Consider the following 144,179-nt stretch of genomic DNA (forward strand, 5'->3'; position numbering starts at 1 on the left):
CAGCTGACGGTCTTAGTGCCAGCATCTGTCTGTGGTGGTAAATAAACAGCCACGAAAAGTATAGCTGAAAACTCTCTAGGCAAATAGTGTGGCATGCAATTTATCACAATATACTCTACTTCAGGTGAGGAAAATCTAGAGACTTCCTTAGATTCCGTGCACCAGCTGTTGTTTACAAATATGCACAGACCGCCCCCCTCGTCTTGGAGTGTGCTGTTCTATCTTCCCGGTGCTGCGTATATCCCGCTAGATGAATATCCATGTCGTCATTCAGCCACGATACCGTGAAACATAGGATATTACAGTTTTGATGTCCCATTGGTAGGGTATTCGTGATCGTACCTCGTCTAGTTTATTGTCCAATGGTTGCAGGTTGGCGAATAGTATTGACAGTAACAGCAGCTTACGCACTCGCCTTTTTTAGGTCCTGACCAGGCATCCGGCTCTTTGTCCTCTGTATCTGTGTCGCTTCTTCTTGAAAATAACGGGGATGTTGGCCCTGTCGGGTGTTTGATGAATGTCCTGTGAGTCTTGCTTGTTGAAGAAAAAATCTTCATCTAATCTGAGGTGAGTGATCGCTATCCTGATATCCAGCTCTTTTTTGTCTGAAGATACGGTTGCAGAAACATTATGTACAAAATAAGTTACAAATAACATGAACAAAAACACATAACAGCACAATTGGTTGGGCGCCCGTAAAACTGCTGCCATTTCTTCCGACGCCATTTTGTTAACTATTAACTTCACAGTACAGAATAAGTTTGGAAAGGAAAAATATGTTCCTACATTAGTTTTCAATACCTCCCACAATGACTCTCCTCATGTCAAGTTAATTTAACTCTTGAAAGTAAAAGTATTGCTCAAAGTCAATTTCTTGCTCAAAGCCATTAGCGGGCCTGTTATTGTACAGCCCAGTTTTGAATTTTGCACAAAAAGCCAGGGTTATAAATTTGCTTGTTCTTAAACTGACCCTGCCTCCCGCTGAGTATGACTCACTACTAGCTAGTGTAGGTGCAGGTAGAACTGCTGAACTGGCGGGATTAGCTGCTAGCTAAAGCATCGCCATCAGGAGCGGATTTCCCCTCACTCCTCTTCTCCTCCACTGGCAGTTTTCTGGGTCGTTTAGGTTTCGAATCACCATCTTTCTCTGGATTTGTGGACTTGAAAAAAAACGTAATCAAACTCAATTGCCTTCTCTCATCCATTTTTTATTTGGCTTTCCCACGTTTCAAATTCAGTAGTTCACTAGCAGACCACCACTACTAAGAGAAGACCTGTGCCAAGATCAGTTACTTTCCACACCGGCCCTCCCCATAACCTCTATGTCTACAAATAAGAGAGCAGATCTGTGATCAGTGTTGCAGGATAGGATGATTACACAGAAGGACCCCCGCGCTTTTAAGTTATGGTTTTTCTGTGGGGCGGGGGAAATAATGAGGGGGGAACTTGATTTAGCTGATTGCTTTTATTAGAATGTACAGTGCGAACAGTGAAACAATTAATGCATCTTGCCGCGAGAGGTACTGCATCCGGGCAAATAGGTGCCAGAACAAACTAAGTCAAATCTGAGAGGTGCTGGATCCTGTTCCCACAGGATCCAGCTCAAATTAAGCACTGGATATTTTCTAGGTCTAATTGTCGCTGTCATCATTCTTGCTGCTTCAAATTCAGTAGCCATACCTGCGAGATGAGGTGCGTGTTTGGTCTCAATGAAATAGAGTAGGCTATATAGCCTATGAATTGGCGGAGAAGCACAGGGCAGTTATCTTTCCAAGGAAATGTATTTCCTAAATAGAATAGCCTAGAAATAAATGTTGATCACCCATATTTCTCCATCTGAAAATCTTCCCACTCTTTCAAGGTAATGTAAACTCGTACATCGCTTTGGTCCGTACAATTGTCCTTAATGTCAATACCATTGTAAAGCACAATTTCTCCCCTTTCCACCAGAATCAATTACATGACCTAAACGCTGCCCGTTTCTGCATAACTCAAGCAGGCAATGAGCCCCGTCGGGTCTTTTTAAAAATGGCGGGTGGGGAAGCGAAACTAATGCGTGATAACATTGAAGCCTTTAACATTAGAGCCGTTTATTACTGTGTTAGTGTGAAAAGTAGGGAATTAGCTAGGGAAACTGACAGATCAATAATGTTACATGCCATATTGACTAATAAACTCACATTGCATTGAAAAACGTCAGAATATCGTCTTTCAATCATTTGGTCTATGGTTTCATCGTTTGACTCAGGTCTACTGTGATTGAAGAAAAAAAGAATAGCCAACCTTTAACCAGCTCTCTCCTTCTCCAGCTCTCTCCGCTGCACCCCCCCTTGGGTTGTGCCATGGCGGAGATCTTTGTGGGCTATACTCAGCCTTGTCTCAGGATGGTAAGTTGGTGGTTGAAGATATCCCTCTAGTGGTGTGGGGGCTGTGCTTTGGCAAAGTGGGTGGGGTTATATCCTTCCTGTTTGGCCCTGTCCGGGGGTGTCCTCGGATGGGGCCACAGTGTCTCCTGACCCCTCCTGTCTCAGCCTCCAGTATTTATGCTGCAGTAGTTTATGTGTCGGGGGGCTAGGGTCAGTTTGTTATATCTGGAGTACTTCTCCTGTCCTATTCGGTGTCCTGTGTGAATTCTCTAATTCTCTCCTTCTCTCTTTCTTTCTCTCTCTCGGAGGACCTGAGCCCTAGGACCATGCCCCAGGACTACCTGACATGATGACTCCTTGCTGTCCCCAGTCCACCTGGCCGTGCTGCTGCTCCAGTTTCAACTGTTCTGCCTTATTATTCGACCATGCTGGTCATTTATGAACATTTGAACATCTTGGCCATGTTCTGTTATAATCTCCACCCGGCACAGCCAGAAGAGGACTGGCCACCCCACATAGCCTGGTTCCTCTCTAGGTTTCTTCCTAGGTTTTGGCCTTTCTAGGGAGTTTTTCCTAGCCACCGTGCTTCTACACCTGCATTGCTTGCTGTTTGGGGTTTTAGGCTGGGTTTCTGTACAGCACTTTGAGATATCAGCTGATGTACGAAGGGCTATATAAATACATTTGATTTGATAAAACTGGCAAAAGCTAGCCAAGTTCATTTACTTCTGTTGAAACCGGACAAAAAAAGGCTACAAAACATTTCCACAAAAACAACAGCTGTCAGATAGTACAAATAGCCACCTCATAATGCAATCTGACAGATAGCTGGTTAGAGCTTACCTGTCTGCGGTAGTTACTAGCCTCGTGAGGGGATGAAACATTAGCTAACTTTACGTCAGTTACAATACTAGCTCAGCACTGGAAAAAAACAGTTTAGTTTTAAACAGTAGTTACCTTGCCAGCTACATCAGTCAACTGAAAGAGTAGCCAAGTTTCTGCTCGGCTTGCTTTTACAACTCCGTGAAAGAGGGCAACACATACACACTGAACTATGCTGGTCAAATCAATCTTTATACAGCACATTTCAGACATGGAATGCAACAATTTGCTTTACAGGAAAAAACTGAAAATAAGCTGAAATACTTACTATAAAAACAAGGGGAAAAAACAAAAGGATAACAAGTGGAACAACTAATGACAAAACGGGTCAAATCAAATCAAGCTTTATGCAACACAATTTGCTTTACAGGAAAAAACTGAAAATAAGCTGAAATACTTACTATAAAAACAAGGGAAAAAAACAAAAGGATAACAAGTGGAACAACTAATGACAAAACGGGTCAAATCAAATCAAGCTTTATGCAACACAATGTGCTTTACAGGAAAAATATGAAAATAAACAAGCATAAGATAAAAAACAAAAGGACAAACTGAACAAGAAAAAAAAAATCCAGCCTTCCAGAAACTTGGCCTCCACACAGCCTGACAGACCACTATAGTGTCCACATGGTCCAAAATCCAGCCTTCCAGAAACTTGGCCTCCACACAGCGTGACAGACCACTATAGTGTCCACATGGTCCAAAATCCAGCCTTCCAGAAACTTGGCCTCCACACAGCCTGACAGACCACTATAGTGTCCACATGGTCCAAAATCCATCCAACCGTGCTGAGGGGTCCACATGGTGCTAAAGCACACTGTTGCCACTTTGTATCACATTGCAATGACAAAACTGGGAGGGGGGCAGATGGCTATCATTTCTCTTCACGAAGATTGAATGGTAATGGGTCTGAATAAATAACTGGTATACACTACTGCCATTAAGAAAGAAATTCCATAAATATACTTTTAACAAGGCACTCCTGTTATCTGAAATGCATTCCAGGTGACTACCTCAGACAGAACGCGTCTCCTTCCTGAGCGGTATGATGGCTGCGTGGTCCCATGGTGTTTATACTTGCTTACTATTGTTTGTACAGATGTGGTACCTTCAGGCATTTGGAAATTGCTCCCAAGGATGAACCAGACTTGTGGAGGTCTACAATTTTTTTCTGAGGTCTTGGCTGATTTCTTTTGATTTTCCCATGATGTCAAGCAAAGAAGCACTGAGTTTGAAGGTAGGCCATGAAATACATCCACCGGTACACCTCCAATTGACTCCGGCTAATTGACATAATTTATCAGAAGCTTCTAAAGCCATGACATTATTTCCTGGAATTTTCCAAGCTGTTTAAAGGCAGTCAACTTTGTATGTGAACTTCTGACTCGAGGTCGACTGATTATGATTTTTCAACGCCAATACCGATTATTGGAGAATAAATAACTGGTATACACTACTGCCATTAAGAAAGAAATTCCATAAATATACTTTTAACAAGGCACTCCTGTTATCTGAAATGCATTCCAGGTGACTACCTCAGACAGAACGCGTCTCCTTCCTGAGCGGTATGATGGCTGCGTGGTCCCATGGTGTTTATACTTGCTTACTATTGTTTGTACAGATGTGGTACCTTCAGGCATTTGGAAATTGCTCCCAAGGATGAACCAGACTTGTGGAGGTCTACAATTTTTTTCTGAGGTCTTGGCTGATTTCTTTTGATTTTCCCATGATGTCAAGCAAAGAAGCACTGAGTTTGAAGGTAGGCCATGAAATACATCCACCGGTACACCTCCAATTGACTCAGGCTAATTGACATAATTTATCAGAAGCTTCTAAAGCCATGACATTATTTCCTGGAATTTTCCAAGCTGTTTAAAGGCAGTCAACTTTGTATGTGAACTTCTGACTCGAGGTCGACTGATTATGATTTTTCAACGCCAATACCGATTATTGGAGGACTAAAATAAGCAGATACCGATTAAATCGGACAATTTTTAAAATGAGTTTGTAATAATGACAATTACAACAATGCTGAATGAACACTTATTTTAACACATCAATAAAAATCCATTTAGCCTCAAATAAATAATGAAACATGTTCAATTTGGTTTAAATAATGCAAAAACAAAGTGTTGGAGAAGTAAAAATGCAATATGTGCCATGTAAAAAAGCTAACGTTTAAGCTCCTTGGTTAGGTACACGTTGGAGCAACGACAGTCCTTTTTCCACGAATGCGCACCGCATCGATTATATGCAACACAGGACACGCTAGATAAACTAGTAATATCATCAACCATGTGTAGTTAACTAGTGATTATGACTGATTGTTTTTATAAGATAAGTTTAATGCTAGCTAGCAACTTACCTTGGCTTCTTACTGCATTCGCGTAACAGGTAGGCTCCTCGTGGAGTGCAATGAGAGGCAGATGGTTAACGCGTTGGACTAGTTAACCATAAGGTTGCAAGATTGACTCACCGAGCTGACAAGGTAAAAATCTGCCGATCTGCTCCTAAACAAGGCAGTTAACCCACCGTTCCAAGGCCATCGCTGAAAATAAGAATGTGTTCTTAACTTACTTGCCTAATTAAATAAAAGGTGTAAAACTTTTGTATTTTTATTTAAAAAATAAATAAAAATTAAAATTGGGCAAATCGGTGTCCAAAAATACCAATTTCCGATTGTTATGAAAACTTGAAATCGGCCCTAATTAATCGGCCATTCCGATTAATCGGTCGACCCCTACTTCTGACCCACTGGAATTGTGAATTATAAGTTAAATAATCTGTCTGTAAAAAATTGTTGGAAAATTACTTGTCATGCACACAGTAGATGTCCTAACAGACTTGCCAAAACTATAGTTTGTTAACAAGAAATTTGTGGAGTGGTTGAAAAAATTAGTTTTAACAACTCCTACCTAAGTGTACGTAAACTTCCAACTTCAACTGTATAATTTAACAGTTCCATTTTACGTCATACTGAAATAATGTATTCTAATTTACCGGTTTCTCAGTTATTTATCCGGGGAAAAGGGAGTGGGTTTGGGCGGGAAATCTCAGTAGATCTCGGTAACCCGGTTCAGCGTGCACTGCGCCCGCCCCGCCACAGGAGTCGCTAGTGCGCGATGGGACAAGGATATCCCGGACGACGCTGGGCCAATTGTGCGCCGCCCCATGGGTCTCCTGGTCACGGCCGGCTGCGACAGAGCCTGGACTCGAACCCAGAATGGGAGTCCCCTCCCCGCTATTCAACCCTATTGTAAACCCGTAAAATCATGACGGAAGTCATGCAGATGTCAGGCTATCCCCTGTTGGACTGTCCAACCTTGGACTCTCCCATTTTGGATTCTCAGAACTGACAAACATCAATTTGGGACTCTCCGACATGAATTGGGAGTCTCGGATTTAGAACCATCCAATTTGGCTTTCTTACTGCCATCAACCATCACCTCTTGCAACCTATTCCTCCTCCATTCACAGCTCTCCTCATAGGGGCACGTCCTACACTTCCAAGCCTCTTCTATATCCTCAATATCCACTCCATGGGGCTCCCTCTCCCCCCTCCAGAAGGCCAGGTAGTCCCTGAGCTCAGCCCTTAGCTGGGTCTCCTCAAACTCTACCTCCCTGTTTCCTATGAGGACTCCGGAGCTCTGATGTCTGTATTCCAGGCATAGCTTGTCAATGGGCTGGAGGTTAGAGAAATGTAGCACAACCAACAGGTGGTCCACAAGCTCGCCGAAGGTGACTGCCAGGAGGCCCAATTTCTGGGCATACCTCTGGAGCTCTGACCCAAAGGCCTGGTGGGGCCGGAGCTTGAGGAAGTGGAGGAGCTGATCCCTCTTCATAGAACCCTGAACCATGGAGTCAAACAGCAGCTTATACACACCCACCTGACAGAGAGATCAGAGAGAGTGATCAGAGAAGAGTCAGAGACCAGAGGGACAGATAAATGATAGAGACCAGAAAGAGAGAGAAAGGTCAAAGAGAGAGCGACACCAAAGAGGTCAGTGAAACATCAGAGTGACATAGTGTGTGGTGTGGTAGTGTAGCATAGGGCCTTTTGGGGGCCCTAAGCTACACTAAAGAAAACTTGTTTCAACTCATTATGAATAAAGTCCAGGTAGCAGATAATGGTCCCTATATATATATATATATATGTAGTTGGGTTCTATACATGGGTTCTAACTTGAAAAAAGTATTTGTTAACATTTGTACAATTTATGCTCCCTGCCTATTAATACCACAAAGACTGCCAGAAAGCCCTGAATGCAAGATTGTAATTTCTAAGGCATTGAGATATACACTACCGTTCAAAAATTTGGGGTCACTTGGAAATGTCCTTGTTTTTGCTAGAAGGCCAGCATCCCGGAGTCACCTCTTCACTGTTGATGTTGAGACGGGTGTTTTGAGGGTACTGTTTAATGAAGCTTCCACTTGAAGATTTGTGAGGCGTCTGTTTCTCAAACTAGACACTTTAATGTACTTGTCCTCTTGCTCAGTTGTGCACCGGGGCCTCACACTCCGCTTTCTATTCTGATTAGAGCCAGTTTGCGCTGTTCTGTGAAGGGAGTAGTACACAGCGTTGTACGAGATCTTCAGTTTCTTGCCAATTTTTCACATGGAATAGCCTGCATTTCTCAGAACAGGAAAAGATCGACACAAGTTTCAGAAGAAAGCTCTTTGTTTCTGGTCATTTTGAGCCTGTAATCGAACCCACAAATGCTGATGCTCCAGATACTCAACTCTTCTAAAGAAGGCCAGTTTTATTGATCTTTAATTAGCACAACAGTTTTAAGCTGTGCTAACATAATTGCAAAAGGGTTTTCTAATGATCCATTAGCCTTTGAAAATGAAACTTGGATTAGCTAACACAACTTGCCATTGGAATACAAGAGTGATGGTTGCTGATAATGAGCCTCTGTACGCCTATGTAGATATTCCATAAAATATCTGCTGTTCCAGCAAAAATAGTCATTTGGAACATTAACAAAGTCTACACTGTATTTCTGATAAACGTCATGTTATTTTAAATGGACAAAAAAAATGTGCTGTTCTTTGAAAGACAAGGACATTTCTAAGTGACCCCAAACTTTTGAACGGTAGTGTAAGTGCTACACTGGTTCCAGAGCCTTTTTTTTTTTGTTTACTCAACTTTTCAGTCCTAGTGTTACCTGAACTAAAAGAAAATGTGTTGGCCCAAACTTCGCTCCAGAAGATTGGAATGCTGTGAACCAAATGTTTGTGAGTTCAAATCCCAGGTGAGGACATGTTAATTTATACAGTAATTCATATTCAACATGCAATGTAATCATGTACAATATGTAAGTTGAAAACATTGTGTGTTAAAATCACTGTGTGTGTGTGTAACATTCTTTATTTTAGGTAAGCTGCCCAAATTTCAATTTCAAACTAAATGAACACGAGACATTGAGAAAAACACATTTTAAGTTGACCAAATTTCTGCCTAAGTTCTCATGTTGGAGCTAAGTTTGGGCCAACTACAAAATGTTAAGTTCTGGTAACACTTTGATCAAAAAGTTGAGTAAACTAAAAAAAAAGGTTGTGGAACCAGTTACTTAATAATATTTAGTTGAAACAACTTGATTTTTGTTTACAGTGTAGATGGTTGGGGGCGTGTCATGCCAAATAGTGTCCCCCTGCCTCTTCTCCTCCTCCTCCTCCCCCCCCCCATTTTTACAAAATGATAGATTTGGAGTTAGATAAACTTGAATTTTTCGTCAGGGACATATGCAGGATGCTACCCTCCACAGAATGGCCTTCGCTCCAGATCAAAACCTACAATGGTACTCCTAAATCTTTTTGACTCCAAAACCCCAGAAAAGGCTACTTTTCAATGTTATCCTCACAAATAATCCTGATAGGTATCAGTCTGGTGTTTTCTGTAATGACCTTAGTGATCACTGTTTTGCAGCCTGTGTTCGTAATGGCTGCTCAGTGAAACGACCTGTCCTGATTTGCCATAAAGGCTTGCTAAAAAAACTATAATGAGCAAGCCTTCCTTCATGAACTGGCCTCTTTAAAATGGTATAAAAATCAGCTTGATACCCTCTGTCGAAGATGCTTGGACCTTCTCTTTTCTAATTTTCAGTGGTATAGTTAACAAACATGCCCCCATAAAGAAATCTAGAATTAAAAACAAGTTCAGCCCCTGGTTCGACTGTGATCTTGCAGAGTTACTCCACCTCAAGAATTGCATTTGGTGAAAGGCTCGGCACACGCATTCACAGGCTGACTGGCTCTTATTCAAGCAAATGAGAAGTAAGTGCACTCAGGCTATCCGGAGGGCCAAAGCAGTTCTCCCTCTCTGGGTCTAACCCCAAGATGTTCTGGAAAATGGTTAAAGACCTGTAGAATAAACCCTCCTCCTCACAGCTGCCCATGTCCCTTAATGTTGAGGTTGTCACTGACAAGAAGCACATGGCTGAGCTCTTTAATGACCACTTCATTAAGTCAGGATTCATATTTGATTCATATCAGGATTCATATCAGCCATGCTTCCTTGCTCGTACAACATTTCCTAATCTCCCTCTTTTCCCCCTGCCCCGCTACAAAGTTTCTCCTTACAAACAGTCACTGAGTCCGAGGAGCTAAAGGAGCTCCTTAAACTTGACCCCAAAAAAACATCTGGGTCAGATGTTTAGACCCTTCTTTAAGGTTGCTGCCCCTATCATCACCAAGCCTGTCTCACCTTTCTGGTGAGGTTCCAATTGCTTAGAAGGCAGCCAATTTGTTCTTTATTTAAAGGGTGAGATCAAGCTGGTCCGAACTGTTTACAGGCCTATTTCTATTTTGCCCTGTTTATCAAAAGTGTTGGAAAAACTTGTCAATAATCAACTGACCGGCTTTCTTGATGTCTATAGTATTCTCTCGGGTATGCAATGTGGTTTCCGCTCAGGTTATGGATGTGTCACTGCAACCTTATAGGTCCTCAATGATGTCACCATTGCCCTTGATTCTAAGCAATGTTGTACTGCTATTTTTATTGACTTGGCCAAAGCTTTTGATAGAGTAGACCATTCCATTCTTGTGGGTATTGACTAAGGAGTATTGGTGTCTGAGTGGTCTTTGGCCTGGATTGCTAACTACATCTCTCAAAGAGTGCATGAATTCAGAAAATGGGCTGTCTCAGCCACTGCCTATCACCAAGAGAAATACCCCAAGGCTCGATCCTAGGCCCCACAATCTTCTCAATTTACATCAACAACATAGCTCAGGTAGTAGGAAGCTCTCTCATCCATCTATATGCAGATGATACAGTCTTATACTCAGCTGGCCCCTCCATTGGATTGTGTGTTAAATGCTCTACAACAAACCTTTCTTAGTGTCCAACAAGCTTTCTCTACCCTTAACCTTGTGCTGAACACCTAAAAAAATGTGTGATTACTACCTCTGAGGGTTTAGAGCTTGATGTAGTCACCTCATACAAGTACTTGGGAGTATGGCTAGACGGTACACTGTCCTTCTCTCAGCAAATATCAAAGCTGCAGGCTAAAGTTAAATCTAGACTTGGTTTCCTCTATTGTAATCGCTCCCCTTTCACCCCAGCTGCCAAACTAACCCTGTTTCCGATTGTAATCTAGCATGGGATGGATGGTAGAGACTTAATTTATGGATCGGCAGGTAAGGGTGCTCTCGAGCAACTAGATGTTCTTTACCATTTGGCCATCAGATTTGCCACCAATGCTCCTTATAAGACACATCACTGCACTCTATACTACTCTGTAAATTGGTCATCTGTGTATAGTCACAATACCCACTTGTTGATACTTATTTATAAAACCCTCTTAGGCCTCACTCACCCCTATCTGAGATATCTTCAGCAGCTCTCATCCTCCACATAACACCCATTCTGCCTGTCACATTCTGTTAAAGGTCCCCAAAGCACACACATCCCTGTGTCGCTCCTCTTTTCAGTTCACTGCAGCAAGTGACTGGAACGAGCTGCAACAAACACTCAAACTGGACAGTTGTATCTCCATCTCTTCATTCAAAGACTCAAATCATGGACACTCTTACTGACAGTTGTGGCTGCTTTGCTTCTACCTTCTTGCCCTTTGTGCTGTTGTCTGTGCCCAATAATGCTTGTACCATGTTTTGTGCTACTACAATGTTGTGTTGCTACCATGCTGTGTTGTCATGTTTTTCTTGCTATGTTGTTGTCTTTGTTCTCTCTTTATGTAGTTGTGTTGTCTCTCTAGTCATGGTGTCTTTTGTCTCACACACACACACACACACACACACACACACACACATACACACACATATACATACACACATATACATATATATACACACATATACATATATACATATACACACACACTGCTCAAAAAAATAAAGGGAACACTTAAACAACAATGTAACTCCAAGTCAATCACACTTCTGTGAAATCAAACTGTCCACTTAGGAAGCAACACTGATTGACAATACATTTCACATGCTGTTGTGCAAATGGAATAGACAACAGGTGGAAATTATAGGCAATTAGTAAGACACCCCCAATAAAGGAGTGGTTCTGCAGGTGGTGACCACAGACCACTTCTCAGTTCCTATGCTTCTTGGCTGATGTTTTGGTCACTTCTGAATGCTGGCGGTGCTTTCACTCTAGTGGTAGCATGAGACGGAGTCTACAACCCACACAAGTGGCTCAGGTAGTGCAGCTCATCCAGGATGGCACATCAATGCAAGCTGTGGCAAGAAGGTTTGCTGTGTCTGTCAGCGTAGTGTCCAGAGCATGGAGGTGCTACCAGGAGACAGGCCAGTACATCAGGAGACGTGGAGGAGGCCGTAGGAGGGCAACAACCCAGTAGCAGGACCGCTATCTCCGCCTTTGTGCAAGGAGGAGCAGGAGAAGCACTGCCAGATCCCTGCAAAATGACCTCCAGCATACCACAAATGTGCATGTGTCTGCTGAAACGGTCAGAAACAGACTCCATGAGGGTGGTATGAGGGCCCGACGTCCACAGGTGGGGGTTGTGCTTACAGCCCAACACCGTGCAGGATGTTTGGCATTTGCCAGAGAACACCAAGATTGGCAAATTCGCCACTGGCGCCCTTGTGCTCTTCACAGATGAAAGCAGGTTCACACTGAGCACGTGACAGAGTCTGGAGATGCCGTGGAGAACGTTCTGCTGCCTGCAACATCCTCCAGCATGACCGGTTTGGCGGTGGGTCAGTCATGTTGTGGGGTGGCATTTCTTTGGGGGGGCCGCACAGCCCTCCATGTGCTCGCCAGAGGTAGCCTGACTGCCATTAGGTACCGAGATGAGATCCTCAGACCCCTTGTGAGACCATATGCTAGTGCAGTTGGCCCTGGGTTCCTCCTAATGCAAGACAATGCTAGACCTCATGTGGCTGGAGTGTGTCAGCAGTTCCTGCAAGAGGAAGGCATTGATGCTATGGACTGGCCCGCCCGTTCCCCAGACCTGAATCCAATTGAGCACATCTGGGACATCATGTCTCGCTCCATCCACCAACGCCACGTTGCACCACAGACCGTCCAGGAGTTGGCGGATGCTTTAGTCCAGGTCTGGGAGGAGATCCCTCAGGAGACCATCCGCCACCTCATCAGGAGCATGCCCAGGCGTTGTAGGGAGGTCATACAGGCACGTGGAGGCCACACACACACACTACTGAGCCTCATTTTGACTTGTTTTAAGGACATTACATCAAAGTTGGATCAGCCTGTAGAGCGGTTTTCCACTTTAATTTTTAGTGTGACTCCAAATCCAGACCTCCATGGGTTGATAAATTTGATTTCCATTCATAATTTGTGTGATTTTGTTGTCAGCACATTCAACTATGTAAAGAAAAAAGTATTTAATAAGAATATTTCATCAGATCTAGGATGTGTTATTTTAGTGTTCCCTTTATTTTTTTGAGCAGTATATATATATTTTTATATATAATAATTGTTTGATTTTTAATCCCAGCCCCCGTCCCTGCAGTAGGTCTTTTGGTAGGCCGTCATTGTAAATAAGAATTTGTTGTTAACTGACTTGCCTGGTTAAATAAAAAGTCAGCTAGCCAGCTACAATAGCGGGCTAGCTAACCAGTTATATTTAGCTAGCTATTATAGTACCTGTTATTGTAGCTTTCTGTCCAGTTTGAGTATGTAGCTTGCACTTCAATGGCATCCCTCAATGAGATTCTTTCATCTTTCCAACCGATCAAAGTACTATGAAGGCACCACTGATCTCGACAAGAGGCACAACATTCAGAGAAATTCTAGCCGGGTGTTTGCATAGCGATGATAAAAAGAACGTCATTTAGGCTGTGATGATCTCCAAATTTAGAATCATTAGGACATCACACCGTTGATATAGCAATGAACACTAATAGTTGATCGAATCCCATTATGACGCAGAAGGGGACACTTTTTGGCCGGGGGACATTATTTGGTATGACAGTCCCGCTAGCGGCCTCTTATGTCATTTATTGGCTGGACCGGCACTTTGTGGAGCCTACCTGTAGAGAGTGTCCCTTGGCCTGGGCAGGATGCGGCAGGGAGTTGTGACTGCGGGTCTTCAGTTCACTCAGGACCAGATCCCCAGACTTACTACAATACAGCTCATCAACCACACCCAGGAAAAACACCCCATCCAACACACCTAACACTGGAAACTCCCGTACAAGCTGGCCTGGGAAACACACACACACAAACAGATTCTGAAATGGCTATTTGCAAAAGTTTATCATCTTTTGTCATCATTACAGTATGATCATATTTAGTGTACTCTATCAAACCTGATCAGTACCACCATACCTGCCTCCAGAGCTGGGACCATCTGTATCAGGTTGATGAGTTTCAAGGCTTCCCTGTCCTCTCTGGTATAAACAACCACAGTCACAGCATCTGGGTTTGCCTCCCGTTCTAGACACATATATACAAGGACAGGAAATAGGTTATCATCACTAACTACCTCCACAGGAGGTAGTCTATGGGCCAATGACCTTCCATTCAGGATTGGCTCATGAAGTAGTTCATTATGGTTATGGAAATATATGATTACATTCTAGGGCACATGCTGCTTACCTCTAGCAAGATGAATACTGGCCCCTGTCGTCACTGCAGTCCTTCTCATCTCTCTCCTCTTCATATGAGGCTTGAGGAACCCATAGACCACTTTAATTTCACACCATGACTGCTCACACAGCTGAGTAACATTCAGGTGATGCTTACTGAACCTCTCCATTGGACTCTGGTCTGGGACTGACAGGGTAACAGTGCTCCTATTGTTGCTCAGCCTCTCGAACGGGGCCACGACCTTGTGACCCCTGATGGACGGACACATTGGTAATGGGGGAATAAAAAATAAATTGATAGTTACATATCGCAATATTATTTTGGATGATATATTGATACTTTGACTCCAAGTATCGATTTGTAAAACAAATATTTTAAGCTAGGTAGCGTTAGCTAGCGGTAGATAGCTGTACCTGTGCCAAAAAGAGGGTATTTTTCATCCTATACAGTAGCTTGTTCTCCATCTTTTTAAATAGTGAGCCAACATGTTTTCAGCACTTATTTTCATGACTGATGAAAACTAATTTTTATCATGGCTCTCTTGTCTCTCTGTAGCAGACATACTGTATAGTGAACAATACATATATCGCAATACATATAGAATTGTGAGAATTGCAATACATATCGTATCGGCACCTAAGTATCGTGATAATATCATTGTGATGTCCCTGGCCATTCCCAGCCCTAATGTACACGCACACAGACAGGCGCTGTTAATCATCCCTCTCACACACACAGAACAGAAGTTGCTGATCCCCTCTATGTTGACCCCCTCTAGGTTGCACAAAAGCATCTGTTGGATTCTAGCTTGAAATATTGTTATTCCTGTTACCATTAATATAACTTATTACATGTATAAGGAATGTATATGTGGTCAATGAAGGGTGGATAGGAATTAGGTGTATGGAGGGTGGGAGACAAGGGGAAGTTCAGAAAGTTAATATTCTGTTCCATGTTTCTAAAGAGGGAGGCAGGGTTAATAGTTATCAGAGACTAAGGCAGGCCAGCTGCAGAACTAGGGAGGAGAGAGAGAGAGGACTTCATCAATCAACATATGAAGTGAGAAGCAACCTCTGGGAGGGGGACCAGAGGGGCCCACCACAACAGTCCTATCTCACACACACATACACTTCCACGCAGGTTCAAGCATCAGGCAGAGCCATGACTTCACCAGTGAGAGGAACCAATTAAGTTCTGTATGGCACTACAGAGATGTATTGGCTGTCTAGAAGTGTAAGGAGTTGACCCCGCCTATTAGTAGGTTATAAATATATGTGCTTGTGTAATTATGCTTTGTCTTTGCAGCTGTATGACCCAGTAATTGAATAAACTTAGTTTGAGCTTTTTCTAGGTCGTCACACATCATATAAAGGGAACCAGAGTCAAATATCTCTGTATGGCACTGCAGTGTTGAAAACTGTTAAAGGTTCAACTTTGCATAATATACATGAATGGGTTTACCGTTTCTTAATTTGGCCATCAATTCTCTCCTCCTCCTTGGCAAGGGACTGGCCATCAATTCTCTCCTCCTTCTTGGCAAGGGACTGGCCATCATTGACCACACACACCCCCAGTGTCGGACTGTGTTGATCAGCACCAGCGCTCAGAGTGGTACTGGTACCAGCAGGAGTCAGACTGGTACCAGCAGGGGGAGTTAAACTAGGTTGGTCAGAAGGGGCTAGAGTAGATGAAATATAAGAAAGATACTGTAGTAAGGGAACTTCAGAGAAGTAATAGTTACTATATTTTATTAACTGTATAGATTGACCTATGGACAACTGTTTAAAATGTAGTGTATAAACTATGGCACTGTATTGCTGTAATGTACATTCAGGCATAGGATACAGAAGAGCAGAGAATACGGTTCATGAAAACAGTTCATAGTATTCAATAATCCCATTGGGCATGCATCTCGTCTAGAAATGCTGTTAGAAAACATTTCAATAAGCAGTCATACTCACCGAGACGCTCCGAAAGTATCCTGATGATTTGTGCATTGCTTATATCACACCCGTCATCTAATGGATCGTCCCTTGGAGTTGTTTTTGAATTCATTGTAAAAAGTGAAAGTACATTACGAGACTAAGACTGATTCTTTAACTCATAATTACGCGTAGTCAAATAATGTTCATTATTGGACCTGACAATAGACAATTGTATTACGCAGTTGTTTTGCCCAGACTTGTTAGTGAAGTCACACCTCTCATTGACGTCAGTATTGTTTAGATCGTGTCTCATTGGTTCGTTTCTGTGGAGGATCACATGCGAGTAACTAGTGTTGCAGCGATTGGTTATTGTAACAAAATATGGTGTCTAGTTTTATACTTTGTATAAATTGTAGTGCTATGTATGCTTCGATATAAAGCAGTTGACAAACAATGTATCAAAGGAAAGTGTACTCTTTATTTAACTATCAATAGTTTGATGACGTATCGACTTAGCCCAAGAGTCCGTAGAGAATGAAACGTTGATACCGTGGTATGGAGTCAGGAAGCGTTGACGTCTACCAACGCGAGCGATAGAATTGTTTAACCTTTATTTTTTTTAAAGGAGTCATACTGAGACCAGGGTTGTTTTTTCAAATTTACAGATGAGCCCTGAATTACAGAAAATACACACATCAATATAAATACAAAATGCAAGGAGAAAGAACATGGTCACAAAAACAAACACATTCATTTTACCTTTATTTAACCAGGTAGGCTAGTTGAGAACAAGTTCTCATTTGCAACTGCGACCTGGCCAAGATAAAGCGTAGCAATTCGACACATACAACAGAGTTACACATGGAATAAACAAAACATACAGTCAATAATACAGTAGAACAAAAGAAAACAAAAAGTCTATATACAGTGAGTGCAAATGCGGTAAGTTAAGGAAATAAATAGGCCATGGTGGTGAAGTAATTACAATAGTCATCATTTCATCAGTAACAAGGTCCTCAATCAGCCTTCTGAATTGCTCCAAAGCCACCAAAACATCACATTTAAGATTTTTCCACAAATAAAGGTGCAAGAAAACTAAAAGCTGATTTACCTAACTCAGTAGAGACCAAAGGGATTTCCAGAGTTAACTATCCCTGAGACTGTGTGGTAACTCCTGTTTAAAGTTTAGTAAAGATGTTCGGTAGTGGGACATTTTGTAAAAGGGCTTTATAAATGAAAACATGGCCATGTATCAACCTACGTAACATGAAAAAGGGCCAATATCCAGAAACCTGATTTAACACCATCAGTACACCATCAGTTACATGCATCCTGTCTAGGCCAATTGAGGAAGGCCTCTGAATTAGCAGTGAATGATCAACAGTATCGAAAGGCTGACAGGTCAATGCAGAGGGCAGCACAATATTGCCTTTTAGCCATACAGTAAGCCACATCATTTATAACTAGGAATGCAGCAGAGATATGATCTGCGATGTGTGCTATGATCTGTACATTTAAAATACATTTCAAAGTTAAGATCTTAGCTGAGAATGAATCAAGGATTTTAATATTTTAGCTAGGCAAGAAAGTTTAGAAATAGGATGATAATTTAAGATCACAAGGGTCACCACCTTTGTGAAGGGGGAGTACATGGGCCACCTTCCAAACCTTGGGGATAGTACCAGACATAATCGCCAGGTTAAAAATATGGGTTAATGATTTAGCAATCAGGGGGGCAGAGAGCTGCAGCAGAAATGGATCAAGCCTCAGTGGATGTTTTAAAAATGTATGTTTACATCAATCTTAAGCAAGCACATCACAGATAGTAAATTGTTCAAATGAAAACAAAGATTCACTAGAAGTTGACGGGTTAACCGTTGAGTCTGCCAGCCTTTAGCTGAGGGAAGAGCAGTCGACTGACTGACCAGGGTCAATTAAACCACTGTTTCTTTCAAATAAAAGGACAGCAAGAGAAAGAAGAGAAAGGACAAAACAAAATATAAAAAGAAGTGTGGATCTACGAGAAATTGTCAGAGCTCGCCTTTAAACTCTGGCGATGAACCAGGTTGGTTTGATGCTCACAAAATCTAGTTTTAAAATGCCCAGCGTAGGCCTACCTACAACTGTTTTACCATAGCATTATCATTGTAACCCCAAAACGGATCTGTTTAATGTTTGTCATATATTTGTTAAAGTTGCAATATGTAACTTTTTGGGCGATCTGACCAAATTAATATAGAAATGCAGTTATAGATCTGTCACTCATGGAAAGCAAGTCTAAGAACCTGTATATCTATCTGTTCTTTGCACGATTTCCAGTGGCATGTACATCTCAGTGGGGCAAACCCAGCAAAGCCACTAACCAACACAAAATAATACATTAATTGGACTACAACATTAACAAACGGTGTGCACAAACTGTTAGGGCCTTGCGAAAGTATTCACCCCCCTTGGCATTTTTCCTATTTTGTTGCCTTACAACCTGGAATTAAAATAGATTTTTGGGGGGTTTGTATCATTTGATTTACACAACATGCCTACCACTTTGAAGATGCAAAATATTTTTTGATTGTGAAACAAACAAGAAATAAGACACAAAAGAAACATAACTTGAGCGTGCATAACTATTCACCCCCAAAAGGCAATACTTTGTAGAGCCACCTTTTGCAGCAATTACAGCTGCAAGTCTCTTGGGGGTATGTCTCTATAAATTTGGCACAGCTAGTCACTGGGATTTTTTTAGTTTTGGTGGGCAGCCCTCTCTGAGCAGGTGTGTTGTGGTGCCATATTCTTAAAAAAAAAATGTAATAATGGATTTAATGGTGCTCTATGAGATGTTCAAAGTTTCTGATATCTTTTTATAACCCAACCCTGATCTGTACTTCTCCACAACTTTGTCCCTCACCTGTTTGGCAAGCTCATTGGTCTTCATGGTGTCGCTTGCTCTGCTCTGCTCTGCTCTGCTCTGCTCTGCTCTGCTCTGCTCTGCTCTGCTCTGCTCTGCTCTGCTCTGCTCTGCTCTGCTCTGCTCTGCTCTGCGTTGGTCGCTCGCTTGCTTGCTTGGTGGTGTTGGAGACACTGGGGCCTTTCAGAACAAGTGTATATATACTGAGATCATGTGACAGATCATGTGACACTTAGATTGCACACAGGGGGACTTTAATTCATTATGTGACTTCTGAAGGTAATTGGTTGCATCAGATCTTATTTAGGGGCTTCATTGCAAAGGGGGGGAATACATATGCATGCACCACTTTTCAGTTTTGTATTTTTTTGAACTCTTTGAAAACAAGTAATTATTATTTATTTTAATTTCACTTCCAAAATGTGGACTATTTTGTGTATGTCCATAACATGAAATACAAATACAAATCCATTTAAATTCAGTTTGTAATGCAACAAAATATGAAAAACACCAAAGGGGTGTATACTTTTGCAAGGCAATGTAAAGCTGTCTCAACAGAAGAGTCCCAACAGCAAAGTCCCAACACCTAACCACGGCTACACATGGCTGTCAGAAGAGCCTTGTCTGGCAGCAAAACAGTTAATTCAGTCTCATTTAATGCATTTTAAAAACAGATAACTGATATGTCTGACTTGCTTAAACAAATGTGGTTTCTACTGACAATTGATATGTAAACTCAGCAAAAAAAAGAAATGTCATCTTACTGTCAACTGTGTTTATTTTCAGCAAACTTAACATGTGTAAATATTTGCATGAGCATGACAAGATTCAACAACTGAGACATAAACTGAACAAGTTCCACAGACATGTGACTAACAGAAATGGAATATGTGTCCCTGAACAAAGGGGGGGTCTAAATCAAAAGTCAGTATCTGGTGTGGCCACCAGCTGTATAAAGTTCTGCAGTTCATCTCCTCATGGACTGCACCAGATTTGCCAGTTCTTGCTGTGAGATGTTACCCCACTCTTCCACCAAGGCACCTGCAAGTTCCCAGACATTTCTGGGGGGAATGGCCCTAGCCCTCACCCTCCGATCCAACAGGTCCCAGACGTGCTCAATGGGATTGAGATCCAAGCTCTTCGCTGGCCATGGCAGAACACTGACATTCCTGTCTTGCAGGAAATCCCGCACAGAACGAGCAGTATGGCTGGTGGCAGTGTCATGCTGGAGGGTCATGTCAGGATGAGCCTGCAGGAAGGGTACCACATGATGGAGGAGGATGTCGTCCCTGCAACGCACAGCGTTGAGATTGCCTGCAATGACACCAAGCTCAGTCCGATGATGCTGTGACACACCGCCCCAGACCATGACGGACCCTCCACCTCCAAATCGATCCCGCTCCAGAGTACAGGCCTCGGTGTAGCGGTCATTTCTTCGACGATAAATGCGAATCCGACCATCACCCCCGGTGAGACAAAACCATGACTTGTCAGTGAATAGCACTTTTTGCCAGTCCTGTCTGGTCCAGCGACGGTGGGTTTGTGCCCAAAGACGACGTTGTTGCCGGTGATGTCTGGTGAGGTCCTACCTTACAAAAGGCCTACAAGCCCTCAGTCCAGCCTCTCTCAGCCTATTGTGGACAGTCTGTCTGGACTGATGGAGGGATTGTGCGTTGTTGGTGTAACTCGGGAAGTTGTTGTTGCCATCATGTACCTGTCCCGCAGGTGTGATATTCGGATGTACCGATCCTGTGCAGGTGTTGTTACACGTGGTCTGCCACTGCGAGGACGATCAGCTGTCTGTCCTGTTTCCCTCTCTTAGGCGTCTCACAGTACGGATATTGCAATTTATTGACCTGGCCACATCTGGGATGAACGTAGTCAATATAACAATTTGTTCAGCACTTTTGAAATGTACAGCAATAGAATTCAGAACATGGGCCGTTCTTGCAGTATTCTCCCTGTACACAAAGTCAGAACCGTAGGATAAATAAAGGGGGCATATAAGCCCCAATGGAAGCTCTTACAATTTTTGATGGCTACAATTCTCTAAAGGGGAAAAATTATTATTATTAAAGGGAACAAATTATTAGGGTGAGGCACATGGGCTACTAACAGCTTACCACACAACATACACTTAGTATTACTTTCTTAGCTACAGTACACATACAGTTGAAGTCGGAAGTTTACATACACCTTAACCAAATACATTAAACTCAGTTTCACAATTTCTGACATTTAATCCAAGTAAAGATTCCCTGTTTTAGGTCAGTTAGGATCACCACTTTATTTTAAGAATGGGAAATGTCAGAATAATAGTAGAGAGAATCATTTATTTCAGCTTTTATTTCTTTCATCACATTCCCAGTGGGTCAGAAGTTTACATACTAATTGAGTGTATGGTAACATTGCCTTTAAATTGCTTAACTTGGGATAAACGTTTTGGGTAGCCTTCCACAAGCTTCCCACAATAAATTGGGTGAATTTTGGCCCATTCCTCCTGACAGAGCTGGTGTAACTGAGTCAGGTTTGTAGGCCTCCTTTCTCGTACACGCTTTTTCAGTTCTACCCACACATTTTCTATAGGGTTGAGGTAAGGGCTTTGTGATGGCCACTCCAGTATCTTGACTTTGTTGTCCTTAAGTTAGGGATAGGCGGGACGCAAATGTCTCAACTGGCCAATTGCCAGGGAAAATGCAGAGCACCAGATTCAAATAAAATACTATAAAATTCAAACTTTCATTAAATCACACATGTAAGATACTCAATTAAAGCTACACTTGTTGTGAATCCAGCCAACATGATCAGATTTTAAAAATGCTTTTCGGCGAAAGCATAAGAAGCTATTATCTGATAGCCTGCACCATCTGCACCAGCAGTAAACAAAGGGGTTAGCATATTTCAACCCTGCAGGCGCTACACAAAACGCTGAAATAAAATATAAAACATGCATTACCTTTGACAAGCTTCTTTTGTTGGCACTCCAATATGTCCGATAAACATCACAATTGGTCCTTTTGTTCGATTAATTCCGTCCATATATATCCAAAATGTCCATTTATAAAGCACGTTTGATCCAGAAAAAAACAGCTTACAAAAAACGGAACGCCACTACAAAATATTTCAAAAGTTGCCTATAAACTTTGCCAAAATATTTCAAACTACTTTTGTAATACATCTTTAGGTATTTTTAAACGTTAATAATCGATCAAATTGTAGACGGGGCAATCTGTGTTCAATATAGGAATGAAAACAAACCAGCGCCACTTTTCACGTCTTGCGCAACTCACAAAGGTGTACCCAGTTCCTAGTTGGCTTACTTCTTCATTAAACAAAGGAATAACCTCAACCAAATTCCAAAGACTGGTGACATCCAGTGGAAGCGGTAGGAAGTGAAAACAGGTTCCTAAGAAATATCCCTTGGCAATGACAGGTCAGGGAACAGAGAGAGGAAAATAAAAATTCTAAACAGTTAGTCCTCTGGGTTTTGCCTGCTACATAAGTTCTGTTATACTTACAGACATGATTCAGACTGTTTTAGAAACATCCGAGTGTTTTCTATCCAAATCTATGAATGATATGCATATCTTATATTCTTGGCATGAGTAGCAGGAAGTTGAAATTGGGCACACTATTTATCCAAAAGTGAAAATTCTGCCCCCTAGCCCCAAGAGGTTTTAAGCCATTTTGCCACAACTTTGGAAGTATGCTCAGGGTCATTGTCCATTTGGAAGACCCATTTGCAAACAAGCTTTAACTTCCTGACTGATGTCTTGAAATGTCGCTTCAATATATCCACATAATTTTCCACCCTCATGATGCCATCTATTTTGTGAAGTGCACCAATCCCTCCTGCAACAAATTACCTTCACAACATGTTGCTGCCACCCCCGTGCTTCACAGTTGGGATGGTGTTCTTCGGCTTGCAAGCCTCCCCCTTTTTCCTCCAAACATAACGATGGTCATTATGGCCAAACAGTTCTATTTTTTTTTCATCAGACCAGAGGACATTTCTCCAAAAAGTACGATCTTTGTCCCCATGTGCAGTTGCAAACCTTAGTCTGGCATGTTTATGGGGGTTTTGGAGCAGTGGCTTCTTCCTTGCTGAGCTCCCTTTCAGGTTCTGTCAATATAGTACTCGTTTTACTGTGGATTTAGATACTTTAGATACTTTTGTACCAGTTTCCTCCAGCATCTTCACAAGGTCCTTTGCTGTCGTTGTGGGATTGATTTGCACTTTTCTCACCAAAGCAAGTTCAGCTCTAGGAGACAGAACACCACTCCTTCCTGAGCGGTATGACGGCTGCGTTGTCCCATGGTGTTTATACTTGCTTACTATTGTTTGTACAGATGAACGTGGTACCTTTAGGCGTTTGGAAATTGTTCCCAAGGATGAACCAGACTTGTGGAGGTCTACAATTTTTTTTCTGAGGTCTGTCTGATTTCTTTAGATTTTCCCATGACGTTAAGCAGAGGCACTGAGTTTTAAGGTAGGCCTTGAAATACATCCACAGAGCTTGTTTTTTTCTGAGTTCGCAGTTGTCCTCAACTCACTGAAGTCTGAGATTTCCCAGTTCCGAGTTTGCAGTTGTTTTGAAAGCTGCAGAAATCATGCTAGATTGATGGCCAATGTTGAACGTTTATCCTTTTAGACTTGGAAAAGAGACCCTTAAAACCAGACTTGGACCACAAATCCACCCCACTGAAGATCAGGCTAGTCAAATCAAATGTTATTTGTCACGTGCCAAATACAACAGGTGAAGATCTTACAGTGAAATGCTTACTTACAAGTCCTTAACCAACAATGCAGTTAAGAAAAATAAGTTTAGTAAAAAATAGATGCAGTAAAATAACAATAGCGAGGCTATATACAGGGGGTACCGATACAGAGTCAATGTACAGGGGTACCGGTTAGTAGAGGTAAAATGTACACTACAGTTCAAAAGTTGGGTCACTTAGAAATGTCCTTGTTTTTGAAAGAAAATAAAACATTTTTTCCATTAAAATAACATAAAATTGATCAGAAATACAGTGTAGACATTGTTAATGTTGTAAATGATTATTGTAGCTGGAAACGGCAGATTTTTTATGGAATATCTACATAGGCATACAGAGGCCCTTTATCAGCAACCATCACTCCTGTGCTCCAACTAAAAGTTGTGAGCTAATCCAAGTTATCATTAAAAAAAGGCTAATTGATCATTAGAAAACCCTTTTGTAATTGTTAGCACAGCTGAAAACGGTTGTGCTGATTAAAGAAGCAATACAACTGGCCTTCTTTAGACTAGTTGAGTATCTGGAGTATTAGCATTTGTGGGTTTGATTACAGGCTCAAAATGGCCAGAAACAAAGAACTTTCTTCTGAAACTAGTTGGTCTTTTCTTGTTCTGAGAAATGAAGGCTATTCCATGAGAGAAATTGCCAAGAAACTGAAGATCTCGTACAATGCTGTGTACTTCTCCCTTCACAGAACAGCGCAAACTGGCTCTAACCAGAATAGAAGTGGAGTGGGAGGCCCCAGTACACAACAGAGCAAGAGCACAAGTACATTAAAGTGTCTAGTTTGAGAAACAGATGCCTCACAAGTGCTGAATTGGCAGCTTTATTAAACAGTACCCGCAGCCTCCCGGGTGGTGCAGTGGTCTAAGGCACTGCATCTCAGTGCTAGCTGTGCCACCAGAGACTCTGGGTTCGAGCCAAGGCTCTGTCGCAGCAAGCCGCAACATGAAGGTCCATGGGGCGACGCACAATTGGCCTAGCGTCGTCTGGGTTAGGGAGGGTTTGGCAGGTAGGGATATCCTTGTCTCATCGCGCACTAGTGACTCCTGTGGCGGGCCGGGCGCAGTGCGTGCTAACCAGGTCGCTAGGGGCACGATGTTTCCTCCAACACATTGGTGCAGCTGGCTTCTGGGTTGGATGTGCGCTGTGTTAAGAAACAGTGTGGCTTGGTTGGGTTGTGTTTCGGAGGACGCATGACTCTCGCCAGATCTCAACCCCATAGAAAATCTTTGGAGGGAGTTGAAAGTCCATGTTGCCCAGCAACAGCCCCAAAACATCACTGCTCTAGAGGAGATCTGCATGGAGGAATGGGCCAAAATACCAGCAACAGTGTGTGAAAACCTTGAAGAAAGAAGAAGTTTGACCTCTGTCATTACAAAAAAGGGTATATAACAAAGTATTGAGATAAACTTTCGTTATTGACCAAATACTTATTTTCCACCAGCATTTGCAAATAAATTCATAAAAAATCATACAATGTGATATTCCGGATTTTTTTTCCTCATTTTGTCTGTCATAGTTGAAGTGTACCTATGATGAAAATTACAGGCCTCTCTCATCTTTTTAAGTGGGAGAACTTGCACAATTGGTGGCTGACTAAATACTTTTTTGCCCCACTGTACGTGCTCGTAGTTCATCTATTTAATTATCCAATGATTGTACGTTGGCTAATAGGACCGATTGTAAAGGCAGATTACCCACTCGCCATTGGATCCTTACAAGGCATCCAGACCTACGTCCTTGGATATCTCCGTCTCTTTCTCCTGCGCATGACGGGGATGAGGGCCCTATCGGGCATCAGAAGTAACTCCTTTGTGTCCGACTCATTAAAGAAAAAAAATCTTCTTCCAGTACGGGGTGAGTAATCGCTGTTCTGATATCCAGAAGCTCTTTTTGGTCATAAGAGATGGTGGCAGAAACATCATGTACAAAATAAGTTATAAATAACGTGAAAACACATCACAATTGGTTAGGGGACTGTAAAACGGCAGACACCTCCTCCGAAGTCAGTGATTGCTTTGCAGTGCTTGCAGTTTACCCCTGAATCCTTCCAAACAACTCATTATTGAATTTGTGATTTCCAACTTGCAATGTTTATGTCCAATGGCCGATGAGCACCGATCCGTTTTATCTATAATTTCTCTTCATATGACAAGGATTTGCCAGTAGATTGTTGACTTGATTCATAATGATGACTTCTAGCTAAGATTTTGAAAGCACGATGTTGACATGATCAGTCTAATCAAAGCTACTGTAGATAATGTATTTTGACGTCATTTTATCTGTGGGCAATGACCTTGAGCCTTCTTGGATGGGCACTTCTAATGTAACTCTATGGTAGTACCCAGGGGGCTTGAATTGTTGAGCTCTCCCCGTAGATTTTACGGTGACGTTGTGTCCCCATGAGTGAGTCCCATAGGGCAGCGCACAATTGGCCCAGCATTGTCCGGGTTAGGGGAGGGGCCTTTACTTTGCTCATCGTGCTCTAGCGACTCCTTGTGGTGGGCCGGGCGCCTGCAGGTTGACTTCAGTCGTCAGTTGAATGGTGTTTCCTCTGACACATTGGTGCAGCTAGTTCCGGGTTAAGCGGGTGGGTGTTAAGGAGTGCAGTTTGGTGGGTCATGTTTCGGAGGACGCATGACTCGACCTTCGCCTCTCCCAATCCCGTTGGGGAGTTATACGATGAGACAAAAATCATAATTAAAATTGGGAGAAAAAGGAGGTAAAATTCAACAAAAAAGAACACTGAGCCAATCACAGCGCAACTGGAGAACACTGTGAACCCCTATTTTCTGCTGGCTGCCCCACTACCACAGAAAGCACTGAGCTAGGCTGAAACACCTTCCTTTTGGAGCTGCTATACTCAAGAAAGCAAAAAAGAGATCATGTTTGTATGCAGCTTTATTAACTTGATTTCTTGAAAATAAAATACATTTTTACAGTGTTTGCAAACTGATATGTGACACATATTAATTCCAAAATAACATGCAAAACAGGTAGGGTGTTCAAAACATTACGGGTCACCACTGCCTATTTCGATGTTTCCCATTAACTTTCAGGTTTTGACAGAAGCTTCAAACAGTTGAAAATACAATAATTTTGGTTATTGAAAAGATACACTACATGACCAAAAGTATGTGGACACCTGCTCGTCGAACATCTCATTACAAAATCATGTGCATTAATATAGAGTTGGTCCCCCCCTTTGCTGCTATAACAGCCTCCACTCTCCTGGGAAGGCTTTCCACTAGATGTTGGAACATTGCTGCAGGGACTTGTTTCCATTCAGCCAAAAGTGCATTAGTGAGGTTGGGCACTGATGTTGGGCGATTAGGCCTGGCTCACAGTCGGCTTTCCAATTCATCCCAAAGGTGTTCAATGGGGTTGAGGTCAGGGCTCGGTGCAGGCCAGTCAAGTTCTTCTACACCGATCTCAACAAACCATTTCTGTATGTACATCCCTTTGTGCACAGGGACATTGTCATGCTGAAACAGTAAAGGGCCTTCCCCAAACTGTTGCCACAAAGTTGGAACCACTGAATCATCTAGAATGTCATTGTATGCTGTAGCATAAGATTTCCCTTGACTGGAAATAAGAGGCCTAGCCCGAACCATGAAAAACAGCCACAGACCATTATTTTTCCTCAAACTTTAAAGTCGGCACTATACATTGGGGCAGGTAGCGCTCTCCTGGCATCCACCAAACCCTGTTGAGTCTGTCGGACTACCAGATGCTGAAGAATGATTCATCATTCCAAAGAACTCATTTCCACTGCTCTAGAGTCCAATGGCGGCTTTACACCCATAAAGCTGACGTTTGGCATTTGGAACACGGTAATGAGTGTTGCAACCGAGGACAAGCAATTTTTCTATGCTTCAGCACTCAGTGGTCCAGTTCTGTGAACATGTGGCCTACCACTTCACGGCTGAGCCATTGTTGCTCCTAGATGTTTCCACTTCACAATAACAGCACTTACAGTTTACAGGGGCAGCACTAGCAGGGCAGAAATTAAAACTGATTTGTTGGTAAGGTAGAATCCTATGACGGTGCCACATTGAAAGTCACTGAGCTCTTCAGTAAGGCCATTCTACTGCCAATGTTTGTCTATGGAGATTGCAAGGCTGTGTGTTCGATTTTATAAACCCGTCCGCAACGGGTGTGGCTGAAATAGCCGAATCCACTCATTTGAAGGGGTGTCCACATACTTTTACATATATATTGTATTTCACAGCAGTTTAGATGGTACAATGATTCTCAACACTATGCATTGTTTTGTCAAACGGAAATTAGGTTAACTTATAATTTTAGCAACCAAGACAATTGTGGAGCGACTTATGCGTATTGCACGTTTATATTTAAGTAATTTAGCAGACGCTCTTATTCAGAGCAATTAGCGTTAAGTGCTTTGCTCAAGGGCATCTGGGATGCGAACCAGCGACCTTTCAGTTACTGGTCCAACGCAGTAACCGCTAGGCTACCTGTCAACTCTTAATAAAACAATGATTAGCTTAAAGCTTCATTTTTTACCACCGATGTATTGAGTGATCGTGCTGTGAAATCAAAACAACTTAACCCAATTTGCCATCCTGAACTCACAGCAGCTTAACTCACTTAACACTGAGCAGCAACAGGCCATCAACGGCACCTCCACACAGTCCAAACCCATATCCAAGGGTTACAACGGCAAAAACCAGCCTCTGCCCCAATAAATCCCAGCGAGAGGCAATGAAATACGAGGAAACACCATTGACATGGCCAGATGCTGGTACCCACCAAGCCCAACCAGAGGAAACGCTACCTGGCCTCACAGCAAGGGGTGATGGACTGCTTGGGGCTGTTCAAGGGACACTTGGAGTAGTGGTGCCATTACACACCACCACATCTAGGTGGGGCGGTTATCAAACTAATAATTCTGGTTCTGTGCAGCACTTTCTCTATCCTGCAGATGGCATTGCTGTCTCAGAGTTGGTGTAATTGCACTAAAATTGTAGCTCTACTCATCTAGGAACATCCCTCCCTAACTGATAACCAAAACAAAATCCTGATACTGACAAGATTATATTTTAAATTGATGTATCGCATTGAGTACATAAAAAAATAATTGTAACTTCTCAAATCTACTAACAGAGCTTAAAAGCAATACCATTTGACTTCAAAAGGCACTTATCTCAAGACAGTTCAAGTTCTCTAGATGTGCATCCTTGTAAGACCTTGAGGGAAGATAGCCGTGTATTGCTATTAGGCTACCAGAAGGAGTTGATGAGCATCAAATACATACATAAAACAAAACCTATGGAAGCAACCAGAAGGTGATAGGCAAAGATAATGAACTGTTGAGGGACAGTTCACAAGATGTTAGTAAAAACAATACTTCACTATTAGGAAAATGTTAAAAATGTATAACAGAACAATAATGACACATTGGATAATCTCTTGCTACTCATTACCAACTAATATCAACTTGCAATGATCTCTGTGAAAAAAAAAAAAAAAACACTTTTACACAATTTGAAAGAAAACTTGTTCTGCTCCATGACCATACAGTAAATGTGTATGTTTAGGCAAGACTAAGATGGGGTTTGGTGTTACACTATAGGCTAGGATATTCTGCTTGTGGTAAGTAATATTGTGCAACCAATACCCCATAATACCCTGTGATTTGAAGAGACATATTAAAGCCCAGTAATAGACAGTAATTTGACAACTCCCTGTGTGTCTACAAATGTGAATATTTACAAAAGCCACATGGAAACTCCACTATTGCCTTAGAATCTTATAATGTAGGGTCATTGTTCATTGAGCCCCACTGCAATGGTTAGGCCTAAACACAATGTTTTCACAGTGATGGTCCGGACTACACTTCCCTAACAATCCTTCACTTCCAAATCTGTTTTACAAGTTCCTCCACGGTGATAGTATTCACAATCACCGGTCTCAGTCCACAGTTCAACACACTGCATTAAAATGAATCCAACTTTGACATACCAGAGAAATATATTTACTCGCTACTAATGGATAAACCCTTTGGTAGATGGCAGCCTCACACAGATGTCCCTGCTATTTGTTTGATACTCCAGATCAGATTCCTCCTCTTGAGACTGGTACACAAATGTGGGCTACAATGCTTTCCAATCTAAACTAATAGATGACTGTCTGTAACCTGGGTCCATTGTTGGTGTCAGCCTGAGGGATGATTGGCCCCCATAGGGCCCAGGGAATTTTCCCCCAGGCCGTGCTCAGTCTTCCCCTAACCTACTGGGGTAGCCTACTCCGGTCAGCAGCCTCCAGCTCCACCCGCGACATGAATCTCCTGGCAAGCCGCCGACTGTCGTAGCTCAGCTCGGTTGTGTAGATGGTGCGAGCGTGCTTGGGGTAGACGATGGTGGTGCTCTGGAAGCGCTGGGCCCGTTGGCGAGGCTGGAAGTCCAGCTGGGTCTTGTAGTGTCTCCAGGTGCTGTGAGGGACAGCCAGGACCATCTGGCTGCAGTTCTCCAGACCCAGGCCTCTGGGCTGCATGGCCATGTCATGGATAAAGTGACGCTCTGAGTCATAGTGGACAGACGACGTGTATCTAGGAATGACAACATTTGGGCAAGTGTCAATTCACTTCATGTTCAGCTAGATAGTTTTAGAAGTGGCAACGTTTGATCTGTGGTCCACCACATTTGTTTAATGGTATTTATACAAATAGTGGACAGCACACAGTGGAATGCTAAGACAATTTCAAAAATCACACTCATAGCCTACATGCAGTAACTCACAACAGCATACCGTATTTCCTTGGTCAGTAGTGGATCAAGTTCTATGCCCTCCCCGTAGGACAAGGTGTGCAGCTGAGGCACAGATCCAATCGATAAAATGGGAACCTGCAAGAATAGTCAGCACTAACATAAGGAGCAAATAATTGGTAGACGTCGTGAACATGATTGGCTTGGACTATTGACCCAATTTACTACTGACATGACCCAGATTCACTATGGGCCATGCAGGGAAACGCATTCAGAGGCTATATACTTCGGAAACTATGTTGAAACTTAGCCTTACAATTTCATAACAGGATGTTCGCAGTTAATGTAACACGTGCGACAACCTACGTACCAAGGATGACCCTCTGCTCTCGTCTTCAGACACCGGGCTTATGGCACCTTTATCCCTGCAGTCAGGTAACAGCCAGTGGCTCGGACTGGGGCTGGGGGGTAGTCCGGAGTCCGGGCTGTCAAGTCCCCGCTCGGCTTTGCAGCTCATATCCAATGGGTCGTTGTCACATACATTCAGCAAGTTTAGTCTGCCCACCATTGCTTTACAAAAAAGTCCTTAAAAACAAGATGAACGAGCCGCTCCCAAACAAGATTTTAGCCTACTGCGCGATGAGTTTTCAGAACTGTAGTTAAACTTTATTTCCAACTCATAGAGGTGTCCTTCCTTGAATGTAATCGATCCTCCACGTCGAGTAACTTCCCAATGACCAATCAACTCTGCCGACGGCAATTGGCTTGCATCAACCTCTAATTCTTGGCTACGGTTTACGACTGTCGCGCGTCTAAACAAAATATCTTACTATTTTACAGCATGCTATTTAAATCCTTCATAAGTCAACGAACATTTTTCAAATTCATTCTGTTTTGCGTCTAAACAAAATATCTTACTATTTTACAGCATGCTATTTAAATCCTTCATAAGTCAACGAACATTTCTAAAATTCATTCTGTTTTGCCCTTCGAAATAAGAGATTCAACATACATCGTTGTGGCTTTGAAGTTGACAAAATAGTGAACACAAGCTACGTGTCACAGGCACTGACGTTAAAAAAAGAACACAGGAGAAGGCACAGCGCATTGTCCTGTCTATCTGTCTTCAAATGTCTATATCGGTCTTAAAATGTCTCTCCCTTCAAAGGGTTTCATTGTTTTTGCAGTGAACTAGAGGAAAGGAAACGCCTTTTAAAACGCCCGCTCACGGCTGATTGGAGAGGAAACATGAAAGGCAACAAAACATGGGAACTCTCGTTCTAGCCTCCCCCCCTGAAAAAAAATACCCTTGTCGAAGTTTAACCTCAACTGGACCTATTCATTGGGCCGATTCTGTTGCAAGACGTTTCTTTTAACGTGATCGACATTAATTTGTCCAATAGACACTCTTGTTTTTCTTGGACAAATGATTACACCCCTGGACTAGGATAGAGATAGGCGTGTGATACATTTAAAAAAGAAAAGAAAAACATGATAGCAAACTATTTGTTTTATATATAACTAGGCAAGTGAGTTAAGAAAAAAATCGTATTTACAATGACTGCCTACACCGGCTAAACACGAACGACGCTGAGCCAATTGTGCGCCACCCCATGGGCCTCCTAATCACAGCTGGTTGTGATACAGCTTGGTTTCGAACCAGGGTGTCTGTAGTGACTCCTCTAGTACTAAGATGTAGTTTTTTTTACACCCCCTGGAGCCCTCGCATTAGTTACCATTACAGTAGCCTATTACTCTGACAACACAAAGTAACGTGTTTTTCTTCTTATGAACTGAAGGCAGGAATGTGTACATCAAAAGCATAATAGCATGAATAGATTATACATACATGTATTAATTTGTAGGACTATTGGGAGGGGATAATAAGGCTTTCCTAGGATGAAATCCAACACGAATCGTTCAAGTCCCGGGTACAATGATTTACAATAGCTACTTGACCATACACACATTATTCAAACCCCATCCTTATTCTCCTGCTACACCACCAAATTATAAATGTTCCTGTATATATGAACCGATTCAAAAGACCACTGATCCAGAGTGTTTGCTATTAAATGCAATAACTACTTTATCTGAAGCAGGTAACAGTAGAAATAATTAGATCAATGACAGTATTTAAAGGAACTGTGTTCCTTATATTATATTATAGTTCTCCACTAGCATCACTGTGCTAACTTCTGTGTAATTCCCTGTCTAACAGAGGAACTCATATGTTCACTGTTGAACACGGATATATTACACACAATTATATAGTTTTCTATTTATGATGTATTGTCTAAACCTTTTTATTTTCTGTTATTCCAGGACCCTGTGTTTGACAGGCCTAGATTACCTGTCAATCATAATTCAAATTTGCCAGAAGATACCAACCCTAACAAGAACATAGAAGGGCTTGAGGATTGTCCCACCAGCCTGTCTTCAAATTTCGCTACCTTCAAAGGGTTTCATTGTTTTGCAGTGAAATAGAGGAAAGGAAACACTCCCTCACAGCTGATTGGAGAGGAAACATGAAAGGCAACAAAACTAAACATGGGAACTCCCCTTCGCCTCCCCCTGGAAAAAAATACCCCTGTAAAAGTTTAACCTCAACTGGGCCTATTCATTAGGCTGATTCTGTTGCAAAATGTTTCTTAAACAGGAGCAAACTGAACGTAACGGGGAGGAATCTACCTGAATTCGTCCAAAATAAACTATTGTTTTTGTTTGGACTAATGAATACACCTCTGGACTAGGCTAGAGAGAGATGTGGGTTTACACTGAGCTGCACTGAGGTCGGAACACAATCATGGTTTCATTAAGACACCGTGGAGCCGGCACGAGATATGGGTCGGAAAACATACCTCAATGCAGGGATGGGATACGCCACTGTACTCCAAATTGTACCTTTAGTTGCACTGATCCATCGAAAAGATTGAAATGCAAATAGTTTTCCCAGAAAAAGTCAATTTTTGTCCTCATGCTAGATAACAGTAGCCAGTGCAGTCACTTGAACAACAAAGGAGCTAATTGGCTGGTACTGCCATTCCAAAATGTCTGAGGTGTACAGTGGCATATCCCATCCCTGCATTGAGGTACGTTTTCCAACCCATATCTTGCGCCAGCTCCACGGTGTCTTGATGTAACCATGATTGCATTCCAACCCCAGTGCAGCACAGTGTAAACAAGCGTAACGGTAGGGTCCTATCTTCTGGAAAGTTTTCCTTATGATTGACAGGCAATCTAGGACTGTCAGTGTCAAACACAGGGGCCTGGAATAACAGAAAATAAAATAAAAAATGTTTAGACAATATATCCACAACATTGAACACATGAGTTCCTTGTTATAACGTACTGACAGAGACTGTCTCCTGTCTAATTGAGGAGACATGACATCCCAAGATCCCCTCTGTCCCAGACCTGGGGCCTTAAGAACCTGGAGACAGCAATGCATGGTGAGATGCGGTCCATCCACCCAGAGACTGTTCCCGTTGTGAAGGGAAACTAGAAACATACACAAACTCCTAAATAACTGCATCCTCCACTTGAACAGGGAACTAAGAGAAACAATAAAATACAACAGACTGGAGAGGTGGAGAACAATGACATTTTGAAAACATTAGGAGAACATTCTGAAAATGTTAGCTTCAAACACATTGAAGTTCCTTGTTCTCAGTCTGGGACTGGGAGGATAGGTGCCAAAGCGGCAACAAATTGCTCCTAAAGCCATTTTTAATTAGTAGCTCTTGATTCTGTCTTAAGTGCAAACACATTTTGCTAAAATGCATAGTGTGTGTATGATATAGTCCACATTTAACAACATTTACAAAGCTTGGTTATTTAGTGTCATAAAAAGAGAAGCAGAAAAGAAATACAGAAGTAAATGAGTCATAAGTGCGAACAGCTCTGCAGCTGAGGACATGTCTTCATAATCCGACAGTTTACTTTGAAATCATGAGGTTCATATTAATGCTCCTAACAAAAATGAAACAATCATGTCTTTACTCTGCCTGCAATTCTCTGTTATGATTAAACAGAGCAGGAACAAGTATTCAAGATTAATTACTGGAATATTTTGTGTGTGGTATGGTGATGTGTGTGAGTGCAAGTGTGTGTGTCCACTCAGAGTCTCTTCTTGATGAGCTTCTCCAGTTTGCGTATGCGCGAGTTCTCCTGCTCGGGGGTGGGGGTGCTGAAGGAGAGAGAGGGGCCTCCATCGGTCCCTGAGGGTGGAGTGGGTAACCTCTGTCTGAAGAGCTCCAACATGCTGCTTTGCTCACTGCGCTTCAACCCCTACACACACACACACACACACACACACACACACACACACACACACACACACACACGAGAACATCAGTTATTGCAAGAGGAAACAAGACAACAGAGGAAGTAGGAGATAACCGTTGAAAACAGGTGACATCATTGAGACAAAACAAGTGGACCCAATCGAAGTGGCCCTTACCTTCATATCCAGAGTTTTCTGGAAGGTCTCTGGGTTCCCGTCAGCAAGGAGCTTGATATAGTTATCCACAAACACCACAGAGGGTTCATGGGGGGCCATGACCACCTGTAGAGGGGGGAGGGGTAGAGACATCAGTGTTGCTCAAACATTCACATCTCAATACTGAAGTGCAGCGTGTTTTTTGTAGATCCCCCGTTCACAAGAGCCTTGATGGGACGACCAACTCCCAGCAGACTCATAAACTGATTCATAAACTCTGTGTGTATGCATGTGCGCGATAAGTGTGTGTGTGTGGCCTGTAAGAACAAACAGGCCCCAGAGTTAGTCCACTATCAGACCAGACAGTGTGCAAGTAGTTAAAGCTTCAAACAAAGCCCCAACATTACACTCACTGCATCCAAAATTGCATTATATTCCCCACATAGTGCACTACTTTTGACAAGAGCCCTATTGGCTTAGCATTGAGACTGATTGAAGTTGCTTGCTACAGAGCGAGCAGAAAACATGGTTAATTAACTTCTTCGAGATAGGGGGCGCGCTTTTAATTTTTGGATAAAAAACATTCCCGTTTTAAACAAGATATTTTGTCACGAAAAGATGCTCGACTATGCATGTAATTTACAGCTTTGGAAAGAAAAAACTCTGACGTTTCCAAAACTGCAAAGATATTATCTGTGAGTGCCCCAGAACTAATGCTACAGGCGAAACCAAGATTAAATTTCATACAGGAAATGGTCCAGATTTTGAATGCCCTGTGCTCCAATGTCTCCTTATATGGCTGTGAATGCGCCAGGAATGAGCCTGCACTTTCTGTCTGTATTCTGTATTTGTAGGCATATCATTGGAAGATTGACCATAAGAGACTACATTTACCAGGTGTCCGCCCGGTGTCCTCCGTCGAAAATATTGCGTAATCTCCAGCTCCATGCGCGTTCCAAAAAAGTCAACTGCCACAAATGATTTATCATCGATAGATATGTGAAAAACACCTTGAGGATTGATTCTAAACAACGTTTGCCATGTTTGTCGATATTATGGAGTTAATTTGGAAAAAAGTTTGCGTTGTAATGACTTAATTTTCGTTTTTTTTCTTACCCAAACGTGATGAAGAAAACGGAGCGATTTGTCTACACAAATAAACTTTTTGGAAAAACTGAACATTTGCTATCTAACAGAGTCTCCTCATTGAAAACATCTGAAGTTCTTCAAAGGTAAATGATTTTATTTGAATGCTTTTCTTGTTTTTGTGAAAATGTTGCATGCTGAATGCCAGGCTTAATGCTATGCTAGGCTATCAATACTGTTACACAAATGCTTGTTTAGCTATGGTTCAAAAGCATATTTTGAAAATCTGAGATGACAGTGTTGTTAACAAAAGGCTAAGCTTGAGAGCTAATATATTTATTTCATTTCATTTGCGATTTTCATTAATAGTTAACGTTGCGTTATGGTAATGAGCTTGAGGCTGTATTCACAATCCCGGATCAGGGATGGCTAGAATCAAGAGGTTAACAGGTCCCACTGAATAATTCTTTAAAAAAAAAATCGTAACCCTTCAAAAGCTAATTTTCTCCACCTAAAACATTTCTCCCTCACCCACACACCAATATCCAAGCCCTCCCGCCCTCTCTCTGTGCCTAAGGGGTGTGGGCAAAAATACATAAGAGAGCGAAACCAGAGAGAGATACAGAGAGGAGCGACAGGACATGGAACGCTGTGGATTGTCTGGAATTTGAGGTTCCTTCCCCTCTGGTCAGAGTGATTTATTAAGCAACTGTCCTGGAGGGAGGCCCAGGGAAAGCCTGGAGGGACTGTGTTGTAGTTAGCTCGTAAAAACTAGAGAAAGAAATGGAGGGAGAAGGGGAGAGTGAGAGGAAAAAAAACATCCATGCTAAAAGGAGGTGGGTGGAGGGGTGTTGAAGCCTTTCCACTCCCTCCCAAGAAGAAAGCTCTGGTGGTGGGGAAGAGGGCTGGGGTGGGTGGATAGAAGGCTGGAGAGCATGGAAAAAAACACATCTCACAGGCCAACGAGGGCTAACTGAGCTAGAGACAGAAACAACCTACAGACAGACTAACCAGAACAGGTCTACACATTATACTCAAGACAGCCTAACCTACTTTACTACATAGTCATCATCACCATAACTTTTACTTTGTTCTAGGGTTGTCCCAGACAACAACAAAAAACCTTGATTGACTAAGAGTCAACTGCTCTTTGGACCGATTGGTAGACATATTAAGATGTGTATTTTTTCATATAATGACACATCCTATGTGTTTTAATCAAATCAACTATATTCACTGAGCTTGACTGATGCTTTAAGCACACTCTTTGATTAAATTAATTAAGACACACAAATGACTAGAGGGAGTCCGACCAGCAACTGATTTGACTGTGCCGGGCTGGGCTCAGACTTGCTGCGCTGTGTATTATTATTATGTTTTAAAGATAGCGAGTGACTAAAACAAGCACCCATTGTCTCACTCTCCTCTCTGCTGCAGTAACCACCACACAACATCAACAGTGTTCATCACGCTGCCCGTGTTGCTGAAGCTGCAACATAATTACAGCCATTTCTGACTGAAAAGTTATTTTACCGAAATCCTTAATTTTATTAGGAAAAACATTCCCTATTCCCTCCACCCTTGCTCTCTTTAGGTGACATCGCATACACGTGACCAAAGCCCCATTCACACTGGACTAGTATTAGTAGAGAACGTTGGTTATGTAATTATTACTCCAGAATGTCCGTTATTACAGAGAACTATTCTGACCGAATTTGTTTTTTTCCAAACTGCCCCCTGTAATTGTTTTTTTTTTTAAATTACATTTTCAGTTATGATGGAAGCCTGGAGGTTTTCATTCTAGGCATGACGATACCGTATTACAACATGTTCAGGTGATGGGCCCACAGTGATGACTCTTATTTCTTTACATTTTTATTTAATCTTTATTTAACCAGGTAGGCTAGTTGAGAACAAGTTCTCATTTACAACTGCGACCTGACCAATGAGCTGAGATAAGGAGCCAGTGGGTTTGGCAACAAATATGTAGTGAGGGCCAGCCAACGAGAGCATACAGGTTGCAGTGGTGGGTAGCATATGGGGCTTTGGTGCCAAAAGGGATGACACTGTGATGGACTATATCGAATTTTCTGAGTAGTGTTGGAGGCTATTTTGTAAATGACATCGCCGAAGTCAAGGATCGGTAGGATAGTCAGTTTTACTAGGGTATGTTTGGCAGCATGAGTGAAGGAGGCTTTGTTGCAAAATAGGAAGACAATTCTAGATTTAATTTTGGATTGGAGATGCTTAATGTGAACCTTATACCACCCACCACTGCGACCTGTGTGCTCTAGTCGGCTGGCCCTTGCCACATATTTGTCGCCAGACCCACTGGCTCCAGGTCATCTATAAGTCTATGCTAGGTAAAGCTCCGCCTTTTCTCAGTTCACTGGTCACGATAACACCCACCCGTAGCACACGTTCCAGCAGGTATATCTCACTGATCACCCCTAAAGCAAACACCTCATTTGGCCGCCTTTCCTTCCAGTTCTCTGCTGCCAGTGACTGGAACGAATTCCAAAAATCACTGAAGTTGGAGACTATTTCCCTCACCAACTTTAAATATCAACTATCTGAGCAGCTAACCGATCGCTGCAGCTGTACATAGTCCATCTGTAAATAGCCCACCCAACGACCTCATCCCCATATTGTTATTTTTTGTTGTTGTTGCACCCCAGTATCTCTACTTGCACATCATCATCTGCACATCTATCACTCCAGTGTTGATGCTAAATTGTAATTATTTTGCCTCTATGGCCTATTTATTTCCTTACCTCCCTACTCTTCTACATTTGCACACACTGTACATAGATTTTTCTATTTTTCTTTTCTATTGTGTTATTGATTGTATGTTTGTTTATGTGTAACTGTGTTGTTTTTGTCACACTGCTTTGCAATTGTAAATGAGAACTTGTTCTCAACTGGCCTCCCTGGTTAAATAAAGGTGAAATAAAAAAAAGGTTGAAGAGAACAACTCTACAAACCTTGTATGACTGTTCAAGGCCTTCCACACATTCCCCTTCGTCTGCCGCCCATTACTGTATGTAAACATATTCAAGGCATTCCTCTATGGACTAACAGCCTTGTGTGTTTCACATGTGGAATCATCCATACACATCCCGGGTGATGACACTGAGGAGAGGCCACTTACCAGTTGTGAATGTCTAAGGTTGTTGCAAAGCACTATGGGCGAGCGGGTGGACATTTTGAAGCGTTGTCTGTAACGGCTGATAGATGCAATGTGTGAAGCAAGATGTGTAATTCAGGGCAAATTATTGCTTTGTGGATTGGCATGTTTATTGTACAAGCAGAAAAGAAGGGCCACATATACTGAATATCTGGTAACTAGAAGTTGATTTGTATAAAATAATCTGATATATAATCTTGACAAGAAACACAGAAAGGGAGAAGAGGCTTTGCTTGTAACTTCAGTAGTCCTATTGGTTGTGCTCAGAATAGATTAGAATAGATTAGGCTCTGATGGCTGTGGCTGATGTAGCATGATTAGAGCAGGTCCCAGGCTGACCAATAAAACAGATCAGCCTGACCATTAGAGCAGGTCCAAGGCTGACCATTAAAACAGCCCATTAGACAGACAGAGGCTGCATTCCTTTAAGACAGGCAGTTAAGCGTGTGTGTGTGTGTGTGTGTGTGTGTGTGTGTGTGTGTGACAAGGGGCTGAGGGAATTTACTCTGGGATCGGGTCACAAGCCTTGGGGGCAGATGTAACTGGACTAGGGCAGGGTGAGGGGATAGGCTCTAGGGCAGGGTGGTGTTTGTCTGAGAAGACCGGTGTGTGCCATTGTCTTTCTGCAATCTATTGGCTAACCCTGGGGCAAGGTCAACCAATCAGAATGTATTTACTCTGTAGAAGAGACAAGCCATGGATACATGTGTCTGATGCCTGTGAGCATTTCCAAAAAGTGTGTGTGTGTGTGTGTGTGTGTGTGTTTGCTTGCGTGAGTATACGCGGATGCCTGCATTCCCTAACCATTCACACCTCTCTTGGCTTCAGCTGATCGACACGCTGTGTGTATGCGTGCACGTCCGCATATGTGTTTTAAAGCCTACCTTCCTCTCCTGTCTCTCTCATTAAAACCCAGGGGTACAGCTCAGTTCCTATTCCTCAGCTACCTAATGTGAGGTGGCCTTCTACTGGGAACTTCGGCATAAAACTCTTTCATTAGTCGGGTTAAAAAGAAAGAATTAGCCTGTAAACATGCAGTTATTCAATGAAAATAAAACTTAAATCGATAGTCTGGTCAAGTCAGACAATGTACATACTTGGCTCAGTGGTCAAACTGCACAAAACTTAGACAATAGCCTGTATTTAGTCTTATTATTTAATGCCAGAACACAGGAATGAACTGTGGCTAGTCATGTTTAACCAAGCCAGTGTATTTAAAGGGTAGAGATTAATGGTTAGGCTTAGATAGAACTGGCTGTAATGAAACGTTGTTGCGTGGTTGCACAGAAACGTTGTAGCATGGTTGAAGAGAAACATTGTTGCGTGGTAGTGTTAAGCACCTATCAGTGTCTAAAACGTGTACATATACACGCAGCAGTGTTCTAGAACATTTGACCACTGGCTTTCATACTTTTCGAATCCTCAGTGCGGCTTATGCAACTTCTCCAACGGTCAACACATTCAAATAATAGAGGAGCTGCGTTGGTTGGAAATTTTGGGGAGGTGCACCTCGCGCGGCTGGTGGTCTTAGAGACGTGAATCAGTCACAATGGGACGTCGGACTAACGTGTCTCGGCGTCTGTAGACTCTGAATTATGCTTTAGTGTCACAGGGCTCACCTTGAGGATCATCTCAGCGCGGGTCATCCCCTTCACGACTATCTTGGTGTAGCTGGCTGGGGCCTTGCGGACCACCTGAGAGCCTATAGAGGGCAGATCCAACAACACTGTCTTCAGGGAGTGGGTGTCCAGGAGGAGCTGAAGAACAAAGCAGAAGAAGAAACAATGTTACCAATAAAACTAGCTGAATTATCAGCTACAGGTAGCAAACAAACAATTGTCAAAAAGTTATTACGGAGACCATAAGCATAATTCTACTTAGGTAAAGGCTAATGACATAAAAGGGTAAGTATGTTTACCTGTTCAGCCCCCACCATGCTGATAGTCTTACACCTGAACAAGTGGTTGATGAATTTAGGAATGAAAGAGCTGAGGGGGAAAAAAAGACAAGATAGATTCTTGTCAATGGGAGTACCAAGTCTTCCTCACACTCATTGACGAACAGTGAAGAGGGAAGTAACTCACTTGGTGAACTTGATGCAGAACTGGGTGAAGTATTTTCGTGTGGAGGCCAGGTTATCTCTGATGATGGGGACGTTCTGTTTGATGTGCATGATGACTGACGTCACATAGGGACTCTGGTCACCTACATGCTCTACGCTCTGCCATGGCATCTAGAGGGAAGGAGACCAAGAGGGACAGTGAGGGAATGGTTGAAAGTGAAAATAAAATATGACAGTGTAAGGAGAGGAATGCAGTGGGTGTCCCACCTTGCTCATGGCAGTGAGAGCAGGGTCACAGGCAGCGTCCAGGTCCTGAACAAGCAACTGGATACTGTTGGAGATCACACTGATAGACACAGAAAGAGAGTTGACCGTCATGGGACTTCACATCCAATTATTCCACTTTATCTCAAACTATTGTTAATTTTGAGTTGGCAGAAATTGCTCCTAGGATTTGGTACGTACTTGCTGAAGGTGTCCATCTCTCCTGTCAGGTTGATTCTCTCCACCAGGTTCTTATCCACCTTCTCCTTCAGCTTCTCCTCCAACTGACACAGACACAGAATAGTTTAACATTAAGTCTAGGCCCGTTTGAGTGTTTGTGTGTGTGTGTTCTAACCTGCTGTGTTGTGGCCAGACAGTACTCTGCAGTACTGAGAATGCTACAGATGAGGCACAGCTCCTCTACAGTGAACTTAGCAGCCTCCGAACCCTCCTTCTCCTGCAGTAGACTCTTGATGGTCAGTCCTCCACTGTTACTGCTAGTCCTGAGAGAGACAGAGAGAGAGAGAGAGAGAGAGAGAGAGAGAGAGAGAGAGAGAGAGAGAGAGAGAGAGAGAGGAGAGAGAGTGTGTGTGAGAGAGAGATTGAGAAAAAGAGTCAATAGTTCTCTCGTGAATTAGGGACAGAAGTCTGCTCACATGAGCTCTAAAGGGAAAACTCTGGGACCTAGTGTGAACTGACAAGCAGAAACTCCTGTCTCTAGTTACAGGTTATAATTTAAAGCAAGTTTTGTATAATTGAGACAGCCAGAGACATACACACAGACAGAAGGGCATGGTTACCATGGCAACATGGCTAAACCGCCTCCCTCTCATTAATAAACGCCACAGCCGAGATTTCTGGGAAAACCAACACAGCTCCAACCCCCAAATGGCCCCCTTTAAAACTCCACAAACCAATACACACACACACACCACACAAGAGGTCTGTGTGTGTGCATGTCTATCAACCACAGTGAATAATAGGTCTTATAATGTGGCCAGCGAGCCAAAGATGTTTTCGCTCATGAAGTATTAGTCCTCACCGCGATGTAAACATCTCCAGCACCACATGACATGCAAACCCAGACGACTAAACACATGAACTATCAAACAAACCCCGGAGAATGACGGATCACTCTTCTGAATGAACAAACTTTGTCAGATTCCTTCATCAAAAGGGAATTGAAGCAAATTATAGCATATATCATCTTTCAGAATTTTAATCTTGCTTTGACAGAAGCATTTGTCCCAGTCCAGCTCCTAGCAGGCCACAGTTTATACTGGTTGTCATAGTTCAACTTGTGTTAGAATATTTTCCCTAGCGAAGCCAGAAACCATCCAAAAAATGGTTTGAATGAAAACCAGAGTACACGGTGGTCTTCCAGAACCCGTACTGGGAAGTACTGCAACCTGCCATCCTGGTTCTAGGGCCCAATACAGTATGTGAGCAGCCTGACTAAAAAGCACATAAAAAATAATTACTAGACCTACATCACACAAATAAATCTGATCATCATTAGGCTAGGCTGTAGTAAATTACTTGGGCAGGTTTCCAGACAGTATCTTCCAGGCATACTCTCTGAGGTACTTCTGGAAGATGGTGGTGAAGGCGATCATAGGTTCCCCTGTGCTGAGCTGAGAGCACTGCACCATGCACTTCTTATAGTAGACAAACAGGTCAGCACAGCTGGGCAGCACCGCTCCACCGTCCTCCGTGCCCGCCTTGGGGGGGCCCTGTGCCCGGAAGTCTGACACGAAACGGTCAATCATCTCCCCCAGGTTCCTGACAACAATAACAATAACACACAGTTCAGTGATGAGCCCCAGATACCAGCACACACACACACACGCAGGTTGACATTTATTGCCATGAATCTTGCCCTGGAGGCAGAACTGAGCGATTTACACTAGATGGGCCAGCTGAAAATTCAAAATTGGCTTCATCATAAATATTCATAAAAACTAAAATTAGCTTTTTGGTCTAAATGTAAGGTTTAGCATTAGGGTTAGCAGTGTAGTTAGGGATAGGTTTAACATGTTATGGCTTTGTGGCTGTGCCAGCAAGTGACCACTCTGCAGAGCTGCCTCCAGAGCAAGACTCATGACAAACGCCAACCTGCCACACACAGTTCAGTGATGATAAAATGGAAGAGACAGACAGACAGGGTAGGAGATTCTCCCTCTATTGCGGCTGTCTTCACTGTACTTTGATATCAATGTCTAAACGGCTGTTATGGTCTATTACTTTACCCCACTGTTACTGTAAAATGAAGCCAAGGACAAAAAACGAAATCTACTTTCTATGAACAATCAGGTCACTATTCTCTCTCCTGTTGTATTCCATTGAGACAAGCTGCTCTGGAAACGCCTAATGTAGAATCGTCTGGCCATGTCTGTTGTGAAAGGAAGCCATAACCAGATAATGTAAGTCCCAGTCAGACTGACAAACACTAAATGCTCCAGAGATCCAATACTAGGGTTTGCCACGAGATGAACAAGCCTCAGATAAGTGCCTCTTTTCTGTGGAGACCACACATCTGAGGGGGAGGGTGGAAGGAGGTGAGGGAGAGGAAAGAGAGTGAGAGAGAAATAGAGAGTGAGAAAAAAAAGGAGTAGAGAGAGGGAGGAAGAGAAGGAGAAGAACGATCTGCTGCAGCACCACTTTTCAATCCCTCTTTCTCAGCATCTGTGGTCATGCAGCTCATAGGAACCATTTCAGCCCCAGCAGAGAGAAACCGAAAGAAACAGAAACAAGAGGGAATGACAGGGCTGATGGAGAAAGGAAAAGTACTGGGCACACAAATCTGTGCCAGGTCTCTACATCACTCACACACAACTCACTTGTCCTGAGACTCGATGTAGACATAGAGGTGAGACTCGAAGCACTTGGAAATAATGCCATGGAAGGGGTTGTCAGGAGCCTTGTGCTTCTTGGGCTGGGGGAGCGGAAAATGGTCAACAATGTAGGATGTAATTACTACTCATGATTTCTCTCTTGGGGATGAGTATTTTCTTTCCAAAGTCATCCCGTAAAAGGTCCTATCAAGATCCTTCTAGAGATATTCCCATAATGAGTCACCATGACACAGGAAATAACCTCAGTAGGTCAGCCTATACCTATCAAGGTCAATGTTCAGACAGGGTCATCTCAAACATGTCTTACCCTATCCAGATCCTCCTCCATCTCTGACCCATCCTCTCCAATCTCGTCCTCCAGGAAAGGGTTGGTGGACTCCAGTGGTGTCTCCGGCTTCTTCACCTGAAAACAACACTAGTGTCAGCAATGATGGCCCGAAGATAATGATGATGATGAGTGTGTGTGTGTGTGTGTGTGTGTGTGTGTGTGTGTCTAACCCCGGGCCCGTCAGTGAGGGTGCACCCAGAGAAGCGCTTGGCGAGCAGCCCCTCAAAGTTGGTGGTCCTCTGAATGGCAAAAAGAAGCAGTTTGACCTCGATCTCTTTGGCCCGCGTCCGCATCACTTTGGCCAGCTCTGTCCTGGATGACACACAGACATATAGGGTTGTCAACACATCACATTGCAGCATGAATGATTGTGATAGCAGGTCAGTGCTCATGTAGGCTAACAAAGACTAAATCAACTGTATAGTGTTCAGATGATAGAGGAGTACAACTATTACAACAGTTGATAGAATGTGATCACGGTGAGGCTCTAGCTGTCAACAGTTTCCAGTACAGGGTGTGTGTGTACCTGGTGATGTGGCAGAACTCCACAGCGATGCGTTCAGTCATACACCACTCTTCAGGGAACATGCGTCCGTACTTCTCCTCATAGTCCACCAGCTGACGCTTAATCCAGGCGTAGCGCCGGTCAATCTTATCCAGCCAAGCTACCTGAGTCAGGTCAGTGGACAAACACACTTTCAGGTGGAGGATCCACAGACGCACTGTCACAATACTAGCATTATTTAAGATCAGTCAATGTACATCTCAATTATGATTCACATGATCTACAAAGGAAGAAATACTAGTTTGTGTTTGGACCACAAACTAAAATATATATTTTGTGTCCATTATCCCCATTTGTACCTACCGAAGATACCTCGTGTAATGGACCCAAAATGGCCGCCTTAGTTTAAAGCGTTTTAACTACTTCGCAGATGTGAAACAGACCATCATAATATCAGTAAAAATATATAAAATACCCAGTTTATGCTTCAAAACCAACTTTATAAGAAGTTTTAAAAATTGGTTATATTTTACTTTAATTCCATGACGTACATTAAGGCATTGTTGGCAGAATCAATGGATGCAGTTCAATATAATTCACCAATACATTTCTTGGTACTCCACAAAATATTGCTATCAGGTTGTAAATCACAGCTGGCCTGGTACATTGTTTGCTGCCTCCACCCATTTGGGACGTACCGTTTCAGTTTCAATAACTAAATATTTAGAACATAAACAGACGACTGAACTAAGGCTGGGAATGTTAATACAATCAAACTAGCCAGGGAAATGATCACAAGTCAGTCATAACGTGGCTAAAAGGCTAAGGCACGTGTCAAATACAAGGCCCACGGAACGAATAGGACACACAAGCGAGTATAACAGTTGAGTCATCTACTTTATGAAATTACAGCCTGATACGCTGGCATCAGTGAATTCAGCAACATTTGAGAAGTAGCCTAGGCTGGCTACCCAACTACAGTACAATACATTGTGAGTGTACCATATAGCAATGCTGCATTCAACAGCTGCGGTGATCCATGCAGTGCAAAACATTTTTAAATATTAAATACTTTTTGATTAGGGTCGCACCATATTATGCACAGCTGCAAGCACAGCAGAAAAGGCTGGACAAATATTTATATTATTGTTTGTTTTAATGTTAAAATGCTATATACAGCATCCTGTATACATAATTGGACATAAATGTCCGTATTTTTTTTTGCAAATAAAATAATTGCCTATTTGGTTTGCAGTTGCACACTTTTTGTGTGAAAACAAATAGTCTGGCACACAAATACATTGTGCTTTTTAAATATGGCTCGTGCGCTGATTGAGTTTGACACCACTGGGCTAGCATATCTATTTATGTAGCTAGCTAAAAACACAGAGGCTAACGTTAGCTAGCTGGCTGCAGGGAGGATGTCATGTCATTGGATAAGAGGGTGAGTGATTTACTTTTTCCTTCATATCGTTTTTCAGTGGCTACAGCTAAAGATACAGGTGTCATTTGGTTAGTTAGCAAGAAATGTGAATCACTTTGCTAGCTAGCTTTGCTGAACTTGAACTACTTATCCACAGTTAGCATATCTCTTAGTTGTCAATCAAATGTATTTGGCATCGATCTAATGGGCAGGCAGGCAAGTTCACATTTATTTGTCAAAACTCAGTTAGGACAAGCATGCATTGGCAGACAAGCTGCAGAACACCGAGCAGGGTACTATTCACCATCGTTTATCAGTGCAATTTTGATGGCCAACAAGCTACAATGTTTGAGAGGGTTTACCTAATGTTCCCTTGTTTAGCTCATCTCGCTCTGTCTAGCATTCGTTTTTGGGTCTTGTTGCTGTTGATGTGCATAGGCAACTGAGGTAGAGATAGCCTATCTTTTCGTGGTTGTTTGATGAATAGGACTGTGAAGTTGCCAGATGTAAGAGGACTCCCAAGTGGTAATTTACACATTCGTAGAAATCCATGTATTTAGTGGCGAAGGAGTTCTAATGATCTAAAGCCGCGCTGTTGCTACTGCCTGTAAACACACAGTCCAGTTCGATGTATATGATGGCAGGCCCGTGTGGCAAATAGCTTATTTGCATATAGGCCTACTGTAGCTCTGATTGGCTATGGCGCACCGGTCTGCATAGACTCCGGTCCTGGACAGGGGCCGATGTTTTTATTCGATTTTATTTACTGCAGTGTCTATTAATTGTCCAAACGCACAGCCGCTTTGCCACTCTATACTGATATAGAAATTTCACAAATGCCTTACTATACATAACTCCAAAACATTCTATGAATTTATGTAAACGACCATATTCAAATTCTTGCTTGTCAGAATCATATCATATTCCTGGGAGTGTATATGAACAGATTTTAATAATATTTAATTTTGCTAAAACGCTGTCAGTTCCACTTTAATGCTTAGCAGTACAATAAACTGAAACTTACATCCTGATTCTCCTGGAAGAGCACCATGTACTCAGAGAGGTGCTGTCTGATGAACTTCTTGATGATCTCCTGTTTGATGCGGGGGTCCAAGACGTTGGCCACAAGACAGGCATCCCTCAGAACATTACTGGGTCCCCCTGCTCTCTGGGGATATAGAGTACACAAAATACCTTGGGTAAACACATACATTATCTATTTAATGTATAGTCACACAGACAATTATTTAATGACGCACATATATCACACAAGGCATTCACCTTTGACCCCTGAGCGGGGAAGGCCTCTTCAAAGTCTGCCAGGATCTGAGTCCCCAGCTCGCTTTGGGCCACTTTTACCCTGTGGATGACACAAACAGTGGAGAAACATTGAGAAAACACTGCCATCATGAAAGCTGGAGCGGTGTTTAGAGCTGGTGTAGCATAACTGTAGATATTTTCATCATGAAACAGTTTCCAAAATGGTAGCTAGGTTGGGTGTGACCCACTGGTAAGTTGTGACTGACTGGTTTCAGGCTAGTGGTTTTGTTTACTCATTGGGACAGACAAATTCCAGAAGAGTTTATTGGGTTACACAGTACAGCACATAGTTCCATGGTGGGAACCAGAACATCTGGCCTAATGTGAAGAGTGAATCTGGTGGGGCATTCAGAGTCCAATCTTAGAGCAACAAGAAGAACCTTCCAGAGTAAACAAGATGGATGCCATGCCACAGGGTGGGCAGTGCCCTGCAGATGCCCCTGACAATCAGTCAGACCAATGCTCCAGCTGTCCCTCTGTCTGGTCATCCCACCAAATGTTTGTCAATTTCTTCTGAAGACTCAGTATTTTCCATTGAACCTTTTCCAGATAACAAAACAGTGGTGGTAAGAGAGTGTGTGGGTGGCTTTGATGGACACTGGACACACAACTCTGGATAAACATAAGTTTGTGGAAGAAAAAAAAAACACATACACACTTCCTTACTCTCCTAAATTCATGTTTTTATCATCCACTCCAAGGCAAACAGAGCAGATAGCATAGCTAGCTCCCCCAGCCAGAGGGACATAGGGACTAGCTGGGTTGAAGGCTGAACACAGACCTTACTCTGTAGTGATGGTATGGGGTCTGGACTAGTGCTTAACACACCCCAGAACTGTTCCTGTGGAGGGGAAAGAAGAGAGAGGACAAAGGCCTACTCTTTCAATCACACACACAAGAGCAGATACACAAAGAAACACTCTCGCTCTCTCAATCACACTTTTCCTCTCTGGCACGCACACACAAGGACACTCTCTCAAACACACCCAGCCAGTGGAAAGCACAGCTCAAGCCCTCAGTGGAAAATGTCTGCATAAAGGAGTTCCTATTCAGTGCATCTCCTTCCTGTGTATTTCAGCAGCCTGCAGCCTCCTCTCCTCAGTAAATATAAAACAGGGTCTGATTCTGATGAGCACAACAGAATTCCTCTGGGCTCAACAGGCCTGGCCTGGGTTGGCTGTCAGTTCAGAAAGGGAATGTGTTGCCCATGTGTGTGCATGTGCAGGGGTGTGTGCGTACATGCGTGTATGGTTACCTCTCTGAGAGCTGTCTGATTTGAGGGATTCCCATGTATTTGTGGAAGTGCTCCAGGACGTTGACTACACCCTGTAGCAGGTTAGCCACCTCTCCATACTGCCTCTTCCTCGTCATTGCCCTGGGACACACACAGATCACATCACTGACAGTTCTAGCTTGGAGTTCTGGCTAGTGGATACACATACGAGCAGCCACTTCAACGTGTAGTCAATGGTATATGTGCCAAACTAAGACAAGGTAAGGTGCTGGGTCTGAGGCAGTAACAGTGCACAATGGTTTCCAATGATCTTTAGTATTCCTTTTTATGTGCCAACTCCTAACTTGAGATGCACATAGAGCTACATTTTCACAAATCTTCCATTGACATCAATGCATGCATTACAAGAAAAAGTCTGAGTCGCCCACAAGTATTTAACTTAGGATTCATCCCTGTGTAACTTCTAGATCGGTGCTTTTCAAACTATGGGTCGCAGCCCACCGTTGGCACTCCCCTCCACGCCCATAGGTGGCACTGTGAGTACCCACTCTAGAGAGTCCACACCCCCGGCCAGCATGTGCAGGTGGTTGAGGGTGGTGATGGAGGTGGTCAGGTGACGCTTAGCATGGTCCAGCTGTTTGATGTCCCGCGTTATCTCCTTGACCTAAGAGATCGAGAGAGGGAAGGGTGGGTGGGGGAGAGGAGGGGAAAGCGGTAGAAGAGAGTGAGGAGCGGAGAGTGGAGGGGCGAGGAGTAGCGAGAGAGGGGATGGGGGCGAGGAGCAGCGAGAGAGAGGATGGGGGCGAGGAGCAGCGAGAGAGAGGATGGGGGCGAGGAGCAGCGAGAGAGAGGATGGGGCGAGGAGCAGCGAGAGAGGGGAGGGGGCGAGGAGCAGCGAGAGAGGGAGGGGGCGAGGAGCAGCGAGAGAGGGAGGGGGCGAGGAGCAGCGAGAGGGGATGGGGCGAGGAGCAACGAGAGAGGGGGGTCGAGGAGCGGTGAGAGAGGGGAGGGCGAGGAGGAGCGGCGAGAGAGGGGGGCGAGGAGGAGCGGCGAGAGAGGGGGCGAGGAGGAGCGGCGAGAGAGGGGGGGCGAGGAGCGGCGAGAGAGGGGGGCGAGGAGGAGCGGCGAGAGGGGGGTCAAGGAGCGGCGAGAGAGGGGGGCGAGGAGGAGCGGCGAGAGAGGGGGGCGAGGAGCGGCGAGGGGGGGGCGAGGAGGAGCGGCGAGGGGGGCGAGGAGGAGCGGCGAGAGGGGGGCGAGGAGCGGCGAGAGGGGGCGAGGAGCGGCGAGAGAGGGGGGCGAGGAGCAGCGAGAGGGGGGGGCGAGGAGCAGCGAGAGAGGGGGCGAGGAGCAGCGAGAGAGAGGGGGGCGAGGAGCAGCGAGAGAGGGGGGCGAGGAGCAGCGAGAGAGGGGGCGAGGAGCAGCGAGAGAGGGGGGCGAGGAGCAGCGAGAGAGGGGGCGAGGAGCAGCGAGAGAGGGGGAGAGGGGGCGAGGAGCAGCGGGAGAGGGGTGGCGAGGAGCAGCGAGAGAGGGGGGCGAGGAACAGCGAGAGAGGGGGCGAGAAGCAGCGAGTGGAAGGAAGAGGGGATAGAAGTAAAGGAGCAGAGAGGGGCGAGGAGTAGAGACAGAGGGAGGAAGAGGAGGGGATAGAAGTAGAGGAGCAGAGAGAGAGGGGGCGAGGAGCAGAGACATCTGTTTGAGCTGAAACATAATTGCTACAACATACCCATTGAGGGAGGGGTTCCTCTCCATTGTTCCCTCTCCATCTTTTACCCACCCAGCCCAGCAGCCTTCCTGTGACCCCCCCATACACACACACACACTTTGTTCTTCTATCCTCGTGGGGCCTAAAATTAATTTCCATTCAAAATCACATTTTCCTTAACCCAGAACCTAACCATAATTCTAACCCCAATTGTAAACCTATCCCCTATGCTTAAAATAGCCTTTGTCCTCCTGGGGATGTGTGAAATGTCCCCACGGAGTAATAATTTTCCTTGTTTTACTATCCTTGTGGGGAATTTAGGTCCCCACAAGGAGAGGAAGAACCAACCCACACACAGCAGGAGGTTTACCTCCACTACATTGTATGTCAGAGTCCCCTGGAGGCACCCTCAGTCACACACACACACACACACACACACACACACACACACACACACACACACACACACAGAAGCTTTAGACAGGGTAAACAAGATGGCTCCTGTAGGAGAGTCTGGCTGTGTTTTGTTTGTTTACTCACCATTTGCTCAGATTTCTCAGCCTTGTCCTTAATGTCTTTGATTTTACCAAAGAGCTGGCCGATGGCTACCTGAGCCTCCTCCAGTGCCTGGGAGGGAGACAAAGGAGAGAGAGACAGGGTTGAAAGAGGTCATTTAGGTACCAGGACTCTCTAAACAAGTTTACTTTCTGGCAGACATCTCTTCAGACACAGTGGGATGTAGCTGACATCTAGCAACAAAGGCAAAGAAGGATTCTTTTCAACTTCTCTATCGTCCCTTAGCCTGGTACCAGATTGGTTTGGCGTGACAATGGCCATAGGAGTTGGCAAATCAGCACAATAGACCTGGGACCAGGCTATTTAGTCTCTCCTTACAGCAGGTCAGAGGCTAGTGTTCACGTAAGAATTTGGCTCTAGGTTTCAAGATTATAGGCTAATCAACCCCATCTGTTTAGTAGGAAGAACCAGGGAAATTCTGGAGTCATGCTATTCTCCTCTCTTCCTTGTCAGGTTGTATTTATAGGCACCCCAGTAGGGGGATGGAAAACCAAGCAAAATAGCATGATGAGAAACCAGAAGGAACGGCATGGGGATGAGAAACTTCTCCCACAGTTTGCGCTCACATTCCAGTCGGTAAGAAGAGCGGTCTCCCTCTCCTGCCAGCAGCTGCACAGAGAGATATCCTACTACCCATTCCCAACCCCATATCCATGTATTTGAACCCCAAAAACCCATGTTATAGACTGACTGGCTAGACAGAAGACCTGCTCATGACATGTGTTATCACATCACTCAGAGAAGGGTGTCAAGCTAAATGTCAAATAAAGTGCAACTCTGGTCAAAAGATGTACAGTCTCTCCAATCCTCTAAAAATGTAGTCCTTGTGACTAGTGTTTGACCACAAATTCTTGGAACAACTGGGGTGGAGAACAGAGTGGGGCTTCTTTCACAGAGAAGTAAACTAATTGCTATCTAATATTTCTATTTTACGCCACGCAGCCGGGCTTTGATGGTCTGAGCTGGGCTTTGGCACTGCTATCTGATGCAAGAGTAATTGGGGGTAACTGGCCTAACACTGGCCCAATGTGGGGTGTGTGTCTGTGTGTGTGGGTGGGAGGGGCTCTCCTCTCCTTCTCACAAAGATGGAATCCTAACAGCCGGCACCAGCTGCCTAAGGAATGTACCACTTTTACAAGGCTCTTCAAAAGTGGACGGACAGGGAAAACACACACATACTCTCTCTCTTCCTCACACACAATCTGCTTGTTGACAGCAATGGATTCCTTTTTGTCTCTGCAGGAAGCAGCATCTATTCTGCTTAGAGGCTTAGCATGATGACAGGGTCACAGAGCCAGACTCAAGGTCACAGGCAGACTCTGTATGTGGACACACACACACTGGTAGACCCCTCAGTTAAACCAGCAGGCATGCAGGGCAGGCTCTGATAAATAATTACTATGTAGTCTGTTACCAGGAAAAAGCTAGGAAAGTCAGGGGCAGGAAGCTGAGAAGCTTGGTTGGTCATGACCTGTTGAGGGTTGCCACTGGCCAGGACCATCAACATACTTACAATAATACAAAATGACTCCTTTCTGCCTCACTTCCTTGAGCTTACCATTGATTGAGCTATACCCGATTGATTAAGTGAAAGCAAGGTCTCTACAGTAACTGCTTTCACCAATCCAACCCTCTCACATCTGTGATTACCTCAGAGGGAGGGAGGATGTCATTGGAGGTCGACCGATTAATCAGGGCCGATTTCAAGTTATAATCGTAATCGGCATTTTTGGACACCGATTACATTGCACTCCACGAGGAGACTGCGTGGCAGGCTGACTACCTGTTACGCGAGTGCAGCAAGGAGCCAAGGTAAGTTGCTAGCTAGCATTAAACGAATCTTATACAAAACAATCAATCTTAACATAATCACTAGTTAACTACACATGGTTGATGATATTACTAGTTTAACTAGCTTGTCCTACGTTGCAAATAATCAATGCGGTGCCTGTTAATTTATCATTGAATCACAGCCTACTTCGACAAACGGGTGATGATTTAACAAGCGCATTCGCGAAAAAAGCACTGTCGTTGCACCAATGTACCTAACCATAAACATCAATGCCTTTCTTAAAATCAATACACAAGTATACATTTTCTAAACCCGCATATTTAGTTAAAAGAAATTCATGTTAGAAGGCAATATTAACTAGGGAAATTGTGTCACTTCTCTTGCGTTCTGTGCAAGCAGAGTCAGGGTATATGCAGCAGTTTGGGTTATCTAGCTCGTTGCAAACTGCGTGAAGACCATTTCTTCCTAACGAAAATGGTAATTAATTTGCCAGAATTTTACATATGACATAACATTGAAGGTTGTGAAATTTAACAGCAATGGTTCCAAATTTCACTGAAAGAATAAAAGTTATTTTCAAAATGATAGGTCATTTATATGGTCAAATCCGGAAACTAAGGCTCATATTTCTGTGAGTTTATTAAATTAGAATTAAGTCTTTGATTTGATATTTGATAGAGCAGTCTGACAGAGGTGGAAGGCAGCAGCAGGCTCATAAGCATTCATTCAAACAGCACTTTCCTGCATTTGCCAGCAGCTCTTCACAATGCTTGAAGCACAGCGCTGTTTATGACTTCAAGCCTATCAACTCCCAGGATTAGGCTGGCAATACTATAGTGCCTATAAGAACATCCAATAGTCAAAGGTATATGAAATACAAATGGTAGAGATAAATAGTCCTATAATAACTACAACCTAAAACTTCTTAACTGGGAATATTGAAGACTCATGTTAAAAGGAACCACCAGCTTTCATATATTCTCACTCTTCTACCACTTTTACTTTCTTCTCCAACACTGTGTTTTTCCATTATTTAAACCAAATTGAACATGATTCATTATTTATTGGAGACTAAATAGATTTTTATTTATGTATTAGATTAAGTTAAAATAAGTGTTGTTGTAATTGTCATTATCACACACACAAAAATCAGCATCGGCTGTTTTTAGTCCTCCAATAATCGGTATCGGCGTTGAAAAATCATAATCTGTCGACCTCCAGATTGTTATTTTGATTCAAACAGGCCCCGAGAGACAAACTACCTTTAAACACCTTATAGAACCCACCAGAATACCAATTCCATAACAGCCTGAGGCCCAAACAACCAATACCAAAAACACACACACATAACCGACACACACGCTGAGTAGAGCCCATAGTCTGAAGAACCTGATAAAGACCCTGAGAAGCCAGCTTGCCTAGCCTCTCTCCTCCTAACATTAATTTCCTATGTTTAGCTTAATCGCCCAAGTGTCTGAGCATTGGGAAGGGTGTCGGGAGACCACAGCCCAGCACTAGTCTGCCTGGCTGAGATCGCTCTCTACTACGCCCCCATCCATCCTCTGTTCCACCCCAGTCCCAGACGGGGGAGAGGCCACATTTCAACCCTGCAGAAATAGAGCACTGTCTGCCACACATGTGGACTCTATTTGGAGATTTTTGGAGGAGGGGAAGGCAGGGGGCGGTTAGAGGGGTTGTTTCTTCACTGACAGATATGAAGAGATGTGGATGTCCCCCACAATGACAAGTCACGCATTCCTCCTATCCATAGACCCTGTAGTTTATTGGGTAGGCCTAGGTCGTGCATAGTAAATTAAGATCTTTTTCAACATTCAATAAACAGTATACAAGGCATTCTTCATATGTACCAAGCTCTTTTCATACTGAACATACACATTTGTTCATAAAGCAAACAGGCGAGGCCACAATAAGTAGCTTATTCTCTGCACAAATTACTCCATAATAACAGGGACAGAAATATGTTCTGGTATATTACAGGAGGGCAAAGGCATTGATAATCCAGTATAAAGAGCTGGATGCTTGGTCCATAGAAATAGAATGAGCATAGATTTGTATGGGCATGTCCACTCTAGTCATTCTATATCTGTGGTTGGGTGGGTCACTACTAGCGTGTCCAAAGTACATGGTAACCTTCACATTAACCCAGTGTTAAAGGATACGTTCATATTGATTTGGGGGAAAAGAAACAGCAACACATCAACAGAGACATCAGAGAATGAGAGACGGAAAGAAAGAGAGAGATGAATGACAGAGGAAGAGAGTGACAGAGTTTTCCGTACTCCATGTAATATATTGTTGATGTGTGTTGTGTTTGTGTATTTGTATGCTGAGGTCACAAAATGAAATTCCATGTAAATGGACAATAAAGTACATGATATGAAAAACAGAGACAAAGCAGATGAAAGAGCAGAGAACCCAACTTGAAGCAGTAAATATCGCTTTCAGTAAACTTCCCTTAGATGAAATATTTATGTTATGTTTGCTTCTCAAGGAGGTTCCGTCTCAGTGTTCCTAATAAGTACATCCCAGATGCCAGGAGCTACAGTAAGACATCTGCAACACACACGTAAGACATCTGCATGCACACACAATAACCATAACCCATCCACATGCCCGCCGGCCGGATCCCCATCCGCTGCCTCATTGACGACCATAAAGCCCCACAGCTGACCTGACCATGTGGGGACATCTAGCTGCACATGGGAAATGTACAGTGTATAGCTGGATAATGGTTATGGTGACTGAGCTATGCAAGCTCAACGCAGTTAACATTTTCTGGCATGATGGCTGAGCTACATGTCATTGATAACAAATGTTTGGTTTGTTAATGAGCCTCTCTCCCACTCCTATAACGCCCCACCCTCCCTCCAACACCGAGCCTCCGCCACTCACTGTTCCATACTCAATGCAGCCACAATAAGCTTGTTGAGAACAATGAATCCATTTCCTCAGGGAAGAAACAGTTTCCTTTTTTATTTTGTCTGCAAAGTTTCATAATCAGAACAATAGTATGTCTGAGAGCGACTTATTCATCACTTATAAATTGTTTACTGTGCGATTGTAAAGACTAAAAAGAATGGGGTGTAATGGAAGCAACTAGAGTTGACTTAAATGGGATTCAGGCAGTTTAAACTGCAGTGAACCAGTGAGACATGTTTGGCCTTCTGGTCCATGTTACCATGACGATGGGCTGGCCAGACCACTTGTAGCTGCTTTTGACAGCTGCTTAGTAAAAGAGCAGGCAAATGACAACAAAATAGTCCGAACTGCTTCGAGAAGACTGAATGGAATGATTTTCCAGTGTGTGTGTAATTCATTCCATCATAATCAACAACATCAAAGAGCCCCCTCCTTGTCCTAGGACTCTCATATGCAGCCACATACATACACCCAAATTCCCCCATCTGCTCCAAATATCCCTGGCATATCCCTGGCATTCTGATTTCATCTACCCCTCCCCTGGAAATCTAAATCTCCATCCGCACCCTGCTCTGATGATCACTGCCAGTCTGCCACCGCTACAGACTAAATATAAGGGGAATCTTTCCAGCCCTTCTCCACCTCCGTTCTTACATCCATCTTTTGTCAACTTTCTGTTCACTGGCTTGCCCTTTGTCATTAGGAGCGCTCAATTAAGTAGGTGGATTTGGCACCTTGGGGGACACACTGCCAAACTAGTGTGCCAGGCAAGTGTGCACCCAACCCAACAACTTTGTCATTTTCTCCTCTCCTGTTCTCGCTCTCTCCATCTCTGGCTGCAATGAACACCTCTCCATCTTTCCATCTGCAGAAAGGATCTTCCCTCAGCTCTGTGGGAGATGCGGATGGTTCAGAGGCCCTCGGCTACAAGACCACCAGACCAGAAACCCAACGGTACAGTACAGTGCCATGCTTTCGCGCTTAACAACCCCATAGGTTAGTGGATTCTGTCCAGAACATTTCCGATAATCCAGCGGTAACAGAGCAGGACCGGACCACCATCACAGAAACACGCAACACACACTGAAACAGCTCCCCCATCAGGTGTCACTTTCCCCTCAAAATCACAGTTCCCTGACAGAGCGAGGATCTGCATTACAGTACATCAATGTTTTTTCTGACGTTCTCAGATGAGAAACGGCGAGACACCAAATCACAGGTCCAAATTTAACCCCTGAATAAAGGAGGGGAATCATTCCCTGTAGGACAGCAGTAGGGAACAGGATGGTTCTGACTCATCCTGTCCTTCTCCATGGCATTAGTGAGGACAGAGAAACAGAAAGAGGAGCACCAACACATTTGTCTGGGTTAGGAGTAATAACACTGGGGAAAAGGTTGCAAAACATCTCAGTTCACCAGTCTGTTGGATGGATGAAGTGTGTGTGTGTGAGAGACACAGCAGGTGTGTACAGAGAGTGTGAGACTGAGGCAGCAGCAACATGCTACGGTCTTGTAGCCACAAAGTCAACCCTCTGTTGGGGCTCACCAGTGTAGACTGACTGGCTGTCTCTCTCTCCACCAAAAGGCCCTACTGGGTCTCACAGTAAGCTGCTACTGCTGTTCATCTATCAAAGCATGCTGTCGCTGAGCCCAGTGCTACATACCAAGCATACCAAAACACACACATATACATACATATATGTATATATACATACATATATGTATATATACATACATACATACATATAAATATATAGAGCACCCTTCCAAACATGCACACGTGCTGACACATGCACACACCGTAATCCTTAAATTAGCTCATAAATAACAACCAACAACCTAAGTATTTACACAGAGTCAGGGGTATTTTGCAGGAAAATGATCCAAGAACAACAGGTAGCCACACACTGAAGAGTAATCCCAGACGGTCCCCTCACTCACCTGTCTGCCATCCTGGCCCACATTGGTCTGGCCTCTCACCACCGTCCTGATGTTGTCATCCAGACACCTGAACACACAAAATAAATAACATTCTGTTAAACTCATGAAAAATATAATAATAATAATAATAATAATAATAATAATAATAAAGTGAGGTCACTCACCGAATCTTCAGACGGATCTTGTTGACCACATCATCTATATTAGCCAGTGACTGAGGAAACACAGGGGTATCATGATTATGTATTAACTAAAATCCATTCTTCACACAAAACCAAGTTGTATGGACTGATTTGGATGATGGATCCTTTTCTAATGTTAAAGGTACACATTCAGCACCATCTAGTGGGCATTTCATCATGACTATTACCTTCTACTAGGTCAATAAGACCTTTGTTTTGCTAGGCCATACACATTTTTTTATGTTTAAATTAATTTTTTGAATGTGAGGAGAGCAAGCAAAAAAAATAAAAAGTATACACTTAAAAATACTGAAGCATCTTTATTTCAACACCTAGCGACCTACTCAAGAGATTTTAGCATCTTCCGGAGGCTAAAAGAGACTGTTCAACCATAATTCAAGAGGAAGTTGTGTCTCGCTTTACTGGAAGCTTGAGGACATCATTTTTACTATGATCGTGCAGGTTCAGATTGTTACATTTGTATGGCCTTTTTTAGCCTGGCTGACGAGACTAACGTGGAAAACAGCGAGGGAGAGCTCTGACACTTGTCTGTTCACAGGAGTCTGTTTGTCAGTTCCATATTCACACAAAAATTGATTTGAGCTTTGATTTGTTCTCCCAAACGTTTTTTCCCCAGGGAGATTTCTCCTGGGGGGGTTGAAAACACATTTAACTGCACCTGTCCCGTGTATGTGACAATAAAAAAAAAAAGAGTTGTTTGGATTTGAAAATTCAACAGTTGTATTGGAAGGGGTCGGGTGCTCGGGGGCCATAGACCGGTTCAACAGAGGGCAGGTTAAATGAATCCCCTCAATCAGTAATTCGACGCATCATGTCTACAACATCACAGAGCTTTTCCAGACGAGATTCCCTGTAAACACGCCACTTCAATACAACTATGACCGTAAGTGACTTTTTTGTAGCAGGTTAGGATAACTTAGGCAGCAGGTTAGGATAACTTAGGCAGCAGGTTAGGATAACTTAGGCAGCAGGTTAGCAGAATGAACACAGCAGATTAGAAGAATTAGGTTCATGTTAGGAAAAAGTTTAGGGTTAGTGAAAATGCTCCCCTAACCTGCTACAAAAAGTAACTTTCGGTCGTAGCTGTGTCAGAGTCCCTTTCCAGACTGAAGTCAGGAAGAATTTGAGTTTGGTGTCAGCCAGCTGCTAGACTATAACTTTGTATCATCATGTAACAAGAACATATGTATGAAATGATATAGCTTACTGTATTAATTTATCTTGCTCCTTTGCACCCCAGGATCTCAACTTGCACATTCATCTTTTGCACATCCTACCATTCCAGGGTTTAATTGCCATATTGTAATTACTTTGCCACCATGGCGTATTTACTGCCTTACCTCTCTTATCCTACCTCATTTGCACATGCTGTATATAGATTGTTCTACTGTAGTATTGATTGTATGTTTGTTTATTCCATATGTAACTCTGTGTTGTTGTATGTGTTGAACCGCTTTGCTTTATCCTGGCCAGGTCGCAAATGAGAACTTGTTCTCAACTAGCCTACCTGGTTAAATAAAAGTGAAATAAACATTTTAAAAAATAAAAAAGTATCCAAGACTAGAGCCTTGGTGTAATATAAAGGGACTTTAGTTTCTGTGAAGGACTCCAGTCTTACCTGCTCAGTAGGAAACAATGTATTGATGTATTCCACAGCATTAAAATCTGCTCTGTCCAATGGGTCTTGACTGGGGAAAACCTAAGGCATATAAATATGGCTCATTAAATACATGTTGTTGCTTATGTTTCACTATATTGGATCACTCCACGGTGGAGGGATACATCCGAGGTGTGGATTTACAGATTAACTCACGTGTACACCTGTGTCACGGCTGGGGTCCGCCACTATATATAGACCCCACTGCCGCGACACGTTCTTTAATTTTCTCGCCGGACGTCCGTATGGTTTGAGGTACAAACTTTTTGAAATTCGCTTGGTAAATCACTGGTAAGTGTAATATATTGCGTGGAAATATACTCACTGGCAGTTTGCAGCCTGGAGCAGCTGGCCACATGGCCAGCCCATCCTCTTGAGTGCTCCACTCGCTGCACGTGGTTGATCTGCATCTTCCACCTGTGGTTTGTCCTGCTTGTGCTCCTTTAGCATTACACTACGACTCTGTGTGCATCCATTAATATATTGGTGGCTCTTGCTGCCACAAACTGTATTAACCTTACACAACTTGCAGACTGGCTTGTTTTGTGTGTGTTGTGAATTGCTTTAACATGCTGTCCGGTTCTCTGCTAATTCCCCTACAGCGTTTTCTTGTTCTTTCTCCTGCAGACTGCAAGGGTATGGTGGTGGGCTGCCACTACATTGAGACGCTTACTTTGGAGTTCCTTGGTGGAGTTACACCATCATATGGTGCTGTTTTTTGTTCACTGCTTGGATATTAAACCGGCTAGTTAATATTGCACTTGGTGTAAAACACATAAATCAAATCCATTACCTGGTTGCCTGTTTTTCCTAAAAGGGGTCTTCCCGTGTTTGCAGAGGTACCGGGTAATTTATCCCTCCCTGGGTTCCTATACCTCCATCCGGGTCACGACATATCTTTCACAGGGTGTCGGACCCCTGCTCCGTGGCCTTGTTGGCTTGGCTGAGCTTATGGCTTCCCGTTGTGACAGGTGTGATGCTGGCATCCACATACCTTGTGTATGCACTGCCTGGGTTTTAGCCATTCTAGATGCCTGTTTTGTGTGGTGTTCTTAGAACGCCTGGACCTGGCACAATTGGAGGCCATGCGCAAATGGGTCAGCCAGGCTGGGGCTCTGGCCGGAGATGAGCTCCCTCCCTCATGAGTGGTGCGGCAACGAGCTGTTAGTCCCTCTACTGGGCCCAGAGTCAGACCGCTGGGACCACCTTGAAAGGAGGGCGCATGCCCTGCGTCAGGAGGTTGATAGCTTAGATGGCAACAACAGCTGTTCCCTGTTGGCCAGTGATAGGCTGTTCCTGGGGAACGATGCTGGCACTGAGGAGCCTACTCACTCAGGTAGCCACTGCACTGGACATCAACTGGTGGAGAGTGATGACTCACCATCTGTCCCCATCTCTGCTGAGTTCTGCGAGACCTTGCAGGAGGGCTGGGCCTCTGCCAGAGCGGAACCTGCGACTGAAGGCAGGACCCCCGCAGAGTCTTTGATGCGACTTGAAAGCCACATATGGGTCCCTCTGCTCTCTTGGCCGCCTAACCAACATGGCCATGCTGCTGCAGGCCTACCTGCAGACTCTCTTTTCCTTGCTGCAAGAGGGCACATAGCAGCTCCTCCGGGAAGTGATAGATGTGTCTCGCGTGCTTTCCCTGCTCCAGAGGGATGTGGCCTGCGCCAACGGACGGGCCATGGAGCAGGTGGTTACCTCCTGGCGCAGGTGGTTACCTCCTGGCGCCATCTCTGGCTGGCCCGATCCCGTCTGCCAGCTGCTCTCCAGAGCACATTTGCCCCTCACCCCAAGGCCGACGTTGGCCCAGAGGTTGATGACATTCTAGAGCAGACCGATAAGGTTTGTGGGGACCGGGAGACCCTGAGACAGTTCATGCCACTTCCTCAGGCCCCGGGTCCAAGGCAGACGACCCGTCGCCACCCACCTGCCCCATCACCTCGTGTTAAGGGACAACAGCGGGGAGGGGCACAGCGTGAGGTGAAGCGACAGCCTGTTTTTCCCACATGGGTCTTTCCCGGTTTTTGCAGAGGTACTGGATAATTTATCCCTCACCAGGTTCCTATTCCTCCAAGCTTCCTTATTGGCTTGGCTGCGCATATGGCTTCCCTTTGTGACAGGTGTGATGGTGTCAACCGTCACCACCATAGGGACGTGCCTGGGGGACCGATGTGCTCGGGGCGCCAGAGGAGAGGTGGGCCCCGGCAGGTCCCCTGACACATCCTTCCTTGGCCGCTTCTCCCAGTCTCAAAGGGCAAAGTGGGAGGAGTGTGTGGAGTCCCCATGGGTGTTGTCTTCAATGCTCGAGGGGTACCGACTCCAATTCTGGCATCCGTCCTTCAGGGGCCTTCGTGTCATCACAGTGGCCGACCCCCTGAAGAAAACCATGCGGCTAGAGATTTCCTCACTCCTGGACAAGGGTGTCATCCGCATGATTGAGACATCAGAACAGCTAGGTGGGTTCTACTCCACTTGTTTTGTGGTCCCAAAAAGAAACGGAGGGTTTCAACAGATTCTGGACCTCCGCAACCTCAATGGGTACTTGAAAGTATTAAGGTTCCACATACTGTCCCCAGCCGCGTGTTGCAGGCCGTGTCCAGGGACCAGTGGCTTGTGAAGCTTGACCTGATGGATGCGTACGTCAATGTTCCTGTTCACCCAGTTCATTGGCAGTACCTCCAATCCACTATCGAAGGGAGGGCTTACAAATTCATGGTTCTTCCCTTCGGCCTCTCTTTGGCATCCCACACTTTCACAAAGTTCATGGACGCTGACTTGGCACTTCTCACATCCCGAAGACTGTTGATCCTCAATTACCTGGATGATTGGCTGATTTGTGCCCAGACCAGGACCCAGGTCCTGTCAAATAGAGGCATGCTCCTGACCCACATCAGTGGGCTGGGATAATTGTAAACAACAAGTAGTCATCTGACAACCACCCAGAGGATCGCCTTCATTGGCATGGAACTGGACTCAGTTCTCATGAGAGCACGCCTGCCCACCAGCAGCATTCAGGCGATCTTATCTTGCCTTGACCACTTTCGACTGGGGTGGGTGGTATCTGCCCTAACCTGCCTTGTCGATTCCCCTGGGCCTGCTCTATATCCGGCCTCTTCAACGGTGGTTGAAGTCCAACCACCTGCACCCAAAGCGCAACCATCACTTATGGGTGACGGCACAGTGCCTCAGGGCAATATAAAAAGTAAAGCGAAGGAAAAGCCTAGGAGGAGAGATGACTAGAAACGATTCGGTTGACCGTTTTGTGTTGATTAATTGGCGGAGTAGAGGACCTTGTGCATTTCAGGTAAAATAACAACTCAATGTTTATATCACAGGACAAATTAGCTAGCAACAGCAAGCTAGCTAAATAGGACAAATTAGCTAGCAAGTGCAAGCTAACTAGCTAAATTGCCATACATGTTTAATGCTTTCGACATGTCCTCAAATAAATGTAATTGGTTCAGAGTTTGTTTTGATATTTTAACCTGGGTATCGTGGCGTGGGGGGGGGACAAAATATATTTATGCACGATAGCGCACACGGTTTGGGTTCCGTGTTAGTTTCAATGACAGGTACCACCAGTAAGGCCGGGGTGGCAACCTGTCTGTTTTTTTACCAAAGGGGAGGGTGCTGTTAGACAAAGCTAGCTAGTCAGTTAACGTTACCTGGCTAGAAATACAAAACTTCAGAGACAATATGACTGTTTACATGTATTGAAAATAACTTATCTAGCTGTACGCAAAGGTCCCTAAAACAGCTAACAAGCCTAATGTAGCTAGCAGGCTAACTAGGATAACAACACAGCTAACATTAGGTAAGCTAACTAACTCATGCCTGTAAACAAATTAGTATTTTCATTGCAGATAAGAAACTATCCCACTTAGCACACGATTACCTGCTCGATGGCCAACTGCACCTCAGGAGTAAGGTGCAAAATCGCCTCCAAATCCTCCGCAAATTCCAATTCTTCCTCCTCCATCATCATGAACAACTAGCTAGCTACCGCAGAAAGCAGAGCCTTCGCCTCCTTCTGGGGATTTTAGATGGCGGTTGGCAACCAACTTTAAAGTGGATTACCGCCACCAACTGGACTGGAGTGTGAACCAGAGACAGAGAAGGCCTAAATCCTACCCAATATTTTCATCTCCTTAAGGAAACGAAATACATAATTAAATACTAAATCCCCCTGAAGATTTCCCCAGCATTGCACTTAATCTTGTCTTCAACCTCATTACTCCTCAAACCTAATAACAATCACTCCCTTTCCCTCCAATATTTCTGGCACTGAAATAGAATGTGTTCCACTGTCTTCATCTCCCCCTGACAATGATCACACCTCCCAGTTGGATGTTTCCCCACCAGTCTCAGCCTTGTGATGAAATTTTCCTCCCTTCTCTCTCGGCCTGAGGACCTCCCTTTGCTTCTAACCACTGTTTTTAGCCACCCTTTACAAAATCTCATATAATACATCCTGTCTGCTCTGAGACACAAATTAATTTAAGGTAATCCGTGCTACACCAGAGTCAGAGCAGATGACTACACTGTCTCCTCCAGCCACTCTGCAGCCAAGAGTATGGCCATCAACTCCATTGTGTAAACAGATAAATGATTTGTTGCTCTTTTGTCACTGCCAACTCAGAAACACTAAAAGCTGCACTTGTCCTCCCTGTTTTAGGGTCCTTAGATCCATCTGTGAATATATTCAAGAAGGCATAGTATTGTGTTCTTAAATGTTCACTTACAACTGGGCCTGGATTACATCTATCTTTTTAAAAGATGTCTGAGCTGCTGTTTCATATGCTGTTACACTTCCATAATCCAGTGCTTTTTCAACACCTTTCTATCTTCCCCCCACTCCATTCCTGACAGGCAACGCATCACATTCAATATTAGGGCGGGCCGGGGCTTCTGGGATACTGGAGGACCGTGATATCCTGAGGCCACTACTCTTATTTCTCACCACCTGAACCACAGCATATGGTGTATTGAGAAAAGGTGTGATAGACTACCATTATTCCAAATACTGTAACTGTAAAGACATTCAAAGGCAATGAAGACATGTCATAGAATAGTCCTTTTATTCCTAAAAAGATTTAAAACACTACAGATCACACAAAACACCCAGTAGTTTTCGATCAGCAAACATAATCCTGAGACCATTTGGCTTTTTATTAGAGAGAAGAGTAAGAAAATGTTCGTTTTTTTAATATCCATTGATTTGAGGGTTAAAGGAGGTACCGTCGGACCGGGCGTTGACCATGGAGTGTTGCAGGAAGAGGAGGTTTACATTTGCAACCAACTGAGGTCATCAGATCTACAAAAGAGACGTAAACTAAGATGATGTGGGAAATACAACATTTTGATTAACTTAACACCATTCTAAGGCATGAACACACTGCCTCTTTCTCTCATATATTTCTCTTGCTTGTGTACATATAAAATGGTGACTCACTGTGCCTGAGCCTTGGTTATGACTAATCCGTTTGACATCATCTCTGCCAGTCGAGCGACAGCAGGGTCAAACATCAGACTGGCTGCTGCCACCACCTGATCATCCCTGGTTATCACATATGTATGCTTTCAGAGTTGTGTTCAAGGAAAATTATATTTATTTAAATGGTCTTTTTCAATTTTTACCCCCCTTTTCCAATCTTGTCTCATCGCTGCAACTCCCCACCGGGCTCGGGAGATGCGAAGGTGGAGTCATGTGTCCTCCAAAACATAACCCGACTAACCGCATTCCTTAACACACGTCAGCTTAACCCGGAAGCCAGCCGCAACAATGTGTCGGAGGAAACACCTTTCAACTGGCGACCGGGGTCAGCCTGCAGGCACCCGAACCGCAACAAGGAGTCGCTAGGGCGCGATGAGCCAAGTAAAGCCCCCCGGCCAAACCCTCCCCAAACCCGGACGACGCTGGGCCAATTGTGCGCCATCCTATGGGACTCCCGGCCACGTGGCATAGCCTGGGAATGAACCAGGGTCTGTAGTAACGCCTCTTGCACTGCGAAGCAATGCCTTAGATCGCTGCGCCACTAGGAAGGCCCCCAGGAAACATATTAAAACAGAACTTGTCCTGTCCAATAAGAACGTTTATTTTAATTTCCGCTGCAAAACATTTTCCTATGTTGTGCCCAACTACACACGATGCATCTTAGGCACAGATATGACATTTACAAAACTACCAACCAAAACAGAAAGGGAAGGTAAATCAATGCATTGTCACTTACTTGATATAGAAAGCTAGGAACTTCCTCTCCTCAACTTTGCCTTTGAATATGATCTCTGTGTATCCTTCACCGTAGCCTTGGAAACAATAGGTATGAGAGACAAATAAGACAACATACAGTGCATTCGGAAAGTATTGACCTCTTGACTTCTTCCACATTTGTTAAGATACAGCCTTATTCTAAAATGTATTATATAAAAAAATCCTCATCAATCTACAAACAATACCCCATAATGACAATGTGAAAATTGTCATACATTTTTTGCAAATTTCTTAAAAATAAAAAAACAGATACCTTATTTACATAAGTATTCAGACTCTTTGCTATGAGACTCGAAATTAAGCTCAGGGTCATCCTGTTTCCATTGCTCTTCCTTTAGATGTTTCTACAACTTGATTGGAGTCCACCTGTAGTAAAATCAATTGATTGGAAATTATTTGGAAAGGCACACACTTGTCAATACAAGGTCCTACAGTTGACAGTGCATGTCAGAGCTAAAACCAAGCCATGAGGTAGAAGAAATTGTCTGTAGAGCTGCGAGACAGGATTGTGTCAAGGCACAGATCTGGGAAAGGGTACCAAAAAATGCAGTAATGAAGGTCCCAAAGAACACAGTGGCCTCCATCATTCTTAAATGGAAGAAGTTTGGGAGGTGACCAAGAGCCCAATGGTCACTCTGACAGAGATCCAGAGTTCCTCTATGGAAACGGGAGAAACTTCCAGATGTACAACCATCTCTGCAGCACTCCACCAATCAGGCCTTTATGGTAGAGTGGCCGGACAGAAGCCACTCCTCAGTAAAAGGCACATGACAGCCCAGTTGGAGTTTGCCAAAAGGCACAAGGTCTCTCAGACCATGAGAACAAGATTCTCTGGTCTAATGAAACCAAGATTGAACTTGTTGGCCTGTATAACAAGTGTCACGTCTGGAGGAAACCTGACACCATCCCTATGGTGATGCATGTTAGGAGAATTATACTGTGGGGATGTTTTTCAGCGGCAGAGATTGGGAGACATGTCAGGATCAAGGGAAAGATGAACAGAGCACAGCACAGAGAGATACTTGATGAAAACCTGTTCCAGGACCTCAGAATATGGGGCAAAGGTTCACCTTCCAACAGGACAACGACTCTAAGAACACAGCCAAAACAATACAGGAGTGGACAAGTCTCTGAATGTCCTTGAGTGGCCCAGCAAGAGCCCGGACATGAACCCGATCGACCATCTCTGGAGAGACCTGAAAATAGCCATGTAGCGACGCTCCCCATCCTACCTGACAGAGCTTGAGAGGATCTGCAGAGAAGAATGGGAGAAACTCTCCAAATACAGTTGTGCCAAGCTTGTAGCGTCATATCGAAACAGACTCTAGGCTGTAATCGCTGCCAAAGATGCTTCAACAAATTACTGAGTAAAGGGTCTGAATACTTGTGCAAATATTTTTTTTATAAATGTGCAAACATTTATAAAAACCTGTTTTGCTTCATCATTATGAGGTAGTGTGTGTAGATTGATGAGGGGAAAAATTATGTAATCCATTTTAGAATAAGGCTGTAACGTAACAAAATTTGGAAAAAGTCAAGTGGTCTGAAAACCTTCCGAATGCACTATAAGTTAATTGAACAGTGACTGTTTCTAAGATTGTAGAATGAAACAAACAGAGGTGCTATCTACAACCTGAAAGGATTCTTCGGCTGTCCCCATTGGAGAACCCTTTGAAGAACCATTTTTGGTTCCAGGTAGAATCCTTTTGGGTTCCATGTGGAACATTTTCCAGAGGGTTTTACATGGAACTCGTTTGGAACCCTTTTTCTAAGAGTTTAGAGGCATCACTATCTCATCTCGGATTATCACCTGTGTAGCGGACACTCTTCCCTAGCAGCACTGTCCAGAAGAAAGGAACAGAATCGATCTTAATCTGCTTCTGTAACATATTCAGTGCTGCAACCCTTCCTGAGGAAAAAGCAAACACGTTAAAAATGTTAATTCTATTTCTAACATCCAACCAATTGACATTCTCTCATTGCCATATCCATACTGGTTGACTTCTGTTGTTTTTGTGCTGAATCAGGTGTGTTAGTGATAGGCAGGGACAAAAGCTTCAGGATCATGAATGAAGAATACAGGTATAGCAGGCTTTTTTTCTCACCGGCTTCATAAATAAGTGCATCAATGACATTGTCCACACAGTGACCGTACGTACATATCCTAACCAGGAGCCATGGATTACAGGCAACATCCGCCCTGAGCTAAATGGCTAGAGCTGCCTCTTTCAAGGTGCCGAACATTAACCCGGATGCATATAAGAAATCCTGCTACCGAATCTTACTACACCGGCTCTGACGCTCATTGGATGTAGCAGGGCTTGTAAACTGTCATGGATTACAAAGGGAAACCCAGCCACAAGCTGCCCAGTGACACGAGCCTACCAGAAAAGATAAATGCCTTGTTTGCTCGCTTCGAGACAAGCAACACTGAATCATGCGTGAGAGCACCTTCTGTTCCGGATGACTGTGTGATCATGCTCTCCGTAGTTGATGTGAGTAAGTCCTTTAAACAGGTTAACATTCACAAGGCCACAACCTCTCCCTGACCCAGTCTGTAATACCTACATGTTTCAAGCAGACCACCATAGTTCCTGTGCCCAAGAACACGAAGGTAACCTGTCTAAATGACTATAGCCCCATAACATTCACATTTGTAGCCATGAAATGCTTTGAAAGGCTGGTCATGGCTCACATCATCACCATCATCCCAGACACCCTGGACCCACTGCAATTCGCATACCTCCCCAGATCCACAGATGACGCAATCTCTATTGCACTCCACACTTGGACAAAAAGAACACCTACATGAGAGTGCTGTTCATTGACTACAGCTCAGAGTTCAGCACCATAGTGCCCTCAAAGTTCATCACTAAGCTAAGGTCCCTGGGACTGAACTTCTCCCTTTGCAACTGGATCCTGGTGGTGAGGGTAGGCAACAACACTTCTGCCACGCTAACCCTCAATACGGGGGCCCCTCATGGGTGCGTGCTTAGTTCCCTCCTGCATGCTTAGTCCCCTCCTGTACACCATATTAAGTTTGCTGACGACACGACAGTGGTAGGCCTGATCACCGTTGACGATGAGACAACCTATAGGGAGGAGGTCAGACCTAGCAGTGTGGTGCCAGGACAACAACCTCTCCCTCAATGTCAGTAAGACAAAGGAGCTGATTATGGACTACAGGAAATGGAGGGCTGACCACGCTCCCATTCACATTGACGGGGCTGTAGTGGAGTGGGTCGAGAGCTTCAAGTTCCTCGGTGTCCACATCACTAAGGATCTATTATGGTCCCAACACATATTATATTCTTCTCCCTTTATATAGCCATGATATTTTCTACTCCCTATATATAGCCATGATACTTTCTACTCCCTATATATAGCCATATATATTTTTAACTCTGCATTGTTGGAAAAGGACCCGTAAGTAAGAATTTCACTGTTAGTCTACACCTTTTTCTACGAAACATGTGACAAATAAAATTTGATTTTACCGTGAGCTGATGCCAACTGCCAATGTCCAATGTTGACCCTCTGATCTTTCCGTATGGTGAGAGGGAAGGACGTCACGTCTCCTGCTCCAAAAACATTTGGAATGTTGGTCCTCATGAACTGTAAGGAAGCAGCAATGTGTTGGGGAGTGTAAACCATTAGTACCATAGTTATTACCTCAACATAACTATAGCTTGTTAATGATAACCATCATCATGGTTACCTTATCAATGATGACAGCCTTTCTAGAATCCACCTCCACCTGGCTTTCCTTCAGGAAGTCAGAGTTAGGGATGACACCTAAGGAGAAAACATGATGGTTACATCAATACCTCCAACATTGTGAAACCCCATCTATCAGACCTGGGTTCAAGTAGTACTTATTTTCATTAAAATATTTCAGCTCTGCTTGATTGAGCTTGCCGGACACCGAATACTATTTGAACCTAGGTCTGGTTAATTCAAACCAATTGTGGAAATAGGATGGGAAAGTTCCACAGAGACCATGTAGAGAGATTTAACAGGGAAAGTGTGAGCTGATGGAAACTCTAATGGATCCTTTATAGATCTTTAAGGATATGCAGAAGTATCAGATTACCTACCGATCCCTGCTATCACCACATCCGTTTCCACGACCGCACCACTTTTCAGAACAACCTCTTTCACCTATACAAACAACAATGTTCAATCTTAATCATCTCTATAGGTCTTGAGAGAATGTCCATAACATGTATTACAGTGATGTAAGTTGTGGTGATGTTTGCTGCTGGGTGAATATTGATTTATTATACCTTGCCATTCTCCCCTCTGATCTCCACCACTCCGTCGTTCATGTAGAACTTGACTTTGCTCTCCTCCAACATCTTCGACAGAGGAGAAACACACACTCGTGTTTGAGTTATACTATCAAAACTTGGGAGTTACATATTCATAAAGGTTTGCAGCCTAGTGGTGGGTATTGTATCAGGTAGAGTATATTACATATGATAACCATTGTCTCAGACCTGCATTGTCATCTTCCCAATCTCTGGGCCCAGGGACCTCTCAAAGGGATATGAGCCGTTACCAACCATCGCCACACTGGCAGCTTTGTCTGCCAAGTAGGATGCCACCTCCATACCTATGATGTAAAAATGGAGGAGGGAAAACTTGGTTGAGGCACACAAATCAAATGAAAGTCTTATCAAATACAACAACCTCAACTTACTGTAAGCAACCAAGTCACAAACCTATAGTGAATAAACTACTTATACATTTCATTTATAAATTAAATAAAAAAATAGGACTTCTCCTCAGTGAACAGTATGAAGTGATCTCTTTATGGTTAACCTATGAAGGAGGCTCCAACGACCACAGCCTTCTTTCCCACACAGGAAAGGTGGATCTCCTTGGCGTCCTCGTAGCTCTGCAGTATCCTCACTCCCTCCAACTCAGAGCCAGGACAGCTCAGAGGCCTCGCCCTACAAGGAGGCAGAAAGAGAGGGAGACGTGGGTAAAACGACAGCTAACATGCTAGTATGCTAGCATTGGACAGAGCATTAGATAGGCATACAGATTCAGTAGAGTTTGACATCTAGAATTCAAATGGTCACCAATTCAAATGAGAATGTAATTGTCATGGAGAATGTGGTGACAAACGCTGTAGGCCTATAGCTATGGCTCTGACATTGTCTAGGTAGCATATACCAAGACAGGTAGGGGACCAGTGTGACTCATTCTTTAAAATGTGCCCTTATTTGATTACTGTAGTCAACAAAAGGACCTAAAAATATCCTCCTCTTGCTTAGTGCTGACAAGTACTCTATTCATGTCACGAATATTACCGAAGGTGACTCCACTTCTTGTTCGGGTGGCGCTCGGCGGTCATCGTCGCCGGTCTACTAGCTGCCACCGATCCTTTGTTCTGTGTTCGTTTGGTTTTGTCTAATTGGTTTCACCTGTTTCTTGTTTGGTTGTTAGGATGGGGTTATTTAAGTTCGTTCAGCCCGCTTCTGTTTGTGCGGGCTTGTTCGTCTGTATGTGTTAGAGTGGTTTGTGTTTGCATTTCGGGTTTCTCGCTGTCCTTTATTTTTTCACATTTATTGTTTTCTATTTTTGTTCCTGTGATTTATTCTGGACATTAAAGCGTGTTTTTCCCGCATCCTTTTGCTCTCTGCGCCTGACTCCACACCTATTCACTCATTGAGCGTTACAATTCACTCTAGGGACGATAAATCAAATCAAATGAAATTTTATTGGTCACATACTGTCACGTTCTGACCTTTATTTCCTGTGTTTTGTATTTAGTTAGTATGGTCAGGGCGTGAGTTGGGTGGGCAGTCTGTTTGATTTTCTATGATTTGGGGTTTTCTATGTTTCGGCCTAGTATGGTTCTCAATCAGAGGCAGGTGTCATTAGTTGTCTCTGATTGAGAATCATACTTAGGTAGCCTGGGTGTCACTGTGTGTTTGTGGGTGATTGTTCTTGTCTTTGTGTTTTGCACCAGATGGGACTGTTTTGAGTTTTCACATTTCTTGTTTTTGTTAGTTTGTTCATGTAAAGGGATTTATTAAAACATGAATCAAAACAACCACGCTGCGCTTTGGTCCGCCTCTCGTTCAGATGAAGAAAACCATTACACATACACGTGTTTAGCAGATGTTATTGCGGGTGTAGAGAAATGCTTGTGCCTCTAGCTCCGATAGTGCAGTAATATCTAACAAGTAATATTTAACAGTTTCACAACATACAGTGCCTTGCGAAAGTATTCGGCCCCCTTGAACTTTGCGACATTTCAGGCTTCAAACATAAAGATATAAAACTGTATTTTTTTGTGAAGAATCAACAACAAGTGGGACACAATCATGAAGTGGAACGACATTTATTGGATATTTCAAACTTTTTTAACAAATCAAAAACTGAAAAATTGGGCTTGCAAAATTATTCAGCCCCCTTAAGTTAATACTTTGTAGCGCCACCTTTTGCTGCGATTACAGCTGTAAGTCGCTTGGGGTATGTCTCTATCAGTTTTGCACATCAAGAGACTGAAATGTTTTCCCATTCCTCCTTGCAAAACAGCTCGAGCTCAGTGAGGTTGGATGGAGAGCATTTGTGAACAGCAGTTTTCAGTTCTTTCCACAGATTCTCGATTGGATTCAGGTCTGGACTTTGACTTGGCCAAAGATATGTTTATATGTTTGGATATGTTTATTTTTGAACCATTCCATTGTAGATTTTGCTTTATGTTTTGGATCATTGTCTTGTTAGAAGACAAATCTCCATCCCAGTCTCAGGTCTTTTGCAGACTCCATCAGGTTTTCTTCCAGAATGGTCCTGTATTTGGCTCCATCCATCTTCCCATCAATTTTAACCATCTTCCCTGTCCCTGCTGAAGAAAAGCAGGCCCAAACCATGATGCTGCCACCACCATGTTTGACAGTGGGGATGGTGTGGTCAGGGTGATGCGCTGTGTTGCTTTTACGCCAAACATAACGTTTTGCATTGTTGCCAAAAAGTTCCATTTTGGTTTCATCTGACCAGAGCACCTTCTTCCGCATGTTTGGTGTGTCTCCCAGGTGGCTTGTGGCAAACTTTGAACGACACTTTTTATGGATATCTTTAAGAAATGGCTTTCTTCTTGCCACTCTTCCATAAAGGCCAGATTTGTGCAATATACGACTGATTGTTGTCCTATGGACAGTGTCTCCCACCTCAGCTGTAGATCTCTGCAGTTCATCCAGAGTGATCATGGGCCTCTTGGCTGCATCTCTGATCAGTCTTCTCCTTGTATGAGCTGAAAGTTGAGGGACGGCCAGGTCTTGGTAGATTTGCAGTGGTCTGATACTCCTTCCATTTCAATATTATCGCTTGCACAGTGCTCCTTGGGATGTTTAAAGCTTGGGAAATCTTTTTGTATCCAAATCCGGCTTTAAACTTCTTCACAACAGTATCTCGGACCTGCCTGGTTTGTTCCTTGTTCTCCATGATGCTCTCTGCGCTTTTAACGGACCTCTGAGACTATCACAGTGCAGGTGCATTTATACGGAGACTTGATTACACACAGGTGGATTGTATTTATCATCATTAGTCATTTAGGTCAACATTGGATCATTCAGAGATCCTCACTGAACTTCTGGAGAGAGTTTGCTGCACTGAAAATAAAGGGGCTGAATAATTTTGCACGCCCAATTTTTCAGTTTTTGATTTGTTAAAAAAGTTTGAAATATCCAATAAATGTCGTTCCACTTCATGATTGTGTCCCACTTGTTGTTGATTCTTCACAAAAAAATACAGTTTTATATCTTTATGTTTGAAGCCTGAAATGTGGCAAAAGGTCGCAAAGTTCAAGGGGGCCGAATACTTTCGCAAGGCACTGTATACCCAAAATACGGGTAAATCTAAGTAAGGAATGGATTAGGAATATATACAGTGGGGCAAAAAAGTATTTAGTCAGCCACCAATTGTGCAAGTTCTCCCACTTAAAAAGATGAGAGAGGCCTGTAATTTTCATCATAGGTACACTTCAACTATGACAGACAAAATGAGAAAAAAAACAATAGAAAATCACATTGTAGGATTTTTAATGAATTTATTTGCAAATTATGGTGGAAAATAAGTATTTGCTCAATAACAAAAGTTTATCTCAATACTTTGTTATATACCCTTTGTTGGCAATGACAGAGGTCAAACGTTTTCTGTAAGTCTTCACAAGGTTTTCACACACTGTTGCTGGTATTTTGGCCCATTCCTCCATGCAGATCTCCTCTAGAGCAGTGATGTTTTGGGGCTGTTGCTGGGCAACACGGACTTTCAACTCCCTCAAGATTTTCTATGGGGTTGAGATCTGGAGACTGGCTAGGCCACTCCAGGACCTTGAAATGCTTCTTACAAAGCCACTCCTTCGTTGCCCGGGCGGTGTGTTTGGGATCATTGTCATGCTGAAAGACCCAGCCACGTTTCATCTTCAATGCCCTTGCTGATAGGAGGTTTTCACTCAAAATTTCAATATTTTGCATCTTCAAAGTGGTATGCATGTTAGGTTAATCAAATGATACAAACCCCCCAAAATCTATTTTAATTCTCGGTTATAAGGCAACAAAATAGGAAAAATGCCAAGGGGGGTGAATACTTTCGCACGGCACTGTAAGTCTCATGTCTGAGCCGTTGAACTGGGACTCAACTTTGTCACTATACCGACGTTTAGCCTGCTTGATTGCTTTGCGGAGGGAATAACTACACGGTTTGTATTCTTCCATATTCCCAGTTTTCTTGCCCTGGTTAAATGCGAGGGTTCGCACTTTCAGTTTTGACGAATGCTCCCATCTATCCACGGTTTCTGGTTAGGGTAGGTTTTAATAGTCACAGTGGGTACAACATCTCCTATGCACTTCCTGATAAACTCATTCACCGCATCGGTATATGTGTCGATATTACTTTCTGAAGCTACTCTGAACATATCCCATTCCGTGTGATCAAAACAATGGAAGCGGAGTATAGAAGGCTGTTCACACGGCTTTCCCATTCAGTCAAACAAATTATGGCTTATTACCAATGCGGTATTGTAAACACATCAATAGGGGCCGGTGTGTGTGCTTATTTGTAGACTTTTTTTTACAGCTTTGACAGTGCTACTGACTGTAGTGGTGGTGCTTGGCCTACACAAGCAAAGTCAGCGCACACAATATTCTATAATAGAATATTGTTAATCGACACATCAAATAGTATAATTTAACATGGATCTTTTTGACACACAAGGACCCAAACGGCGTTCGATAAGGGAGGGGTAACAGTAACAGGCCACTGACCTGCAGCCTGTTGATATGAGCAGCTGGTCATAGTAATGCAAGGAGCCGTCATTCAGCTTCACTGTCTTCTCCACTGGGTTCACAGATACTGCCTACAAACAACCCAGGCAAATACACACACACACACATTTAGATTACGCCAGGGCTTTGATCACAAGTTAGATCACATGGTGCTACTGACCAAAGACAGTATGCTACATTATCTATCTGGCTTCAATACATTGTGTGAGCTAACAACTCATAAAAAGATACTCCATTAGGCTATGTCAACAGGTTAATTATTGCCACATTATTCCTCCCCCTGGTCTCACCTCCTTTTGCGTCCACAGCTCTATGTCATACTGCTGGAAGAAGTCAGTTGGCCGAAGGAGGAGGCTAGCACTCTCCAAATGCATTGCCTGAGGAGGAGTAGCAAGAGGAAGAGAAGGGGCATTACAAACTTTGTGGATACTAAAATAACTTCACACACCTTGTGGGCTCAAAAGATGCTCTTTTCGGAAGTGTTCTAGAACAGCGGTGGTCATGCCAGCTTTCAACTGACCCATGACCATTCACCCTTACCTTACTGAGCTTGGGCTTGTCAATGGGTGGCAGGGTGTCCCTGGTCACCATGACAATTCGACCTTCGTAGCGGTTCTGTCGCAGAGTCTCGGCACACAGCAAAGAGGCAGGTCCTGCACACACACACATCATTTAGTTTTGAAGTCTCCACTCACTGAAGAAGCCTCCCCCTTTTTCCTGACATTTCAGGCCCAATCCTCACCTCCTCCTATCAGCAGGATGGTGTGCCTGACCCCTGACACTCTGCAGCTCATATCCTTCACCCGCTTGTACACCTTCAGAGACTGAGGAGATCATGGATACTTTAGTCATAAGGTCCATCTACGCACCAAATGTACTCAGTAAGCTACATGTACATTTAGGAAAGAGAGACTATGTTGAGAAAATCATGCATTCTTGCTGACCTTTTTGTTTACTGACACATAAACTTTACCATCTTCAACTTTGACCTTAGAAAATAAAGATGAGTTAGTGTAGGTGACAGAGTCAACACATTCAAGACAAAGTATCCATTGATTCACAGTTACTGTTCCCCAGTTATTGAACTGCATTATTAATATAAAGCAAGTTAATACCTTATAACTAGGCAAACAGTCCAGGCCAGGATACTCCTCAATATCTCCAGTCTTGATGTTGAAGCATGCACCATGAAAGGGACATCTCACTCTGTCCCTGACTAAGGCACCTGTGACGTGAGAGCATGACATTTTCATTGTTCAAAACACTACAGTAGTCACAATATTCTCTCCACTCCCCAATGTGACTAATAACTGTGTTTATTACCCCCACGATATACTTACCAGGACACCGGACCGTACCGACCTACTTTGACCCCTGAATATGACTAATGATAGCGGCACTGGCGTTTTTTGCACCCAATCAGATTGTAATGTGAGACGTATGAAAAGGGCATAGCCAGCATCCAGAGAGCATGGTGAATGACACACCTTGACAAATGCCATTATTGTGCACTTGCATCAATAGAACTGTCAACAAGCCTGACAGATGACATTTTTCATGACAGAGTTTTGAATACAGTGTTATCTATGTAAATACACTCTACATGAATGAATAGACTACCAAAACAAACAAGCCTGTATGGGTTGACCCAATTTTCAACACAATGGTTTAGAATAAATAATAACTGTTAACTCATGGCCCAGGCATGAACATGCAATGACTTGCTTACCCTCCTGTGAGTGTGCGTGCATGTGGACGGGTGTTCTGTGCATGCATGTGTGTGTAGATAATACCTTTGATTAGAGGAGCGCCATAGTGGGAACATTTGCTCCCTACAGCACTGTACAAGCCCTGGGTACGGACCAATAGAATCTTCTGCTCATCCACCTCCACCTCCTTCATCCTATAGACAAGAACAGATAGTCACATTTAGATAGCTGACAAATATAAGAAGAACATGGAAAAGATAAAATAAAGTTGTGTTACTGTATTTTACATATTGCCTCTAACATCCAGTTATGGGTAATTACATTAATGTAATACTGTTATTTGAATACTTGCATGTCAGTGTGTAGTACTCTACCTTTAGGCCTACTATGGAATAATATACTTAGTATTACATTTGCAGCAGAAGTACTATAATATAAATAAGCTATCTGATTGTGTGATGGGTGTGTGATAAGATCTTACTGTCCATCTTGCAGCTCAGACTCCAGACACACCATCCCAGTGACCTGATCTTGGTCCTGACCTGTAGGAGCTTGACCCTGGCCTTGACTCATATCTGCAAGGAAGAAAATCATATTGCGCAGAGAAAATGTAAAAGGAAGTTTATCTCTGTAGTTTTTTTCCCAAAAAGAAGATAATGCAAAGGGGATGGTGTTTTGCCTCTATAGGATCGGTTTCCGAGCTAACATGCGCTAATGTGATTAGCATGACGTTGTAAGTAACAAGAACATTTCCCAGGACATAAACATATCTGATATGGGCAGAAAGATGAGCAAAAATTCAAGCTTTCTGCACTGTCCAATTTACACTACCTATTACAGTGAAAGAATACCATGCTATTGTTTGAGGAGAGTGCACAGTTATGTACTTAAATGTTTCAATAAACCAATTAGGCACATTTGGGCAGACTTGATACAACATTTTGAACAGTAATGCAATGGTTCATTGGATCAGTATAAAACTGAGTGCATGTCATGCTGCCATCTAGTGGCCAAAATCTAAATTGCGCCTAGACTCCTAAATCATATAATGGCCTTTCTCTTACATTTCAAAAATAGAAAATGCATGTTTTTTTCTTTGTATTATCTCTTACCAGATCTAATGTGTTATTTTCTCCTATATTTCACATTTCCACAAACGTCAAAGTGTTTCCTTTCAAATGGTACCAAGAATATGCATATCCTTGCTTTAGGTCCTGAGCTACAGGCAGTTAGATTTGTGTATGTCATTTTAGGTGATCCTCCGATCCTTAAGAGGTTTATAAGCAAATGCTGTCAAATGGGGAACTATTCTCTCCGATGGTTTCTGTGTTCTAACCAATGGCTATATGGTTGCTGTCAAAATTATGACCATAGTTTCCCAGAACAGCCCATTAATTTGCTAAATAACCAACTTTGCTCACCTGTTTTCCTGCCAGACAATGCACTGGTCCCCGAGAAAAGGAAACGTGAACCGTATCTCTGTACAAAACCGCCAGTCGCCTTATTTTTCAACCAAAGAGTCGTTCGCGCGTGTATCCCAAACCACTGTCACGCGGTATCACGATGATGCTTCAGTCTGTCACTGTGCAGATGGACCCAAGACTTCGGCGACCTATTCTACCGACAGCAGCACCAAAAGAACCAAACCAAGCTGAACTCGTCTTATCTTATCCAAGGGTGTAGGCTGTTTGCGACAAAATAAATAACTGAAATAACCCATACAATCATCACTTGGGCAAACAAAACACTCAGTGAGAGTGACGAAGCAGAAATGTGATAGTGGCGGAACTAGGGAACTCTTCAATTTCCATACCCACGGTAAGGGAGTTCGATTAGGTGCACTGGGACATGGCCCGTGGTACGTACGGGCAAAAACAGTGAGGGAGCCTAATCTGCGCCGCTTGGTCATGTTGTCAACAAGGCAGCGTAATGCATAATTCATAAACATAGCCTACAATATTTTCCAAAGAACATATGTTCGAATGTTTAAACTAGTTTCCATTGGGAAGGCAGATAAAGCGTGTTTATCAAAAGCAATCGCTTTTGCATGTGCACAAACAATAATCCTACTCATTACTCCAAGTGCTTAACCTACATCACTTTTGTTTTGAACCGACTTTAAAACGGGGCAACCGGTTCATGCCCGGGAGGCAGCCCTGTTCCAAAACGAATGCAATCAATGCTAAACCGGTTAATCGGAAACATTAATAGAATCCCCTCAATGTTTACAGACACAGATACTTTTGTTTATATAGTGTATGTGGACACCCCTTCAAATTAGTGGATTCGGCTATTTCAGACACACCGGTTGCCGACTGCCGACTGGTATATAACATTGAGCACCCAGCCATGCAATATTTATAGATATACATTGGCAGAGCTCAGTGACTTTCAACACTGCACCATCATACCTTAGGATACCACTTTTTCAGTCAAATTTCTGCCCTGCCAGAGCCGGCCATGTAATCTGTAAATGCTGTTATTGTGAAGTGGAAACATCTAGGGTCAACAAAGGCTCAGCCCGAAGTGGTAGGCCACACAAGTTCACAGAACGGGACCGCCGCGTGCTAAAGTGCGTAACGTGTAAAAAATGGTCAGTCCTCGGTTGCAATAGTCATCAATACCGAGTTCCAAATTGCCTCTGAAAGCAACATCATCACAAGAACTGTTCATTGGGTGCTTCATGAAATGGGTTTCCATCCACACACAAGCCTAAAATCACCATGCACAATGCCAAGCGTCAGCTGGAGTGGTGTAAAGCTTGGACTCTGGAGCAGTGGAAATGCGTTCTCTGGAGTGATGAATCATGCTTCACCATCTGGCAGTCCAGTGCACGAATCTGGGTTTGGCTGATGCCAGGAGAGCGCTACCTGCCCCAATGCATAGTGCCAACTTTAAAGTTTGGTGGAGGAGGAATAATGGTCTGGGGCTGTTTTCCATGGTTCAGGCTAGGCCTCTTATTTCCAGTGAAGGGAAATCTTATGCTACAGCATCGAATGACATTCTAGACGGTTTGGTGCTTCCTACTTTGTGGCAACAGTTTGGGGAAGGACCTTTCCTGTTTCAGCATGACAATGTCCCTGTGTACAAAGAGAGGTCCATAAAGAAATGGTTTGTCGAGATCGGTGTGGAAGAACTTGACTGGCCTGCACAGAGCCCTGACCTCAATGCCATCAAACACTTAATTGGAATGCCGACTGCGAGCATGGCCTAATGCCCAAAGATCACGTTATAAGCAGCCAGCTAGCTTCATCTGGCGAGGATGCCTCGACTGGACCAGGTTGTGTGTTGTGAAGCTAGCCACAATAAGGATTAGGCACAAAAGTGGAATTTGCGGTTTGCCTTCAAAATAAAAGTACCTCTTTGAAAGTGATGCAGAAGGTTACAATTGGTGGAATTATGCCATGTTTAGACTAGATAATGTTAAACAAGGTTGGAATGTGAAGCAATGAAATGGGTTACCAGTCTACTTGATGACACCCACAGAACACAACTGTGAAGAGTTTACGAAATATCGCTCTTGTCGCGGGACTGTGACTGTGTGAAATCTCCTCCCCAGTCAGCCTATTGTGTGTATTGACGTTCATATTGCACTGTACAGCTTTACCTAAGGATTGGGGATCAATTAAATGGGGTATCAGTCTACTCAATATCCAAGATATCTTTTCCCAATGTCCTCCTCAGAGTTATCAGACTCCAAAACATCCACACAGTATTGTTTTTCCTCGGGAATGGTATTCAATACACATGGGTTGACAATAAATGTGACTCAATTCAGTTGTTTCAATAAGAGCTATGACACTAATGTTTCTCTGGGTGTCATTCAGTAGACTGATACCTTGTGTCATTGAATCACAATCCATAGGTAAGGCTGTACAGTGAAACCAACTACTTCTCTGATTTTTATTTTACCTTTATTTAACTAGGCAAGTCAGTTAAGGACACATTCTTATTTCAGCATGACAATGATCCCAAACACACCGCCCGGCCAATACTTATTTTCCACCATAATTTGCAAATAAATTCATTAAAAATCCTACAATGTGATTTTCTGGATTTTTTTTCTCATTTTGTCTGTCATAGTTGAAGTGTACCTATGATAAATTACAGGCCTCTCTCATCTTTTTAAGTGGGAGAACTTGCACAATTGGTGGCTGACTAAATACTTTTTTTGCCCCACTGTAACTCGGCTACGCATGCCTCTCCCTAATATCAATATGCCTTGTCCATTACTGTCCTGGTTAGTGATTATTGTCACTGTAGAGCCTCTAGCACTGCTCAATATGCTCAATATGGTTTCATGCATGTTAACATTAGAAGCCTCCTCCCTAAGTTTGTTTTATTCACTGCTTTAGCACAGTCTGCCAAACTGGATGTCCTAGCCGTGTGTCACGACTTCCGCCGTAGTCGGCTCCTCTCCTTGTTCGGGCAGTGTTCGGCGGTCGACGTCACCGGCTTTCTAGCCATCGCCGCTCCATTTTTCATGTCCTTTTGTTTTGTCTTGTTCCCTGCACACCTGGTTTTCATTCCCCAATCAATCTACATGTATTTATTCCTCTGTTCCCCATCATGTCTTTGTGTAAGTTTGTTTGTGTTACGTGTTTGTTGTTGACGCGCCAGACTGGTTTGTTTTTTCCGTGATATTTCACAAAGATGTTTATTGTTAAACATTATTCTTGTGACTGTTTTGCGAGTTTTGCACTTTTGCCTCAATAAAGTGTGTGCCTGTTCACAAATCTCTGCTCTCCTGCACCTGACTTCGCTACCAGTACGCACACACCTGACACCGTGTCTGAATCCTGACTTAGGAAGACCACCAAAAACCCTGAAATTTCCATCCCTAACTACATCTTCCGACAAGATAGAACTGCCAAAGGGGGCGGTGTTGCAATCTACTGCAGAGATAGCCTGCAGAGTTCTGTCCTACTATCCAGGTCTATACCCAAACAATTTGAGCTTCTACTTTTAAAAATCCACCTTTCCAGAATCAAGTCTCTCACCGTTGCTGCTTGCTATAGACCACCCTCTGCCCCCAGCTGTGCCCTGGACACCATATGTGAATTGATTGCCCCATCTATCTTCAGAGCTCGTGCTGCTAGGTGACCTAAACTGGGACATGCTTAACACCCTGGGCCATCCTACAATCTAAGCTTGATGCCGTCAATCTCACACAAATTATCAATGAACCCACCAGGTACAACTCCAAATACGTAAACACGGGCACCCTCACAGATATCATCCTAAACAACTTGTCCTCCAAATACACCTCTGCTGTTTTCAACCAAGATCTCAGCGATCACTGCCTCATTGCCTGCATCCGTAATGGGTCTGCAGTCAAATGACCACCCCTAATCACTGTCAATCGCTCCCTAAAACACTTCTGCGAGTAGGCCTTTCTTATCGACCTGGCCCGGGTATCCTGGAAGGATATTGACCTCATCCCGTCAGTAGAGGATGCCTGGTTATTCTTTAAAAGTGCCTTAATCACCATCTTAAATATGCGTGCCCCATTCAAAAAAAAATGAACCAGGAACAGATATAGCCCTCAGTTTTCTCCAGACCTGACTACTCTTGACCAGCACAAAAACTTCCTGTGGCGTTCTGCATTAGCATCGAATAGCCCCTGTTATATGCAACTTTTCAGGGAAGTTAGGAACCAATATACACAGGCAGTTAGGAAAGCAAAGGCTAGCTTTTCAAACAGAAATGTGCATCCTGTAGCACAAACTCATGTAAAGTCCATGGAGAATAAGAGCACCTCCTCCCAGCTGCCCACTGCACTGAGGCTAGGAAACACTGTCACCACCGATAAATCCACGATAATTGAGAATTTCAATAAGAATATTTCTACGGCTGGCCATGTTTCTATCCCTTCCCCGATCATTAGCACTGCACCACCACAGCAACTTGCCCAAGCCTCCCTATTTCTCCTTCACCCAAATACAGATAGCTAATGTTCTCAAAGAGCTGCAAAATCTGGACCCCTACAAATCAGCCGGGCTAGACAATCTGGAGCCTCTCTTTCTAAAATGATCTGCCAAAATTGTTGCAACCCCTATTACTAGCCTGTTCAACCTCTCTTTTGTATCGTCTGAGATCCCCAAAGATTGGAAAGCTGCCGCGGTCATCCCCCAATTCAAAGGGGAGACACTCTAGACCCAAACTGCTATAGACCTATATCTATCCTACCCTGCCTTTCTAAGGTCTTCGAAAGCCAAGTTAACAAACAGATTACCGACCATTTCGAATTCCACCGTACCTTCTCTGCTATGCAATCTGGTTTCAGAGCTGGTCATGGGTGCACCTCAGCCACGGTCAAGGTCCTAAACGATATCATAACCGCCATCGATAAGAGACAATACTGTGCAGCTGTATTCATCGACTTGGCCAAGGCTTTCGACTCTGTCAATCATCACATTCTTATCGGCAGACTCAACAGCCTTGGTTTCTCAAATTGTTGCGTTGCCTGGTTCACCAACTACTTCTCAGACAGAGTTCAGTGTGTCAAATCAGAGGGCCTGTTGTCCGGACCTCTGGCAGTCTCTATGGGGGTGCCACAGGGTTCAATTCTCGGGCCGACTCTCTTCTCTGTATACATCAATGATGTCGCTCTTGCTGCTGGTGATTCTCTGATCCACCTCTATGCAGATGACACCATTCTGTATACTTCTGGCCCTTCTTTGGACACTGTGTTAACTAACCTCCAGACAAGCTTCAATGCCGTACTCTCCTTCCGTGGTCTCCAACTGCTCTTAAATGCAAGTCAAACTAAATGCATGCTATTCAACCGATCGCTGCCCGCACCTGCCCGCCCGTCCATCATCACTACTCTGGACGGTTCTGACTTAGAATATGTGGACAAATACCTAGGTGTCTGGCATCTCCAATCCAAAATAACATCTAGAATTGGCTTCCTATTTTGAAACAAAACATCCTTCTATCATTGCTGCCAAGCATACTCTCGTAAAACTGACCATCCTACCGATCCTCGACTTTGACGATGTCATTTACAAAATAGCCTCCAACACTCTACTCAACAAATTGGATGCAGTCTATCACGGTGCCATCTGTTTTGTCACCAAAGCCCAATATACTACCCACCACTGCGACCTGTACGCTCTCGTTGGCTGGCCCTCGCTTCATACTCACCGCCAAACTCACTGGCTCCAGGTCATCTACAAGTCTCTGCTAGGTAAAGCCCCGCCATATCTCAGCTCACTGGTCACCATAGCAGCACCCCCTGTAGCACGCGCTCCAGCAGGTATATCTCACTGGTCACCCCCAAAGCCAATTCTTCCTTTGGCTGCCTTTCCTTCCAGTTCTCTGCTGCCAATGACTGGAACAAACTGCAAAAATAACTGAAGCTGGAGACTCATATCTCCCTCACTAGCTTTAAGCACCAGCTGTCAGAGCAGCTCACACATTACTGCACCTGTACATAGCCCATCTGTAAATAGCCCATCCAACTACCTCATCCCCATACTGTATTTATTTATTTATCTTGCTCCTTTGCATCCCAGTATCTCTACTTGCACATTCATCTTCTGCACATCAACCATTCCAGTGTTTAATTGCTATATTGTAATTACTTCACCACCATGGCCTATTTTTTGCTTTACCTCCCTTATCCTACCTCATTTGCACACACTGTATATATACTTTTTCTACTGTATTATTGACTGTATGTTTGTTTTTTCCACGTGTAACTCTGTGTTGTTGAATGTGTTGTACTGCTTTGCTTTATCTTGGCCAGGTCGCAGTTGTAAATAAGAACTTGTTCTCAACTGGCCTACCTGGTTAAATAAAGGTGAAATAAATCAAATATTTCTTTTTTAAATAAGTATGCCCCCAATGCAATTCTAAAGTCTAATACATCCAGTGTGATTTCAACAGATTTTTGTCAAATAAACACATTATTGTCTTTTGTTGATTTTATATAACAACATTTCAACCTCGTTTAGCGTGATCTATTCAATTATGGCATAATTATATTTGTATTAATTTGCTTCAATGTCAATGACAGACTTTTATTTTGAAGGTTAAACCACAAAGTCCACTATTGTGGCTAGCTTCACATAGATGGTCCGACCACCATTAATCAAATAAGAACAGTTTTATAAATTAGGGTTATTTTAGATGATTACACCTAGCTATATAGTTAGCTAGCTAACTATTGCTACTGAAACAGATGATGTCGTTTTGCTGTGTTTTTGTGGAAGAACATTGTTTGCGTCCATGAGCTAGCTAGCATTTTTTTATGACCAGCCCTGTAGGTGCGCGAGACAACTTTATCTGCATCGTATGGAACGCCGTTTGGGTCTTTGCGTGTCATAAAAGACACAAGTCGAATAACACTATTTGGCGTGTCAAATAACACTATTTGGCGTGTCAAATAACACTATTTGGCGTGTCAAATAAACTGGACGTGTCCTGGCCCACAGAAAAAAACTACGTGCGTCTATGTTGTCTGGTAAATTTCATGAAACTACTATTCCCATAACCCTTTATGAATGAACGGAAGCGGGGTGATTCATTCATGACGTATACTTTTAATTATTCTAGCTGCGCCCCCTTATAGTAGGGCGGGGATTGTATGTGTTTGGTAACTCCATAGCACAAGTTACACAAGCAAGGATAATTTTATAATAGGAGCATTTCACAACTTGTGCATCAATTCGCACGCTCAGCACATGCGTCCGAGAAAGCAATTCTGTCTTCTCCTTTGGCTGGTACTACAATAAAAATGGTCAACCTGAAATCATAGAATAGAATAGATCATCATTGACGTCCACGCCTCACCTGAGACAAAACGATCAAATTGCCTACATTTGAGTCGACTGACATCAGGAGTCGCAAGAACATTTATCGCTTTAGGCTGAATAACACGGAACTCCAAAGTAAAGTCAGTATGTTTGCTTTGACAGTGTAAATATCAATCGCGAGCAGAGAGAGCGAGCGGGTCGATCTTGAACAACTACAGCGCGCGAATTTTCTAACGTTGAATTCTTCAAGTGGAGTAGGACACAGAAAGGAGTTTGTCGTCGCCATGGAGTTGAATTCGGTGCTTTTGACTGCGGGTGGCTCTATTGGATTTTTTAAACTTGTCAACTGTGGTGTCAGTAAACTCCCTATTCCCGAGACTGCTTGCAGAAACGCCTGGAAATGGAGAAATATCTGCACATCTTTCACCCACAGTCTGATAACTGGGATATGGGCTGTACTGTGGTGAGTCGTTTTCCACTGCCTTGATGGGCAAAGATCAATTGTTTTCAATTAGCTTATACATTACAGGGTAGTAACTGATAATAGGGTTTATAATACATTTTTACAATTTAAAGGTACATTTTTTTTAATTTTTGTTGGGTAAGGTAACATAATGGGGACTATGTTTTATTATGGACTGAATTGTGAAGTGTTAAATCAATTAACCTATGGTCATATAGAATGCTTCAGAATCAATTTTATCTAGCATACACCTTTTTCACTATGCTAATTCTCTCAAACTTTCTCTCCCAATAATACAAAAAACGATTTAATTGCTTTGAATAATATATCAATTTTAATTGCTTTCTGGTTATTCTCTCAAATGAATGTGTCTGTTTTTCCCCTGCAGCTTTTTCGTACACCCACAGATGGCCGAAGATTTGATAGGAACCCATTCTGTGTTCTCGCACACGTTGGTTTCTGTATCAATTGGTGAGTGAGTGTGTGGATGGGAAGAGGGAAAGGGAAGCAGTGTGTGAGCTGTCCACACATAGCAGCAGGAAGTAACGGTGCTGGAAGTACTGCAGCACCCCTGATCAATCAAAATAATTTAGCAGAAATCAGGATATAAAAATAATTTACCAAAAAATGACACCAGTCTAAACAGACATGAGTACAATTATTCCAAATACTACACCAGAGAGCATAATTTAGCTACAGAAGATCAATGCCTTCTAAAAAATAGCAGTGGATTAAGTTTTATCACAAGCACTTACATTTGGGAAGGTTGCAATTTGGCCAATACACTCGCCAAATATAGAACAGTTTGTGGCCAACGCGGTCTGTGAAGAGACACACACACGCATACTCATACACACGCTAGCACACACACTCTATAAACACGCACATTTCAATATTGTTATATGGTGGTATTATACATTTTGTGATGTAATGATGTTATATGATTAGTTTAGTTGTGTGATGTCTGGACCCCAGGAAGAGTAAGGCAGCAGCTAATGGGGAATTTTATTCAATTTTTTTGTTTAGTTGTGTGATGTGTCTGGACCCCAGGAAGAGTAATTTTTTGTTTAGTTGTGTGATGTGTCTGGACCCCAGGAAGAGTAAGGCAGCAGCTAATGGGGAATCATAATAAATAGATATAACCCATAGAAGGATTTTGGAACCTCTAACTCTGGCACTTTGACTCATGGGTACCCTAGCAATGGCTGCTATTCCAGACTTGAATGGGAACTGCCATCTATGGATTATATTTCTGTGGTTGGCTGTGGCTGTCATTTTGCCTTTCGCAAATTTCAAAATACAATCACGAGAAAAACGTAAGGTCTACCGCTTGGAAAGAAAATGCCTACTGCTGATAAGAGAAGACTAATCTGTCTGTAGATGCTAACACATTTGTTTCTCAACTTTTGAGCGATTCTGAGCGAACAGCACTGCTTTTCAAAGTATATTAACTTGAGATATTGGCATGAGCACATCGGCCATCACCGGTGAGTAGCCTATCTATCTATCTTCATCATTGAGTCAGTGTTACTGGAAAGTTTATTTTGTAGCTATACAAAATAAAAATAAATAAAAATATAAACGTAACATGTAAAGTGTTGGTCCTATGTTTAATGAGCTGAATTAATTTTTTCCATATGCCTAAAAATATTCTTTCTCAAATTTTGTGCACAAGTTTGTTAACTTCCCTATTAGTGAGCATTTCTCCTTTGCCAATATGCCACCTGACGGGTGGCATATCAAAATGCTAATTAAACAGCATGATCATTACACAGGTGCACCTTGTGCTGGGGACAATTATAAGGTCACATAAAAATGTGTAGTTTTGTCACACAACACAATGCCACAGATGTCTCAAGTTTTGAGGGAGCATACAATTGGCATGCTGACTGCAGGAATGTCGACCAGAGCTGTTGCCAGAGAATTTAAGGTTAATTTCTATCATAAACTGCCTCCGTTGTCATGGGAAATCTATAGATTAGGGCCTAATTAATTTTCAATTGACCGATTTCCTTTATATGAATTGTAACTCAGTAAAACTTTAAATTGGTGTGTGTGTGTGTGTGGTGTGAATATATCTCAGGGTTTCCATTAGGAAAATTAGGCAGCTGTCATGATTGTTGTTGGAATGATTGGACCAAGGTGCAGCGTGGTATGGTTTCACCATCTTTTATTAGAAGTGAAACACACAACAATAAAACAATAAAGCGCAAAACGAAACGTGAAGCTAATGTAGTGCTCGCAGGCAACTATACATAGACAAGATCCCACAACAAACAGGTGGGAAAAAGGCTGCCTAAATATGTTCCCCAATCAGAGACAACGATAGACAGCTGCCTCTGATTGGGAACCATGTGCGTGGAATCCTCGCTGGAGACTCTGGACTGGGAACCCTTGCAGGAGGCTCCGGAATAGGAACCCTCGCAGGAGGCTCCGGACTGGGAACCCTCGCAGGAGGCTCCGGACTGGGAACCCTCGCAGGAGGCTCCGGACTGGGAACCCTCGCAGGAGGCTCCGGACTGGGAACCCTCGCAGGAGGCTCCGGACTGGGAACCCTCGCAGGAGGCTCCGGACTGGGAACCCTCGCAGGAGGCTCCGGACTGGGAACCCTCGCAGGAGGCTCCGGACTGGGAACCCGCAGGAGGCGGACTGGGAAGGAGGCTCCGGACTGGGAACCCTCGCAGGAGGCTCCGGACTGGGAACCCTCGCAGGAGGCTCCGGACTGGGAACCCTCGCAGGAGGCTCCGGACTGGGAACCCTCGCAGGAGGCTCCGGACTGGGAACCCTCGCAGGAGGCTCCGGACTGGGAACCCTCGCAGGAGGCTCCGGACTGGGAACCCTCGCTGGAGGCTCCGGACTGGGAACCCTCGCTGGAGGCTCCGGACTGGGAACCCTCGCAGGAGGCTCCGGACTGGGAACCCTCGCTGGAGACTCCGGACTGGGAATCCTCGCTGGAGACTCCGGACTGGGAACCCTCGCGGGAGGCTCCGGACTAGGAACCATCGCGGGAGGCTCCAGACCGTGGATCATCTCTGGAGGCTCCGGGCCGTGGATCATCACTGGAGGCTCCGGGCCATGGATCATCACTGGAGGGTCCGGACTGGGAACTGTCGCTGGAGGCTCTGGACTGGGAACTGTCGCTGGAGGCTCCGGACTGCAGACCGTTGCTGGAGGCCTGGTTCGTGGAGCTGGCACAGGGCGTACCAGGCCGGGGAGACGCACTGGAGGCCTTGTGCGTGGAGCTGGCACAGGGCGTACCGGGCTGGGGAGACATACTGGAGGACTGGTGCGTGGAGCCGGCACAGGACGTACTGGGCTGTGGAGGCGCACTGTAGGTCTGGAACGTAGAGCTGGCACAACATGTCCTGGACAGGTGACAACCTTCCTACGGAAAGTGCGGGGAGCTGGCACAGGACGCACAGGAGGCCTGGTGCGTGGAGCCGGCACAGGACGTACTGGGCTGTGGAGGCGCACTGGAGACACGGTGCGTAGAACCGGCACACATGGTACCGAACAGATGACACACGCCTCAAGGCGAATGCAAAGAGCTGGTACAGGACGTGCAGGGCTGTGGAGGCGTACTGGAGACCTGGTGCGTGGAGCCGGCACAGTCTTCACCAGGCGGCTAGTACGCTCATCAGGACGAGTACGGAGAGCTGACTCAGGTGGCATTAAACTGAGGACACGCTTTTTAGAGCGGGTCAAAACACATGAACAATTTATGGAGATGTAGCTAGCTAGCTTGCTGTTGCTAGCTAATTTGTCCTGGGATATAAACATTGGGTTGTTATTTTACTAGAAATGCACAGTCCTTTTTGTCTGAATCTTTGTAGAATTTTGACCCATTTTGCGTCACCCAAAATCGTATGTTCTCTACTCCCAACAATTAATCCACAGATAAAAGGGGAAATCTAAATCTCTCCATTTTTCGTCTTAATCTGTGAACGTTTTATATACCCAAGTGGGTATATGCTTCTAAAGTATATGCTCCTAAAAACCAATGAGGAGATTGGAGAGGTGGGACTGGTTACCAGACGCTTGAGCAGTTTGGATGAAATTATCATATAACATGTTTGGAAATGTATTTTGCAACGCTCGCGCACGCAGCGTGTTAGGGAGTTTTTCCTAGCCACCGTGCTTCTACACCTGCATTGCTTGCTGTTTGGGGTTTTAGGCTGGGTTTCTGTACAGCACTTTGAGATATCAGCTGATGTACGAAGGGCTATATAAATAAATTTGATTTGATTTAGCCCTAGCCCCATAGAGCAAGAAGGAGAGAGGAATGCCGGCTGTATCCTATGACCAACATGCAGTTCTTTATCCTTGTCAGATAGGCTACAGTGTCTGCTATACAGATACAGTATAGGCATACAGAAGGAGGCTAATTTGTTCTTTTTCAATCAGAATATGTTTTATAAAGATAAGCATTTTATTGTTAGATTATAGGAGTAACTCTGGTAGGCATAAAACATTCTTCCTTTCCTGAAGTTCAACTGTCGGAGTCAGTTGGAGTGCCAGTGCACACTGCATGCCGTATAATTGGCTAATAGCCACACCACACGCCAAACCTTCACAACAGTTTCTGAACTTTATTAGGGTAATATCAAAAGTAAGTCAAGCAATTGTTTATAGGGGAAATACAAGCAGGATATTATTACATTTTTGTCATTTTGCAGATGTTCTTATCCAGAGCGACTTACAGGAGCAATTAGGGTTAAGGGACTTGCTCAAGTCCAGATTTTTAACCTCATCGGCTTGGGGATTCTAACCATCAATCTTTCGCTTACTGGCCCAATGCTCTTAACCACTAGGCTACCAAAGATCCAAAACGAAAGAACGAGAAGCATATATATATATATATTATAACAAAACATACAATCTACTTGCAGTGAAGCCGCTCTATTTACATTACATTCAGTCATCTAACAGACTCCCATCCAGAGCGATCCACAGAAGCAACCAGGGTCAACACCCTGTCACTTCCTGTTGAACGCGGAATGAGGAAGAGCTCAGTTTTGTTTGTTTGGAAAGTTTGTTGTTTGAAAGAGTATTGGAAAGTTATTGGTAGCAAGCTAGCTTCTTAGTTTGGATCCCACGACGCAGTTGGCATCAGTTGCTGGGACTGCTTGTCTCTTTCCAGGGATCCTGCCGATCAAGGACGGGTCTGAGAAGGCACCGACAGAGATGGTCGCCACGCTTCAGGTCCTTAGGAAACTATGCAATTTTTTAAATTTTTTATGTATTCTTTTTTACATTGTTAGCCCTGAAAATCTCAAGTGTTATTACATACAGCCGGGAAGATCTATTGGATATAAAAGCAATGTCAACTTACCAACATTACGACCAGGAATACGTCTTTCCTGAAGCGGATCCTTTGTTCAGACCTCCACCATGGACATGGGATCTTATCCTAGAGGCTGACCCAAAACAACGCAGTCGCCACAGGAGAGGTGGACGAAGCGGCCTACTAGTCAGACCCAGAAGGCAAGCACACCATCCACCGCTTCTGAGAATATTACTCGCCAATGTCCAATCTCTAGATGACAAGGTGGACGAAATTAGGGCACGAGTTGCCTTCCAGAGAGACATCAGAGATTGTAACATTCTCTGTTTCACGGGTTATGTTGTCAGAGTCAGTACAGCCACCCGGTTTCTTCATGCATCGCGCCGACAGAAACAAACATCTCTCTGGTAAGAAGAAGGGTGGGGTGTATGCCTTATGATTAATGACTCATGGTGTATTCACAGCAACATACAGGAACTCAAGTCCTTTTGTTCACCTGACCTAGAATTCCTTACAATCAAATGCCGACTGCATTATCATCCAAGAGAATTCTCTTCGATTATAGTCACAGCCGGGTATATTCCCCCCCCAGCAGATACCTCGTCGGCCCTGAAAGAACTTCACTGGAATCTTTGTAAACTGGAAACCATACATCCTGAGGCTGCATTTATTGTAGTTGGGGATTTTAACAAAGCTAACTTGAGAACAAGACTTCCTAAATTATATCATATCGGATGCGCGACACAAGCTGGTTGCATTCTCGATCATTGCCACTCTAACTTCCGCGATGCATACAAAGCCCTCCCCCACCCTGCCTTTGTCACGCCCTGGTCTTAGTATTTTGTGTTTTCTTTATTAATTTGGTCAGGCCAGGGTGTGACATGGGTTTTGTATGTGGTGTGTTTTGTCTTGGGGTTTTTGTTAGGTATTGGGTTTGTATTATAGTAGGGGTATCTAGCATAGCCTATGGCGGTCTGGAATGGTTCTCAATCAGAGGCAGGTATTTATCGTTGTCTCTGATTGGGAACCATATTTAGGCAGCCATAATCTTTGAGTGTTTCGTGGGTGATTGTCCTTATGTCCTTGTTCTGTCGCTGTGTTACTTTGCACCAGTATTAGGCTGTTTCGGTTTTCGTGTTACGTTTATTTGTTTTTTGTATTTGATCGTGTTTACTTTGTCCCATTAAACATGGATCGCAATAGCCACGCCACATTTTGGTCTGACTCTCTTTCACCTAAGGAAAACCGTTACAGAATCACCCACCACAACAGGACCAAGCGGCGTGGTAACGGGCAACAGCAGCGAAAAGAGGAATGGACATGGGAGGACGGTTTGGACGGCAAGAGTATGGACTATACTTCTTGGGAGGAGATAGACAGGTGGGCGGTCGACCCAGGGAGAGTGCCGGAGCCCGCCTGGGATTCGATGGAGCAGTGCGCGGAAGGTTATCGGAGAATGGAGTTGGCGAAGCAAGCACGGCGGCGCGGACGGAAGCCCGAGAGTCAGCCCCAAAAATTTCTTGGGGGGGGGGGCTCACAGGGAGTATGGCTATGCCAGGTAGGAGACCTGCGCAAACTCCCTGTGCTTACCGGGGGGCTAGAGAGACCGGGCAGGCACCGTGTTATGCTGTGGTGCGCACGGTGTCTCCAGTGCGGGTGCATAGCCCGGTGCGGTACATTCCAGCTCCGCGTATCGGCCGGGCTAGAGTGAGCATCGAGCCAAGTGCCATGAAGCCGGCTCTACGCATCTGGTCCCCAGTGCGTCTCCTTGGGCCGGCTTACATGGCACCAGCCTTCCGCCTCTACAGCGCTGCCGGAGTCTCCCGCCTGTTCAGAGCTGCCAGTCTGCAAGGAGCTGCCAGTCTGCAAGGAGCTGCCAGTCTGCAAGGAGCTGCCAGTCTGCAAGGAGCCGCCAGAGCTGCCAGTCTGCAAGGAGCCGCCAGAGCTGCCAGTCTGCAAGGAGCCGCCAGAGCTGCCAGTCTGTATGGAGCAGCCAGAGCCGCCAGTCAGCATGGAGCAGTCAGAGCCGCCAGTCAGCATGGAGCAGTCAGAGCCGCCAGTCAGCATGGAGCAGTCAGAGCCGCCAGTCAGCATGGAGCAGTCAGAGCCGCCAGTCAGCATGGAGCAGTCAGAGCCGCCAGTCAGCATGGAGCAGCCAGAGCCGCCAGTCAGCATGGAGCAGCCAGAGCCGCCAGTCAGCATGGAGCAGCCAGAGCCGCCAGTCAGCATGGAGCAGCCAGAGTCGCCAGTCAGCATGGAGCAGCCAGTCAGCATGGAGCAGCCAGAGCAGCCAGTCAGCATGGAGCAGCCACAGCTGCCAGTCAGCATGGAGCAGCCACAGCTGCCAGTAAGCCAGGATCTTCCAGATCCGCTATTCAGCCAGGATCCGCTATTCAGCCAGGATCCGCTATTCAGCCAGGATCCGCCAGTCAGCCAGGATCCGCCAGTCAGCCAGGATCTGCCGGAACCGCCAGTCAGCCAGGATCTGCCAGAACCACCAGCCAGCCAGGATCTGCCAGAGCCTACTACCTGCCTGAGCTTCCTCTCAGTCCCGAGCTACCCCTCAGTCCCGAGCTACCCCTCAGTCCCGAGCTGCCCCTCAGTCCCGAGCTGCCCCTCAGTCCCGAGCTGCCCCTCAGTCCAGTGGGGCCCTTGGTGAGGACTGCTAGGCCAAGGTCGGCGGCGAGGGTCACCTATCTAAGGACGCGAGGCAAAGGGACTAAGACTTTGTTAGAGTGGGGTCCACGTCCCGTGCCGGAGCCGCCACCGTGGACAGACGCCCACCCGGACCCTCCACTATGGGTTTAGTTGTGCGGTCGGGAGTCCGCACCGTGGGGGGGGTTCTGTCACGCCCTGGTCTTAGTATTTTGTGTTTTCTTTATTAATTTGGTCAGGCCAGGGTGTGACATGGGTTTTGTATGTGGTGTGTTTTGTCTTGGGGTTTTTGTTAGGTATTGGGTTTGTATTATAGTAGGGGTATCTAGCATACTCTATGGCTGTCTGGAATGGTTCTCAATCAGAGGCAGGTGTTTATCGTTGTCTCTGATTTGGAACCATATTTAGGCAGCCATAATCTTTGAGTGTTTCGTGGGTGATTGTCCTTATGTCCTTGTTCTGTCGCTGTGTTACTTTGCACCAGTATTAGGCTGTTTCGGTTTTCGTGTTACGTTTATTTGTTTTTTGTATTTGATCGTGTTTACTTTGTCCCATTAAACATGGATTGCAATAGCCACGCCGCATTTTGGTCTGACTCTCTTTCACCTAAGGAAAACCGTTACAGCCTTGGTCAAATCTGACCATGACTCCATTTTGTTGCTCCCAGCCTATTGACAGAACCACCTCTTTTAATCATGGCAAGGCGACTGGAAACATAACTGAATATAAACAGTGCAGCTATTCCCTCCGTAAGGCAATCAAACAAGCAAAGTGTCAGTATAGAGACAAAGTGGAGTCGCAATTCAACGGCTTAAATACGAGACGTATGTGTCAGGGTCAACAGTCAATCGCGGATTACAAAAAGAAAACCAGCCCCGTCGCGGATATCGACGTCCTGCTCCCAGACAAATTAAACAACTTCTTTGCTCGCTTTGAGGACAATACAGTGCCACTGACACGGCCCGCTACCAAAGCCTGTGGGCTCTCCTTCTCCGTGGCCAATGTGAGTAAAACATTTAAACGTGTTAACCCTCGCATGGCTGCCAGTATCCCTAGCCGCGTCCTCAGAGCATGCGCAGAACAGCTGGCTGGTGTGTTTACGGACATATTCAATCAATCCCTATTCCAGTCTGCTGTCCCCACATGCTTAAAGATGGCCACATTTTTTACTGTTCCTAAATGACTATCGCCTTGTTGCACTCACTTCTGTCATCATGAAGTGCTTTGAGACTAGTCAAGAATCATATCACCTCCACCCTACCTGATACCCTAGACCTACTCCAATTTGCTTACCGCCCCAACAGGTCCCCTGACGATGCAATCGCCATCACACTGCACACTGCCCTATCCCATCTGGACAAGAGGAATACCTATGTAATAATGCTGTTCACTGACTACAGCTCAGCATTTAACACCATAGTACCCTCAACTCGTCATTAAGCTCGAGACAACTGGGTCCTGGACTTTCTGACGGGCCGCCTCCCAGGTGGTGAAGGTAGGAAACACTATCTACACCCTGCTGATCCTCAACACTGGGGCCTTACAAGGGTGCATTCTCAGACCTCTCCTGTACTCCCTGTTCACTCATGACTGCGTGGCCATGCACGCTTCCAGCTCAATTATCAAATTATCAAGTTTGCAGACAATGCTACAGTGGTAGGCTTGATTACCAACAATGACAAGTAGGCCTACAGGGAGAAGTTGAGGGCCCTCGGAGTGTGGTGTCAGGAAAACAACCTCTCACTCAACGTTAACAAAACAAAGGAGATGATCGTGGACTTCAGGAAACAGCAAAGGGAGCACCCACCCATCCACATCGACGGGACAGTAGTGGAGAAGGTGGAACGTTTTTTAAGTTCCTCGGCATACACATCACGGACAAACTGCAATGGTCACCTAAAACACTCTCAAACCTTTACAGATGCACAATCGAGAGCATCCTGTCACCACCTGGTACAGCAACTGCACCACCCTCAACTGCAAAGCTCTCCAGAGGGTAGTGCGGTCTGCACAACACATCACCGGGGACAAAATACCTGTCCTCCAGGACACCTGCAGCACCCGATGTCACAGGAAGGTAAAAAAAGATTATCAAGGACAACAACCACCCGAGCCACTGCCTGTTCACCCCACTATCATCCAGAAGGCGAGGTCCGTACAGGTGCATCAAAGCTGGTACCGAGAGATAGAATCTGTTTTTCAGTCTCAAGGCCATCAGACTGTTAAACAGCCATCACTAACATAGAGAGGCTGCTGCCAACAAATCTCTGGACACTTTAAGAAATTGACTTAATAAAGGTATCAATAATCACTTTAAATAACGCCACTTTAATAATATTTACATATCCTACATTACTCATCTCATATGTAAACTCAGCAAAAAAAGAAATGTCCCTTTTTCGGGACCCTGTCGTTCAAAGACCATTTGTAAAAATCCAAAAAACTTCACAGATCTTCATTGTAAAGGGTCTAAACACTGTTTCCCATACTTGTTCAATGAACCATAAACAATTAATGAACATGCGCCTGTGGAACAGTTGTTGAGACAGTAACAGCTTACAGACTAGGCAATTAAGGTCACAGTTATGAAAACTTAGGACATTAAAGAAGCCTTTCAACTGACTCTGAAAAACACCAAAAGAAAGATGCCCAGGGTGCTCATCTGCGTGAACGTGCCTTAGGCATGCTGCAAAGGAGGCATGAGGACTGCAGATGTGGCCAGGGCAATAAATTGCAATGTCCGTACTGTGAGACGCCTAAGATAGTGCTACAGGGAGACAGGAAGGACAGCTGATCATCCTCGCAGTGGCAGACTGTCTGTAACAACACCTGCACATGATCGGTACATTCGAACATCACACCTGCGGGACAGGTACAGGATGGCATCACCAACTGCCCGAGTTACACCAGGAACGCACATTCCCTCCAGTGTTCTGAATGTCCACAATAGGCTGAGAGAGGATGGACTGAGGGCTTGTAGGCCTTTTGTAAGGCAGGACCTCACCAGACATCACCGGCAACAACGTTGCCTATGGGCACAAAACCATCGTCACTGGACCAGACAGGACTAGCAAAAAGTGCTATTCACTGACGAGTTGCGGTTTTGTCTCACCAGGGGTGATTGTCGGATTTGCGTTTATCGTCAAAGGAATGAGCGTTACACCGAGGCCTGTACTCTGGAGCGGGATCGATTTGGAGGTGGAGGGTCCGTCATGGTCTGAGGCGGTGTGTCATAGCATCATCGGACTGAGCTTGTTGTCATTGCAGGCAATCTCAACGTTGTGCGTTACAGGGAAGACGACTTACAGGGAAGACGACATGTGGTACCCCTCCTGCAGGCTCATCCTGACATGACCCACCAGCATGACAATGCCACCAGCCATACTGCTCGTTCTGTGCGTGAGTTCCTGCAAGACAGGAATGTCAGTGTTCTGCCATGGCCAGCGAAGAGCTTGAATATCAATCTCATTGAGCACATCTGGGACCTGTTGGATCGGATCGGAGGGTGAGGGCTAGGGCCATTCCCCCCAGAAATGTCCGGGAACTTGCAGGTGCCTTGGTGGAAGAGTGGGGTAACATCTCACAGCAAGAACGGGCAAATCTGGTGCAGTCCATGAGGAGGAGATGCACTGCAGTACTTAATTCAGCTGATGGCCACACCAGATACTAACTGTTACTTTTGATTTGGACCCCCCCTTTTTTCAGGGACACATTATTCAATTTCTGTTAGTCACATGTCTGTTGAACTTGTTCAGTTTATGTCTCAGTTGTTGAGTCTTATGTTCACATGTGCCGAATACAACAAGTGTAGTCCCTACCGTGAAATGCTTACTTACAAGCCCTTAACCAACAGTGCAGTTCAAGGATTCTTAAGAAAATATTTACCAAATAAGCTTAAGTAAAAAATAATAAAAAGTAACACAATAAAATAACAATAACAAGGCTATATACAGGGGGGTACCGGTACCGAGTCAGTGTGCGGGGTACAGGTTAGTTGTGGTAATTAGTACATGCCGGTAGGGGTGATGTGAAAATGTATAGTTAATAAACAGCAAGTAGCAGCAGTGTACAAAACAAATGGGGGGGTCAATGTAAATAGTCCGGTAGCCATTTGATTCATTGTTCAGCAGTCTTATGGCTTGGGGGTAGAAGCTGTTAAGGAGCCTTTTGGTCCTAGACTTGGCGCACCGATACTGCTTGCCATGTGGTAGCAGAGAGAACAGTCCATGCCTTGGGTGACTGGAGTCTCTGACAATTTTATGGGCTTTCCTCTGACACCGCCTATTATATAGGTCCTGGATGGCAGGAACTTGGCCCCAGGGATGTACTGGGCCGTACGCACTACCATCTGTAGCGCCTTACGGTCAGATGCCGAGCAGTTGCCATACCAGTGATGCAACCGGTCATGATGCTCTCAATTGTGCAGCTGTAGATTTTTTGAGGATCTGGGGACCCATGCCAAATAATTTCAGTCTCCTGAGGGGGAAAAGGTTTTGTCGTGCCCAATGAACTTGAAACTCTCGCTCCACTACAGCTCTGTCAATGTTAATGGGGTGTTAATGGATTTTTCCTGTAGTCCACGATCAGCTCCTTTGTCTTGCTCACATTGAGGGAGAGGTTGTTGTCCTGGCACCACACTGACAGTTCTCTGACCTCCTCCCTATAGACTGTCTCATTGTTGTTGTTGATCAGGCCTACCGCTGTTGTGTCATCAGCAAACTTAATGATGATGTTGGAGTCGTGTTTGGTCATGCAGTCGTGGATGAACAGGGAGTACAGGAGGGGACTAAGTACCTACCCCTGAGGGGCCCCAGTGTTGATGATCAGCGTGGCAGATGTGTTTTTGCCTACCCTTACCACCTGGGGGCAGCCCGTCAGGAAGTCTAGGATCCAGTTGCAGAGGGACGTGTTTAGTCCCAGGGTCCTGAGCTTAGTGATGAGCTTCGTGAGCACTATGGTGTTGAACGCTGAGCTGTAGGCATTCTTACATAGGTGTACCTTTTGTACAGGTGGGAAAGGGCAGTGTGGAGTGCGTTTGAGATTGCGACATCTGTGGATCTGTTGGGGAGGTATTCGAATTGGCGTGGGTCTAGGGTATCCGGTAGGATGCTGTTGTTGTGAGCCATGACTAGCCTTTCAAAGCACTTTATGGCTACGAACGTGAGTGCTACGGGGCAGTAATCATTTAGGCAGGTTACCTTTGCTTCTTTGGGCGAATGGACTATGGTGGTCTGCTTGAAAAAGACACTTGTGAAGACACTTGCCAGTTGGTCTGCACATGCTTTGAGTGCACGTCCTGGTAATCCGTCTGGCTCCACGGCTTTGTGAATGTTGACCTGTTTAAAGGTCTTGCTCACATCGGCTACTGAGAGCGTTATCACACAGTCATGTGACATGCTGGTAAAAATTGTAAAACTGATTTAAGTTTGCCTGCATTATAGTCCCCGGTCACTAGGAGTGCCATTTCTGGATGAGCATTTTCTTGTTTGCTTATGGCCTAGAGTTGGTTGAGTGCGGTCTTAGTGCCAGCATCGGTCTGTGGCGGTAAATAGACGGCTATGAATAATATAGATAGTGTGGTCTACAGCTTATCATAAGGTATAAGGTACTCTACCTCAGGCGAGTAATACCTTGAGACTTCTTTAATATTAGACATCACGCATCAGCTGTTATTGACAAAAAGACACACACCCCCACCCCTCATCTTACCAGATGTAGCTTCTCTGTTGTGCCGGTGCATGGAAAATCCTGCCAACTCTATATTAGCTGTGTCGTCGAACATCCACGACTCGGTGAAACATAAGATATTACAGTATTTAATGTCCCGTTGGTAGGATATGCCACCTGACCTTGTCTATCTCTCATATAACTTAGAGCAATAGTGTATGTGTGTCAGCCTATACCCCTCCAATGACCTCTCCCCAACACGCTTCATGTGTCATGTGTCTAAAATTGGTCTGTAGAAGGAGTATTAAGCCTGGAGCACAAGTCAAACAGCAGACCATAGCTTTCACTTGGTTAGGAGTCTCGGCTAGATGGACAAAATCTTTATTTAACTAGGCAAGTCAGTTAAGAACAAATACTTATTTTCAATGACAGCCTAGGAACAGTGGGTTAACTGCCTTGTTCAGGGGCAGAATGACAGATTTTCACCTTGTCAGCTCAGGGATTCGATCTTGCAACCTCTCGGTTACTAGTCCAACGCTTTAACAACCAGGCTACCTGCCACCACACTGAGCTTAAAGTAAACCCCAGCAGTACAGCCCCTTTAAATAAAAAATCCTCTAGTTTGACTTCATGCTCTCTAATTGACTCGTGTATTGAGCTAATTTACACTCTATAAGCTGTTAATATATTGGATCTGTGCCTGGTTAACAAGGGCTCCCTTGGAATTCCAAGGATTGTTAGCGTTCTCCCAGAGAATCCACCCACCCTTGAATGCTGCCTGTCAGTGTTATTAGTGTTGCCGGAATTCTAGAATCAATGGGGAGCATTATGATGCTTTGTCCCAGGCACTGCTCCGGGCCTACCCCTGTAGGTTGCGTGACCCTAGAATGGGCCGTAGCGCCTGAGAAGAAGGCTGTTGATATATGCCGCAGCAGTCTGCCCGGGTCAAATGCCATCTATAACAGAGAAGTAACAGAGAAGGGAGTCCGGGTGAGGAGGGATGGTGGATGGTGCTTCCTCTGAGCCCTGCCTACAACAATGTGGCGTGACAGTGACACTGAGCCTATAGTATGGTCGTCACTATCAGGCCACAATGCTAAGCTAGAAAGACAAAGTATTTTCACTATAGGCAATTTTGACATGGCAGCTTGGCCACATAGTAGAAACCTACTGTATGTTCGGAGGCTATATTTAAAATGTTTTGTTTGTTTTTCACTCTGATTGACCAAACAAACACTAGTCTGGGCCTCTGTCTGTGGACTGACTTGATTATGTCAGGCCAAGGCAAGGGTGTTGACATTTTGGAATGCACAACAGTTGCAGTAGGTACCCTCCCAGGCTGACCAAAGGTAAATGCAGTGTTACACACCAAACATGACACTACCATGAAGTGCCACTCTCCTATTGGGTGTGTCGTTAAGTTCATTTTAAGAAGATTTTTGTTTTGAGGAACTGTAATCTGTCACAAAGATTTTCTGATGTAGACTCATCTCAACCAAACATCCAGGGTTTGACTGTAAGCCAGTGTATAGACAAGTTGTGTTTGATCACCATGTCGTTGGACAGTCACTGCCCAAAACCCACAGAACGGGAGAGCTTGGCTCCAGTCACCAGCCGTTTGAGATAACATGCTGCTGTTGAATTTAAACACTACAAAAAAATGTTTCCATTTTCAGCCACGTGTGGTGGTACAGAAAGGTGTGAGAGAAACTAGGGCAGAAGAACAGGGGCAGGGGGTGAGATGTGGACAGAGAGACACACAGAGAGAGAGGGACCGAACCAATGATTCCTTTTGGAACACAGTCAGTGTCATAATGATAAGAGAGCCTGTTGGAAGGCCAACGGGCGAACAGTTGGTCACATGCCACCATGGTTCAATAACGTGAGAGCTTGACCTAAGGTTGACGGTCTTCGCTGGTTGTAAAATGGCTTTTCTTTATACATATCTAGGAATGATAAGAGATGAATGGATGACACTTTTAAAATCTAATATGCATCCTATTCAGTCAAAATCAATTCCCAATGCCACAGTAAGAATTATTTCTGGGATTCAATTTAGACAATTTGGTTAAGTAAACATCCGTTGTTTCTTCAGCGTGTGTTTGTCATATAGCAGCTGAGGATGCTCTAAAAGTACACGTCTTATCACAATATTTACAGAATAGAATATGTAGTAGGAACACAGACTCCGGATAATTATAGTCTGCCCTAGAGGAGGACCCCCTCCGCAACATACACACACACACCCGACTATCTTTAACGCTTCATTATTTTTCCACCATTCTGAAAAGCCGTCTCCATGGTTATGCCCATAGCGGGGGGACTGATCTAAATAAGCACTCTTTAACTGACATCTTGGTTACCATCCTTGGTGTCGTCATGGAAGCGACTGGTAAGAGGGGTCCCCACTAAATATACTTGATATGCCAAACGCTCCTCCACTGAAAAAGCCTTTGTTCTATCAATCTCCATTGCTTTGTTTTGGTTCTAAGCTAGAATATGCCATGTTTTGTTCAACAGGCTACTTCATCTATGACTTCCTTGATATGGTGCTCAACCAGAAGATGATCCTGTCATGGGAGCTCCTATTCCATCACACAGTGGTAAGTGGCCCTGGTAGCATCTACAAGGTTTGAGGTACCCGTTATGTACAACCACAGATCTAGGATCAGGTTACCTGACCTCACTAACCATAACCTTGATAAATATCTGACCCTGTATCAGCGGTTAGGTGAAACATAGCCTAGAATCTCTGTCTCAACCTCATTATCTAGCTAAAACACCCACCAGAGAATACTGAAGCAGTGAAAGCATCACACTGCACACACATTTTACACACAAAACCCCCACAGTCGTTGGCCCCTGTTAGCATACAGCAGAGCTCAAATCCTATTTTATTGGTCGCTTGCACAGTTTTGCTGCACCTGCGATGTCTCTAGCTATAACAATGCAGTAAGATCTAGCAATATAATAACAATACACACATAACCCCCCCAAAAAATAAATAAAGAACAAGAAAATGAAGACCTTACTGTTAACCTTTTCCAGCCAGCCTTCCTCATCAGGCTCCTAACCTGCCTAACATCCCCCTTGAGGAACTACCCCTCATTATTGTTCTCTTTCTCATCAAGGCTAGACAGCTCCAGTAGTACGTAATAGGCCTCAAATGAGAGCACCTGGTGAAGTCATTGTTCATCATTGTCCTTTTGAGAAAAATGTTAATTGTTCACCAATGTTCTTGAGAAAGACCTCATAGTGTTGTTCTCATTCCCTTGGGTTTCTCGTCTTTGTAGAATGCTGCTTGAGGCTGTGCATCAGGGTATGAAGTTGCCTGTTGGCAACAGATCTAGGATCAGTTTTCCCTCCCCCATCCTAACTTTAACCATTGGGGGTTAAAATGCTAAACTGACCTTGGCATACGCCAAAGTACTTCTGCCTGACCCATTTTCATGGCAATACTGAGCTCTTGAAGACCTTTTTATTTTGAGGACCGGTTTGTGATGTTGATGTACATTTTTAGATGTGTGGTTAGAAGAGGACTTGTGTAGATTTGAATTTGTAGAATTTTGTCAAGTCTGTCCATGTCTGCTTGTCTAATAGACTTATTATACTTATATAACTAATGTTTGTGTATAGGCGTCTGAAGTTGAGCCAGTGTATGTGGGCACATGCCTATTTATATGTGTGAGCCTCTATAAGTGTGTGTTTCTCTATATCGCTCACACACATGCTGGTGAGTAGTACAGTATTCACACTCAGCCTCTCGTGTTGGTATGACTCACAGCTGGCTGTTCCTCGTCAATGTATCAACACTGTCCAGGGAAAGCCCTGCATATCTAAACTGACAGACTGACTGACTGGACTCAGTCTGCCAGGCAGCCCAATATCTAAACTAAATGAATGGCTGACTGGATTCAGCTCAGCTTGTTAGGCAGCTCCACGTGCCTCTGGCCCTGGAAGGATAGTGGCCCAGTGTATTTTGGCTCAGTCCCTCTATGGACTTTATTCTTCCCTGAAGTCACCCTATGGTTCTCATCCTCTCCTCTTCCAGGGCCAGCAGCCAGCCAGTCAGTCCCCCATTCTGAGGTTTTGTTGTTGTTGTTCTTCGCTCCCTTCTTTCCTGGAAGCTCCATTCAGGACAGAAGGAGGAGGTCTGGATGAGTGTTGGCAGATACACAGTCCATGACTGTGGCCTGGGAGGAACGTCTTCCACTTTTCCTCTCCTTCTCTCACATCATCCTTTTTGTCTGTGTTGTGGTCCCTTTCTGTCTCCTGCTCTCTTCCTGTGTCTCTATCAGTCTATCTCTCCTCTCTCTCACTCTCTCTTCCTCTCCCCCCGTGGTTTACTGATGGGGTCAGGGCCTGGCAGTAATGATAAATAAGAACATTGTTATGTGTTTTTTTTTGTGAGAAGTAAAGGGAGAGAAACTCTTTTTCTGAATCTGAGATCTCAATGGAGCATTTCATTGGTCTTGGGTAATGCCTTGTTGACAATTTCTACGGTCTGTGGAAAAAACAGCATTTATTTGGCGTACCCCCTCATCCTCTGAAAGTCTTTTTGGTTAGTCATTCACTTTGTAATGCTGTAGATGGGTTTCTCTGAAATGCAGACTTAACAACACCAAAGACTCAAGCTAAGGACTGATGCTAAAGAGTTAGCATAAGGCAAAGCTTTGGTAGTTGTTCCAGTAGTCGTCGACCAGGCTCGTATTCATCAGGGCATATAGCATCATAGCAGAATGGTTGGGCAATGTAAAACATAAACTAGGGTTTCTTATTGGATAAGTTCAGCTGGAAGGCCATTTTCTTCCATTTCATGTCTAGTGAACATGGCCTAGTCTTAGTAACTGTGGGAATAAGCAGTCAAATGTTCCATAGAAACTTTATACTTTTTCTACTTAAGTGGAGCTCACTGGGTAAGAAAGGTGTGAGACTTCTTACAATGACATATGGGTACTCCACTGGCATTTTGACACAGAGCAACACAGAGACTCCTCGTATAGCCCCCAAACAACCCCTGACCCCTCCATTCCTTTGAGAAACAGGAAGTCCTGCCGTCTGTGCCAGTAATATGGCGCCCTTATGAACACAAAACTGCCTCACTCAGATCTGACTGAGGAGGTACTGTCGTATGTATGAAAGAGCATATGGAAGATTCATAACAGAAGATATAAGGGTCTGGAAACAGACATTCTGACAAACACCATATTTGCATTTGCAGAAGTTGTCAGGGGTGCTTTTTGTTTCAAGGGGTTTTCTGCTGTAGTTTCAGTAACATAATTGAGAATTTCAAGAAGCATTTTTCTACGGCTGGCCATGCTTTCCACCTGGCACCCCTCACTGCAACTTGCCCAATCCTCCCACATTTCTCCTTCACCCAAATCTAGATAGCTGATGTTCTGAAAGACCTGCAAAATCTGGACCCCTACAAGTCAGCAGGGCTAGACAATCTGGACCCTCTCTTCCTAAAGGTGTCCGCCGAAATTGTTGCAACCCCTATTACTAGCTTGTTCAACCTCTCGTATCGTCTGAGATCCCCAAAGATTGGAAAGCTGCCGCGGTCTTCCCCCTCTTCAAAGGGGGAGACACTCTAGACCCAAACTGCTACAGACCTATATCTATTCTACCCAGCCTTTCTAAGGTCTTTGAAAGCCAAGTTAACAAACAGATCACCGACCATTTCGAATCCCACCGTACCTTCTCCGCTATGCAATCTGGTTTCCGAGCTGGTCATGGGTGCACCTCAGCCACGCTCAAGGTCCTAAACGATATCATAACCGCCATCGATAAGAGACAATACTGTGCAGCTATATTCATTGACCTGGCCAAGGCTTTCGACTCTGTCAATCACCACATTCTTATCGGCAGACTCAACAGCCTTGGTTTCTCAAAATTTGTCATTTAATGACTGCCTCACCTGGTTCACCAACTACTTCTCTGGCAGAGTTCAGTGTGTCAAATCGGAGGGCCTGTTGTCCGGACCTCTGGAAGTCTCTATGGGGATGCCACAGAGTTCAATCCTCGGGCCAACTATTTTCTCTGTATACATCAATGATGTCGCTCTTGCCGCTGGTGATTCTCTGATCCAACTCTATGCAGACAACACTATTCTGTATACCTCTGGCCCTTCTTTGGACACTGTGTTAACTAACCTCCAGACGAGCTTCAATGCCATAAAACTCTCCTTCCGTGGCCTCCAACTGCTCTTAAATGCCAGTAAAACTAAATGCATGCTCTTCAACCGATCCCTGCCTGCCCATGCCCGCCCGTCCAGCATCGCTACTCTGGACGGTCCTGACTTAGAATATGTGGACAACTACAAATACCTAGGTGTCTGGTTAGACTGTAAACTCTCCTTCCAGACTCACATTAAGCATCTCCAATCCAAAATTAAATCTCCAATCGGCTTCCTATTTCGCAACAAAGTGTCACGCCCTGACCTTAGAGAGCCGTTTTATTTCTGTATTTGGTTAGGTCAGGGTGTGATGTGGGGTGGGCATTCTATGATTTGTTTTTCTATGTTTTGGCCGGGTATGGTTCTCAATCAGGGACAGCTGTCTATCGTTGTCTCTGATTGGGAACCAAACTTAGGTAGCCCTTTCCCTCCTTTCTTTGTGGGAAGTTAACTTTGTTTGAGGCATCATAGCCCTGTGAGCTTCACGGTCGTTTTGTATTTTTATTGGTTTTGTTGGCGACATTTTTAATAAAAAAGGAAAATGTACGCTCACCACGCCGCACCTTGGTCCTCTTCATTTGACGGCCGTGACACAAAGCCTCCTTCACTCATGCTGCCAAACATACCCTAGTAAAACTGACTATCCTACCGATCCTGGACTTCAGCGATGTCATTTACAAAATAGCCTCCAACACTCTACTCAGCAAATTGGATGCAGTCTATCACAGTGCCATCCTTTTTATCACCAAAGCCCCATATACTACCCACCACTGCGACCTGTATGCTCTCGTTGGCTGGCCATTGCTTCATATCCGTTGCCAAACCCACTGGCTCCAGGTCATCTATAAGTCTTTGCTAGGTAAAGCCCCGCCTTATCTCAGCTCACTAGTCACCATAGCAGCACCCACCCGCAGTACGCGCTCCAGCAGGTATATCTCACTGGTCACCTCCAAAGCCAATTCCTCCTTCGGCCGCCTTTCCTTCCAGTTCTCTGCTGCCAATGACTGGAACGAACTGCAAAAATCCCTGAAGCTGGAGACTCATATTTCCCTCACTATCTTTAAGCACCAGCTGTCAGAACAGCTCACAGATCACTGCACCTGTACATAGCCAATCTGTAAATAGCCCATCCAACTACCTCACCATATTGTTATTTATTTTGCTCCTTTGTACCCCAGTACCTCTACTTGCACTCATCTTCTGCACATCTATCACCCCAGTGTTTCATTTGCCATACTGTAATAATTTTACCACTTTGGCCTATTTATTGCCTCACCCACCTTATCCTACCTCATTTGCACACACTGTATATAGACATTCTCTATTGTATTATTGACTGTATGTTTGTTTATTCCATGTGTAACTCTGTGTTGTTGTTTGCTTCACACTGCTTTGCTTTATCTTGGCCAGGTCGCAGTTGTAAATGAGAACTTGTTCTCAACTGGCCTACCTGGTTAAATAAAGGTGAAAAAAAAACATTTTTGGAGTTGCCACCGCCCTTGACTGGGTTCATGGAAAAACAAGGAAACATTTACCGTAAAAAGCTCCCCTCTCCTCCTTGTATGTAGGCTGCCCCAGTTGGCTATGAAGTTGGAAATATTGAGGTTGCTATGAACGAGGGTGAGTAGATACTAGAGCACTGCTTCAGAAGTTAATGAAAAAAGCATTTAGAAAATGGAATTGAGCCTAATGTAGTTCATTTAAGATGTTTAGGTCAGCAGGGGAGATGTCATTTGACTCTAGTTGCTTTTCTAATTGCAGTCGCTATAGCTGCGCTCTTCGTTCAACCGCTCTCTGACTGAGATGTTTTTGAAGGTTTCAACAGTGATTGCTGTTTCCCTCCAACACAAATTGCTTTAATCCGTGTCTCGTTACGTATTATTGAGTTTGCTTATTAGTAGTGCTTAGTGCTGGTAGGGAAGCGAGTGTCATGTGCTACTCTCAAACTGTTATTTTGACTGCTGTGTTCCATCTTTGAGATATACTATCATCGATTCCCCTACATACTACATCTGTATCTACAGGGCATTTGGAAAGTATTTAGACCCCTTGACCTTTTCAAAAAAAATGTTACAGCCTTATTCTAAAATTGATTAAATCTACAATACTCCACAATGACAAAGCAAAAACTGTTTTTTCGAAATGTTTGCAAATGTATTAAAAATAAAATATTACATACGTTTTCAGACCCTTTACTCAGTACTTTGTTGCAGCACCTTTGGCAACGTTTACAGCCTCGAGTCTTCTTGGGTATGACATTACAAGCTTGGCACCTGCATTTGGGGAGTTTCTCCCATTCTTCTTTGCAGATCCTCTCATGCTCTGTCAGATTGGAGGGGGAGCGTCGCTGCACAGCTATTTTCAGGTCTCTCCAGAGATGATCGATCAAGTCCAGGTTCTGGCTGGGCCACTCAAGGACATACAGAGACTTGTCCCGAAGCCACTCCTGTGTTGTCTTGGCTGTGTGCTTAGGATCTGAGGTCCTGAGCGCTCTAGAGTAGGTTTTCATCAAGGATCTCTCTGTACTTTGCTCTGTTCATCTTTCCCTCAATCCTGACTAGTCTCGCAGTTCCTGCTGCTGAAAGATATCCCCACAGCATGATGCTGCCACCACCATGCTTCACCGTAGGGATGGTGTCTGGTTTCCTCCATATGTGACACTTGGCATTCGGTTCAAAGACTTCAATATTGGTTTTATCAGACCAGAGAATCTTCTTTCCCATAGTCTGAGAGTCCTTTAAGAGCCTTTTGGCAAACTCCAAGCGGGCTGTAATGTTCCTTTTACTGAGGAATGTCTTCCGTCTGGCCACTCTACCATAAAGGCCTAATTGGTGGAGTGCTCCAGAGATGGTTGTCCTTCTGGAAGGTTCTCCCATCTCCACAGAGGAACTCTGGAGCTCTGTCAGAGTGAGCATCAGGTTCTTGGTCACCTCCTTGACCAAGGCCCTTCTCCCCCGATTGCACAGTTTGGCCGGGCGGCCAGCTCTAGGAGGGGTCTTGGTGGTTTCGAACTTCTTCCATTTAAGAATGATGGAGGCCACTGTGTTCATGGGGACCTTCATTGCTGCAGAAATACTTTGGTACCCTTCCCCAGGTACCCTTCCGACAATTCATTTAAAACTTATTATGGCTTATTATGGCTAACAGGATCAATATGACAACAGCCAGTGAAAGTGCAGGGCGCCAAATTCAAACAACAGAAATCTCATCATTAAAATTCCTCAAACATACAAGTATTTGACACCATTTTAAAGATAAACTTGTTGTTAATCCCACCCACAGTGTCCGATTTCAAAAAGGCTTTACGACGAAAGCACACCAAACGATTGTTAGGTCAGTACCTAGTCACAGAAAAACACAGTCATTTTTCCGGCCAAAGAAAGGAGTCACAAAAAGCAGAAATAGAGATAAAATGAATCACTAACCTTTGATGATCTTCATCAGATGACACTCATATGACTTCATGTTACACAATACATGTATGTTTTGTTCGATAAAGTTCATATTTGTATCCAAAAATCTCAGTTTACATTGGCGCGTTACGTTCAGTAATGTTTTGCTTCCAAAACATCCGGTGATTTTGCAGAGAGCCACATCAATTTACAGACATACTCATCATAAATGTTGATGAAAATACAAGTGTTATGCATGGAACTTTAGATACACGTCTCCTTAACCTCATGGCTTGGTTTTTGCTCTGACATACACTGTCAACTGTGGGACTTTATGTAGACAGGTGTGTGTCTTTCCAAATCATAGCCAATCAATTTGGAGAAACATCTCAAGGATGATCAATGGTAACAGGATGCACCTGAGCTCAATTTTGAGTCTCATAGCAATGGTTCTGAATAATTATGTAAATCAGATTTTTCTGGGTTTTAGGTTTAAAAATATTTACAAAAATTACTAAAAACCTGTTTTTTCTCTTTGCCATTACTGGGTATTGTGTGTAGATTAATGAGAATGTGTTTTATTGTAGATTAATGAGAATGTGTTTTATTTAATACATTTTTGAATAAGGCTGTAATGTAACAAAGTGGAAAAAGGAAAGGGGTCCGAATACATTCCAAATACACTGTAAACACCTACTGCCTGCCATCTTCTCTTCTCCTCCTCTCCTCCTTTCATCTCCTGTCCTCTCGCTTTCTCTCCCCCCGGCTTCTTCTCAAAAGACCCTGATATTCCCGCTCCTGCAGACCAGTCTTTGTCCATGTCCCCTCGTTCTGTCAGATTCCACTGACTCACCACATAATATAGCCTTAGTACAGCAGCCGCCAAAGCTGTAGTACATGCCATGCGTTCTCCTTCTTCATTCCAAAGTTTTTGAACATTTTCATCCCTACCCTCTCTTAAGTGTACTCTAAAAGCAACAAAAAAAGCATGTTGAGTTATAATTTCGAATTTGCTTTGGAAGTAAATTCATGAACATCATTTTCTGTAATATGTGGTTTGTGAAATTGTGGTTTGCTTTTCACAAACCACTCAAATGTCCCTGGACTCCAAGAAGCAATGTCAGCAGGAGCAATTTCATTTGTATAGCAGGCTGCTGAATGTATTTGCCAAAGAAATATTCCAGAGATCTTCATGTGCTCCACAAACATTCCTCTTTTGGCCAGGGTTCTACTCTGTGGGTTGAGGAGGCAGAAGGAGTATCGCTTGCTATTTATTTTTGCGCAAGTTTCAGTTCTTTCAACATATCGCCTAAACCTAGAGCTATGAGCTATAACCTCATGTGTTTTAGCCCAATCACTGCATGGATGTTATTAGAACTTACAATTACCAAAGTGAGAACACCAGAATAATGTGATTGAGTGAGAGATTGAGTGTGAAGGAGAGGAAAGGGAAAGTGGGGTGAGGCAGAGAATGTGTCTATAGATTCTTGACGGGAGAGTTGTGGTGTGTTTTGCGGCCACATCTCTTTGGAGGAGGGAAACCCCTCTGCCTCTCTCCTCAGCATGTGTTTCCAGACAGAAGAAATCTGGTCTCCACATGAACCCCCTCTCACACACGCTCAACCCAGATCTCCGCCCCCATATCCCATACACCCAAACAGTCAAAACAGCACTCCGTCCACCCCAAATCCACTCACTCAAGACAGCCTCTGCCCCTTCTCATTGCAACAGACCGATGGGGATCTGTAGTTAGTTATATGCATGTGCATGTTTTCATCTAGGTCCAAAAACGTTTATTGTTTCCATTCCTCAGTGTCGTTCCATATAGTAAACTACTCATCCAATGATACCAGTCTAAGGCCCCTCTCATCCAATATCCACACATAGATTGAACCAGCCTCTTAACTAGAAACCAGTCAATGACAAAACATGCAGGGCAGATGAGTAACATTCTCAAAAGTGCTAGTAAATCTTATTGGCAGGTAGCCTAGTGGTTAGAGCTTTGGAGTAGTAACCGAAAGGTTGCAAGAACAAATCCACAATCTGACGAGGTAAAAATCTGTCGTTCTGCCCCTGAATAAGGCAGTTAACCCACTGTTCCTAGGCTGTCATTGAAAATAAGAATTTGTTCTTGAATTACTTGCCTAGTTAAATAAAATATAAATAAATAAATACCTCAACAGTAAACTTTTTAACATTTTGTTGTACACTGGTATTGGACAGAAACATAATTATTGTGCCTAGGGCCTGACAATAAGAATCTCTGCGAAGTCATAACGTCTCTACATTGTTATGAAGTGTCCACATTGTCAGGAGAACCCACATTGTCATAAACATTATTCTGTTGCTAAGAGGTTGGGCAGGAAATCCAGATGTGCTTAAACAGAGTGACTGTTGTGAGATGTTGGCATGGCAACCAGGAATGTGGTTCTTCAAGGAATCCGCTACGTTCAGAAACTGGAGAGCCAGGCCCAGAGAGAACAGAATGAGGGAGTTGGCCTTTACTGACTTCATACTGGAGTCAAGGTGACGCTATAGGAGGTAGCAGGGCACTCCAGAGGGTGGTACGGTCTGCCCACGCATCATCGGGGACAAACTACCTGTCCTCCAGGACACCTACAGCACCCAATGTCATAGGAAGGCCAAAAAGATCATCAAGGACAACAACCACCTGAGCCACTGCCTGTTCACTATCATCCAGAAGGCGAGGTCAGTACAGGTGCATCAAAGCTGGGACCGAAAGAGAAGCTGTTTTTCAGTCTCAAGGCCATCAGACTGTTAAATAGCCATCACTAGCACATAGAGGCTGCTGCATATATACATAGACTTGAAATCACTGGCCACTTTAATAAATGGAACACTAGTCACTTTAATAATGTTACATAGCTTGCATTACTCATCTCATATGTATATACTGAATTCTATACTATTCTACTGTATCTTAGTCTATGCCGCTCTGACATTGCTCGTCCATATATTTATATATTCTTAATTCCATTCATTTACTTAGATTTGTGTGTATTGGGTATATGTTGTGAAATTGTTAGATATTTCTTGTTAGATATTACTGCACAGTCGAGGCTAGAAACACAAGCATTTTGCTACACCCACAACAACATCTGCTAAACATGTATATGTGACCAATTAAATTGTATTTTATTTAGAGGGAGCGGGAGAGAGAGAGACTTGGCTGCCAGCCAGAAGGATAGCTGTGAATTCCAAAGCATTTATGTCTACGGATTTCCAGCAACTATGGAGTGTGTGTAGTCTCGGGAGGAGAGGATGTACTCAAAAGACAATCCCAGATTCCAACATGTGTATAGGGAAATTCCTATATTTAGCTCAGTGTTCGGGAAAACACACCATTTAAATGTATGCTGGGTAGTTATGGAAACATTTGAATTTGCTCAAAACGTAAAGCATAAGTATTCATAGGATAAATGTATTGTTACACTGACAGTAGTCTGTAGTGTACATATACAGCCAAGTGGTCACTGAGTAGTGTAGATATATCGTTTTTGAAGTAGCTTCTATACTAATCAACATCTAGGAGAAAGTTAGGTGAGGTGAGTCACCAAAACCAATTAACACTTCCACACCTATCATCTGGCGACGACTAGTGAGGACTAGTGACGAGTATGAATGTCACAGCGACCTTTCGAAACACATTTCATGATGAAAACACAACTTTTTTTGTAGTTTACCATTACTAACCATGGATGCACAGCATACACAATGTTTTTTATTTTTTAATCTATGGTCATTCGTTGACCGTGGCATTAACCCTGAAGGGTCATCACAGTATCTACTACTGCGGATGTGGGTTGTTTTCTGTAATGTGGATGTGTGTTTGTGTTCATTCAAGTGTGTGGGGGTGGGGGGTTTGTGTGAACATGATGGTTCACACAAATATTTTTTACGTGTAGACCACCCTACACTTACATACTGTACATAAAACTTCCTCTCCTGAACCACACCCTGGCCCTGCTTTATACAAGACAGAGTGGTTTCCATAGGCTTTCCCAATTACTTCCTTACCATAGACTTCCCTAGCCCATTTTCCCTTCCCTTCCAATATCCCCCACTGGAAAAAATGGAAAACCTCCATCTGTCTACTCCAGTCCAGTATTGACCCATTGCTATCGGAGTAACTCTGTTTGAGTGTGATGGTCGCTATGGAGCGTGGTGTTATTAGTCAGTAAACTGCACCCTGGGACCAGCCGATAGGGAGAACAGGCCTGTTTTTTTGGTGGGGGCTGTTGAGTGTTGTAATGAGTGTTGAATGCAGTGGTGGTTATGGGGCTGTGTGTGTGTGCCTACCAGACTGGTTGTGCAACCCAACTTTACAGTAAAAGCCTGTTACCATTTTGATTCTTAGAATCATGACTAGTCGAGATGACACAGAACTCCTGCTGTTGCTATGTACTTCACAGTTAGAGGCCACTATACTAGGCAACCCACACTCTAATCAGTAGACTAATCATTAGTTTTGTACACAAAAGCATCAAACACCTAACACCCCATCTTGTGTTTGGCATGCTTGAGTGTGTGAAGTGTGTGTACATGTGCGTGATAGTATATTGTACAGGGAGTCAGGGTCTGAGTGCTGTTTATGCCTTCCTGTTATATTTAGGCCCTGTGAGGAATGTGCCTGGTCCCTGGCCCCATGTTTACATTACACATACTGCGCTGCATTGAGGACTGGCCATCACAAATGCTGCTTACCTTCACCTTTGACCCTGCACTGAGATGAGACACACAACATTTGGCGTGGGGGGGTATTTGTCATATATACACACCCCAACACAAACGTTGGACTGTTATACAGTACCAGTCAAAAGTTTGGACACCTACTCATTCAAGGGTCCGGGCCTCTGGCAGTCTCTTTGGGGGTACCACAGGGTTCAAATCCTGGTCCGACTCTTTTCTCTGTATATGTCAACGATGTCCTCTTGCTGCGGGTGATTCCTTGATCCACCTCTACGCAGAAGACACCATTCTGTATACATCTGGCCCTTCTTTGGATATTGTGTTAACAAACCTCCAAACGAGCTTCAATGCCATACAACACTCCTTCTGTGGCCTCCAACTGCTCTTAAACACTAGTAAAACTAAATGCATGCTTTTCAACCGATCGCTGCCTGCACCCACCCGCCCGACTAGCATCACTACTCTGGACGGTTCTGACTTAGAATATGTGGACAACTACAAATACCTAGGTGTCTGGCTAGACTGTAAAGTCTCCTTCCAGACTCATATTATAAATCTACGATCCAAAATTAAATCTGGAATCGGCTTGCTATTTCGCAACAAAGGATCCTTCACTCATGCTGGCAAACATACCCTCGTAAAACTGACCATCCTACCGATCCTCGACAATGTCATTTACAAAATAGCCTCCAACACTCTACTCAGAAAACTGGATACAGTCTATCACAGTGCCATCCGTTTTGTCACCAAAGCCCCATATACAGTGGGGCAAAAAAGTATTTAGTCAGCCACCATTTGTGCAAGTTCTCCCACTTAAAAAGATGAGAGAGGCCTGTAATTTTCATCATAGGTACACTTCAACTATGACAGACAAAATGAGAAAAAAAATCCTGAAAATCGCATTGTAGGATTTTTTAGGAATTTATTTGCAGATTATGGTGGAAAATAAGTATTTGGTCAATAACAAAAGTTTATCTCAATACTTTGTTATATACCCTTTGTTGGCAATGACAGAGGTCAAACGTTTTCTGTAAGTCTTCACAAGGTTTTCACACATTGTTGCTGGTATTTTGGCCCATTCCTCCATGCAGATCTCCTCTAGAGCAGTGAAGTTTTGGGGCTGTTGCTGGGCAACACGGACTTTCAACTCCCTCCAAAGATTTTCTATGGGGTTGAGATCTGGAGACTGGCTAGGCCACTCCAGGACCTTGAAATGCTTCTTACGAAGCCACTCCTTTGTTGCCCGGGCGGTGTGTTTGGGATCATTGTCATGCTGAAAGACCCAGCCACGTTTCATCTTCAATGCCCTTGCTGATGGAAGGAGGGTTTCACTCAAAATCTCACGATACATGGCCCCATTCATTCTTTCCTTTACACGGATCAGTCGTCCTGGTCCCTTTGCAGAAAAACAGCCCCAAAGCATGATGTTTCCACCCCCATGCTTCACAGTAGGTATAGTGTTCTTTGGATGCAACTCAGCATTCTTTGTCCTCCAAACATGACGAGTTGAGGTTTTACCAAAAAGTTATATTTTGGTTTCATCTGACCATATGACATTCTCCCAATCTTCTTCTGGATCATCCAAATGCTCTCTAGCAAACTTCAGACGGGCCTGGACATGTACTGGTTTAAGCAGGGGGACACGTCTGGCACTGCAGGATTTGAGTCCCTGGCGGCGTAGTGTGTTACTGATGGTAGGCTTTGTTACTTTGGTCCCAGCTCTCTGCAGGTCATTCACTAGGTCCCCCGTGTGGTTCTGGGATTTTGCTCACCGTTCTTGTGATCATTTTGACCTTACGGGGTGAGATCTTGCGTGGAGCCCCAGATCGAGGGAGATTATCAGTGGTCTTGTATGTCTTCCATTTCCTAATAATTGCTCCCACGGTTGATTTCTTCAAACCAAGCTGCTTACCTATTGCAGATTCAGTCTTCCCAGCCTGGTACAGGTCTACAATTTTGTTTCTGGTGTCCTTTGACAGCTCTTTGGTCTTGGCCATAGTGGAGTTTGGAGTGTGACTGTTTGAGGTTGTGGACAAGTGTCTTTTATTCTGATAACAATTTCAAACAGGTGCCATTAATACAGGTAACGAGTGGTGGACAGAGGAGCCTCTTAAAGAAGAAGTTACAGGTCTTTGAGAGCCAGAAATCTTGCTTGTTTGTAGGTGACCAAATACTTAATTTCCACCACAATTTGCAAATAAATTCATAACTCCTACAATGTGATTTTCTGGATTTTTTCTCCTCATTTTGTCTGTCATAGTTGAAGTTTACCTATGATGAAAATTACAGGCCTCTCTCATCTTTTTAAGTGGGAGAACATGCACAATTGGTGGCTGACTAAATACTTTTTTGCCCCACTGTACCACCCACCACTGCGACCTGTATGTTCTCGTTGGCTGGCCCTCGCTACATATTCGTCGCCAGACCCACTGGCTCCAGGTCATCTATAAGTCTTTGCTATGTAAAGCTCCACCTTATCTCAGCTCACTGGTCACCATAACAACACTCATAGCACACGCTCCAGCAGGTATATCTCACTGGTCATTCCCAAAGCCAACACCTGCTCTGGCTGCCTTTCCTTCCAGTTCTCTGCTGCCAATGACTGGAATGAATTGCAAAAATCACTGAAGTTGGAGACATATCTCCCTCACTAACTTCAAGCATCAGCTATTTGAGCAGATTACCGATGGCTGCAGCTGTACACAGCCCATCTGTAAATAGCCCATTCAACTACCTACCTCATCCCCATATTGTTTGTAGTTACTTTTTTTGCACACCAGTATTTCTACTTGCACATCATCATCTGCACATCTATCACTCCAGTGTTAACTTGCTAAATTGTAATTATTTTGCTACTATAGCCTGTTTATTGCCTTACCTTCTTATGACGTTTGCACACACTGTATATATTTTTTATTTTATTTATTTCACCTTCATTTAACCAGGTAGGCCAGTTGAGAACAAGTTCTCAATTACACCTGCGACCTGGCCAAGATGAGGCAAAGCAGTGCGACACAAACAACAACACAGAGTTACACATGGAATAAACAAACATACAGTCAATAACACAATAGAAAAAGAGGAGGGTGCAAAGCTGTCATCAGCTACTTTGAAGAATCTCAAATATAAAATATATATTTGATTTAACTTTTTTTTTCTTACTACAGTTGCAAACCGTAGTCTGGCTTTTTATGGCGCTTTTGGAGCAATGGCTTCTTCCTTGCCGAGCGGCCTTTCAGATTATATCAATATCGGACTAGTTTTACTGTGGATATAGATACTTTTGTACCTCTTTCCTCCAGCATCTTCACCAGGTCCTTTGCTGTTGTTCTGGGATTGATTTGCACTTTTCGCACCAAAGTACGTTCATCTCCAGGAGACAAAACGCGTCTCCTTCCTGAGCGGTATGGCTGCTGCGTGGTCCCATGGTGTTTATACTTGCGTACTATTGTTTGTACAGATGAATGTGGTACCTTCAGGCATTTGGAAATTGCTCCCAAGGATGAACCAGAATTGTGGAGGTCTACCATTTTTTTCTGAGGTCTTGCTGATTTCTTTTGATTTTCCCATGATGTCAAGCAAATTGGCACTGAGTTTGATGGTAGGCCTTGAAATACAACCACAGGTACACCTCCAATTGACTCAAATGATGTGAATTAGCCTATCAGAAGCTTCTAAAGTCATGACATAATTTTCTGGAATTTTCCAAGCTGTTTAAAGGCACAGTGAACCTCATGTATGTGAACTTCTGACCCGCTGGAATTGTGATACCGTTAATTATAAGTGAAATAATCTGTCTGTAAACAATTATTGGAAAAATGACTTGTGGCATGCACAAAGTAGATGTCCTAACCGACTTGCCAAAACTATAGTTTGTTAACAAGACATTTGTGGAGTGGTTGAAAAACAAGTTTTAATGACTCCAACCTAAGTGTATGTAAACTTCCGACTTCAACTGTACATAGGCCAGCAGTCTCTAAGGTGCAGGGTTGAGTAACCGGGCCATAGCCGGCTAGTAACAGTGTCTAAAGTTCAGGGCAGGGTACTGGGCGGTGGCCGGCTAGTGATGACTGATTAACAGTCTGATGGCTTGGAGATAGAAGCTGTTTATCAGTCTCACGAACCCTTTTCTGTCTCCGCCTTCTAGGTGGTGTGTGTGTGTACTGTCTTAATTTCATCACCTGCAGAACAGGCTGCTCAGGCTACCAAGATTCACTCTGGAGGCTTTTTTCATGTCATCATCTGTAACCAGGGAAACAGGTTTGGTTTGAGGTGCGTTAACCTCTCGGGGCTCAGAGAGAGGTCAATGCTCTACAGATGGACTGACTCCGTTCCATTCCCACCTGGCTGACATTTTAGTTTTTTCTGCTGCCTTGGCCATGACTCTACAAATCTTAGTAGGATGAAGTTGCATCTAAATGCTAATCAACACCCAAGTCAATTATCTGTTATTCCTAGAAATTGAGTATCTAGGCCACTTTTTGTTTTTATCCTCCGCCATTGTCGCTCTGCCAGTGCTGTGTGCCACCTTGGGTCTATCGGCCATCTTTGATCTATCTTTCCCTTACCTGCCATTCTTCACTGTGGTTAAGGAAACACACGCAAACACAAGCTGTTTTCACCCTTTCTCCTTTACCCCCAACCAGTTCAATATACACAAAACGAGAGAAAATGCTTTGAAACTGCTGATTCTTGCTTTCAAAACGTTTTGCTACGTTGTACCTTACTGAACATGACACAGCAGCACATAGTGTAAGAGCAAGGCTAACCTCACCGTGCCCACTTTCCCATCCATGCTGTCACAGACTGGGTCCCCTGCCAGCAGTCTCATCCCCTTGGCCCTGTGTATATCCACTATGTGTCTCTGTCTGTGGCACTGTTAATAGGCTACCAGCAGCTCGCTGCCAAGCCTGACCCTGGCTTAGCAGGGGATAGCTTGCTAATGCTGAATCATTCTAATGGTCCAGGGCTGTCTTATCTGTCTGTCTGATACAGGGGAGAGAGGATTACAGTAGCTTCAACCCCAGCCAGGGGGGCTCACTGTCGGGCATGGTTTTGGGGTTCATCCCCTTTCATGGTTTGATTTAATTTGTTTAACTGACAGGACCCAGCCAGGACCTAGGCTATGGTGTCTGGTCCTAATCATACCCCACAAAAAGAGCCACGTGCCTGAGCTTGGGCCAAGTGATGTCCCCCTGTCTCTCTCAGTGGCGATTTGAGGCTATCATTTCCTGATTATGGCCTGACTGCTTCGCTGGATCATAGTAGGGAATCAAGGTTTTGTAGTGTAAAGCTTGTGTAAGGGGTTATTAAGTGAGTGCCTCCTCACCCACTTCTATCAATGATTACAATCAGTCATTATATACATGGCTCTGATTACCCCCTCCCTTCACAAGGACAGGGAGGAAACTACAATCAGTGTCTCTACTGAAGATACCTCTCACTAACGACGCTCCTCAAACATCATAGAGGAAGCCATGGCCATACAAGCAGACATAAACACACATAGTAGGATCTCCAACGAGTCTGCTAAGTCTATTGTGCCAGGGTCATCAGGAATCATTATGTATGCAGGCTTTTTATTTCAACCAATAATCCATGGTCAAATTCTACTATTTGAAGTATCACAGATAAGTAACCAAAATGGAGTCTGAATATCAAACAATATTTCTAAAATAGGTGATTCAAAAATGTTTGTTCTAATTGACCAAGCAGTTATTCTTAATACATACAGTTAGTACGTGTCTGTCTTGATGTTCAGCTGAAGTGAGAACCAGCCTACACAGTGAGTGCCAAGGATCAATGTTGAGAGACCATACAGCACTCATACAAGACGTCACAGAGAGAGCTACAAGGTGATAGATAATCATGTAAACAGAATCCTGGCCATGAGGTCTCTTATCAGAGCATTTTATACCGTTTTTATTTGATCTCCATAGCTCCTGCTTTGAGTATCCCGGAGGAGATGTGTGACCTGGAAGAACGATAAGACAGGTTGAAGTTTAGTGTGAGTGTGTATGTATGAGAGACCGGGGTGTTTACCTGGGACTTCTCTCTCCTTGGGGAAAGAGTCACACACACCTTATTGGCTAAGAGCAGCATGGGATTAGGGCCTCTATATATACACACACATACACACAGCCTGCAGCAGGAGATAGGACATAATGCTGTGTCTCACGTCAGTGCTGGCCTGCTGGTAGTCTGGCTAAATAGGTGTTATTATTCAGACATGCTTGGACCTGAGTTTCTACATGTAAGTGTCTCTTTCTGTCTTTTTATTCCTCTTTAGGGGGTAGCCACTAGCCAGCGTGTGTGCTGACCTTTAGACTAGACGTCAGTGTGTGTGCTGCTGTTTATCCCATGACCATTTGTCAGTTTAGGGACGGCACCTCGTCTGTTGACTCCAGCCTCACCCCTGGGGACACACACACCACACACATACACACACTGAAAGCCCTTCCATTGGGTCCTGCCTAATTGTTAAGTTCAGTCGCACAACTGAGCCATTGAGGATGTTTGAGTGTCCTAACAAGATACTTTGTGCTTTACATCGCTAAATTGGTGTGCCAGTAACTGCTATGTAACATGGTCTACAGCCTCCCAGAATTAAAGCTGCGTTTCAAATGGCACCCTATTCCCTATGTTGTTTGCTACTTTTGTGCACACACACAGTGTACTATATTGGGAATAGGGTGCCATTTGGGAGACAGACTGAGTAATTCAGTGGTTTTAATTGAGAGAGGAGTTTTGAGAAAGGTTCGGGTTAGTAACAGTGTGGACAGGGTCAGGTCATTGGACTACTTGGGCATTGCTGTTCTCAATGGGATATTTTGGGGAAAACATAAATCTCTCCAGTCTGCTACAGTAACTAAGATGGATGTGAGATTTACTGATCTAACTCTGACACACAACACAATACAGACGTTGTAAAGGCTGCTGCAGTCTAATAAAAGATTATTCAAAAGATTTCCCTGAAGTTATTGTATATCAGAGCAGTATGTACACATTCTATAGTGGCTTTATTGTAGACTGGCATTGGGTGCCACCTATTGGTTCTAGTACGCTACTACATCACCCTGTTACCAAGACTGTCAGATATGCTGCAGCCTCAGACTTTCATTTCATAACCATGACCTTGCAGATGTTTCATAAGCATGATGACCTTCCTCAATGTAATTAAATAAAGAGTAGTCAGTGTTTGACATTCAAAGGCATGTATCTGACAAGCAAATAAAGGAAAAACAAACAAAGGCTTGTTATGATAATCTAACTGCATGACATTTTCCTGGAAATAATACAATGTTTATCATAAATACAAAAAAAGTCTGCAGTGCTTTGAGTCAGGTGGTCACAGGATGTGGTGCGTTTTGCACCGTGGCTAATATGGTGGACATGACCTAAGTCATGAGATCCCAGTCATCCCACCACTACCTCATGAGATGTTGGTTAACCATGTGACTTCTGAGTAGATGAGTAGGTTGTTTGTTTGTTATGTTAGGACATGTGAGTTGACTCAGACCTGGACTCGAAAGCTAGGGACTTAGGATTTAAGTCAAACTCTAGGTTTAGGAATTTGACTAAATCACTGCCACTTGGTGTCTAAGTTTATCTCATTCTCCCTCTCTCTCGCTCTCTCTTCCTCCTAGGTGATCAGCTGTTTCGGCATCGCCGTCCTGACCGGTCGCTACGTGGGCTTTGCTGTGGTGGCCCTCCTGGTTGAGATCAACTCTGTGTTCCTCCACCTGCGGCAGATCATACGCATGGCCAACCTAGCAGAGGGCAACCTCTACCGCATCAACAGCATGGTCAACCTAGGTACTGTCACGTTCATAAGGTTTCAATGATGAAAGGATATTTTTTATGAACAGCTAGCTTGTGCTAGACATTTATTATCTATAACTTCACATCATGAGGTGTTGCCATTAAGTGGTTTGGTTACATGGCCTTTCAACTGTCATAAAGCACTGTAGTAAGTAGATTATACAAATGTTAGCTCCATAGAATTATCATTTAATGTCATTTAATAGGATCTCTGTTCTGTGTCATTTAATATAATCTCTGTTCTGTGTCATTTAATAGGATCTCTGTTCTTAGTGCTGATAATAACGAACAACATATTATTCCAGGTACCTATGTGGTGTTCCGGATCAACACCCTGGCCTGGATGACCCGCTGGCTGGTCCTGAACCGGGACAACATCCCCCTGTTCAGCTACACAGCGGGGAGTGTAGGGCTAGCCATTATGACCGCCATGAATATAGTGCTCTTCTACCGCCTGCTGAGGTCTGACTTCCTCAAAAGTAGTACACCCACGCCCACAGATTGTAAAGAGAGTAGAGGGCAAGGAGAGGGAAAGAAGGAGACGTAGGAAGGGAGGTAGAAGAGATAATGGCAGAGATTGTATAATGGCAGAGATGGATAAGATGTCCTTGAGTATTCGAGAGGGTGAGCAGGATGTATGAACACACGTACGTATGTACACACACAGGGAGATACATAAGACATCCTGTAGCGAAGCCGGGAGAGTGAGGATGTCAGTCACATACAAACACACACACATATAAATACACACTTTGTGGCCAACAGACCTTGTACCTTATGCCTGTACTCTACCTAAGAGATCTGACCAAATACACTTCCCCATCTCTTCTGTTTTGAGGTACAGGCGTTTACAATTCACACACACAAGGTCCATTGAATGATAGCCAAAAAGAAGTGACACATCTATGAAATAATTTGTGTATATATATGTGTACTGTGTGAGTGTGCAGGATAATGTGCTCTACTGTACCTTAGAAAGTTTGGGTTCTCACCCAATCGGTCGTGTGTGTATATATATATATATATATATATATATATATATATATATATATATATATATATATACACACATATATATATATATATATATATGTCAAAAGTTTGGACACACCTACTCATTCAAGTTTTTTTAAATTTGTACTATTTTCTACATTGTAGAATAATAGTGAAGACATCAAAACTATGATATAACACGTATGGAATCATGTAGTAAAAAAAAAAGTTAAACAAATCTAAATATATTTTAGGTTTTTAGATTCTTTAAAGTATCCACCCTTTGCCTAGATAACAGCTTTGCACACTCTTGGCATTCTCTCAACCAGCTTCATAAGGAATGCTTTTCCAACAGTCTTGAAGAATTTCCCACATATGCTGAGAACTTGTTGGCTGCTTTTCCTTCACTCTGCGGTCCAACTCATCCCAAACCATCTCAATTGGGTTGAGGGTCGGGTGATTGTGGAGGCCAGGTCATCTGATGCAGCTCTCAATCACTCTCATTTTTGGCCCTTACACAGCCTGAAGGTGTGTTGGGTCATTGTCCTGTTGAAAAACAAATGATAGTCCCACTAAGTGCAAACGAGATGGGATGGCGTATCGCTGCAGAATGCTGTGGTAACCATGCTGGTTAAGTGTGCCTTGAATTCTAAATAAATCATGACAGTGTCACCAGCAAAGCACCCCCACACCATCACACGTCCTCCTCCATGCTTCACGGTGGGAACTACACATGCTGAGATCATCCGTTCACCTACTCTGCATCTCATAAAGCCACGGCAGTTGGAACCAAAAACCTCAAATTTGGACTCATCAGACCAAAGGACAGATTTCCATCTCTCTAATGTCCATTGCTCGTGTTTCTTGGCCCAAGCAGGTCTCTTCTTCTTATTGGTGTCCTTTAGTAGTGGTTTATTTGCAGCAATTCGACCATGAAGGCCTGATTCACACAGTCTCCTCTGAACAGTTGATGTTGAGATGTGTCTGTTACTTGAACTCTGAAGCATTGATTTGGGCTGAAGCATTGATTTTGAGGCTGGTAACTCTAATGAACTTATTCTCTGCAGTAGAGGTAACTCTGGGTCTTCGTTTCCTGTGGCGGTCCTCATGAGAGCCAGTTTCATCATAGCGCTTGATTGTTTTTGCGACTGCACTTGAAGAAACTTGAAAGGTTCTTGAAATTATCTGCATTGACTGACCTTCATGTCTTAAAGTAATAATGGGCTGTCATTTCTCTCTGCTTATTTGAGGTGTTCTTGCCATAATATTGACTTGGTATTTTACCAAATAGGCGTATCTTCTGTATACCACCCTTACCTTGTCACCACACAACTGATTGTCTGAAACGCATTAAGAAGGAAAGAAATTCCACAAATTAACTTTTTAACAAGGCACACCTGTTAATTGAAATGCATTCCAGGTGACTACCTCATGAAGCAGGTTGAGAAAATGCCAAGAGTGTGCAAAGCTGTCATCAAGGCAAAGGGTGGCTACTTTGAAGAATCTCAAATATAAAATATATATTTGATTTGTTTAAATGTATTTAAATAAAAAATAATCCCTCATCAATCTACACACAGTACCCGTTTAATGACAAAGCAAAAACAGGTTTTTAGATTTTTTTGAAAATGTATTTAAAAAAAATAAAAGACCTTATTTTACGTAAGACCCTTTGCTATGAGCCTCGAAATTGAGCTCAGGTGCATCCTGTTTCCATTGATCATCCTTGAAATGTTTCTACAACTTGATTGGGGTCCACCTGTGGTAAAATCTTTTTTTGTTGAATTTTACCCCTTTTTCTCCCCAATTTCGTGGTATCCAATTGTTTTAGTAGCTACTATCTTGTCTCATCGCTACAACTCCTGTACGGGCTCGGGAGAGACGAAGGTTGAAAGTCATGCGTCCTCCGATACACAACCCAACCAAGCCGCACTGCTTTTTTACACAGCGCGCATCCAACCCGGAAGTCAGCCACACCAATGTGTTGGAGGAAACACTGTGCACCTGGCAACCTTGGTTAGCGCGCACTGTGCCCGGCCCGCCACAGGAGTTGCTGGTGCGTGATGAGACAAGGACATCCCTACCTGCCAAACCCTCCCTAACCTGGACGATGCTAGGCCAATTGTGCGTCGCCCCACGGACCTCCCGGTCGCGGCCGGTTACGACAGAGCCTGGGCACAAAGTTGACAGTACATGTCAGAGCAAAAACCAAGCCATGAGGTCGAAGGAATTATCACTCTGACAGAGTGCCAAATTTCCTTTGTGGAGATCGGAGAACCTTCCAGAAAGACAACCATCTCTGCAGCACTCCACCAATCAGGCCTTTTTGGTAGAGTGACCAGACGGAAGCCACTCCTCAGAAAAAGGCACATGACAGCCCGCTTGGAGTTTGCCAAAAGGCCCCTAAAGGACTCTGATTCTGATTCTCAAGATTCTCTGGTCTGATGAAACCAAGATTGAACTCTTTGAACTGAATGCCAAGTGTCACATCTGGAGGAAACCTGAGACCATCCCTACAGTGAAACATGGTAATGGCAGCATCATGCTGTGGGGATCGAGGGAAAGATGAATGGAGAAAAGTACAGAGATCATTGATGAAAACCTGCTCCGGAGTGCTCAGTACCTCAGACTAGGGCGAAGGTTCACCTTCCAACAGGACAACGACCCTATGCACAAAGCTAAGACAATGCAGGAGTGGTTTTGGGACAAGTCAATGAAAGTCCTTGAGTGGCCCAGTCAGAGCCCGGACTTAAAACCGATCGAACATCTCTGGAGAGACCTCAAATGTGCAGCGACGAATCGAACCTGACAAAGCTTGAAAGGATCTGCAGAGAAGAATGGGAGAAACTCTCCAAAAACAGGTGTGCCAAGTTTGTAGCATCATACCCAAGAAGACTCTAGGCTGTAATTGCTGACAAAATTTCTTAAACAAAGTATTGAGTCTTTGGTCTGAATACTTATGTAACTGTGATATTTCCATAATTTATTTATTTTTATACATTAGCAAAAATGTATAAATCTGTTTTTGCTTTTTGTCATTGTGGGGTGTGTGTGTAAATTGAGGAGGAAAAAAAATATTTAATCAATTTTAAAGTCTTACCCTTTAACATAACAAAATGTGGAAAAGGTCAAGGGGTCAGAATACTTTCAGAATGCGCGTGTGTGTGTGCGTGTGTGTGTGTGTGTGTGTGTGTGTGTGTGTGTGTGTGTGCGTGCGTGAAATGTCTTACAGGTTGAGGTGCAAATCTCATAACACTGAGAAAGAAAAATATATATAAATACTATATGGAATCATTGAATCCAACACCTGTGTCTTCTTGAACATGTTGTAAACATGTTGAGTAAAACTAGCACTAGAGTCGAAGACGTTTATTGGCCAAGCCTTATGTAAACTAAACACCTGCTACCTCGGAAGACTGTAGCAACTGCATCTGTTCCAAACATGAGCTTTGCCATCTATTTTGTAAGGGTTCCCATGAGGCAGCACACATTTGGCCCAGCGTCATCTGGGTTAGGGGAGTGTTTGGCCTGCTGGGATGTCCTTGTCCCATCGCGCTCTAGTGACTACTTCTGGCAGCTAGGTGCATGCAAGCTGACTTCGGTCGCCAGCTGTATGGTGTTCCCTCCGACACATTGGTGCGGCTGGCTTCTGGGTTAAGTGAGCAGTGTGTCAAGAAGCAGTGCAGTGCATCCTCGTGTTTCGGAGGATGCATTGCTCTCAACCTTCGCCTCTGCCGAGTCCGTACAGGAGTTACAGCGATGGGAGAAGACTGTAACTAGCAATTGGATATCACAAATTTGGGGAGAAAAGGAGTAAAAGCACAAAAAATAAAACCAACAAAAAAGGGGCGTGGTGATATTTCTCAAAACTGTTTCACATACTCTCTAATCGGGTTTTTAACCAAACAACAAGCTTGACTTCAGATCAATTTCGAGTTGAATTTTGTGGAAATCAAACTAAAACAACTTTTCCCTAAGAAACAGCAGCTATGTTTGCTTTCTCTCCCTCACACACAACACACACAGGCACACAGGCAATGGCTGCTATGTTAGTCCATTTGGAACTTGCCCATTAAGTCGAGTGTACCTCTCAATACTAGGTCCACACAGTCACCATGACAACCAAGAGAGCCAGCTCTTCCCATACACACCAGCTAATGACATCACTAATGACATACAGGCCGTTAGACTGGTATCTGATGACTGACATGGTTGGTGGTCATTGAAGTGTCATTACAGAGTTGGCCTGAAGGAGGCAGAACACTCTTTAGAGGAAGGATATGAGATAGGTGAACTGATTCTGGATCTGTGCCTAAAAGTGCAACTTCTACCTAGAGCAGGGATGGGAAACTCCAGTCCTCGGGAGCCTGATCGGTACCACACTTTTTTCCCCAGCTAACATGCCTGACTGCAGTAATCAACTAATCATGATCTTCAGTTCAGAATGCCATTTGTTTAATCATCTGTGTTTGGTAGGGATCGGGAAAAGGTGTGACACCACTCCGGCCCTCGAAGACTGGAGTTGCCCATCCCTGTTCTTGGTAGAAGTTGCCCATTTAGGCACAGATCCAATATCAGCTACCTGTCCCATACCCTAGATCTGTGCCTAAAAGGGCAACCTCTATCTAGTATCATCATAACATTACAGACCATCGGTAATATTGAGCTGAAGTTTTTCTAACAAGATGTATTTCTATGTTTTGCTCCACTTTTTATTTTTTTTTATTTTTTTTTGTATATTTGTAATTTATTTGTATTCAAAAAAAAGTTGTGGATTTAATTATCAAGGATGAATAAAATTATAAATATGGTTAATGAACACAGTTTGAATAATATTGTATATCCCTTTAGAATAATTGTTGGTTATATTGGAGATATATGGATTGATAGTGGTATCTACAGTATGTGGTGTATAAACTGTTGGGCATTGTGGTGTTTCTATAACCAGTGAGGGGTTCTTTCTGTTTCCCTGAGTCTAGAACATCCATGAGGGTCTTTTGAAAAGAGAGCTTATTCTTATTTGCCTGTTGATTCTTTTGCTCTCTGACCAAACACATCCACTATTGCAGGGGTGGGCAGTCTTACCCAGCAAGAGCTGGTTCCAGCCAAGCAGTAATTCTACTTGACCAATTCTTCATGGAATACTATGATTAGAATAGATGCAAAATTAGATGACCCTACCAATGGCAACACACTGCTATACTGTACCACTATCAGCAATGAAAAGACACTAATGATGTTTGATATGAAGCTCATTAGCAAAGCTTGTTTCAGCTGCTTGAATAGACCTCCCAAACATCAGACAGTCAATGAACGGCTGAAGACTATTCTACAAAAACAGCCATGATTTGTTTCCATTCAGAAGTTGCCTTTATTGCGATAAGACTCCTGAATGAACTTCACTAGTTTACAACATGTATGTATGTACTATATTTGTTTCTTTTCGAGCAGATTAACAGATTGTGGTGGTGATATCTGAAGTACTTGCATTAACTTGTGAGCTTTATATTGTGGATCATGTGTCCTGTTTTGTAATGATACGACATACTGTTATTGCTTTTTGCCATTATAAATGTAAAGTACCATTGTGGCCAAGTTGGTTGGTAAGTGTCTGTATATTGTTGTAGTCTTTTGTAACCACATGGTGTAACTTTGGTAATGGAGGTTGTGACAATCCTAACAGTGTTGCGTAAGTGGTGGGCCGAAGCCGAAAAACGCAAAGTTGGTCGATCCCCTTCGAGGGAGGCGCTGATTTTTTGTATATGACAGTAAAACATTCTTATGACCAAAAAATGTGTTAGCATCTTCAATTCTTGCACATTTTCAAATAAATATTTCATCACTCTGCTCACGCAAATTTGCCAAACTGCTAAACTTGGAACCAATCAGAACTCCCATACATACCCCTCCCCTACAAGACTATGGTACTTGCCTTCAGAGCAGCAAGAGGAACTGCCCCTCCCTACCTTCAGGCTATGCTCAAACCCTACTCCTCAACCCGAGCACTCCGTTTTGCCACCTCTAGTCTCTTGGCCCTCCCGCTCAGCCCAGTCCAAGCTCGTCTCTGTCCTGGCACGCCAATGGTGGAAACAGCTTCCCTATGAAGCTAGGACAGCAGTCCCTGCCTATGTTCTGAAAACATCTGAAACTACCTCTTCAAAGAGTATCTGTCTTAAATAATCCCCCGCCTCCGGAACTAACACTCGCACTTGACTTTTTTGTCCTCCTTTGCTCATAAATACTTTATTGAGGAACAATGTACTTAATATAAATACATATCTGTTTTTGAGTGCACTTGAAATATGCAGCGTGCAATAGGAATTGTCTCGATCGTATGAAGAGCTAACGCCGTTGACCATTTAGCCAATTTATTGAAAGCAAGCCAATGTTACAGTTTAACGAGCCTAGCCAGCTACCATATATGTCAATTTGCCTGCTCAGGCGGGTAGTGTTTCATTAGCTATCTTTCTGTCAGTGAATCACATTTTTTAATAATGTTTTGATATTTTGGCATGATTAGGCTACAGTGGTGATTTTTTGCATGTAAATCTTGGTGGGGCAAACATGAATTGTATGATAACAGTGATAAACAGTGCCCACAAACTGTTAGGGCCTACATAAAGCTGTCCCAACAGCAGAGCTTTCTTTTCGGCAACATGGAGTGAATTCTTACCACTGTTACACCTGGGTATCAGCGGAGCCTTGTCGGGCAGCGAAACAGTTCATTCATCCTCATTTACCGCCTTTAAAAAAAACATAGCTGATATTGCTGACTTGCTTAAACAAATGGGGTTTCTACTGACAATTGAGATGTACAAACAATGGCATAAGAGGACGACGGGCGGATAAGAGGTCATCCCTAATTTTGATTAAGACAATGAGAGAGCTAGAACGGACGTAGTCAACATAATCTTAGGGATAGACCCCTTTTTTTCAATTTTCGCCTAAATGACATACCCAAATCTAACTGCCTGTAGCTCAGGCTCTAAAGCAAGGATATGCATGTTATTGGTACCATTTCTGAATGTAGGAGAATATAAAACAATAGACCTGGTAGAAGAAAATACAAAGAAAAAAAACAAACGTTTTTCTTCTATCACCATCTTTGAAATGCAAGAGAAAGGTCCCAGTTCCAGCCATCACTCTGGTTGTAATTCCGATGGTGTCCACACGATGGCAGTAGTGTATGTGCAAAGTTTCAGATGGATAACTTGAAGTATGAGCGAACTACATATCATTTAGTGTGAAGTCACCCAGGCACATTTGGGCAAATTGTGAAGGAGACATTTGCATTCGACATTTTTCTGCAAGAATATCGTCAAATCTGTATACTTGGACTCTGATTTAGCTTTCCCAGTAATAGTAGCCATATTATAAGTTAAACATTTGCAAAACAACCATAACTTAACCATAACTTCGTAACTCTGAATAATCTTATAATTTTTGTCCAAAAGGAAAAGGCATGCTGTCGCAATGTTGGCAGCTACATTTTGAGATGGATACAGGGTTTCCAGATACTCCCATAAAGCCCAGCTCATTGGCTATCTAGCTAGCTTTGTTTGACCCCAATTGGTGCTTATTTGACAAAGTTAAAGTCAATCAAGTGAAGATCGCCCTTGTCATCGGCGTGCCATGAAGGTGTTGCTTACTGACCAAATTTGGTGTCCTATAGGATATACTACACCCCTAATGATATAGTGAAGTCTGGTTACGTTCTATGATCTCTGAGGAATACATACAAACGTAATTTGACTGGTTGAAACAACGTTTAGAGTTAGATTTTCACAGATTCCTTTCTTTGCAAATTGAACGAGTGGAAATACAAAATCGATCGTGCATGCTATATGGACCTTTTTAGGGTATGAAAAAGGATTTTATCTAACAAAACGATACTTCATGTTATTTCTGGGACCCTTTGGATGATAAATCAGAGCAAGATTTCAGAATGTAAGTACACATTTCACCTTCAGAGGTGAATTTATCAAACCTGTCGCAGTGAAAAAAGTGTTTTGTTGTTAGGAGCAATCCTCAAACAATAGCATGGCAGTAATAGCTACTGTAAATTGAACCATGCAGTTATATTAACAAGAATTTAAGCTTTCAGCCGATATAAGACACTTATATGTCCCGACATTTGTTGTTTCTCTAAAATCTGCGATCATGACACAAGGCGCTGCATTATTTACAATTGTCCCTTGGACGGGACACCTATCCATTCGATTATTTGTTCAGCACTTTTGAAATGTACAGCGACAGAATTCAGAACATGGGTCATTCTTACAGTATTCTCCCTGTTCATGAAGTCAGAACCATAGGATAAATAAACGGGGCATATAAGCAGACAATGAAAGCTCTTACAATATTCGATGATGACATTTCTCTAAAACAGGCTTTAGGCTACATGTGCACCACCAAGTCAGAACAGTAGGCTAAGTTACGAGGGGGAAAGGGACCAAATTATTAGGGTGCGGCACATGGGCCACTAACAGCTTACCACCCACCATACACTTAGTATTGCTTTCTTAGCAACAGTATACATACAGTGGGGAGAACAAGTATTTGATACACTGCCGATTTTGCAGGTTTTCCTACTTCTTACTGGTTGGTAGGTGATCAAATACTTATGTCATGCAATAAAAATACAAATTAGTTACTTAAAAATCATACAATGTGATTTTCTGGATTGTTGTTTTAGATTCCGTCTCTCACAGTTGAAGTGTACCTATGATAAAAATTACAGACCTCTACATGCTATGTAAGTGGGAAAACCTGCAAAATCGGCAGTGTGTCAAATACTTGTTCTCCCCACTGTATCTCCCTGGCATACTGCATAATTTATGCAGAAGCATAAAATAAATTTTTGGACTCACCTTGTTGTGCTGTGCTCACTTGAACAGGGAGGTGGCGCTGCGGTCCTTCTTGTGGGCAAATTATGTCATCAAATCTGTCATTCTCTGGATTTATGGTGCTTTCAAGGCTGTGAACTCTGAAAAAAAACAGGTTGAATCATGACGTCAGTGATCTTCAGGTCAGAGCTCTAGAAAGAGCCCTGAGTTCTCAACTTGGAATTCCGAGTTGGATGACCGTTCAAAACATATTTTCCCAGTCGGAGCTATTTTTTTTCCCTTGTTCCCAGTTGTCTAGAACTCACTGAAGATTTCTGAGATTTCTCTCTGTTCCGATTTTCCAATTGTTTTGAACGCGGTAGAAGTCATGCTGGATTGACAGCATGGCCAATGTATTCAAACGTTTCTGGCCCATGGTGTTGAATGTTTAAAAATAAAAATAAAAACATGTAGAGAAAGATGTGTGTCATGTATGCTAGAATGGAAGTTTAAAAATTACAGCATCACATTAAATTAGGCAAGTCAGTTAAGAGCAAACTCTTATTTTCAATGACAGCCTAGGAAGTGGGTTAACTGTCCAGTTCAAGGGCAGAATGACACATGTTTACCTTGTCAGCTCAGGGATTCGATCTAGCATCCTTTCAGTTGCTAGTCCAACGCTCTAACCCCTAAGCTACCTGCCACCACATATAGCATACCTTGAGGAAATGTGCAAGAATTAATATGACCAACAAGTGGAAATGTGTTCAGGAAGATAATTGTATTTTTTCTTCTTTTTTTGTTGAATTGAGGTTTTGTAATTAATACGACTCCAATGTATGTTTCTTTACAGTAACATATATTTTGTATTTTAATATGAAAATAAAAAACATAACATTGAAAGTATTTTGTGTATTAATTTCATTAGTGGGTGCAGATGTTTTGCCATCATCTTTGAGGCACCAGTGACTCAATATCACAGCCTGATCTCATTGACTGGACATAACACAGTAAATGTAAATCTGAGACACTCAAATGAGTATGATATAAGTTACGTTCGGTATGGTTACATAAGACAGATGGTTATTTAAGGCAAAAACAAAAGTAAGGTGGTTGGTCGGGGTAGGTGGGCGTATAACACGAACAAAGGTTGCCAGTTTGAATCTAATTAGCAACTTTTCAACTACTTACTCCTTTTTAGCTACTTTGTAACTACTTAACATGTTAGCTAACTCTTCCCTAACCCTAACCTTAACCCTTTTAGCTAACCCTTCCTCTAACCTTTATCCTTTAACCTAATTTATCAACTTTAACCCTAACCTTAACCCTAACCCCTAGTTTAGCTAACGTTAGCCAGCTAGCTGGAATTTATAAGATATCATAAATGTAGAAAATTCATAACATGGTGTACATTTAGCAAATTCGTAACATATAATACGCATTGTAATTCGTAACATATCATAGTGTAACGACCTTGGGTTTATAAACTCAGAAATCGACTCGAGTCGCAGGTATAAGTCGATAGCGCGCCGGACCTCGGGCTTAGAAGGTCGGGGGTTCGAGACCTGCTCCCTTCTGTTTCATTACATTGGTGTCAGAAGTACAATATAAAATGGGTGATGGACATCCAAAAAAGTAATACATACCATACGAAACCTAACATACTGTATCATACTAAATGGAGGGTCCCGGGTTAACACACAGAATAATACTAAATGCTCTGAGACCAGGTTGAATATCAATGATTGACAGTCTTAATTCTTGGCCAATTAAGCCTCATTATTGTGCTAAATGTTGCGAAGAGCTAGGCCAATCCATCAAGCCTAGCAAGACATTGCCATCCCCCATCAGGTCTGAAATGACTGGCCTATGTCAGATTGTCTCAGGGTGAAGCATGTCCAGAACAATGTCCCTGTCCATGGTGCTGAAATTGAGGCTTGTAATTTGCCGTGCATATTCTCAAAGTAGCCCATATGATTTCGTAAGAACCCTGGCTCGGATAAACAGGCTTTGGTGTCACCCAAACAATTGTCTTACCAAAAGTACAGTCATTTTAACATTCATAATAAAGACTATCCTGTCCTATCTCTGCCTTCGAACTACTGCTATATCGATCCTGGCAAAAGTCGATGTTGGGTACGGCCACTTCTTTCAATAAGCTGCATTTGAGTCGTATGATCATCTCGGGTGTTCCGGTCACGATGTCTTGTTTTCATCATACGACAGTAGACTACTGTACCAGCTCAACCCAACAGACAATGAAGGAGAGGGAGGCTGCGCCTGTCGAAATGTATCGTGCTCCGTTTCCATACGTTACAATCTACTTGCTATGGTGACCTTGTTATGAGTATTTTGGCAATAACTGTTACTGACGCAGCGAGATGGTGCAGCAGTAATGAAAACATATTTATCCTGTTGTAGCCTCCCAGGACCGTTATGCGATGCGTCGCTGATTTTTTTTTCTGTGTACAGGCTATCATCTTTCGTTCTTGATACAACGTTATCGCCTGCAAATTATGTTGAATTGATCTCAATTATTGGACGAATATCCGAAATGGTTTTGGAACATTCCTGGAAATCAATCATGTTTGGATCGAAGGACTTGTTTATAGATCTCATGAATTTCATATCGTAATTCTTTGGGACTCCGTTCGACATTATCTAAAATAGCACGGTAAGCATGGATCATTTTCATAAAATTGCCACATTTATTGAGTGTATTGTAGGCATGTAGGAATCAACTGTAAAATTGAATTTAACTGCTACTAGGACTTTCAACATACTGTAACCTACCAAGCATGTTGCGTTGGTTTCTTCCATCTCTCTATTGGGTGATCAATACATTTTTTACCGCATGACCACAATGACTCATACACACTCATACACACTTTATCTTACCTGACATAACCATCATCAATCATTGTGGTTTTTATAAATTTATCTTAGAATAAATTAAGACTTCAGTGTTTCTCTTGTTGTAATGCTTATTGAAAATGTGTCAGGTGATATTCTAAACTGCATTGTAAAGTAAGATTAAATAATTAACCTACAGTGAAGGTAAATAAAGAAGGGGGAAAGATGCTGCAAATGCATCATTACACACACAGAGACACACACAGACACACACAGACACACACAGACACACACAGACACACACACAGACACACACACAGACACACAGACACACACAGACACATACACAGACACACACAGACACACACAGACACACACACATATACATTTGGAATACTTCCTTTTGTTATTGTTCATCATTAGTAACAGGAAAGTGACCCTTATACACATGCAGGTATAATGTATATTAACGCCCTCTGACCCTGTTCTCTGTGCAGGGTGCAGGACAGGTGTGTAATCATGGAACCTACAGGCTCCACCTTGGACATGCAGATGGAGAGTGTTGAGAGGAGTACAGTGTTTCTCAGACAGGAACATCTCACCCTACTGCATGGCCTACACCTGGAGATCCTGTCCTTGCAGAAACGATGTAGCGGTGAGTCTATACATCACACACACACATGCACACATACCGTATGCACACTCGCGCAAACACACAGAGATCAAATTAGACTAGTGGAGTAGACAGTGACCCTCTTTACAACAACAGTGTTATTGCCAAGCCAAGCAGAGGCAGACCTCACTGCAGAACACGAAAAAGGTTCAGTTAAAGGGCATCACCACATGGTGTTGTGGTTTGACTGACAGACTAGGCTCATACACTGCAAAGATGCTAAAGCCATCAAATCTTAGATACAAACACAATGTAGCCTACTGTACTAGTCTATCAGCGCAATCATTTTGTTTTCTTGGGACTATTAACTTTAACTTGAAAAGAGCAGGTTTATCTCAATGAATGTTCCCCCACTACAGCCAGGGTTTCCATGAAAGGAAACCACATATTATAATACCTTCCTGTTCCTGGTAGTCGGGGGTCTGACTCCCCCTCTGGAGTTATCCTCTCTGCTGGGGTTCATCTATCCACCCTCCTCCTCCTTCGTCCTTCCTTTCTCTTTCTGTCTTTAATTCTCTCTCTCTCCCCCTCTCTCTCTCTCTCTCTCTCTGTGGGGATTGATGGGATTTTCTGAGCAGGCAAAGGAAGGTGATAGGTTAAGGATTTACTGTGCTTATTTTGGGAGGTAAACTGTCTATTCAACCCAGCTGGCAAGTGAGAGGGAATAGACAGGGACATAATATAAATACTGTACAGTATATTTTAGTCTTTGTCCTTGAGAGCAACCCAAGCATGGCATCTGTCTGTGCTGACTGGAGAAGTGCTTAGAGTCCACCCAGCTAAACATAATCAGTTTAACTCAATGGCATTACTGTATGTCCAGTCTACACAAGGCCCTAATCATCTCTGTCTGAACTGTCTGCAGTCAAGCTAATTGACAGACTAGACGCAAACAAACAGATTGGACATTCACTGCTTCAACAGCACTTACAGTTATGATTAAGGATTAACATGGGTAACAGCGAACCCGGGACTGTCCTGGGAACACTTCACATTTCCTGAGAAAATAAAATGAAAGACCTGGGAAATTACAACATTTCAAATCAAATCAAATCAAATTTTATTTGTCACATACACATGGTTAGCAGATGTTAATGCGAGTGTAGCGAAATGCTTGTGCTTCTAGTTCCAACAATGCAGTAATAACGAGCAAGTAATCTAACTAACAATTCCAAAAAAAACTACTGTCATACACAGTGTAAGGGGATAAAGAATATGTACATAAGGATATATGAATGAGTGATGGTACAGAGCAGCATAGGCAAGATACAGTAGATGATATCGAGTACAGTATATACATATGAGATAAGTATGTAAACCAAGTGGCATAGTTAAAGTGGCTAGTGATACATGTATTACATAAGGATGCAGTCGATGATATAGAGTACAGTATCAACGTATGCATATGAGATGAACAATGTAGGGTAAGTAACATTATATAAGGTAGCATTGTTTAAAGTGGCTAGTGATATATTTACATCATTTCCCATCAATTCCCATGATTAAAGTGGCTGGAGTAGAGTCAGTGTCATTGACAGTGTGTTGGCAGTAGCCACTCAATGTTAGTGGTGGCTGTTTAACAGTCTGATGGCCTTGAGATAGAAGCTGTTTTTCAGTCTCTCGGTCCCAGCTTTGATGCACCTGTACTGACCTCGCCTTCTGGATGGCAGCGGGGTGAACAGGCAGTGGCTCGGGTGGTTGATGTCCTTGATGATCTTTATGGCCTTCCTGTAGCATCGGGTGGTGTAGGTGTCCTGGAGGGCAGGTAGTTTGCCCCCGGTGATGCGTTGTGCAGACCTCACTACCCTCTGGAGAGCCTTACGGTTGAGGGCGGTGCAGTTGCCATACCAGGCGGTGATACAGCCCGCCAGGATGCTCTCGATTGTGCATCTGTAGAAGTTTGTGAGTGCTTTTGGTGACAAGCCGAATTTCTTCAGCCTCCTGAGGTTGAAGAGGCGCTGCTGCGCCTTCCTCATGATGCTGTCTGTGTGAGTGGACCAATTCAGTTTGTCTGTGATGTGTATGCCGAGGAACTTAAAACTTGCTACCCTCTCCACTACTGTTCCATCGATGTGGATGGGGGGTGTTCCCTCTGCTGTTTCCTGAAGTCCACAATCATCTCCTTAGTTTTGTTGACGTTGAGTGTGAGGTTATTTTCCTGACACCACACTCCGAGGGCCCTCACCTCCTCCCTGTAGGCCGTCTCGTCGTTGTTGGTAATCAAGCCTACCACTGTTGTGTCGTCCGCAAACTTGATGATTGAGTTGGAGGCGTGCATGGCCACGCAGTCGTGGGTGAACAGGGAGTACAGGAGAGGGCTCAGAACGCACCCTTGTGGGGCCCCAGTGTTGAGGATCAGCGGGGAGGAGATGTTGTTGCCTACCCTCACCACCTGGGGGCGGCCCGTCAGGAAGTCCAGTACCCAGTTGCACAGGGCGGGGTCGAGACCCAGGGTCTCGAGCTTGATGACGAGCTTGGAGGGTACTATGGTGTTGAATGCCGAGCTGTAGTCGATGAACAGCATTCTCACATAGGTATTCCTCTTGTCCAGATGGGTTAGGGCAGTGTGCAGTGTGGTTGAGATTGCATCGTCTGTGGACCTATTTGGGCGGTAAGCAAATTGGAGTGGGTCAAGGGTGTCAGGTAGGGTGGAGGTGATATGGTCCTTGACTAGTCTCTCAAAGCACTTCATGATGACGGATGTGAGTGCTACGGGCGGTAGTCGTTTAGCTCAGTTACCTTAGCTTTCTTGGGAACAGGAACAATGGTGGCCCTCTTGAAGCATGTGGGAACAGCAGACTGGTATAGGGATTGATTGAATATGTCCGTAAACACACCGGCCAGCTGGTCTGCGCATGCTCTGAGGGCGCGGCTGGGGATGCCGTCTGGGCCTGCAGCCTTGCGAGGGTTAACACGTTTAAATGTCTTACTCACTTCGGCTGCAGTGAAGGAGAGACCGCATGTTTCCGTTGCAGGCCGTGTCAGTGGCACTGTATTGTCCTCAAAGCGGGCAAAAAGTTATTTAGTCTGCCTGGGAGCAAGACATCCTGGTCCGTGACTGGGCTGGGTTTCTTCCTGTAGTCCGTGATTGACTGTAGACCCTGCCACATACCTCTTGTGTCTGAGCCGTTGAATTGAGATTCTACTTTGTCTCTGTACTGGCGCTTAGCTTGTTTGATAGCCTTGTGGAGGGAATAGCTGCACTGTTTGTATTCAGTCATGTTACCAGACACCTTGCCCTGATTAAAAGCAGTGGTTCGTGCCTTCAGTTTCACACGAATGCTGCCATCAATCCACGGTTTCTGGTTAGGGAATGTTTTAATCGTTGCTATGGGAACGACATCTTCAACGCACGTTCTAATGAACTCGCACACCGTATCAGCGTATTCGTCAATGTTGTTGTCTGACGCAATACGAAACATCTCCCAGTCCACGGATGGAAGCAGTCTTGGAGTGTGGAGTCAGCTTGGTCGGACCAGCGTTGGACAGACCTCAGCGTGGGAGCTTCTTGTTTTAGTTTCTGTCTGTAGGCAGGGATCAACAAAATGGAGTCGTGGTCAGCTTTTCCGAAAGGGGGCGGGGCAGGGCCTTATATGCGTCGCGGAAGTTAGAGTAACAATGATCCAGGGTCTTTCCACCCCTGGTTGCGCAATCGATATGCTGATAAAATTTAGGGAGTCTTGTTTTCAGATTAGCCTTGTTAAAATCCCCAGCTACAATGAATGCAGCCTCCGGATAAATCGTTTCCAGTTTGCAGAGAGTTAAATAAAGTTCGTTCAGAGCCATCGATGTGTCTGCTTGGGGGGATATATACGGCTGTGATTATAATCGAAGAGAATTCTCTTGGTAGATAATGCGGTCTACATTTGATTGTGAGGAATTCTAAATCAGGTGAACAGAAGGATTTGAGTTCCTGTATGTTTCTTTCATCACACCATGTCACGTTGGCCATAAGACATACGCCCCCGCCCCTCTTCTTACCAGAAAGATGTTTGTTTCTGTCGGCGCGATGCGTGGAGAAACCCGCTGGCTGCACCGCTTCGGATTGCGTCTCTCCAGTTAGCCATGTTTCCGTGAGGCAAAGAACGTTACAGTCTCTGATGTCCCTCTGGAATGCTACCCTTGCTCGGATTTCATCAACCTTGTTGTCAAGAGACTGGACATTGGCAAGAAGAATGCTAGGGAGTGGTGCACGATGTGCCCGTCTCCGGAGTCTGACCAGAAGACCGCTTCGTTTCCCTCTTTTTCTGAGTCGTTTTTTTTTTGGTCGCTGCATGTGATCCACTCGGTTACACTGGTTGTAAGGCAGAACACAGGATCCGCATCGCGAAAAACATATTCTTGGTCGTACTGATGGTGAGTTGACGCTGATCTTATATTCAGTAGTTCTTCTCGGCTGTATGTAAAGAAACCTAAGATGACCTGGGGTACTAGTGTAAGAAATAACACGTAAAAAAACAAAAAACTGCATAGTTTCCTAGGAACGCGAAGCGAGGCGGCCATCTCTGTCGGCGCCGGAAGTAGGCCAACATTTTACCTCAATGTTGGCACCAATGCAGGCCCTACACATGCGCAGCATCAGATTGGCAAAAATTAAAATAGCACATTATCCAAAGAAGTTGTCACATGGCCTAGCACATTTACTTCACACAAAGTCGCCTTAAATTCAAAGCGCACGCATAATTGAAACTGCCGGACTGCACATCGACCCGATTGCAGTTAAACCCTACAGGAAACCTCTACAGTTGGCCTAAAGACTATAAATGAACATGTGCCTCTTTGAGCTGTCATTGTGAATCTTCAAACAGTCACACATTAGATAGGCCTATACACATTTCACTACATAGGCATCTCTGTCACAGATATGAAGTCTGTTAACAATTCAGAGAGGAACCTAGGCTATTTTCCTATCCAGTCCCAATCCCACTGAAACACAAAATCCTGACTCTTGTCTCGCATGAAAATTCCAAACTTTATTCTGTAATCCATAGGTTGCATTAACAAAGCACCTCTCTTGCCTGCATGTCAAAATACCGCTAGAATATTTCCCCTGCTTCTCTGTGCGGTCTCATAGCCTAGCCTACTTGCTGCCCATATGAGGGCTGAGGAAACATTCTGTTGACCACTATTTTGCTCCGCTCATACAGAAGGTAATAAAGGCCTAGTGCATAATTTAAAAAATATATATACAGTACCAGTCAAAAGTTAGGACACACTTACTCATTGAAGGGTTTTTCTTTATTTTTACTATTTTCTACATTGTAGAATAATAGTGAAGACATCAAAACTATGAAATAACACATATGGAATCAAGTAATAAACAAAATAGTGTTCAACAAATTAAAATATATTTTATATTTGAGATTCTTCAAAGTAGCCACCCTTTGGCTTCATGACAGCTTTGCAAACTCTTGGCATTCTCTCAACCAGCTTTAATGGTCTCCTGAGTGGCACAGTGGTCTAAGGCACAGTGCTAGAGGTTTGATTCCAGGCTGTATCACAACTTGCCATGATTAGGAGTCCCATAGGGTGGCACGTAATTGGCCCAGCGTCGTGTGGGGTAGGCCGTCAATGTAAATAAGAATGTGTTCTTAACTGTCTTGCCTAGTTAAAAATAAAGGTTAAATAAAATAAATGAGGTAGTCACCTGGAATGCATTTACAGTTTTTTCCAACTGCTTACACACGTTTTCAAAACGGTCTCCTTTTTTTCAAAACTCTACACACAATTCCCAAAATTGCACACACAAAATGCAAAATGCCTCACATCTACTTCAAAATGTAACACTGCATTCAAAATGCCATAAACACATGTCAGAATGAATACAATGTTCTACAGTGAAAGTAATCTGCTGAGAGGGGTAACAAGTACACTGTAAACACCAATGCAATGTAGAAACAGAAAATATTTATTCGGCCAAACATTACTGTTGTATACAGTAGCATACAACAAAACCATAAACATATGTAAACCAAAAGTATATTCTTTAGAATACAGTAAAGAACACAATTGTGTGTGTGGGGTCCCGGGGGGACAGTCCAGGAATTGGTAGGGGGGGGGCAGTCACCAGTGCTAAGCTACCCTTCATCTCTTCTCCGGCCTGGGTCTGGCCACAATACTTCGTCCACATCACAAGATACGCTTTCTCTTGCCAAACATCGAGGGAAGTATCTCCTAGCATGGCGTATCCAACCTTGGACAGAGGCACCCTCTATGTCCCCACATGCGTCCTCCATTGCCTGGAAAAGCGGCATGCGGGCATAGGGTTGGCGATTATACACTTTCCAGCGCCGGGCTGAGAAGAATTCCTCTATGGGATTTAGAAAAGGTGAATATGGGGGTAGGTACAAAACTACAAATTGTGGATGGGTGGCAAACCGGTTTTGGACCAGAACAGCCCGGTGAAAACTAACATTGTCCCATAAAACCACAAATCTAGCAGGCTCCTGATCTGGATCAGGGACAAGCATTGTGTAAATTGCATCCAGAAAAGTGAGCATATGGCCGGTGTTGTACGGACCCAGTGTGGCATTGTGATGGAGGACCCCGTTTTGAGTGATGGCAGCACACATAGTTATATTACCCCCACGCTGTCCGGGGACATTGGTAAATGCCCTCTGTCCTATTACATTTCTTCCTCGGCGCCTGGTTTTGGTGAGGTTGAAGCCAACCTCATCCACATAAATAAATTCATGGCGAATTACATGGGCATCCAGCTCCAATACTCTCTGTAACAGACAAAAGGATATACAGATGAGTAAATATGGTATGTCTGAAGTACTGGAAGTAGTGTTGCATACATACCTCTACAAAGTCATGTCGCATATTCTTGACACTGTCAGAGTTTCTCTCAAATGGCACCTCGTAAAGTTGTTTCATCGTCACTCGGTGCCGTTGGAGGATGCGTTGTATGGTCGACAGACTTACAGCAATGATGTTGTTAAATATGGTGTCATTCTTCAAGATATGCTCTCTTATCTCTCGAATCCTAATTGCATTGTTGGCCAAAACCATATTTATAATTGCAGTCTCTTGTACATCTGTAACCAAGTGTCCTCGTCCTCCATGATGTCTTTGCCTTTCCACTCTGGACAGAATTCAAACACAGTATGTGTTCAGCATAGGAACTGTAAACAATGTACAAAAAAATGTAGTACAGCATGATAACCAACCCCATTCATTCAATGCAGTGCAGTAAATGGATGGCTTAGAGTTACAAATGTTTATGCAATACTATGCAGTCATACGTATTTTACAGTACGTTACTGTAATGCTAAAATAGTCAGTATATAGTTGCATACCTGTTCTCATTTCTGAAGGTTCGAATTATGGACGCCACTGTAAATCGACTCAAATTGGGCTCGACTCTCAGTCCAGCCTCTCTCATGGTCAAACTGTGGTTGATCACATGATCAACAAGTGTTGCCCTAATCTCATCAGAGATGGCTCTCCTTCCTTCTCTTCTTTGCCCTCATTCTCTTCTTCCTCTTCCTCTCCCTCCTACTCCTCTTGCTCTCTGTCCATTGTTGGCATCCATTGTTCAAAACAGGTAATCTGACCAATTACCTATTTAAAGGCCTATACTACAGTAAAGCAGTGATTGGTTAGTGATCAGTTAAGCTATTAGTGTTTGCACATGTGAGGAGTGTGTGTGGTGAATAAGTGTAGCATTTTGATTGGTTGTGTTTGGAAAAGGAAAGCAAGTCCCTTCCTGTTAGATTTTTGTGTTTTAGGTAGAGAATTGTGTGTAGTGTTTTGAAAAAAGTGTTATGCAATTGACAACTGAGTCAAAGGCTGAGAAATAGCTTATGGTTTTGGATATTTGGTGTGTAGTTTTGCACTTTAAGTGAGATGTTTCAAAAATCGTGTGACATGAAAAGATTTTGTGTGTAAGCAGTTTGGAAAAAACTGTAAATTAACAGGTGTACCTTGTTAAAGTTAATTTGTGGAATTTCTTTCCTTCTTAATGTGTTTGAGTCAATCAGTTGTGTTGTGACAAGGTAGCCCTATTTGGTAAAATACCAAGTTCACATTATGGCAAGAACACCTCAAATAAGCAAAGAGATTTGAAAGTCCATCATTATTTTAAAGACATGAAGGTCACTCAATCCAGAACATTTCTAGAAATTTGAACATTTCTTCAAGTGCAGTCTCAAAAATCATCAAGTACTATGATGAAACTGGCTCTCATGAGGACTGCCACAGGAAAGGAAAACCCAGGGTTACCTCTACTGCAGAAGATAAGTTCATTAGTGTTACCAGCCTTAGAGAGTTCAAGTAACAGACACATCTCAACATCAACTGATCAGAGGAGACTGCGTGAATCAGGCCTTCATGGTTGAATTGCTGCAAAGAAACCACTACTAAAGGACACCAATAATAAGAAGAGACTTTCTTGAGCCAAGAAACACTAGCAATGGACATTAGAATGGTAGAAATCTGTCCTTGGTCTGATGAGTCCAAATTTTAGATTTTTGGT

At 43.7% G+C, this 144,179-nt stretch overlaps 6 protein-coding genes across 7 annotated transcripts in view; 2 read left to right on the forward strand and 4 right to left on the reverse strand.

Moving 5' to 3' along the window:
- Positions 1–6,090: 6,090 nt before the first annotated feature.
- Positions 6,091–16,494, reverse strand: LOC112246912 (exonuclease V). Its single transcript, XM_024415515.2, has 6 exons — positions 16,254–16,494; positions 15,754–15,970; positions 14,302–14,543; positions 14,032–14,139; positions 13,734–13,906; positions 6,091–7,135 (listed from the first exon to the last, which is right to left on the reverse strand). Exons 1-6 carry the CDS (start codon positions 16,345–16,347, stop codon positions 6,611–6,613), a joined length of 1,359 nt encoding a protein of 452 aa, XP_024271283.1. The 5' UTR covers positions 16,348–16,494; the 3' UTR covers positions 6,091–6,610.
- A 12,452-nt stretch (positions 16,495–28,946) lies between these two features.
- On the reverse strand, positions 28,947–32,214 carry LOC112246896 (refilin-B). The gene is made up of 3 exons (XM_024415493.2): positions 31,000–32,214; positions 30,673–30,767; positions 28,947–30,472 (listed from the first exon to the last, which is right to left on the reverse strand). The coding sequence occupies exons 1-3, from the start codon at positions 31,195–31,197 to the stop codon at positions 30,154–30,156; spliced, it is 612 nt and encodes a 203-aa protein (XP_024271261.1). The 5' UTR covers positions 31,198–32,214; the 3' UTR covers positions 28,947–30,153.
- A 479-nt stretch (positions 32,215–32,693) lies between these two features.
- Positions 32,694–64,194, reverse strand: LOC112246895 (vacuolar protein sorting-associated protein 53 homolog). 2 transcript variants are annotated; one of them, XM_024415491.2, is made up of 22 exons: positions 64,044–64,194; positions 60,107–60,187; positions 58,450–58,499; positions 58,286–58,352; positions 51,577–51,663; positions 49,883–49,998; positions 49,356–49,475; positions 48,062–48,140; positions 47,805–47,948; positions 45,379–45,521; positions 45,023–45,164; positions 44,832–44,927; positions 44,510–44,604; positions 43,209–43,451; positions 42,025–42,172; positions 41,871–41,953; positions 41,673–41,751; positions 41,428–41,576; positions 41,262–41,331; positions 40,963–41,100; positions 35,092–35,196; positions 32,694–34,919 (listed from the first exon to the last, which is right to left on the reverse strand). In XM_024415491.2, exons 1-22 carry the CDS (start codon positions 64,131–64,133, stop codon positions 34,749–34,751), a joined length of 2,496 nt encoding a protein of 831 aa, XP_024271259.1. In that variant the 5' UTR covers positions 64,134–64,194; the 3' UTR covers positions 32,694–34,748. The 2 variants fall into 2 exon arrangements, with proteins under 2 accessions (XP_024271259.1, XP_024271260.1); XM_024415492.2 differs by lacking the exons at positions 51,577–51,663; positions 58,286–58,352; positions 58,450–58,499; positions 60,107–60,187; positions 64,044–64,194 and having other exon boundaries at positions 49,836–49,958.
- Positions 64,195–65,209: 1,015 nt separating this feature from the next.
- On the reverse strand, positions 65,210–79,261 carry aifm4 (apoptosis inducing factor mitochondria associated 4). The gene is made up of 19 exons (XM_024415514.2): positions 78,849–79,261; positions 77,909–78,002; positions 77,512–77,621; positions 76,834–76,943; positions 76,663–76,707; positions 76,461–76,542; positions 76,259–76,371; positions 76,009–76,095; positions 75,698–75,789; positions 71,244–71,374; positions 70,919–71,034; positions 70,706–70,777; positions 70,517–70,580; positions 70,138–70,214; positions 69,917–70,034; positions 68,230–68,328; positions 66,379–66,454; positions 65,601–65,705; positions 65,210–65,462 (listed from the first exon to the last, which is right to left on the reverse strand). The coding sequence occupies exons 2-19, from the start codon at positions 77,998–78,000 to the stop codon at positions 65,432–65,434; spliced, it is 1,620 nt and encodes a 539-aa protein (XP_024271282.1). The 5' UTR covers positions 78,001–78,002; positions 78,849–79,261; the 3' UTR covers positions 65,210–65,431.
- Positions 79,262–86,047: 6,786 nt separating this feature from the next.
- On the forward strand, positions 86,048–123,413 carry LOC112246902 (TLC domain-containing protein 2). The gene is made up of 5 exons (XM_024415504.2): positions 86,048–86,652; positions 87,041–87,123; positions 102,779–102,861; positions 122,182–122,350; positions 122,662–123,413. The coding sequence occupies exons 1-5, from the start codon at positions 86,474–86,476 to the stop codon at positions 122,901–122,903; spliced, it is 756 nt and encodes a 251-aa protein (XP_024271272.1). The 5' UTR covers positions 86,048–86,473; the 3' UTR covers positions 122,904–123,413.
- A 10,962-nt stretch (positions 123,414–134,375) lies between these two features.
- LOC112246920 overlaps positions 134,376–144,179 on the forward strand; it is a 15,844-nt gene continuing 6,040 nt past the window's right edge. The window contains exons 1-2 of the mRNA XM_024415530.2: positions 134,376–134,848; positions 135,525–135,682. Coding sequence (XP_024271298.1) covers positions 135,547–135,682 — 136 coding nt within the window. The 5' untranslated portion in view covers positions 134,376–134,848; positions 135,525–135,546. The remainder of the gene's footprint in view (positions 134,849–135,524; positions 135,683–144,179) is intronic.

This window comes from Oncorhynchus tshawytscha, linkage group LG13 (assembly GCF_018296145.1).
Source record: "Oncorhynchus tshawytscha isolate Ot180627B linkage group LG13, Otsh_v2.0, whole genome shotgun sequence".
In the NCBI taxonomy this organism is placed as follows: domain Eukaryota; kingdom Metazoa; phylum Chordata; class Actinopteri; order Salmoniformes; family Salmonidae; genus Oncorhynchus; species Oncorhynchus tshawytscha.

Coding starts and splice junctions, on each gene's coding strand:
- LOC112246912 (XM_024415515.2), bottom strand. CDS start 16,347: ATGAATTCAAAAACAACTCCAAGGGACGATCCATTAGATGACGGGTGT. Junction 14,140..14,301: donor CAGTATTCATCTTGCTAGAG/GTAAGCAGCATG, acceptor ATATGTGTCTAG/AACGGGAGGCAAACCCAGAT. Junction 7,136..13,733: donor CCAAGGGACACTCTCTACAG/GTAGGCTCCACA, acceptor TCTCTCTGTCAG/GTGGGTGTGTATAAGCTGCT.
- LOC112246896 (XM_024415493.2), bottom strand. CDS start 31,197: ATGGTGGGCAGACTAAACTTGCTGAATGTATGTGACAACGACCCATTG. Junction 30,768..30,999: donor AGAGCAGAGGGTCATCCTTG/GTACGTAGGTTG, acceptor CTATTCTTGCAG/GTTCCCATTTTATCGATTGG. Junction 30,473..30,672: donor CTACTGACCAAGGAAATACG/GTATGCTGTTGT, acceptor TGTCATTCCTAG/ATACACGTCGTCTGTCCACT.
- LOC112246895 (XM_024415491.2), bottom strand. CDS start 64,133: ATGATGATGGAGGAGGAAGAATTGGAATTTGCGGAGGATTTGGAGGCG. Junction 49,476..49,882: donor GGGGGTGTGGACTCTCTAGA/GTGGGTACTCAC, acceptor TGTGTGTCCCAG/GGCAATGACGAGGAAGAGGC. Junction 44,928..45,022: donor CCCTCACTGACGGGCCCGGG/GTTAGACACACA, acceptor TGTTGTTTTCAG/GTGAAGAAGCCGGAGACACC.
- aifm4 (XM_024415514.2), bottom strand. CDS start 78,000: ATGAGTCAAGGCCAGGGTCAAGCTCCTACAGGTCAGGACCAAGATCAG. Junction 75,790..76,008: donor AGCTGTGGACGCAAAAGGAG/GTGAGACCAGGG, acceptor GGTTGTTTGTAG/GCAGTATCTGTGAACCCAGT. Junction 66,455..68,229: donor GAAGAGTGTCCGCTACACAG/GTGATAATCCGA, acceptor ATTGTTTCCAAG/GCTACGGTGAAGGATACACA.
- LOC112246902 (XM_024415504.2), top strand. CDS start 86,474: ATGGAGTTGAATTCGGTGCTTTTGACTGCGGGTGGCTCTATTGGATTT. Junction 102,862..122,181: donor TCCTATTCCATCACACAGTG/GTAAGTGGCCCT, acceptor TCTTCCTCCTAG/GTGATCAGCTGTTTCGGCAT. Junction 122,351..122,661: donor CAACAGCATGGTCAACCTAG/GTACTGTCACGT, acceptor ATATTATTCCAG/GTACCTATGTGGTGTTCCGG.